This window comes from Lonchura striata, chromosome 27 (genome assembly GCF_050655825.1).
Source record: "Lonchura striata isolate lonStrDom1 chromosome 27, ASM5065582v1, whole genome shotgun sequence".
In the NCBI taxonomy this organism is placed as follows: domain Eukaryota; kingdom Metazoa; phylum Chordata; class Aves; order Passeriformes; family Estrildidae; genus Lonchura; species Lonchura striata.
This window is the reverse complement of record NC_140729.1, coordinates 3,611,328-3,753,187: the sequence shown is the minus strand read 5'-3', so window position 1 is coordinate 3,753,187 and position 141,860 is coordinate 3,611,328. Positions and strand designations below refer to the sequence as shown.

Here is a 141,860-nt window from a genome sequence, read left to right as displayed (position 1 = left end):
AAGCCAATACTTAACACCACCTCTAATTTCTCCCCATATAGGTTGGCCCTGACCGACGCTCTGCATCTGCGAGACGATCATTGGCATTTCGTCACTGTCAACGCTGACGACCCAGGGACCTGGAGGAACATCCGTAGTAAGTACATCGTCCTTGGGGACACAAAATACACGCCTTTAGACATTACCATCGCTCCCTGTGTAACATCAAGGGATCCGGACCAGGTGGTTTTGTGGCTGCACTGCTCCCACCCTCCGGCTTTCCTTCCCAAGGGCCAAATCATCGCCCAAGCAATTCCGATATCTGGGCCACCGGTACACCCTGAAGATTTGTGGCGCAAGTCTGCCAAACAGGATTACCAGGTGTGCCGGGCCCAGGTCATTGGGAAGGAAAGGCCGAAGTTGGGTTGTTACATGTGGAAGGGCCAGGAGTTCAAGCACATCAATGGACTCCTGGACACAGGGGCAGACGTCACGGTCATTCCCGAACGGGATTGGCCGTCGCGTTGGGAGTTGCAAAACGTAGCGGGAAAAATTTCAGGAGTAGGAGGCACCCAATTGGCAAAACAATCGAAAAACATCGTCAAAATTGAGGGGCCGAATGGGCAATCGGCGTATTTACGCCCATTCGTTTTAGACTATACGGAGCCCTTGTGGGGGAGAGACCTGATGGCCCAATGGGGGGTCACAATTGACATACCGACCCCCCAGGTTTTTCGGGCAGCGACCATTGAGGAGCGTCCCACCCAGAAACTGAATTGGCTGACAGATACTCCAGTGTGGGTGGAGCAATGGCCGCTGAATAAACAAAAATTAAAAGCGCTCCGGGAGCTCGTGGACGAGCAGTTAGCCAAAGGGAATATCCAAGAAACTACATCTCCTTGGAATTCCCCCGTCTTTGTCCTCAAAAAACCGGGCAAAGACGAGTGGCGGCTCCTTCACGACCTCCGTGCAATCAATGCAGTAATTGAAAATATGGGCTCTCCCCAACCTGGGATGCCGTCCCCGGCGATGTTGCCTCAAAATTGGAATCTGGCCATAATTGATATTAAGAATTGCTTCTTCCAAATTCCCCTACATCCTGATGACGCGCCGCGGTTTGCCTTCTCGGTTCCCTCCATCAACCGAGAAGCCCCAATGAAGAGGTACCATTGGAGAGTACTTCCTCAGGGCATGAAAAACAGCCCAAGTATTTGCCAGTGGTACGTTTCTTCATTGTTGTCCCCTGTGCGTGCAGCCACAACTGGCGTGATCATCCACCATTACATGGATGACATTTTAATTTGTGCCCCCAATGACGATCTGCTTACCCACGCGCTTGAACTGACAACCAGTGCGTTGGTTGCTGCAGGGTTCGAGCTGCGCAAGGACAAAATTCAGAAGATGCCGCCCTGGAAATACCTGGGTTTGGAAATTACTAAGCGGACCATTGCTCCGCAGAAATTGGCCATCAAAAATACAATTCGGAACCTAGCAGATGTCCAGCAGCTGTGTGGGTCTTTAAATTGGGTGAGACCCTGGTTAGGTATTTCCAACGAGGACCTAGCCCCTCTTTTCAATTTATTGAAAGGGGGGGATGAGCCTAGTTCTCCCAGGGAGCTCACCCCAGAGGCCAAAGCTGCTTTAGAGAGGGTCCAGGAGGCCATGTCTGCCAGGCAGGCCCACAGGTGCGATCCGGGCCTGCCCTTCAAATTCATCATCATGGGCAGACTGCCACACCTCCATGGCATCATCTTTCAGTGGATGGAGACCCTGGGAAAGGGCACGGACCAAGGCAAAAAGGACCCCCTCTTAATCATAGAGTGGGTGTTCCTGATCCACAGTCGGTCCAAAAGGCTGACCAAACCACAAGAACTGGTGGCGGAACTCATCCGCAAAGCGCGGATGAGGATCCGGGAGTTGGCAGGTGAGGACTTTAAGTGCATTTACATACCTTTAAAATTGGAATCGGGCCAATTCACCAAGGCCATGTTGGAACACCTACTGCGAGAAAACGAATCCTTGCAGTTTGCTCTGGATAGCTACACGGGCGAAATTTCTGTTTTGAGACCAGCCCACAAAATTTTTGATTCGGACGTCCAATTCGAGCTAAAAGTAACACGGATTCAGAGCAAAAAACCCCTAAAGGCTCTGACAGTTTTTACTGACGCGTCCGGAGGGTCCCACAAGTCCGTAGTGACTTGGAGGGATCCTCAGACTCAGCGGTGGGAGTCTGATGTCGCTGTGGTGGAGGGATCCCCACAGCTAGCTGAGTTGGCCGCAGTCGTCAGGGCTTTTGAGAAGTTCTCTGAACCCTTCAATTTGGTCACAGATTCGGCCTATGTAGCGGGTGTAGTATCTAGGGCACAGGATGCAATCCTGCAGGGTGTTCCCAACGAGGCCCTCAATGAGTTGCTCTCAAAGCTGGTTAGGCTAATCTCCCACCGAGAGCAACCGTTTTATGTAATGCACATAAGGTCCCACACCGACTTGCCGGGGTTCTTGGCCGAAGGTAATCGGCGTGCCGATGCCCTTGCGGCCGCCCCCGTGCAGCTGGCGCCACTCCCGGAGAAGTTCCAGCAAGCTAAGATCAGCCACCAGTTCCATCATCAGAATGCGCCTGGTCTGGTCCGGGAATTCCACCTGACCCGGGACCAGGCCAAGGCCATCGTGGCGACTTGCCCGTCCTGTAAGTCGCTCCCCTTGCCATCGGTGAGCGCAGGGGCTAATCCCAGGGGACTCCAATCCTGTGAGGTGTGGCAAATGGACGTTACTCACGTCCCTTCCTTCGGGAAGCAGAAGTACGTCCATGTCTCTGTGGACACCTTCTCTGGGGCAGTTTTCGCCTCTGCCCACACCGGGGAGAGGGCAAAGGACGTTCAGAAACATCTAGTCCAAGCCTTCTCCATGCTGGGCGTCCCCAAATTGATCAAAACCGACAACGCCCCCGGGTATACCTCCAGGGAATTTGCCGGCTTCCTGCAGCAATGGGGAATAGAACACAAGACCAGCATCGCCTATTCCCCCTCAGGTCAAGCCGTGGTGGAAAGGACTCACCAAAACATCAAACGGATGCTGAAACAACAACTCTCAGCATCCAAGCATGAGTCCCCCCAAGTCCAGTTGGCGAGAGCCCTGTTTACTTTGAACTTTCTAAATTGTTCATTTGAGTGTCTCAATCCCCCCATCGTGAGACACTTCGGGGCATCAGAGCAGAGCAAGGTCAGGGAGAGGCCGCCAATTCTCATCAAAGATCCAGAGACCTGGCGGCAGGAGGGACCCTATGACTTAGTCACCTGGGGACGGGGATACGCTTGCGTATCCACGCCCTCAGGCCTGAGATGGGTCCCTTCCAAGTTCGTCCGGCCCTACGTCCCTAAGAACTCGGACAAAAGACCGTCAAGTCCTCAGGTGGGGCACGTGGCCCTCCGCAGGCGGAGGAGGTCCCTTTCCCCCAACTCCGAACCATTTTGTTATGACCTTCCTTTCCCCTTCCTAGGCTCCACGGAGTCCCTTTTCCTTTGGAGGATGGACCTCCCTATTAATTTTAAGTATTAATTTTCGTGTCAGTTTATTTTACAGAGCCGTATCCACCACCACCGGTCCACCCAGCATGTTCCCACCAATCTACCTCATCCTTCTGGGCCTCTCCATCGCCCCACATCTCCTGCATTCGTGGATTGTTCCTCAGCCTTTGGAGTTCGCTGGCGTGTGCTGTGTAAAATCGAGTTCAAGGGCTGAGGACGTCCGGACGTCCATCTCAAGGATGCAGGAGATGATCCATCACATCCAAAAGGAGTCCACAGGATGGCTGGATTCCCTCTTCGAAGGATGGGGCCTCGCTGGGTGGATCCGTTCCCTGATTCAGACGGGCATCGTGCTGCTGCTGGGGCTCATCGCCTTCGCCGGGGGCTTCGGGGTGGTCAAGCGGCTGTTGCTGAAGGCCCTCAGCAACAACATCAACATCAACCACGCTACAGTAGCCGACCCGGGTGAGCTCCAGCCACTTAACATCAGTGAGCAGCCAAAAGAAGACCCAAACGATGTCTGGTTTGACGAGGATGCCAAGGACTCTGTCTCCCCAGTTTAAGGACTTGTGTTTACCTCCCTCTCCTTCTTTTTCTTTTAAACACAAAAGGGGGAGATGTGGTGGTGCGTTTTTATTTATTTTATGTACGGTTTTACAATTTTGTATTTCCCCAATGGTTTGTTCCTGTCTTCCCCTATTTGCTGTATTGGTACATCCTTTTGTTCTGTTTTCCCGCCTGGTCCCCCTTTCCCGCCTTCCCAACACCTGTCCGTCATCCCCAAAACTGCCAAGTCATCCCCCTGTCCCCTCCCAGGTACCTTGTCTGTCACTCGGTGTTCCTTCCCCTCTGTCCAGAAACTTCTCCACAGGGCACCGAGTGATTGGACGAGGGCCTGGGGCCACTCCCCTGTCCCCTTCCCATTGGACCAGGCGGAATCACCCCACCGTGGAGCCACTCCCTTCCCCGTCTCCCATTGGTTTTCCCTCCCTGGTTTCCACTCCCATTCCCTTCCCAAATCCTATAATTGCCTGCCCCGAACCCCACTCGGGGTTCCAGCTTGGGGGGGTTTCCTGTTGGTGTATCTTCTTTGCGTTGGCCACGTTGGCTCCAGATTAAAGAAGACTTTTACCCCAGCTGGTTCCGGCTTTTCCTTGCCGCCTTAGGGTAGCCGCTCCTGATTCAGGACCCACGGGGACACCTCTCAAACCCCATCAGGGCGCAGCGAGAGGTGCCTCATTGCCCGTCCTCACCCCAGGTGCCGAGCTAGCCGGGGTTGAGCGCAACATCAGAGGGCACTTGGGGCTGGGGAGTGCGGCACTCTACTCCCACTCCATGTCCAGAGTCAGCTGAAACAGCCACTCCAGAACCAGAGCCAACCTTCAGCTCAACCCCTTTTGAGCAGCCAGAGCCAACACCAACAGAGTCAGGCTGCTCTACTCCCACTCCATGTCCAGAGTCAGCTGAAACAGCTACTCCAGCACCAGAGCCAACCTTCAGCTCAGCCCCCTTGGAGCAGCCAGAGTCAGCACCAACAGAGTCAGGCTGCTGTACTCCCACTCCTGATCACTCAACTGCAACAGCCACACCAGAGCCAGAGTCGACCTCAAACCCCTCTGAGGAGCCAATGTCAATGCAACCTCTCTTGCCTGCTCCACATCCATACCAGATAGTGGTGAAATTCTTAACTCGGGTGCACCAGATACTGCTGGGCCTCATGAGAAAAAAGACATGGGCAGCAGGATGAACAGGATCCACTGCAGGCTGCAGTGGACCATGACCATTACATACTGGGGCAGTGCCTGCTCGTCCAAAGGCAGCCTCAGGTCAAAGGCGTCCTCTGTCCTGCCAATCTTCCTCCTCTGCATGCACAAATGCTGAAATTTATTTAGTTGTGTAAATAAAGTTGCCTGTTACCACTGTTAGCATGTGTTTGTAGTCCAGTCCAGTCTCCTGTGCAAGGCAAGGACTCCCAAGCCAGGCACCAGCAAAACAAAGCTCTGATGGGAGAAGGGACACAGGTCACAGGGGGCTACAGCTCTTGAGGACAGCAGTTGGGAACACTGTTTTATGCTGCCCAGCAGTGGAATCCCTGGGTGCGGGACTTGAAACTCAACTCTCATGACTCAGGGAACACCGTTCTAGAAAGTCTCAAGGCTGAAGATTGGCCGGACACAGGCTGAGGAGGAGTTCCACAGCCAGAAGTTCCACAGCCAGGAGCAAGGATTTCTGAGCAGTGGGCAGACCAGAAGAGCTTTGTGCCACCCCCAGTGTTGTGATAGATGAACTGTCCACAGCTCCCCTGCAGACACTGCTGGCACTCAGACTGACTCCACATCTGTCAAAGACATAAGGAATATTTTGGCAAAGTGCCTCATGTTCCCCTACTGAGCATCCTTACCACCCTCTCTGAGGAAGCCACATCCCTGTGCTAAGGCTGGAAAGCAAACACCCAAACCCAAACCCTTTACTTCTTCCCTAGCACACCCACCCCAAAGAAACTCAGAACCAAAATTAAAACAAAACACCCCCACCAAATAACACCCCCAAAAAAACCCACCTCCACATTAAAAAATTAAAACTGGACTATTGAATTAATTTCCCATACATTCATAAACTAGATTATCTCTGTGAAGAGGCATCATCTGGCTTTTGCATAACCAATACTTGGCAACTAAAGTTATATTAGGGGATTTTATTATAGGTTGGGTGTTAGGTTTTCTATCCCATATGCAATGGAATGTGAGGTTTTCTATCCCATATGTGAGGGTTTCTGTCCCATATTCAATGGCATGTGAGGTTTTCTATCCCATATATGAAGTTTTCTATCCCATACTCAATGGGATATTAGGTTTTCTATCCCATCTGCATATTTTCCTCATTCCCTGGAGCCTCTTGCACTTTTTGGAACCTCTGCCAGCAACATTCTACTCCTTGATCTCGGTTTTAATATGTTCAACATATTAATTGTCAAACATTATTAGTGTTTGTTCTTAAGCACACATATGCTTTGGTCAGTACAGAATTCTTAAAAAAAAGGTTTGGCAAAGTAAATGGTTGATAAATCAAGGGAACAGAGAAAAAGTAAACTGTAAGGAGAATGTACATAAATAAATACAAACTTTTACCTTCATCAGGTAGCTGAGACTTCTTTCACTGAAGACATCCCTAAGGAATCCCATTTCCTCTTTATGATTTGAATCAGGTCTTAGCTGAGATGTCAAAAGGGCCAAAGTTTCATGCAACCCTAAATTTAGATTCAGGACAGAACAAAAACATTCTACACAGCATTTCTCACAGGACCTTCTACTGCAGTCTTAACAGTCACTACATTTATTTGGGTATCACATTGATGATCATCACATTTGCAGAGACTTGTGATTATCTCGTGTTTATCCACAGCTCATTTTGCAACACTCCCCTCATAAGTGTCAAGCACACCATCATATTAAGGCAAAATCTAACAAAGCAATATATATTTCTTAAGAAATTATCTTTCACATTTAACACTTCATGTTTATTACTCCTTGTTTCCAGAAACCTTTGTTTCCCCTCTTACAAATTTGAAATTTTAGTACCACAGCAGACTCTCAAACTGATTGAATGACCTTTTTTTGCACAGGTAGCAGCTCTACCTCCCCAGCAGCTTTGCTTACAAGTGTTATCCTGCCCCTTCCACTCTGAGGCACCTATAAAAAGCCAGGCCTGACCAGAGGAAGAAAGGATAAAGTGTAGATTTCCATTGTGGTGGAATCAAAGCTTGTGGCTAGTTTTCTAAAAAAATATTTAAATATCCCAATTTTGCAACACACAGAGCCAGACAAAGGCCAGATTTTTCCCGGTGAACCATGTCTGGGAACACAGGACCAAAACAAAACAGGAAATATAAAAAGGTGGAGGGGGTTCAAATCTATTCCTGTGGCTATTCTCTCCACGAACCTTAGAGTGGATTTTGATCCAGGAGACTCAAACTCACTCCTGCTTTAATCCTAAGCATCATTTATTATCTGTGACTTCTCCTGGGCAGCATACTGGAGAAGCTAGTAAAGTAGCCTTGAACAAAGACACTTATTTTAAGTTAAAAGGAAGGATATTTACAATGTTTATCAACCCCTGTTCAGAAAATATTAAGAAATGACACAGCAAGCAGCAGAGATATATGGGCTGATCTTTAGTAAGCACATGTAGAAGGCACTGTTACACTGAGGGGTCCAATTCTGCCTATCAGAATATATTCAGGTCTATCAGAATATATTCAGATCTATCAGAATATATTCAAGTCTATCAGAGTATATTCAGGTCTATCAGAGTATATTTGGGTGCTCTAGGGTTAGTAGGAAACTGATCCTGACAAACTTTATTAATTTTCACCTTTTACATTCCACCTTCCTTCTTGTAGGTAATTGCTCAGAAACTTCAGTTGAATTATCTTAATTCTATTACATTTTACTCCTATTTAAATTATTTTTATGTGTGAAACAGGTATGACAAGATTTCAGTCACTGCTCTGTTGAAAGCATGCAGCTGAATTACCTGAGTCTTCTGAAAGCACTGGCATGGCTTTGTTCTTACTCTTAGAGACAAATGTTCAACTTCAACCAAGAAGATTTTTCTTCTTTCTGGACTGTGGTTCAGAAGCACTCCTGAAATGAGCAAACATAATACCTAAGCTCAAATATGCAAGAAAAATGTCAGGCATGTAAAAATAGCATTTTTTTTAGTTTTCAGTATAACCTGGATCGAGCAGAGTTCTGCAGTTATTCTGCTGTGCAAGTAACAATGTAAAATACTAGGTTATGTAATGAAATGGAAGTAAAATGAAAAAATACTAGGTTATATAATAACCATATTGTATCTTGGATAAAGCTGAGGCTGAAGAGAGTAGCTCTCAAGATAGGTCTAAATAACCATCTGAAAAAACAGAAGGGAAGGGATGTTTGAAAGCACTGGAAAACATCACGTGCAGAAACAGAGCATGCAGGAAGATGTCACACCACCAGATGTTCTGGGGCTTCCTAAAAGCTCATCTCAAAGAAATGTCCACATCCCTGGGATTCTGAGGAAACGAGGGTACACTTACATGCAGCTCCTTAAAGCTGGCAGGACTGGCACTCTACCAACCCTGGTCACAGGTACTAAGAATGTTATAAAAAATAAAGCTACTTCCACTGCCCAGAAATTGGTTTGGATATTTCTCTTGCAGATGACTCTTGTTACCGAGAGCAAATTACTCCAGAGAAATATTTTTATTTTTATTTTAAAGAAAATCAAAACTGAATCCATGTATGTAATTGCCAGTCCAAGAATAAACATGTTTCAGGGCACTTACAATCTTTTACATGCTTATAAAATTCATTGGAGTAGTTTATAAAAATAAACCTCCGTAACAGCACAACATACTCCAGCTCTTTGCTGAGTACAAAAAAGGATGCTCCTTGTGTTTCTATTTGTAGATAAGTCTCTCAGAGTTTTATTGTATGAAACAAGTTTGACGGTCTTCCAATTCAAATTTTCTTGATTAGCTGCCTGAAAATACCATAGTACTGCATGACAAATTAGCATTTACTTATTTAGAATTTTCTTGATTCTTGAGTTTCTCTACAACATAGTGATATACTAAGCTCAACAGTCAGCTGTGTTTTACACCCTGTATTTTCTACCACTACAATTAATTAATCCATCTGGGCATAGGTGGACTTCTCTAAGTAAAGGAACTGAGTGTTGAAATTTCACTCTAATCCATGGATTGTGCTCCAGTGCATTATATATACTATACCTTTATTTAAACACTCTTATGACCTATTGCTTAGAAGAAATAAACATTTCACTCAACACGCTTCATGCCAAAGGAATTTATAGGCAATTCATTCGACTGCTTTGGTTCCTTGACTATGGCATTTCATTTGACATATATTTAAATCATCTCAAATTATTAGAAAGAACTTTAATTGCATGCTTCATCTTTGCAACAATGTGGTTCCTACAGTCAAACCTATTTTGCACTAAACCCCACGAAAAGCCAAGATATTTTCTAGATTCTTAGTGAAAAATAGCCCACACAGGAACCTGGAAAACACACATTTCAGCATCGTAAAAACCTGACAGCAAACTCAGGAGTATCAGAATTAGTCTAGGCACAGCAATCAAAATGGAGACTTCCCCTAGAGGCATCTTCCATGCTCTGTAAAGATCTCGTTACACAGAACTGCCTGGAATGAACACTCCAAAGAATGAAAAGCATTCCATACCCAGGGCTGGCTTCAGAGCTATGACAATCAGCCTCAGCATGTGGTATTTTGCAAGATGGGTCTCAAAACCACAAATCACTGCAGCATCAATAGGCACAAATACATTTTTCCTCTTTAAAAATATCTACCTAAAAGTTAATTCATTTTTCACACAAAATGTGAAAAATGCTAAGAGCTAAATAAAGGGCTAATAAAGAGCTAAATAAACCCAACTGATGCTTGCCATAGGGTCAAAACAGAAGATAAAACAGAAGTGTAACATGATCTGGCATATCCCTATTAACTTGTAGAATAAACCTATTGTGGTTCACAGCCTAACACTACATAAAGCTTCTGTAATCCAGATTGTACCATTCAAAGCACTAGTTGCTTTCAGAAAGCATCTGCAGTTTAACATTTTACACGACCCTAGCGAATAGGTCAGAAAATCCATCAGTATCCTGACCGGGCCATAGGTGATAGCTGACGGCCACACAGATTTCTCCTCCTGTCAAACCTGAGCGATGCTCTTTCGCGGGGTAGCGTAGGTACTGTAGCAGGGAAAAACTCTACTCTGGTGCTGCCCGAGCACAGACAGAACCGCGCATCCCTGCTGGGCACCGCGGGCCGGACTCTGCCCCAGAGCCCCACGTCAGGGGCGGCCCCGGGCTCAGCCGGGCAACCCTCGGCCGGCCCGGGGCCCGCCCGACACCCCACGGGCAAGGGCTGTCCCGCCCCAGGGAGAGCTTCGTGTGAGCTCCACCGAGCCGCTGATTCTGCCGGAGGCGACACCCGAGGGCCCAGACCGCCTCACGGCCGCGTCCGGAGGAGGCTGCGCTCCGCACGGAGCGGACAGCGGCGGCCCTGCCCGAGCTGCTCGCCGAGCCGCGAGGCCGCCCTCAGCAGCGAGCACATTCCCGCACCACTGCGAGGGTGGTGGAGGGCCGTACGTGTCTGGCAGGGCGGCTCGGAGGCGCTGGTGTTCCCCTGGCCGCTGCAGACCCTCACGCTGAAGTTTCCTTCTCTCGTGCCCTCAGGGCTCCCAGAGCCGCCCTGGGCTCTGGTGGAGCAGGCCGGGGCTGCTCCATCCCGGGGCACTGGGCAAAGCCATTCCTTGGTGTGGGTTTGATGTTCCCCACACAGACAGCGCCGGGCTGTTTTGGGGGCTGTTTTGGGGAATTGGGGCTGTTCTGAAGACTCGGCTGCAGCCCTGCTCAGAGGGACCGGGAGAGGCCCAGCAGCACGGAGCCAGCCTGTCTGGAGCACTGGGGCACCGAGCAGGACGCAAAACCTGCTACAGAGAGGTGCCACTGGCCACAGCAGCAAATGAGGAAATCTTCCTCTGGCTGCAGGTCAGGGAGCAGCGGGTGTGATCAGCGGCGTTCCATGCCCCTGTAAGGTGGAGGTGGAGATTGGAAGAGCCTCTGGAGGGACTGGCTGGACGCTGCAGTGGTCAGTGTGACACGGAGCTGTGGCCGGCCTGGTCAGTGCAGGTCACTCTGGCCCCTCTGTTTGGAGGCACAGGTCACCTCGGGGCTGGAGCCCAGCTGGAGTCAGGAGAGGCTGCGCTCAGCAGTGCCTCTGGAGTTGATAATCTCTCTCTGATTCCCGTGTGGTTCATGTGCCACTTCCCAAACAGCACGGAGAAGCCCACCTCTGCCTTTAGTGTGCTTTGAGAAAGCCCAGCTCAAACCTGCTTAGTTTTCTAGTGAGGGAATTTGTCTTTCTCCACAGGCTGCAGAACCCAGGAGTAGGTTGCCAAGTGTGGACAGTTGGATGTTTTCCTTTCACTGACCACTGGGGCTTTGGGGTCCTGTGTAAATCCATGGGGCAGAGGGATGCTGGGATCAGGTGGCAGTGCTGGCTGCTGGAACGTGCCAGGATCCTTGTCTGCAAGCTGCAGTTGAGTGCATTCTGTAATTCCTGAACCAGAGGTGCTCACCTGCCTCTCCCATCGAGTGGGTTTGTTTTTTGGGGTCCTGTATTTCTTTCTTTCTTGTCTTCCACAAATCCAGGGAAAAACACGCATTTTATTTCAGTTCTTCTCCTCACCTAATCCTCTAGCTGCTCATCTAGAGGTCTCTTGCAGCCCCTGATACTGAAGGAGTCTTTTCAGGGTTACCTAGGGGCTCTGTGGGGTGAGAGCTCATGGATGAAGTGCTGCTTGTGGCCAGGGAGCAATGGAATGGCAAGCAGCTGGCTCTCTGGGTAGAGAGGTCTCATTTCTAGCTAAGGGAACCTATTTCTGGCTCTGATCCACAAACTGGGTCAGGTCCAGGCAGTTCTCTCTGGACTGCCCACACTGGTAAATGCAGCTGCCTCAACTTCTAATTTTTCTTTTTTTCAGACTCCATTGATGATGTGTCTTATGACCTCCTGGAATGCCATGGCAAAAGGAACCTTCTTTTCAGCTGCAGGGGTGGCACCTTCATCATGTGCTGCCCTTCTGGAGCAGGAGCTGCTGGCACATCAGCCATTGATCTGAGGGAATGAAGCAGGGTGCACAGGAGAGCATTTCTCAGAGCCAGAGGCCATGGAACAGGGTGGATGCAAGCTTGGGGAGTTCACCTCATATTAAAATCCTCTGTGGCCTATGGGGAAACAGCAAATCTCTCTCTGCAAAGCCTAAGACTGGAATATGCCAGCACCCATCATGCCAATATGTCCCTGTCTTGTTTCCAGACAAACCTCCTGTTAAACCTGCCAGAGTTGCCAAGATGACCAGAAAAGTGAGGGCCTTTCAGACAAATCCTCTTCCCCTTGAAGACCTCTCTGAGCTCCCCAGCTCCTTCTGATCTCTGCCCCATCCTTGGCTTTCCACCCCTCTCCCTGCCTCAGGAGCCATTGCTGGGAAGGATTTACCAGCTTTGGGAACTGGGAGCTTCAAGATTGAAGACTTCCAGCAGGAGCCCCAGTTCCCAGATGTACCCAGTACATCTGTAAATCTCCCCCACAACTGTTATTTGCTAAATGGAGCAGTCCCAGCAGTGCTGTATTTCATCCCAGCATTTATTTAGCTTTATTTTTTGTGCTGTACAATGTGGCTGCTTCAGTGAGGCCGTGGTCCCCCCACCTTCCCCTGCCTGGCCTGGCTGTCCCCAGGGCACCTTGCTGAACTCTCCCATGGTGCTGCTTACTCCTGGGCTTGTGTCACATGTCCTTTCTAGAGGATGATTTTATTCAGCAAACTCCTGGTGCAGGACAGCAAAGCTGCAGAGATGAGCACAGACGCCAACAGAGAACCTGGGTGTGCTGAGGCAGGACATGGAACTGATGCAGGCCAAAACTGCCCCAGGGTCACCCCATTCCAGTCAGGAGTGTGGTATCAGGGCTACCAAACCGTGAAGTGTGGTAGCCCCTCTGTGCATCCCTGTGGGATGAGGAGGACAAGGCAGGGGAGTGTGTGAATGGGGAGGGAAGAGCTTCCAGGTGTTCTGGATGAGGTGTGGTAGAGCCAGGGCAGCCTTCCTGTGCACCTCAGGTGAAGTGCTGAGGGAGTGACCTTCACACAAAGCCTTGGGTTTTCCCACTGCATTCCCCAGGTGCAGCAGAATGTCAGAGAAGGAATCAAAGCACGGAGGATTTCCAGTGAAGGAGATACTGGGAGGAGTTGGACATGTGTTCTTCCATTCCATAAAACAAGGAAAACCAGGGGCCAGAGAGAGGGATAAGGAGTTTCCAACGTCTGCCAATCCCTGGTGACTGCCCTCCCTGCCCTGCCAGACCCTCTGGCACAGATTCCAAAGCTGTGGGGCAGATCATGAGGGTGAATGTCCTGGTTCTGGCCAGGATGGGGTAAATTTTTGCCATAACCAGGACAGGGCATGGCCAGGACGTGGAGGTTGTTCTGAACCACTCCACAACATTTTCCAGGGACAGGGGAAGAAATCTCCGCTGGATAACATGCATGACAGCCTGGTTGGGTACTGCCAGGCTCTATGGGGTGGATGGTTGCATGTGAATTGTCCCAGTCCATTATTAATATTGTTGCGGTTACTGCTCATTTTCTTGTTTCATTGCTGTTTCCATTATATTGTTCTTGTCTCAACCCACAGTCTTTAACTTTTGTGCTTCCAGTTCTATTCTCAAGCCCACCAGAGAAGGGAGGGGAGAGGGAGAAGGGAGTGAGGAGCAGTGGTTTGCAGTGTTCCAGTGGAAACACCAGACTGGGGAATGCCATTCCCAAACCACAAAAGTGAGTGCATGAGCACTCTCCATCTCAGTCCCTTGTTTTCTGCAGCCATGACCTCCAGCACCAGTCTCCAAAGCAAGAGGCAGCACTGAGGCATTTGCAGTACTCACCCTGCTCCAGACATGGAGAATGTATAAACAGACTCAGAAGGGCTTCCTCATGGCATTGAAACTCCTGTCAGCTTCTCGCACTCTGCCATGGTCAGCAATTCCTCTTGCAACACTCAGGAGTTTCCAGGTTTGTTCCATCAGCTAAGGCTTATGTGCCTTGAAGCATCCCCCCAAGTAGTTTGCACATGGCATTGTTCCTTCCTGTCCTCTTTCTAGCTTTGATGTGCTAGTTTTCTCCATCGTGTGGTGGCTCTGAGCACCCTCTCTGACCAAACACTGCCTTTGGAGTGACTTTCCCTCTGTGCCAGATTTGTCTGCCCATGGTGTCGTTTTGCATGTGCGAGGCAAGGGACCCCTTTTGCCTTTCACAACCTTCAAGGTCCCTTCCAGCCCAAACCATTCTGTGGTTCTGTGAGGCTGTGGCCTTTCCCTGCCCTCTGAGGACACTGTGCCCAGAACCTGGAACCACCCACTCTGTGACATCAGCCCCAGGTGCCATGGACAGTGCAGTTGCTGCAGCACTCGTCAGAGACTGCACTGGAAGAGACAAGCTTTTGTCTCTTTCAGCTGACAGATGCTGCTGACAGCGATGAATCTTCTGTACCTGTACCTCTTCATCCTGCTGGCTGTGTACAGACCTGCACATGGTACCTGGGGCAACTGCAGGTATGGCCCCAGGCTCTAGGAGGGTGCTTGTCCCCCATTGCCATACCCCAAACCCCATGTGGGAGCCTCCTTGCCAGCACCCAGGTACTGGAACAGAAGGGCAGTAATGATTTTGTGCTTCCAGAGGGACCTGTGGGCTCCGGCCCATGGCTTCTGACTACAACTCCATAGATGCTGACTACCGAATTGTGACTGGCACAGGTGCCCTGCCAGGGGCCTGGCCCTGGATTGTCAGCATCCAGGACCCCAGGAAAATAGGCACCGGCCATACATGTGGAGGGTCCCTCATCAGCCCACAGTGGGTCCTCACAGCAGCCCATTGCTTCCTCCAGGCCAGGTAAGGAGGAGCAGGGAATGAGGGTATCCTCACCACACAAACAGTTGCCCAGCCTGCAGCACCTCAATACTACGGGGCCCAACTGAGGGACTGCTCAGAAGGCTGGGCTCGTGCCACTGCTGCCCAGCAGCCTCCAGTGTGGCATTCCTGGAGCCTAAGGCATGCTAGGGCAGTCACACTCCTCATTGCCCTGCTTTCCTCTCTGCCTTGAGAAGCAGAAGGAAGGGAAGTGCTGAGCTGCCACAGTGATGCCTTTTCAGGACTACCTAAAAACAGGCCAGACAAGGAATAAAAAGTGATTATATTTATTGAAGGGCCTCCAGGTCCATTTTAGGCAAAACAAAAGACCCCCCCAAGTGCTACAACCCAAAATTGACCACGGGTCAAAGGTTTTCACACCTATAAATTTGGTCCATTTGCATATTTAGGGTTAATCTTCTAATTACAGCTTCAGGTAATGAAGTCATTTACCCCCAGTTTGCTCCCCTCAACTCACTTTTGTTTCCATCTCTCGAGGCCTGAGGCAGTGAGGTATCCTTGATTGCCAGGCCTGGAGAGGAATTTTTGTGACCAGAATGGGAAAGCAGCAGCAGCTCACACTGTGTGCAGAATTTAGTTATACAGTAAAAAACTGCAGGATTACAAATGGATGAAAAATACAAAAGCTAAAATCCTAAGGCATCAACAGCACACGGCTCTGCTCTTCCTCAGACCCCTCTCTGCCTTGCAGGAATGTCACCATGTGGCGTGTGCTGATCGGGGCCACCAAGCTGACCCATCTGGGCCCTGAAACTCAGGTGCGCCACATCAAGCGGCTCCTGGCCCACCAGGAGTACACGGCTGATTCCCAGCAGAACGACATCGCCCTGCTGGAGCTGGACAAGCCCGTGGAGTGCAGTGACTACGTCCAGCTTGCCTGCGTGCCCAACGCCTCGCTCACAGTGTCAGAGCTGAAAACCTGCTACATTGCTGGCTGGGGTTCTGCCACTGCAAAAGGTGAGTTCCCAAAAAGGGCCCTGAGGGTGAGCTGGGCACACCAGCAAGATGGGTTTGGCTTCCTGACAGCACAAACCAAAGTCAGGCTGTAGGATGTATGCCTCTGGAGAGCTGGGCCTGGCCTGCTCCCCAAAGGCAGACAGAAAGGACACAGCGCTTCAACAACTGCTCCAGAGGCAAAGCCAAGCCCTAGGGAATGAGTTCACCCCCAGACAGGGGAGTGGAACTGGCAAAGAGCTGCTGGGTGCCCATTCCTTCCTGTGCTTGCAGCTCAGGGTCCGAGTGATGTCCTGCAGGAAGCCAAGGTCCGTCTCCTGGATATCCAGCTGGTTAACAGCAGCCGTCGGTACGCTGGGGCCATCCACACCCACAACCTGTGTGCTGGCTACCCACGGGGTGGCATGGACACCTGCCAGGTATGAGTGCTGGGAGCCAGCAGCGAAGGTACCCCGTCACCATGGGCTTTGTCTGGCAAACCACTTTTCCTCCACTGCTGGAGTTTCCTTGCCAAGTGACCGTGTTCCCCAGGCCTGCCCCTCTGCCCAGAAAGCCCATCCAGTGTTCTCAGCAGCCCACAGATCCAGATTCTGGATGATCTATGCTCTGCCCATCCAGGATCACTGTGCAGATACAAAAGGGGGCCTTCACAGACACCCACCCTGTTCCCAGCTAAGGTTCTTGAGACTCCAGCACCTGAGCAAAGCCTTTTTGTACCATGAATACAGCTGTGGCAGGGGCTGCAAGAGAGAAACAGGCCTCTAGTGCTGACAGCAGCCACCCAACAGCACCCTAATCCTCTTTCCTCTGTTGCAGGGTGACAGTGGAGGGCCTCTGGTGTGCAAAGATAACCATGCTGGCTACTTTTGGCTTGTTGGAGTGACCAGCTGGGGAAAAGGCTGTGTCAGAACAAAACGCCCGGGAGTCTACACCTCCACTCAGTACTTCTACAACTGGATCCTGATTCAGATGGGCATGCGTCCACCTGGAACAGACACTCTAGCACCAGAGACAACCTACATCTCAACCCCTCTTGAGCAGCCAGAGCCAACACTGACAAACTGCTCTACTCCCACTCCATATCCTGAGTCAGCTGAAACAGCTACTCCAAGACCAGAGCCAACCTTCAGCTCAGCCCCCTTGGAGCAGCCAGAGTCAGCACCAACAGAGTCAGGCTGCTCTACTCCCACTCCATGTCCAGAGTCAGCTGAAACAGCCACTCCAGCACCAGAGCCAACCTTCAGCTCAACCCCTTTTGAGCAGCCAGAGCCAACACCAACAGAGTCAGGCTGCTCCACTCCCACTCCATGTCCAGAGTCAGCTGAAACAGCTACTCCAGCACCAGAGCCAACCTTCAGCTCAACCTCTTTTGAGCAGCCAGAGCCAACACCAACAGAGTCAGGCTGCTCTACTCCCACTCCATATCCTGAGTCAGCTGAAACAGCTACTCCAAGACCAGAGCCAACCTTCAGCTCAGCCCCCTTGGAGCAGCCAGAGTCAGCACCAACAGAGTCAGGCTGCTGTACTCCCACTCCTGATCACTCAACTGCAACAGCCACACCAGAGCCAGAGTCGACCTCAAACCCCTCTGAGGAGCCAATGTCAATGCAACCTCTCTTGCCTGCTCCACATCCATACCAGATAGTGGTGAAATTCTTAACTCGGGTGCACCAGATACTGCTGGGCCTCATGAGAAAAAAGACATGGGCAGCAGGATGAACAGGATCCACTGCAGGCTGCAGTGGACCATGACCATTACATACTGGGGCAGTGCCTGCTCGTCCAAAGGCAGCCTCAGGTCAAAGGCGTCCTCTGTCCTGCCAATCTTCCTCCTCTGCATGCACAAATGCTGAAATTTATTTAGTTGTGTAAATAAAGTTGCCTGTTACCACTGTTAGCATGTGTTTGTAGTCCAGTCCAGTCTCCTGTGCAAGGCAAGGACTCCCAAGCCAGGCACCAGCAAAACAAAGCTCTGATGGGAGAAGGGACACAGGTCACAGGGGGCTACAGCTCTTGAGGACAGCAGTTGGGAACACTGTTTTATGCTGCCCAGCAGTGGAATCCCTGGGTGCGGGACTTGAAACTCAACTCTCATGACTCAGGGAACACCGTTCTAGAAAGTCTCAAGGCTGAAGATTGGCCGGACACAGGCTGAGGAGGAGTTCCACAGCCAGAAGTTCCACAGCCAGGAGCAAGGATTTCTGAGCAGTGGGCAGACCAGAAGAGCTTTGTGCCACCCCCAGTGTTGTGATAGATGAACTGTCCACAGCTCCCCTGCAGACACTGCTGGCACTCAGACTGACTCCACATCTGTCAAAGACATAAGGAATATTTTGGCAAAGTGCCTCATGTTCCCCTACTGAGCATCCTTACCACCCTCTCTGAGGAAGCCACATCCCTGTGCTAAGGCTGGAAAGCAAACACCCAAACCCAAACCCTTTACTTCTTCCCTAGCACACCCACCCCAAAGAAACTCAGAACCAAAATTAAAACAAAACACCCCCACCAAATAACACCCCCAAAAAAACCCACCTCCACATTAAAAAATTAAAACTGGACTATTGAATTAATTTCCCATACATTCATAAACTAGATTATCTCTGTGAAGAGGCATCATCTGGCTTTTGCATAACCAATACTTGGCAACTAAAGTTATATTAGGGGATTTTATTATAGGTTGGGTGTTAGGTTTTCTATCCCATATGCAATGGAATGTGAGGTTTTCTATCCCATATGTGAGGGTTTCTGTCCCATATTCAATGGCATGTGAGGTTTTCTATCCCATATATGAAGTTTTCTATCCCATACTCAATGGGATATTAGGTTTTCTATCCCATCTGCATATTTTCCCCATTCCCTGGAGCCTCTTGCACTTTTTGGAACCTCTGCCAGCAACATTCTACTCCTTGATCTCGGTTTTAATATGTTCAACATATTAATTGTCAAACATTATTAGTGTTTGTTCTTAAGCACACATATGCTTTGGTCAGTACAGAATTCTTAAAAAAAAGGTTTGGCAAAGTAAATGGTTGATAAATCAAGGGAACAGAGAAAAAGTAAACTGTAAGGAGAATGTACATAAATAAATACAAACTTTTACCTTCATCAGGTAGCTGAGACTTCTTTCACTGAAGACATCCCTAAGGAATCCCATTTCCTCTTTATGATTTGAATCAGGTCTTAGCTGAGATGTCAAAAGGGCCAAAGTTTCATGCAACCCTAAATTTAGATTCAGGACAGAACAAAAACATTCTACACAGCATTTCTCACAGGACCTTCTACTGCAGTCTTAACAGTCACTACATTTATTTGGGTATCACATTGATGATCATCACATTTGCAGAGACTTGTGATTATCTCGTGTTTATCCACAGCTCATTTTGCAACACTCCCCTCATAAGTGTCAAGCACACCATCATATTAAGGCAAAATCTAACAAAGCAATATATATTTCTTAAGAAATTATCTTTCACATTTAACACTTCATGTTTATTACTCCTTGTTTCCAGAACCCTTTGTTTCCCCTCTTACAAATTTGAAATTTTAGTACCACAGCAGACTCTCAAACTGATTGAATGACCTTTTTTTGCACAGGTAGCAGCTCTACCTCCCCAGCAGCTTTGCTTACAAGTGTTATCCTGCCCCTTCCACTCTGAGGCACCTATAAAAAGCCAGGCCTGACCAGAGGAAGAAAGGATAAAGTGTAGATTTCCATTGTGGTGGAATCAAAGCTTGTGGCTAGTTTTCTAAAAAAATATTTAAATATCCCAATTTTGCAACACACAGAGCCAGACAAAGGCCAGATTTTTCCCGGTGAACCATGTCTGGGAACACAGGACCAAAACAAAACAGGAAATATAAAAAGGTGGAGGGGGTTCAAATCTATTCCTGTGGCTATTCTCTCCACGAACCTTGGAGTGGATTTTGATCCAGGAGACTCAAACTCACTCCTGCTTTAATCCTAAGCATCATTTATTATCTGTGACTTCTCCTGGGCAGCATACTGGAGAAGCTAGTAAAGTAGCCTCGAACAAAGACACTTATTTTAAGTTAAAAGGAAGGATATTTACAATGTTTATCAACCCCTGTTCAGAAAATATTAAGAAATGACACAGCAAGCAGCAGAGATATATGGGCTGATCTTTAGTAAGCACATGTAGAAGGCACTGTTACACTGAGGGGTCCAATTCTGCCTATCAGAATATATTCAGGTCTATCAGAATATATTCAGATCTATCAGAATATATTCAAGTCTATCAGAGTATATTCAGGTCTATCAGAGTATATTTGGGTGCTCTAGGGTTAGTAGGAAACTGATCCTGACAAACTTTATTAATTTTCACCTTTTACATTCCACCTTCCTTCTTGTAGGTAATTGCTCAGAAACTTCAGTTGAATTATCTTAATTCTATTACATTTTACTCCTATTTAAATTATTTTTATGTGTGAAACAGGTATGACAAGATTTCAGTCACTGCTCTGTTGAAAGCATGCAGCTGAATTACCTGAGTCTTCTGAAAGCACTGGCATGGCTTTGTTCTTACTCTTAGAGACAAATGTTCAACTTCAACCAAGAAGATTTTTCTTCTTTCTGGACTGTGGTTCAGAAGCACTCCTGAAATGAGCAAACATAATACCTAAGCTCAAATATGCAAGAAAAATGTCAGGCATGTAAAAATAGCATTTTTTTTAGTTTTCAGTATAACCTGGATCGAGCAGAGTTCTGCAGTTATTCTGCTGTGCAAGTAACAATGTAAAATACTAGGTTATGTAATGAAATGGAAGTAAAATGAAAAAATACTAGGTTATATAATAACCATATTGTATCTTGGATAAAGCTGAGGCTGAAGAGAGTAGCTCTCAAGATAGGTCTAAATAACCATCTGAAAAAACAGAAGGGAAGGGATGTTTGAAAGCACTGGAAAACATCACGTGCAGAAACAGAGCATGCAGGAAGATGTCACACCACCAGATGTTCTGGGGCTTCCTAAAAGCTCATCTCAAAGAAATGTCCACATCCCTGGGATTCTGAGGAAACGAGGGTACACTTACATGCAGCTCCTTAAAGCTGGCAGGACTGGCACTCTACCAACCCTGGTCACAGGTACTAAGAATGTTATAAAAAATAAAGCTACTTCCACTGCCCAGAAATTGGTTTGGATATTTCTCTTGCAGATGACTCTTGTTACCGAGAGCAAATTACTCCAGAGAAATATTTTTATTTTTATTTTAAAGAAAATCAAAACTGAATCCATGTATGTAATTGCCAGTCCAAGAATAAACATGTTTCAGGGCACTTACAATCTTTTACATGCTTATAAAATTCATTGGAGTAGTTTATAAAAATAAACCTCCGTAACAGCACAACATACTCCAGCTCTTTGCTGAGTACAAAAAAGGATGCTCCTTGTGTTTCTATTTGTAGATAAGTCTCTCAGAGTTTTATTGTATGAAACAAGTTTGACGGTCTTCCAATTCAAATTTTCTTGATTAGCTGCCTGAAAATACCATAGTACTGCATGACAAATTAGCATTTACTTATTTAGAATTTTCTTGATTCTTGAGTTTCTCTACAACATAGTGATATACTAAGCTCAACAGTCAGCTGTGTTTTACACCCTGTATTTTCTACCACTACAATTAATTAATCCATCTGGGCATAGGTGGACTTCTCTAAGTAAAGGAACTGAGTGTTGAAATTTCACTCTAATCCATGGATTGTGCTCCAGTGCATTATATATACTATACCTTTATTTAAACACTCTTATGACCTATTGCTTAGAAGAAATAAACATTTCACTCAACACGCTTCATGCCAAAGGAATTTATAGGCAATTCATTCGACTGCTTTGGTTCCTTGACTATGGCATTTCATTTGACATATATTTAAATCATCTCAAATTATTAGAAAGAACTTTAATTGCATGCTTCATCTTTGCAACAATGTGGTTCCTACAGTCAAACCTATTTTGCACTAAACCCCACGAAAAGCCAAGATATTTTCTAGATTCTTAGTGAAAAATAGCCCACACAGGAACCTGGAAAACACACATTTCAGCATCGTAAAAACCTGACAGCAAACTCAGGAGTATCAGAATTAGTCTAGGCACAGCAATCAAAATGGAGACTTCCCCTAGAGGCATCTTCCATGCTCTGTAAAGATCTCGTTACACAGAACTGCCTGGAATGAACACTCCAAAGAATGAAAAGCATTCCATACCCAGGGCTGGCTTCAGAGCTATGACAATCAGCCTCAGCATGTGGTATTTTGCAAGATGGGTCTCAAAACCACAAATCACTGCAGCATCAATAGGCACAAATACATTTTTCCTCTTTAAAAATATCTACCTAAAAGTTAATTCATTTTTCACACAAAATGTGAAAAATGCTAAGAGCTAAATAAAGGGCTAATAAAGAGCTAAATAAACCCAACTGATGCTTGCCATAGGGTCAAAACAGAAGATAAAACAGAAGTGTAACATGATCTGGCATATCCCTATTAACTTGTAGAATAAACCTATTGTGGTTCACAGCCTAACACTACATAAAGCTTCTGTAATCCAGATTGTACCATTCAAAGCACTAGTTGCTTTCAGAAAGCATCTGCAGTTTAACATTTTACACGACCCTAGCGAATAGGTCAGAAAATCCATCAGTATCCTGACCGGGCCATAGGTGATAGCTGACGGCCACACAGATTTCTCCTCCTGTCAAACCTGAGCGATGCTCTTTCGCGGGGTAGCGTAGGTACTGTAGCAGGGAAAAACTCTACTCTGGTGCTGCCCGAGCACAGACAGAACCGCGCATCCCTGCTGGGCACCGCGGGCCGGACTCTGCCCCAGAGCCCCACGTCAGGGGCGGCCCCGGGCTCAGCCGGGCAACCCTCGGCCGGCCCGGGGCCCGCCCGACACCCCACGGGCAAGGGCTGTCCCGCCCCAGGGAGAGCTTCGTGTGAGCTCCACCGAGCCGCTGATTCTGCCGGAGGCGACACCCGAGGGCCCAGACCGCCTCACGGCCGCGTCCGGAGGAGGCTGCGCTCCGCACGGAGCGGACAGCGGCGGCCCTGCCCGAGCTGCTCGCCGAGCCGCGAGGCCGCCCTCAGCAGCGAGCACATTCCCGCACCACTGCGAGGGTGGTGGAGGGCCGTACGTGTCTGGCAGGGCGGCTCGGAGGCGCTGGTGTTCCCCTGGCCGCTGCAGACCCTCACGCTGAAGTTTCCTTCTCTCGTGCCCTCAGGGCTCCCAGAGCCGCCCTGGGCTCTGGTGGAGCAGGCCGGGGCTGCTCCATCCCGGGGCACTGGGCAAAGCCATTCCTTGGTGTGGGTTTGATGTTCCCCACACAGACAGCGCCGGGCTGTTTTGGGGGCTGTTTTGGGGAATTGGGGCTGTTCTGAAGACTCGGCTGCAGCCCTGCTCAGAGGGACCGGGAGAGGCCCAGCAGCACGGAGCCAGCCTGTCTGGAGCACTGGGGCACCGAGCAGGACGCAAAACCTGCTACAGAGAGGTGCCACTGGCCACAGCAGCAAATGAGGAAATCTTCCTCTGGCTGCAGGTCAGGGAGCAGCGGGTGTGATCAGCGGCGTTCCATGCCCCTGTAAGGTGGAGGTGGAGATTGGAAGAGCCTCTGGAGGGACTGGCTGGACGCTGCAGTGGTCAGTGTGACACGGAGCTGTGGCCGGCCTGGTCAGTGCAGGTCACTCTGGCCCCTCTGTTTGGAGGCACAGGTCACCTCGGGGCTGGAGCCCAGCTGGAGTCAGGAGAGGCTGCGCTCAGCAGTGCCTCTGGAGTTGATAATCTCTCTCTGATTCCCGTGTGGTTCATGTGCCACTTCCCAAACAGCACGGAGAAGCCCACCTCTGCCTTTAGTGTGCTTTGAGAAAGCCCAGCTCAAACCTGCTTAGTTTTCTAGTGAGGGAATTTGTCTTTCTCCACAGGCTGCAGAACCCAGGAGTAGGTTGCCAAGTGTGGACAGTTGGATGTTTTCCTTTCACTGACCACTGGGGCTTTGGGGTCCTGTGTAAATCCATGGGGCAGAGGGATGCTGGGATCAGGTGGCAGTGCTGGCTGCTGGAACGTGCCAGGATCCTTGTCTGCAAGCTGCAGTTGAGTGCATTCTGTAATTCCTGAACCAGAGGTGCTCACCTGCCTCTCCCATCGAGTGGGTTTGTTTTTTGGGGTCCTGTATTTCTTTCTTGTTGTCTTCCACAAATCCAGGGAAAAACACGCATTTTATTTCAGTTCTTCTCCTCACCTAATCCTCTAGCTGCTCATCTAGAGGTCTCTTGCAGCCCCTGATACTGAAGGAGTCTTTTCAGGGTTACCTAGGGGCTCTGTGGGGTGAGAGCTCATGGATGAAGTGCTGCTTGTGGCCAGGGAGCAATGGAATGGCAAGCAGCTGGCTCTCTGGGTAGAGAGGTCTCATTTCTAGCTAAGGGAACCTATTTCTGGCTCTGATCCACAAACTGGGTCAGGTCCAGGCAGTTCTCTCTGGACTGCCCACACTGGTAAATGCAGCTGCCTCAACTTCTAATTTTTCTTTTTTTCAGACTCCATTGATGATGTGTCTTATGACCTCCTGGAATGCCATGGCAAAAGGAACCTTCTTTTCAGCTGCAGGGGTGGCACCTTCATCATGTGCTGCCCTTCTGGAGCAGGAGCTGCTGGCACATCAGCCATTGATCTGAGGGAATGAAGCAGGGTGCACAGGAGAGCATTTCTCAGAGCCAGAGGCCATGGAACAGGGTGGATGCAAGCTTGGGGAGTTCACCTCATATTAAAATCCTCTGTGGCCTATGGGGAAACAGCAAATCTCTCTCTGCAAAGCCTAAGACTGGAATATGCCAGCACCCATCATGCCAATATGTCCCTGTCTTGTTTCCAGACAAACCTCCTGTTAAACCTGCCAGAGTTGCCAAGATGACCAGAAAAGTGAGGGCCTTTCAGACAAATCCTCTTCCCCTTGAAGACCTCTCTGAGCTCCCCAGCTCCTTCTGATCTCTGCCCCATCCTTGGCTTTCCACCCCTCTCCCTGCCTCAGGAGCCATTGCTGGGAAGGATTTACCAGCTTTGGGAACTGGGAGCTTCAAGATTGAAGACTTCCAGCAGGAGCCCCAGTTCCCAGATGTACCCAGTACATCTGTAAATCTCCCCCACAACTGTTATTTGCTAAATGGAGCAGTCCCAGCAGTGCTGTATTTCATCCCAGCATTTATTTAGCTTTATTTTTTGTGCTGTACAATGTGGCTGCTTCAGTGAGGCCGTGGTCCCCCCACCTTCCCCTGCCTGGCCTGGCTGTCCCCAGGGCACCTTGCTGAACTCTCCCATGGTGCTGCTTACTCCTGGGCTTGTGTCACATGTCCTTTCTAGAGGATGATTTTATTCAGCAAACTCCTGGTGCAGGACAGCAAAGCTGCAGAGATGAGCACAGACGCCAACAGAGAACCTGGGTGTGCTGAGGCAGGACATGGAACTGATGCAGGCCAAAACTGCCCCAGGGTCACCCCATTCCAGTCAGGAGTGTGGTATCAGGGCTACCAAACCGTGAAGTGTGGTAGCCCCTCTGTGCATCCCTGTGGGATGAGGAGGACAAGGCAGGGGAGTGTGTGAATGGGGAGGGAAGAGCTTCCAGGTGTTCTGGATGAGGTGTGGTAGAGCCAGGGCAGCCTTCCTGTGCACCTCAGGTGAAGTGCTGAGGGAGTGACCTTCACACAAAGCCTTGGGTTTTCCCACTGCATTCCCCAGGTGCAGCAGAATGTCAGAGAAGGAATCAAAGCACGGAGGATTTCCAGTGAAGGAGATACTGGGAGGAGTTGGACATGTGTTCTTCCATTCCATAAAACAAGGAAAACCAGGGGCCAGAGAGAGGGATAAGGAGTTTCCAACGTCTGCCAATCCCTGGTGACTGCCCTCCCTGCCCTGCCAGACCCTCTGGCACAGATTCCAAAGCTGTGGGGCAGATCATGAGGGTGAATGTCCTGGTTCTGGCCAGGATGGGGTAAATTTTTGCCATAACCAGGACAGGGCATGGCCAGGACGTGGAGGTTGTTCTGAACCACTCCACAACATTTTCCAGGGACAGGGGAAGAAATCTCCGCTGGATAACATGCATGACAGCCTGGTTGGGTACTGCCAGGCTCTATGGGGTGGATGGTTGCATGTGAATTGTCCCAGTCCATTATTAATATTGTTGCGGTTACTGCTCATTTTCTTGTTTCATTGCTGTTTCCATTATATTGTTCTTGTCTCAACCCACAGTCTTTAACTTTTGTGCTTCCAGTTCTATTCTCAAGCCCACCAGAGAAGGGAGGGGAGAGGGAGAAGGGAGTGAGGAGCAGTGGTTTGCAGTGTTCCAGTGGAAACACCAGACTGGGGAATGCCATTCCCAAACCACAAAAGTGAGTGCATGAGCACTCTCCATCTCAGTCCCTTGTTTTCTGCAGCCATGACCTCCAGCACCAGTCTCCAAAGCAAGAGGCAGCACTGAGGCATTTGCAGTACTCACCCTGCTCCAGACATGGAGAATGTATAAACAGACTCAGAAGGGCTTCCTCATGGCATTGAAACTCCTGTCAGCTTCTCGCACTCTGCCATGGTCAGCAATTCCTCTTGCAACACTCAGGAGTTTCCAGGTTTGTTCCATCAGCTAAGGCTTATGTGCCTTGAAGCATCCCCCCAAGTAGTTTGCACATGGCATTGTTCCTTCCTGTCCTCTTTCTAGCTTTGATGTGCTAGTTTTCTCCATCGTGTGGTGGCTCTGAGCACCCTCTCTGACCAAACACTGCCTTTGGAGTGACTTTCCCTCTGTGCCAGATTTGTCTGCCCATGGTGTCGTTTTGCATGTGCGAGGCAAGGGACCCCTTTTGCCTTTCACAACCTTCAAGGTCCCTTCCAGCCCAAACCATTCTGTGGTTCTGTGAGGCTGTGGCCTTTCCCTGCCCTCTGAGGACACTGTGCCCAGAACCTGGAACCACCCACTCTGTGACATCAGCCCCAGGTGCCATGGACAGTGCAGTTGCTGCAGCACTCGTCAGAGACTGCACTGGAAGAGACAAGCTTTTGTCTCTTTCAGCTGACAGATGCTGCTGACAGCGATGAATCTTCTGTACCTGTACCTCTTCATCCTGCTGGCTGTGTACAGACCTGCACATGGTACCTGGGGCAACTGCAGGTATGGCCCCAGGCTCTAGGAGGGTGCTTGTCCCCCATTGCCATACCCCAAACCCCATGTGGGAGCCTCCTTGCCAGCACCCAGGTACTGGAACAGAAGGGCAGTAATGATTTTGTGCTTCCAGAGGGACCTGTGGGCTCCGGCCCATGGCTTCTGACTACAACTCCATAGATGCTGACTACCGAATTGTGACTGGCACAGGTGCCCTGCCAGGGGCCTGGCCCTGGATTGTCAGCATCCAGGACCCCAGGAAAATAGGCACCGGCCATACATGTGGAGGGTCCCTCATCAGCCCACAGTGGGTCCTCACAGCAGCCCATTGCTTCCTCCAGGCCAGGTAAGGAGGAGCAGGGAATGAGGGTATCCTCACCACACAAACAGTTGCCCAGCCTGCAGCACCTCAATACTACGGGGCCCAACTGAGGGACTGCTCAGAAGGCTGGGCTCGTGCCACTGCTGCCCAGCAGCCTCCAGTGTGGCATTCCTGGAGCCTAAGGCATGCTAGGGCAGTCACACTCCTCATTGCCCTGCTTTCCTCTCTGCCTTGAGAAGCAGAAGGAAGGGAAGTGCTGAGCTGCCACAGTGATGCCTTTTCAGGACTACCTAAAAACAGGCCAGACAAGGAATAAAAAGTGATTATATTTATTGAAGGGCCTCCAGGTCCATTTTAGGCAAAACAAAAGACCCCCCCAAGTGCTACAACCCAAAATTGACCACGGGTCAAAGGTTTTCACACCTATAAATTTGGTCCATTTGCATATTTAGGGTTAATCTTCTAATTACAGCTTCAGGTAATGAAGTCATTTACCCCCAGTTTGCTCCCCTCAACTCACTTTTGTTTCCATCTCTCGAGGCCTGAGGCAGTGAGGTATCCTTGATTGCCAGGCCTGGAGAGGAATTTTTGTGACCAGAATGGGAAAGCAGCAGCAGCTCACACTGTGTGCAGAATTTAGTTATACAGTAAAAAACTGCAGGATTACAAATGGATGAAAAATACAAAAGCTAAAATCCTAAGGCATCAACAGCACACGGCTCTGCTCTTCCTCAGACCCCTCTCTGCCTTGCAGGAATGTCACCATGTGGCGTGTGCTGATCGGGGCCACCAAGCTGACCCATCTGGGCCCTGAAACTCAGGTGCGCCACATCAAGCGGCTCCTGGCCCACCAGGAGTACACGGCTGATTCCCAGCAGAACGACATCGCCCTGCTGGAGCTGGACAAGCCCGTGGAGTGCAGTGACTACGTCCAGCTTGCCTGCGTGCCCAACGCCTCGCTCACAGTGTCAGAGCTGAAAACCTGCTACATTGCTGGCTGGGGTTCTGCCACTGCAAAAGGTGAGTTCCCAAAAAGGGCCCTGAGGGTGAGCTGGGCACACCAGCAAGATGGGTTTGGCTTCCTGACAGCACAAACCAAAGTCAGGCTGTAGGATGTATGCCTCTGGAGAGCTGGGCCTGGCCTGCTCCCCAAAGGCAGACAGAAAGGACACAGCGCTTCAACAACTGCTCCAGAGGCAAAGCCAAGCCCTAGGGAATGAGTTCACCCCCAGACAGGGGAGTGGAACTGGCAAAGAGCTGCTGGGTGCCCATTCCTTCCTGTGCTTGCAGCTCAGGGTCCGAGTGATGTCCTGCAGGAAGCCAAGGTCCGTCTCCTGGATATCCGGCTGGTTAACAGCAGCCGTCGGTACGCTGGGGCCATCCACACCCACAACCTGTGTGCTGGCTACCCACGGGGTGGCATGGACACCTGCCAGGTATGAGTGCTGGGAGCCAGCAGCGAAGGTACCCCGTCACCATGGGCTTTGTCTGGCAAACCACTTTTCCTCCACTGCTGGAGTTTCCTTGCCAAGTGACCGTGTTCCCCAGGCCTGCCCCTCTGCCCAGAAAGCCCATCCAGTGTTCTCAGCAGCCCACAGATCCAGATTCTGGATGATCTATGCTCTGCCCATCCAGGATCACTGTGCAGATACAAAAGGGGGCCTTCACAGACACCCACCCTGTTCCCAGCTAAGGTTCTTGAGACTCCAGCACCTGAACAAAGCCTTTTTGTACCATGAATACAGCTGTGGCAGGGGCTGCAAGAGAGAAACAGGCCTCTAGTGCTGACAGCAGCCACCCAACAGCACCCTAATCCTCTTTCCTCTGTTGCAGGGTGACAGTGGAGGGCCTCTGGTGTGCAAAGATAACCATGCTGGCTACTTTTGGCTTGTTGGAGTGACCAGCTGGGGAAAAGGCTGTGTCAGAACAAAACGCCCGGGAGTCTACACCTCCACTCAGTACTTCTACAACTGGATCCTGATTCAGATGGGCATGCGTCCACCTGGAACAGACACTCTAGCACCAGAGACAACCTACATCTCAACCCCTCTTGAGCAGCCAGAGCCAACACTGACAGAGTCAAACTGCTCTACTCCCACTCCATATCCTGAGTCAGCTGAAACAGCTACTCCAAGACCAGAGCCAACCTTCAGCTCAGCCCCCTTGGAGCAGCCAGAGTCAGCACCAACAGAGTCAGGCTGCTCTACTCCCACTCCATGTCCAGAGTCAGCTGAAACAGCCACTCCAGCACCAGAGCCAACCTTCAGCTCAACCCCTTTTGAGCAGCCAGAGCCAACACCAACAGAGTCAGGCTGCTCCACTCCCACTCCATGTCCAGAGTCAGCTGAAACAGCCACTCCAGCACCAGAGCCAACCTTCAGCTCAACCCCTTTTGAGCAGCCAGAGCCAACACCAACAGAGTCAGGCTGCTCCACTCCCACTCCATGTCCAGAGTCAGCTGAAACAGCCACTCCAGCACCAGAGCCAACCTTCAGCTCAACCTCTTTTGAGCAGCCAGAGCCAACACCAACAGAGTCAGGCTGCTCTACTCCCACTCCATGTCCAGAGTCAGCTGAAACAGCCACTCCAGCACCAGAGCCAACCTTCAGCTCAACCCCTTTTGAGCAGCCAGAGCCAACACCAACAGAGTCAGGCTGCTCTACTCCCACTCCATGTCCAGAGTCAGCTGAAACAGCTACTCCAGCACCAGAGCCAACCTTCAGCTCAACCTCTTTTGAGCAGCCAGAGCCAACACCAACAGAGTCAGGCTGCTCTACTCCCACTCCATGTCCAGAGTCAGCTGAAACAGCTACTCCAGCACCAGAGCCAACCTTCAGCTCAACCTCTTTTGAGCAGCCAGAGCCAACACCAACAGAGTCAGGCTGCTTTACTCCCACTCCATATCCTGAGTCAGCTGAAACAGCTACTCCAAGACCAGAGCCAACCTTCAGCTCAGCCCCCTTGGAGCAGCCAGAGTCAGCACCAACAGAGTCAGGCTGCTGTACTCCCACTCCTGATCACTCAACTGCAACAGCCACACCAGAGCCAGAGTCGACCTCAAACCCCTCTGAGGAGCCAATGTCAATGCAACCTCTCTTGCCTGCTCCACATCCATACCAGATAGTGGTGAAATTCTTAACTCGGGTGCACCAGATACTGCTGGGCCTCATGAGAAAAAAGACATGGGCAGCAGGATGAACAGGATCCACTGCAGGCTGCAGTGGACCATGACCATTACATACTGGGGCAGTGCCTGCTCGTCCAAAGGCAGCCTCAGGTCAAAGGCGTCCTCTGTCCTGCCAATCTTCCTCCTCTGCATGCACAAATGCTGAAATTTATTTAGTTGTGTAAATAAAGTTGCCTGTTACCACTGTTAGCATGTGTTTGTAGTCCAGTCCAGTCTCCTGTGCAAGGCAAGGACTCCCAAGCCAGGCACCAGCAAAACAAAGCTCTGATGGGAGAAGGGACACAGGTCACAGGGGGCTACAGCTCTTGAGGACAGCAGTTGGGAACACTGTTTTATGCTGCCCAGCAGTGGAATCCCTGGGTGCGGGACTTGAAACTCAACTCTCATGACTCAGGGAACACCGTTCTAGAAAGTCTCAAGGCTGAAGATTGGCCGGACACAGGCTGAGGAGGAGTTCCACAGCCAGAAGTTCCACAGCCAGGAGCAAGGATTTCTGAGCAGTGGGCAGACCAGAAGAGCTTTGTGCCACCCCCAGTGTTGTGATAGATGAACTGTCCACAGCTCCCCTGCAGACACTGCTGGCACTCAGACTGACTCCACATCTGTCAAAGACATAAGGAATATTTTGGCAAAGTGCCTCATGTTCCCCTACTGAGCATCCTTACCACCCTCTCTGAGGAAGCCACATCCCTGTGCTAAGGCTGGAAAGCAAACACCGGGTTATCTTCTAGGTAAAGTTAACACATATCAGAATCTCCTCAGTGTGCTGAAGTGTTTTCAGAGTCTTCTCATTCTGCTTCTGAGGCTGTACCTGCAAGGCTGAGATCTCTGTCACCCTGAGAAGGTCCGTGTGCCGTTCCAAAAGCACTGCTCACCATCATCTGGTCAAGAGCCAAGCAGCTCCCCAAAGCAGAGCAGAGAAAGTCAGGCAAGAAAGGGGCAGGCAAGTTACAGTGAGGGATGGAAATGCAAGGCAAGGCAAGAGAAGGGTCTGCAAGGCAAGGAAAGGGAGGGGTGAGCAAAGCACGGGAGGTTAAGGCAAAGATAGAAAAGGGAACTGTATGCAAGGCAGGCAAGACAAATTTTTATCTGGAAACAAGAGAAGAAAAGTTGTTTGGTTTCACATTCACATCAAAGGATATCAACAACACCATGCAAAAGAACTGTGAGCTTTCTTTTCAATGTACTGTCACATTCTTTTAATCATGCACAGCTTCAAGATATATTCACACCCAGGTACCCTCCAGTTTATTTTCTATTCTCATGGAGGTGTCAGCTGGTTTAGTCTGAAGGGTCTTTAGAGGACTAGCTGGCTTTTTTATTATTTACAATGCAGTTTGCTTTTGAACCCTTTTTATGCTGCTTTGGGTTGTAACCACCCTTTTTTGGAGGGGCCCTGTAAAACCCACCTGCTCCCCCACCACAGCATCACTGTCCCAGTGACACTGGGGTGCTCCCATCCCCCTCCCAGGCTTCCCTAGCCCCCTATTTTTACTCACCCCTAAAAGAAGGCACAAAAATGAGTGAAACTGCCCTGAGCAGCACCTTGTTGATCTAATAATCCAATCTAATAATGCCATTTACATCTGTACATGCCCCAGCCCCACAAAGGGAGGGAAGGCCCCAAGCAGGTGAAGCCCACCAAGTTCCTGCCTCACAGCAGAGGGGGAGTGTGCCCAAGGATGGGGCCTCATCTTCTGGAGCTGCTCATCTGCCAACACACACATGCACATTTGAGTAAAGAATGCTTGAGACCCAAGGTGGATGTAATTTTATTTTATACTGATTTTGGCAGTTCTGGAGAGTAGGGAGAGTCATCATCCTTTAAGACTTCATGCTGTCATCTAAGTACTCCATACAAATACAGTTCATAAATGAAAAATACAGATTTTACCACGTATATATTGTTGAAATTCATGTTGAGAACAGGTAAACAACAATAAGCAGCACATCTTATCCCTGCATAAAATAGCATTTTCCAGTTTCACACAGCAGACAGATCAAAAGCAAGAAATAGTGAGTTCTGCAAGCCAAGCTACTCCTAGCTTGGATATATCACTTTACCATCAAGAAATGCATTGCCAAACAATATGGCCACTGCCCTTTTAAATCTGACTGAATTTTGTCCACATAACAAGACCAGAAATTGATCCTTCTATTGGAGAGTGCTCTGGTGATAAGCACCCTGTATGCTGAGCTGCTGAACACTGTTTACAAAAGAGCAGGGTGTGTTTATAATTACTACCAACCAGGAAAGAAAAAGCCTCTCTCACAGACAGAGGTGGATTGAGCTGAATAGCAATAAATATCAAATCTACAAAATTACCGAGAATCATATATAAATGGAGATGGCAAATGTAACAAAATGAAAATCAGCAACATCAAAGACTACCATTAATTAGTAAAACTCTGAGATGTGTAATGACTGAGCAGTATTTAGCTCTTTGCTTTTATTTATTTACTTACAATGTCTCCAAACTAAAATGTCATTTAGTTGCAGTATAAAACATGCCAAGAAGCTGAGCTACTGATCTCAAGTTTCCTGTTTCCTTCACAGTGAGTGGTGATATGGCCATTAAGATTCAGCATGTGATCCATCAAATCAAATGCTGAGGTCTAATTTTGGACAGGATAAAATTCCTCATGTTTACAAGAGCTCATGTGGGTCAAATGACCTAAATGATAATTGCACACTGCTTCCTCTGCTTGAATGTCCATGGATGAGACACTGGGAGCACAGAGGGAGCATGCCATGGTCACTGGGAAAGAAGGATGGACCAGGAAAGCCTCTTTCCAAAGAGACAGCTGGACTAGGACTGAGCAGTGTCACATATTCCTCTTGTGTTCTGCTGTTCTGCCCATCAGGAGCAGTCCAGGACCTGAGCTGCACAAAACCAGGTTTCAGCTGCTGTTACACCCTTCTTGCTTCTATCTGTGTGACTAAGGATCTGATCCTTGCTTTGTGGAAAGCATCTGCATACATGGAAGACAGGGTAGATTTGCAATGAACACGCTGATAAGCATCATCAGGGCAAGAATCTCTTTGGCATGACAGGGTAACCTTACTGCCCCTCAAAGTCCTGTTATTCTATCCAAACTGGATCTGTACAGAACAATTATACAAAAAGGATCATTCTTCCTGAAAGCAGCAAAGCCAAGTTGTGACTTTACTGTGAAACAACTCTTCGAGAGCAGCAGTCTCAAATGCAGTTTATCAGCAACAACTTCTGTTTCTCCAGCTCTTAAAAGAAGCAATCAGAGTTCATTTTTCAAAGTTTGGCAGGAAAATTTTCTTCCAATTTCTCCTCTAGAGTGCCCATACCTGGAAAATCCTTCTGTAACTCCAGCTCACTGGTAGACTGAGTCAGAGCCTTGGCATTTATTTTCAAGGCTTTCAGCTGCATCCTGCTATCACTGTCTTCACCATCCAAGATGGGACTTATTTCTTGAATTTTCAAGAGATCTCCAGTACTGAAAGTCTTCTCTGTGTTACTGGAACTCATTCTCAGGGCTCTTGGTGCAAGGCCTTCCTTCCTTGAGCTGATCTTCTGAAGTTTAGCAGGGAGCTTGTTCTTCTCTCCTGTAACATCAGCACAGTCAAGTGGACAAACCTGTTCTCTTCTGGTTTTCTTATCAAAAGGACTATTCAAAAGAGATGACTGGGACAGGTTTTCTTCTTGCTCTTTAACACTGTAAGGGGGAGTGGGGACTTCAAAGGTGGCATGAAACTGAGAATAATCGACACGGAAAAAGCCATCTTCCAGAGACATGACTGGGAGGAACCTGTGACCCCACAGGACTTCATCTTCTGTGTATGAGGTCCTGGCTTGGCACGTCATTCCTGTGCAAATGGACAAGAGCATTCCAACGTGAGACAGCAGACTGGCACACAGGACCAAAAGTACAGGACAAGGCTGACAGATAAAAATCAATAGCAGCCAGCAAGCCAACGATTTTATAGGTTATAAAATGGGGCACTTGTTCCTAGACAATCTTCTGACAAGCAATGGCATGCCTCTAATTGACTGACTAGATTGTTATGCAATTATTGCAGACTTGCAACCAAGCCACAGCAAAATGTAAAATTAAAACAATATTAGCTTGTGTGCTGGTTTCAGCTGGGACAGAATTCATTTTCTTCCTTGTGTCTAGTATTGGAAGCAATTAGGTCATCCCAAAGTTTCCCTTTGCCAGGCTGAACAATCCCAATTCAGACTCAAGAGAGTAATACTGTTTCTTGGGAGAAAGAACTATTGCTTGCCAGAGGCTTACAGTGCGGGAAATGAATGTATAGAAAATTCTCGAAGTAAGTTTCAAGGGTGGCCTTACAAAAAAAGACTAGATACTTTGGAGAAATAGAACTGTGAAAGATGCATTGTAGTAAGACCCACAAGGGATAATTTTAAATGATTGGCTTTAAGGCATTTACAGCATGGGGTGGCAAAAGCTGATAGGCCAAGAAACACTTACAGTGTATTGTAATTAGGAAATAATTGGCTTCTGATTGTGATGGTGTGAATTATAACATCTGTATTGTCTCACCCTTCTCATTAGACTGAAAATGGAATAAAAGCTTTTAGAACACCTCTCAGTTGCCCCATCTCTGGGTCAGAAAAGGGCTTAATCCAACATTACAGAACCCTTTGGCAAGGATGAGGTGTTGGGGAGACAATGCCAAATAAAAAACATAATCTTGCTGTAGGGTGTGTTACATTTTCTCCAAACAGTATGTCAAGACAAAAGCTGTGCAGAGACACTGAAGCTCTTCCATGTTCAGATACAGGTGGTATTATAAACTCACTGAAGATTTTATTCCACTTAGTGCAATATACATCATTGGTAGTATTTATGTGTGTGAACTCACAGCTAAAATGTATTCTAATCAAGCTGGCAAATCTGTTACCATGGCATCACAATAATTTATACCAATAATCCAGGTGAGCAAAACTTTAAGGCTTCCTGTCATGGCAGTCTCCAGAGGCAAAATTAGCATTCAGTAAGCCCAAACTGATTTGCTCTCTGGTTACTGCCACATGGGTTCTCAAGTGTAAAATGTCTCCCTTTACCTATCCAGACAGGTAATTGCATTAAGGGAGGTTATGAATGCATACTTATCTAAAATAAATGGTTCAGTTGCAGGTAAGATGAAGCCTCTGCAGGGATCTAGAGATGCCACAGTCAGTGTGAAAGAGCATTCTGCCCCAGCGGATTGTGTATTTGTGTGGAGAGCAGTCAGACAGATGACTGCACACAGCTGCACCAAAGGGACAAGGCAGGAATGAGGCAGCTGCTAATCTTGTGGAAAGGACAAGACAGCTCTCTGATTAATTAAGTTTAACAAATCAGAAGAAGAAGGAAGATCAGAACACTGATGACCATACTGAACGATTTAGACTTTACAGTACTCAGGGATCATTGATGAAGAGCTCCTTATATAACTGGAACCCCTTTTTCATGGGATTCATAAAAGAATTGAGTCTTCAGAACAAAAGGCCACAAAATCAGCTGGCATCTGGACAACACCATACTCAAATTTTAAAAAGAAACAAAACTCTTCTCATTTGTCAATAACTACATATGCCTACCATGTCTGTGACTAGGTCTGTATTTGTGCTGTAAAACTGGATTTCTTACTCTGAATTCAATTCAGTGCAAGCTAGGCTCAAAGGGATTTTGCAGCACTGGCAACTTTTAAAGTTCAGCTTTCTTTCAGAGTGGTGGTCCTTAAAACAGAAGCCTCACAAGAGTGTTGAGCTGTTCCACAAAGAGTGGCAGTCCCTTGCTGGCCACCCTGGGAATTGGCAGTGCAGAGCCTTGTAGGAAGGGGGTCTCTATTGGCTGGTGAGAGCCACAGAAGCTCTGTCAGAATCTGAGCTATTGACGATTCTGAGATTGTAAAAGTCTCTGTCTTTCAGCCTAGTTGACAAAGAAGAAGCCATAATTCATCTGTGCTGATTTCAAGGTTGTTTATTCTTTTTAACATGTTCTGCTGCCCTGCCCAGCTCTGTCCTGCAGGGCAGCGTGTGGGGCTCTGCCCTCAGTGGGATGTTACAAACATTAAATACCAGAAACTCCCTGGGCTGGATTTACAATAACGTGCCAATATCTGTTACCTCCGTTGGACAGTGTGTCCCCAGCCTGAACCAACAGAAAAATGCCAACACCACAGTGAAACATGGAGGGCATGAAGAAGGAGAAAAAGGACAGGACACACCCAATTTCCTCCATCTTGTCCCCTTTGAACCCCTAATCTAGAATCCTAAAATTTTACTTTTGCACCCGTTCCACACTTAATTATTACTTAAATCAAACACTCAGAGCTTGTAATTCATCTTGTAAGATTGAAAACTCTTTTCCATGGACAGAGATCCCAGACAGTGTCTCTGGGGGCTCTGCACAGGGGGTCCCAGACCTGCCAGGGCAGCCAGAGGGAAGCCCTGGATTCCCACAAAGCTCTGCAGCATATGGCAGGATATGCTGGAGCATCCAGCACTAGCAGCTGCCTTGCTAAAAATATCAGCACTGAAAACCAAGACTAAAAATCAGAGTATGCAGGTTATTCTAAGTCTTACCAGTGGTCTCAACGATCCCTTCGAGGATGACAACGATTTCAAATTGCTCACTCCTCAGTGATCTTTGTGAGAGAGAGAAAAAGGGGCTCTCTGAGTTAATTTCATGACAGATGGTTAATGGGGAAACTAAAAACAGCTGGTCAGCTCCAGTTCCAAATCCAACATCCAGTTCACACTGGTCCAGTGGCAGAAATTCTCCCTCCGGTGTCTGTCTGGACTAAAGATAAAAAGATTATTTAGTAATCACTCTGTGAGGCAAAACATAAAATCAATGCAATAAAGTTTAAACCTGCCTCTTCCATGACATTATCAGCTACATGTGCTAGGTCTGGGGGCTTCAAATGAACATGTAAGTAATGCTAAATACTGTAAGAATGCTATGCAAGACCAATTTTGACTTTTTTTATTATGCCAGAAAATCTCATCACCACCTACAAACTTTACTGTGACATATATGTGTATATATATATATATATATATATATATATATATATAAAAAGATTAATAATATAATTATAATATCTAATTGATATTATATAATAATATATTTATATTTTATCTATTATCTACAATCATATATTATATTTATTTATATTTTATTACATATTTTAATATATATTTGTTTTGACAAAAATGTCATGCACCACATACTACATGCCTTGTAATGGATGTTCAACAAGAATATCCTGTGGCAAAAGTTCCTGTTAACGAGACCAAAATCTGCAAGCTGGGCACATTTTATTCTGTTGTTTGAATTCACGTTCCATTATTTTTCTAACTTTTAAAAGTTACTAACTTTTGTTTGGCAAACACTGTGGTGTACTAACTTAGGGTGTACTAACCCTAAACACCACAGTAATTGTACAGTGCATCTGGTAAGTGGCATTTTCACAAAAGCACCTGAATTGAAACTGATGATGCTCTCATCCCTTGCATGCACCACCTACTGCACATCGACCTTAACAATAAACTTATTATTAAGCTAAGTGCCTCATTTTTCTTCCCATCATTTCATAGGTCTAATAAAAATACTGATAGTTTCCCTCTACTCCATAGGGTTCTCTCCAAATTTTCCTGGTATTCAAAGTCTAACTAAGAATCATATCATTTGGCCAGGCAGCTCCTCATGGGATTGCTTTGAAGGTCTCTGGTGGAAATTGCCCACCAAAATTAGAAGCACGGCTGATAAATAAATTTTATTTAAAATCTTTTCTGTTTATTGTTTGATTAAAAAGCATTTAACTCTTCAAAAAGATGACTACTGATCATAAATAAATATTATTATAAGTTATGCTATAACAAATTAATAAAGAAATAGCTTTAGTTGTGTTGCATTTGGAAAAATTGTTCACTGAGAGCAAACCAAAGGCAGCAGGTCTGACTAGTGTTCTTTTAAGAAAGTTTCTGTCTTTAAAGAAAATCCCCAAGCAAATAGTCTATCTTTATATTGTCTCCTCTCTTCACATGGACCTTAAAAATGCTGATTTTCTAACAGCCTGGTATTTACTGGAAATTACATAACCAGCTAGGCAGCAGCTGGAGCACAGCTCCTTATTAAATACAATCCATGATTTCTTCTATGTGCTACATGTTTGTTTTCCTGCTGAGGAAGAAACATTCTTCCTGTCTAAGTAACAAAGTTCTCCCCTGCACAGGAGGATAAGAGTCGATTTCCCCTTTACTGATGAAGACAGAGAAAATATCACCTGATGGTGTGTGAGAACATTTTCACAAATTATTTATGACCTGAAAGGCAAAAGTGCTATGAGATAAAAGCAATCAACACTACTGCTACACTGCAGTCGTGACAGTCTGTTATATGCAAAGGTGGAATCAGCCTACTGCAAAAACAGCTTTTCCCTTTTCCTGAGGCAGGCTGCAGAGCAACTCTGCTTTGGTTGCCTGGCTGCTGTTCTTGCAGTGGTGCACAAACTGATTGCCCAGGTATGATCTTTGCTCCAAGATAACAAACCTGTACGAAGCAACATCTAAATCTCAAATTGTTCCAAAGCTATATCAAACACATCTACCTGGACAAAAACCTGCAATTTTGCACAAACTGTTGCCTGCCAGAGATCACTAGGTCAAGGGTGGCTTCATGTGGTGGAAAAGTCTCCAACCCGTGCTTCCAAAAAAAAGCTCAGTAGTCTTCTGTTGTTTGGTCTCAAGGCAGTTTATTGCAAGTTATCTGAAAGATTTTCTCCTCTGGCTGCTGTGGCTTGCTCAGAGCTCAGGCAGAGGCACACACACACCCTGACATCCTCTCTGACCCCGACTGCTTCTTCTCTCCCCGCCCAGTGCTGCTGCTGTCTTTTACATGGTACATTACGTGTTACATGTTTACAGTTTTTCCCCAATGCCTATTACCTATATTAAATGGTGCTTTTCTATCTTTTACATGGTACATTACGTGTTACATGTTTACAGTTTTTCCCCAATGTCTGTTACCTATATTAAATGGTGCTTTTCTATCTTTTACATGGTACATTACGTGTTACATGTTTACAGTTTTTCCCCAATGCCTATTACCTGTATTAAATGGTGCCTTTCTACTCTAAACCAATCTGTGAGTGCCAACATCACCAAGAACATGGAGGTAAGGAAGAAGAAAGAGGAAGGACAGGACCAGCCAAAATCCCTCATCTTAAAACCTCTGACCCCCATGTACAAAACCAAAACCCCCCTGTACAGCACTCAAAAATTCTTCCCTTTACTTTGTGACTACTTCTACTCTAATATCTAAACTTTTGTGACTTCTTGTTCTTCCTGCAAGGTTGGTAAATCATTCCACGGTTCAAACCCAAAATCACAGCTGTTTGCAGCTGCCTGCCAGGGTCTCAAATGCTTCTGACCTGGGTCCGGAACCTCCAAAAATGTCTGAGGGACATATTGAGTTCCTACAGCTGCCTGACTGACTCAAGAACTGTTTGATCTACACACCATTTTTTTTGTGGAAGAGTCTTCAATCAAACCCATTCAATAGTAAACAAATCCAGTGAGGATGATTAGAGATAACAGATCTGGGAGAAAGCAGAAGGTTGTGTTTGAAGTATTCGGTATCTCACATACAGGATTGATTTATGCAGGGCATGGAGGATGTCTAAAAGAAACTTGTTTGTTGACTAAAAATAGGTTAACTTGAATGAAGAGAGCTTAATAACCCCAGTAGGTTCAGCCTCCTAGCCAGTGACCTTTGTTTTACATCTACAGGTTTGCTCAAAGGATCACAAAACAAGAAGACAGAGGGCTATAAAATGTCAGGAATAAGCCTGGAAGGAACACTCATGACTCTTCGTTTCAACCATCCACATGACACAAAGTAAATTTTGCAGATTAATACATGTTGAACAAGGGCACAATTAATTAGAAATGCCCTAGTTTGCAATTTAAATGTGGTCAAAGATGGATAATCTAAAGGTCTCAAAGAATTTCTCTAAAGGTTAATTGCTTCACAGCTAAGGAAAAAAAATTAGAAGAAAAAAAGACTCCCGTGTATTTAACTTTCTGCCACTGAATCTTTGTGTTGCTTTTTATTACAAGGCAGACTTCGACTGCATCACCACTAAGACTGTTTTAATGTCTGAACAAATGCATCATGCTCTTCAAATCTTCACTCCTATCCTTTATTCATTCTCTTTGCTCTTCTAAACTCTGTTTATGCATAAATATGCATATCTCCCTTTAACTGGAAATAATGCAGTTTTATTATCATTATTAACCCTCTGTCAGTTCACTCATTAGAGAACTCACATAATTCTGTTTTGATATCCAGGTGGACTAATTAAGTACTGGAGCAGAAAAAGTGGGACTTAAAAGATGCAGCACCATCAAGCTTAATATTGTAGCACATTGTAGAGAAACATAAATTAGAAAATGCTGAACTGGTACATGCTCATTGCTCCTCCCCCACACTCAGACTATCAGCTTGCAAGCAGTGTTATTATATTTTATATTACTGGAATAATTTGATCTTGTTAGTTTGATACCATTGTTGAAGATTGGTGTGGAGTTTTTCAGTTGTGACACTACACCTGGAGCTCCACTGTAGATAATTCCTGGGATCACTGCTACTTTTTATTTTACTTTTTATTTTTGCCCCATGCTGTAAATATGACCTGTGTGAGCTGGGGCTGTTCAGAGCAGAGAGAGAAGGTGTGGAGGGGGATCTAACAAACATTCCAGAACCGGACAGAAGGAGACAGAGCCAGGCTTTTCACTGAGGTGCCTGGCAGGAAGGAGAGACAACAGGTATAAGCTGAAACAAGAGAAGTTTGGATTGGACTGAAGAAAAACATTTTCATCATGAGGACAGTAAGCAGTGGAAAAGCTTGTCCAGCAGGACTGTGCAGTTTTGATTTTTTTCTTAAAGGTTTCCAAAACTATACTGGAAAAAGCCCAGAGTAACCTAGTCTGATCTCCTAGCTCACCATACTTTCAGCAGAAGGTTGGACCACAAATCTCCTGAAGTTCCTTCCAATCTAAACAATTCTGTAATATTAAAAAACTTTTTTTTTCCCCACTTTCTGCCCGACTTACCAGCTTATTGAAATCACAATATAATGGGTCTTCTTATTTCCAATGCCTGTCACCTGCCATCTGCAAACTGTCTGGTACAATTTTGTTTGCTTTCAGCTTGCTTAAAGCTGTTAGTAAGTACAGCCTAAAGAATAGCTGCCTGCTGGTTCTAACCCAAAGCTCACTGCCCTGTGAATATCGTGCTTCATAACTGTATTTTTAAAACTATTGTTAGCACATGTTGAAAACAGGCTATGATGATTTTGCATTCCTCAACTTTCTGAATCAAAATTTCCTATACAAGCTGAAGCACTGTATAGATGACTTTGCACACCAACACTATCATGTTTATCAATTATAGATGTAGTCACATCAAGAGAAAGTACAAATATGTACTGTGATTGAGTTTTATAAAATCATAAAATCAATCCTGATTGCCATACTGGTGGCTGCTGCCTTAGGCACACTAGAAAGGTCCAGGACTCAAGGCAGAAAAATACAGTTCACTGAGACATTAAAAAGTCCAGGACCTGAAACTGCACATTTTCAGCAGCTAGTTCCAAATAGCTTTTTTCCCTATTTCTTGCCCCAGGGTTTTGCTTTTCCCAGCTTCTGTAGCACTCAATGTAAACTAGAAAGACTTGGTTTTCTGGAAGAGTTTTTGCTGAAACACACACAATTAGCCTTGTAACTGTTTTCCAAACTCTCCACAACTCAGTCCAAAAAGAGCCTCAGACTTTTGCATGGTATCACTTTGCCATGCTGCTGCACAGCCCCTGGTCACAAAGAAAAGCCAGCCCAGTGTGGCAGCACCACTGCAGTCTGCTGAATGTACCAGGGCATGTATCCCACTGTCAGGAAATGCTGTTCAGACAAATTTAGCATACAAAGGTAAATCCTCAGAGCTCCATTGGTCTCAGCAAAGCACCACATTCACTGCTGAACAGATCTCCTAGCTCAAGTACAAAAATGTGATGTGTTTGTCACATTCCTTCAGTGTGACACCAGTACAAAAGAAAATTCTGGCTACCTGATCAGGTGCAGCAGAAGTGTAGCAAGATCAGCTGTTGGCAGCACTGCAGGGAGGTACAGAGGGCAGAGCTCAAACCACAAAAAGGATCTGCTGAAGACAGCAAACAAATTCTGGCACATTCACCCTAAGTTTCCAGGACACACAAAGCTCCCTGGAAGCAGCTGATGGAAATTCAAGGGTGATGTGCACCACTGGCTCCCAGAATGGTGTGGCCAGTTCAGTGACAAGGATTTACAGGAGGACATGGGAACCAATACCACGCCTTTCAATGAGGACTTTTTCACATTCCATTTCAAATCTTCTGCTGTTCATAGCTGGTGTCTGTCAGAGGTCACAAAGCAGCTTGAAGACAACACATGGGCATAAGGATCATACAAAAAAAAATGAAATCAAGAATTGCTCACTGATTCAGTGTCTGGCCTACAAAATAGCTGTCCTAAGATACAATGGTCCTGCAGGTCCATCAAATGTCCTTCAGTTTTCTGTCCCAGTCACCTGCATACCAGCACTGTGTAGCAACAGAACTGTCAGCAGAAAGGATCTCAGGCTGTATATTCGGTGTCTTATTTCAAAAGAAAATGACTTGCCCTCTCTGTAAAATGACAATGTGACCCCACTTTTATTCCACTTTCACCTGCATATCATTTTGAATGATAGAATTAAATACTTTAGAGGAGATTTCTGGAGGATAAAGCAACAAAAACCATGGTTCAGCTGGCTTTCCAATTCCTACAAAAATTGCTCCAGTGTAACTCCTCACAGCTTGTTCCCATATATATACACACACACAACTTCTTTTTAAATCTTAGCAGATTCTCCATTTTAAGTGGTATTATGTAGCAAGAAAAATTATCAGCTCAGTCTGGCATTCAGCACAGAACACAAGGAAAACAGCCTTTCATATTTACCACTGCCCCATCACCTACTGCTTCATGCTTGTTCATGCAGATTATTAAAAAGGCCAGAGAGAATTACCAGACAGAGCACAGAACATTTTTAACAGTAAAATATGATATCTGAAAATTAATGCCATCACTTCTGACAGCTGAGGAGCTTCAGACAGAGCTCCTCACCAGTCATGCACCCCCTGACAAGTCACAGCTGCTGTGAGATGCTACATTGCTTAGTCTTTTTCAGTGCTTTTCTTCCATTCTACTCCAGTCCAATTTATCTTCTGGACCTTCATGACTGCCAAATTCTTCTGGGTTTTTTTTGTTTGTTTGTTTTGGGGTTTGTTTGGTTTTTTGTTGTTGTTTTGGTTTTTTGTGGTTTATTTGTTTTGGTTTTGGTTTGTTTTTTGGGATTTTTTGTGTTATGATCTCCTTTGAATTCCAGTTTTCTTGCATTCTGAATTCCACTAGCCATTGTCAGTGATTAATAAACAGATATTGGTGACAATCAAAGGGTGTTTCCACTAAAGCATCTATACAATCCCTCTGAAACGCTGTGAGGTCACTAGCTGGAACACTGGGATAAGGGACTGCAAGTTAAAACTCACTGAGCTTCTCCAAGAGGAAGAGGAGGTCAAGGTTGATCTTTATCCTAGTTTAATACCACCACAAATCGATTCTTTATTCCCAGCCATAATCTCTAAGCAGCATACCTTAATACCCCTCCTTGGAGCTGTCCTGCATCCTGACACATCCATCCACCCTGACCGCACCGGGTTTCTGCCAGCCTCACAACCCACTGAAGTGCCCTGGGAGTCTCTGCTGGGAGTTTTCCCTACGCCTGCTTGGCTCTTTCGTGGCTCCTGCTGCGAGAGCCACACAAAGCCTCCCCCAGTCCTTCCCGGCGCCGCAGCCACATCCTCACCCGCACGCCGGCTGCCCCGGGCAGGGCAGGCAGAGCTGCCGGCAGGCTCCAGCTCCTGCCCCGCAGCCTGCCCGCGTCGCCAGCGCCACCCAGGTGCACAAGCCTCACCTTGATCAGCTTGCAGCGGATCTGGGCGGACACCATGTGGCTGTTGCGGAGGTTGCCCACGCGAAACATGAGGCAGAGCTTGGCATCGCGCTGCGAGATGACGGCGGCACGGCTGAACATGAGGGTCTCCGCTCGCTTCTTGGGCTGCGACATCTTGATGAACATGCAGCCGATGAGGAACGCGTCCACAACGGAGCCCAGCAGCGACTGGAAGAGGAAGAGCACGATGCCCTCGGGGCAGCGCTCCGTGATGTAGCGGTGCCCGTAGCCGATGGTGGCCTCGGTCTCCACGAAGAAGAGGAAGGCGGAGGGGAAGTTGTACACGTTGGCCACACACGGGCTGTAGGTGTCACCGTGCGCCTGGTGCAGGTCACCGCGCAGGTAGGCGATGCCCCACCACATCGAGGCCATCACCAGCCAGGCCACCGTGTAGGTCAGCAGGAAGATGAGCAGGTTCCAGCGCCACTTGAGGTCCACCAGCGTGGTGAAGAAGTCGGAGAGGTAGCGGCTGCTCTCGCCGCCCAGGTTGCCGTGCTGCACGTTGCAGCGCCCGTTCTTGTCCACGAAGCGCTGCCGCTCTCTGCGGGCGCTGCAGCGAGCGAGGCCCACGGCCTGGTACTCGTCCCCAAACTTCCTGCGCACGGCTGCCATGCCGCCGGCTGCCGGGGGCTCGGCGGGCACGCCGGGGATGCGGCGGGGCGGCAGGCTGAGCCGCCAGCCCGCAGGGCGAGCACCGCGCACCGGGATGCCCGCGGAGCCGCAGCGGCGGAGGGAGCGGAGCTGCCAGCGCTGCCCGATGGCCAGCGGGGCTGCAAAGGGCCGGAGCAGCCGCGGCCTGACAGCGGAGACGGCGGGGAGAGCCCGGCTGGGCTGGGGCGGGGAGAGCCGGGATGGGCTGGGAGAGCCGGGATAGGGCGGGGAGAGCGGGGATGGGCCGGGAAGAAAGGGGCTGGGGCGGGGAGAGAGGGGCTGGGGGAGGAGAGCGGGGCTGAGGCGGGGAGAGAGGGGCTGGGAGAGCCGGGTCCAGCGCCGGGTCCAGCGCCGGAGGTGTCTGGCCGAGCCCAGGTAAACCAAGGTAAAAAACTCAAGGTAAAAACACCCAAGTGATGCACACTACAGTCACACCACCTGCCAACTGATAGCAGACTCTGTCCCTGAACTCCCGTCAGTGCCCCTTTCAGGTAACTTATACAGAGTGATGTTCTGTGGTGTAAAGCATCCTTTGGCCAGTCCATAACCTGTTCTGGCTATTCTCCCATTCAGCTTTTGTGTGCACCTCCTCACTGGCAGAGAATGAGACACAAGAAAGTCCTTGAGTTAGGATAAGCACTGCTTAGCAACAACCAAAACCATCAGTATGTTTTCAGCATTATTCTCATACTGGTTCCAAAACACAGCCCTGTGCCAGCTACTAAATTAACTCTATCCCAGCCAAAACTAGGACCCTTGGGAAAAGACCTTATCCATAACTAAAGTGGATATGTAAGAGGTAAATTCTACAGACTCCATAGCAGTATTTCAATCTGACTCAGCTGCTGCTGAAAATAGCAAATAGCCACTAGAACTCTTCTCTTCTCTTCTCTTCTCTTCTCTTCTCTTCTCTTCTCTTCTCTTCTCTTCTCTTCTCTTCTCTTCTCTTCTCTTCTCTTCTCTTCTCTTCTCTTCTCTTCTCTCCTCTCCTCTCCTCTCCTCTCCTCTCCTCTCCTCTCCTCTCCTCTCCTCTCCTCTCCTCTCCTCTCCTCTCCTCTCCTCTCCTCTCCTCTCCTCTCCTCTCCTCTCCTCTCCTCTCCTCTCCTCTCCTCTCCTCTCCTCTCCTCTCCTCTCCTCTCCTCTCCTCTCCTCTCCTCTCCTCTCCTCTCCTCTCCTCTCCTCTCCTCTCCTCTCCTCTCCTCTCCTCTCCTCTCTCCTCCTTCCCTTCCCAACATAATCATAGGTTCAGAGATTCTTATCTTCTACATTTTAGGGAGGCTTTCTTTCAGAAACTGGATTTTTTTTCACTTCATTATTTTATTAAGAGCAGACAAAATACCTAGGAAATATTTGTGTACTTTCTCCTTGCAAGGGTGGTTGTCATGAGAAAGAGCAGGCTCTGAAAGGACAACACATTCACCTACAGAATTCTATGTTTTCCATTTTTGTAAGAATATAGAGTTATTCTGCATGAGTGACAAATCACAAAAACTGTACCCCAATTTTATGAAAATGGTCCACAGTGTTACAGGACTGCATTTGCATTCAGTGATGCCATCAGAGCACAGTAGTGCAAGTTTAAATCTCTAAGTGCACAGAACTGAAAACTGATTTGTAGGTTTTACATTTAATGGGAGTTTTTTTTCTTTTCATTGTTTCTTTTTTGTTAACTTGTAAAATAGTAAGGGAAAGTTGGCACAATTTTTAAAAGTCAAAGCATACAAGAAACAGCAACTTGCTAAATTTTCTTCTGGTAACTGCAGCAGACTGGTAAAGTATTACTGGCTGTTCTTGTAATGATCAACTTCTATTTTTCTATTTCTCAGCTCACCCTGTATGCATTTAGTAATATTGCAGCCACTGTACCAGCAAAACCACCCATGGTAAAACCTTAAACCATTTGCAGTGAAGAACTTAAGTGTCAAGAAGTAGAATTGGCAACTTTAAGAAAAAATAGCAATTACTTGTGTAACCATGACTTGACTTACATATGAATTTTTACAAATTAAATGAAAAGTTATTTAACAATGATCAAAGCTGCCTGATGGCAAGTCTCTGTATGTCTTTGTCACTCTATTTTGACAAATGTAGCAGTCTTCATATACTTTTACAGACACAGCAGTGATTGATGAAGATGAAAGCAGCTCTGTAGCTTAGAAGATGGAAAATATTATTTTCTTTCACATTATTCTTTGTCCAGGTGAACCTTAGAATACTGGGAACCATTTATTCTTTGTCTTTAGTAATGACATTTATCACCATAAATGCACCACATATGAATAACTTTGGAAAAAATATTATTTACTTATATATTAAATTCTGTAGAGCAAAAAAAATCACCATGTTCAGTGAATACTTCGCTAAATAGCTTGGTTAGTATTTTCAGAGTAATGTTCTGTGCTGCAGACCGGTCTTCATATACGTAAATATTTTTAAAGGATGTCTTACTCCTAAGAGCTTGACTGTCCAGTGTAGCTATACTTTCAAATTATTACTTAGTATTGCATCTGATAAGTGAATAATATTGTCCTGTCCTTACTGCTGAGGACTTTTAAGGTTTGAACAGCTACAGTATTTTGCAATCTAAAAATCATCTGTTCCTAGCCTGTTTCTTAAATAATACCATTTCTTTCCTTGGGAAAAAAAATCTACCTCCGTAGAGCCTAGCAGATCTGTCATGCTGTGATTTTTAGTGACCCTCACTTTCTGTCTGTCCATTTGTTACCCCCTTCACTGAGTGCAGATTTTTGTCGTAGTTGAGATTGAGACAATACAAAGCAACACTTTCCACTTTCAGAAGGCTTCAAACTGTTTTTATTATATCCTGCATGCTTTATATATATTCTTACAAAACTCATCAGTTTGCACTTTACTCATTGGTCACCAGAGACAAAGTGCTAATTGGAATAGGCAGTTGCAGGTTTCCCTTATTTATCCTTCTTTCTTTCTTGGTTTCTGTGTCAACAACTTTGGTAGGAAATTCTATCAGAGGCAAGCATGGATCCTCTTATCAAACTTCTCTCTGGCTCAGAGCAGTTGCTGTAAAACCTCTCCCACAGATTTTTGTCTCCACCTTTAAGGTCTGGATGGCTTTTTGAGCATGCCTTGCCAACTGCCCTGTGCTGTCAGCCTGCTCCCTCGATTCCTGGGCACCAAATATCCACCAGCACGATTTGCCCTAAGTTATTTTTGTGCACACTTCAATGCTGCACCTTCTTGGGATGAATCCTCATGTAAAAAAATTCAGGAACTCTCTGCAATGTCCTCTGAGTCTTGCAATGCCACAGCACACCTAGCAACAACTAGCTAGTGACCAAATGGTGAACGACACTTGGTCCTGATTTTGAGAGGAAAGATGTGTGCTAAAGTCTTTAAAATAATTTGATGGATGAGGGTACGGGTGTTGACATCTTTGAAATGGCTGTTATGTGTCTACTGATGGCAGCGGGTTTGTTAGCAGCCCGGAGATCTTGGCTCCTGAGATAGGCAAGGGGCTGAACTTTGGGGTAAAATTCCAGGCTCAAGGGAGGATATGGGCTAGGTGCTTTGGGAAGGCTGCAGCCTCCAGGTACCTCAGCCGTGGGAAAAGGAGCAGGGCACCGAGCTGCCAGGAGTTGGGATAGAAGGGAGGCTCTGTCACCCCGAGAGAGAAAACCCCACGGGCTTGTGCCCCGCTGGCCTCTCTCCCTTTATTCCAATTAAGTTAAAGGACTCCTTTGTCTCCTTTTTGGACTTTCCTGGCAGTCCCCAAGAGTGACTTCCACAAGGGAACTCTGCAGGCCGGGCCGAGGCAGCGCCCAGGTCCGCCTGGAGCCGCCGGCTGTGAGGCAAACCCCGGAGCGGAGCTGGCGGCAGCACCCTGACGGTGCTGAGAACCCCGACGGTGCCGAGAACCCCGACAGTGCTGAGAACCCTGCCGGTGCTGAGAACCCCGACAGTGCTGAGAACCCCGACAGTGCTGAGAACCCTGACGGTGCCGAGAACCCCGCCAGTGCTGAGAACCCCGACAGTGCTGAGAACCCCGACAATGCTGAGAACCCCGACAGTGCTGAGAACCCTGACGGTGCCGAGAACCCCGACAGTGCCGAGAACCCCGACGGTGCCGAGAACCCTGACAGTGCCGAGAACCCCGACGGTGCCGAGAACCCCGACAGTGCTGAGAACCCCGACGGTGCCAAGAACCCTGCCGGTGCTGAGAACCCCGACAGTGCTGCTAACCCTGACGGTGCCGAGAACCATGACGGTGCTGAGAACCCCGACAGTGCTGAGAACCCCGACGGTGCCAAGAACCCTGCCGGTGCCGAGAACCCCGACAGTGCTGAGAACCATGATGGTGCTGCTAACCCTGCCGGTGCTGAGAACCCCGACAGTGCCGAGAACCCTGCCGGTGCTGAGAACCCCGACAGTGCTGCTAACCCTGACGGTGCCGAGAACCATGACGGTGCTGAGAACCCCGATGGTACTGAGAACCCCGACAGTGCTGAGAACCCCGACGGTGCCGAGAACCCCGACAGTGCTGAGAACCCTGAGGTGCTGAGAACCATGACGGTGCTGCTAACCCTGCCGGTGCCGAGAGCCCTGAGGCGCTGACAGCCCGCTCCCCCGGGGCGCTCCCGCCGCCCCGCCGCGGCCCCAGCGCCCCTCAGGCCGCGGCACTCGGGGCGGGGGCAGGAAGGAGGCGCGCCCAGCGCGGCTCTGAGGCGCATGAGCGAGGTGCGCGCAGGCTGCGGGCGGCTCGGCGGCCGGCCGGGGCGGCGTCCAGCGGCGGGAGCCCGGCCCGGGCCGCGCCCGCAGGTAACGGCGGCCGGGGCAGCGGCGGGGGCGGCGCCATTTTGCGGGCCGGGCTCCGGTGCTGCGCTGGAGGCGCGGCCCGGCGGGAGGGAGCCGGCGGGGGTGCCGGCCGTGCCCGGGGGCTCGGTCCGGGCCAGGGATGCCCGGTGGTGCGGGAATGTGCTCGCTGCTGAGGGCGGCCTCGCGGCTCGGCGAGCAGCTCGGGCAGGGCCGCCGCTGTCCGCTCCGTGCGGAGCGCAGCCTCCTCCGGACGCGGCCGTGAGGCGGTCTGGGCCCTCGGGTGTCGCCTCCGGCAGAATCAGCGGCTCGGTGGAGCTCACACGAAGCTCTCCCTGGGGCGGGACAGCCCTTGCCCGTGGGGTGTCGGGCGGGCCCCGGGCCGGCCGAGGGTTGCCCGGCTGAGCCCGGGGCCGCCCCTGACGTGGGGCTCTGGGGCAGAGTCCGGCCCGCGGTGCCCAGCAGGGATGCGCGGTTCTGTCTGTGCTCGGGCAGCACCAGAGTAGAGTTTTTCCCTGCTACAGTACCTACGCTACCCCGCGAAAGAGCATCGCTCAGGTTTGACAGGAGGAGAAATCTGTGTGGCCGTCAGCTATCACCTATGGCCCGGTCAGGATACTGATGGATTTTCTGACCTATTCGCTAGGGTCGTGTAAAATGTTAAACTGCAGATGCTTTCTGAAAGCAACTAGTGCTTTAAATGCTACAATCTGGATTACAGAAGCTTTATGTAGTGTTAGGCTGTGAACCACAATAGGTTTATTCTACAAGTTAATAGGGATATGCCAGATCATGTTACACTTCTGTTTTATCTTTTGTTTTGACCCTATGGCAAGCATCAGTTGGGTTTATTTAGCTCTTTATTAGCCCTTTATTTAGCTCTTAGCATTTTTCACATTTTGTGTGAAAAATGAATTAACTTTTAGGTAGATATTTTTAAAGAGGAAAAATGTATTTGTACCTATTGATGCTGCAGTGATTTGTGGTTTTGAGACCCATCTTGCAAAATACCACATGCTGAGGCTGATTGTCATAGCTCTGAAGCCAGCCCTGGGTATGGAATGATTTTCATTCTTTGGAGTGTTCATTCCAGGCAGTTCTGTGTAACGGGATCTTTACAGAGCATGGAAGATGCCTCTAGGGGAAGTCTCCATTTTGATTGCTGTGCCTAGACTAATTCTGATACTCCTGAGTTTGCTGTCAGGTTTTTAAGATGCTGAAATGTGTGTTTTCCAGGTTCCTGTGTGGGCTATTTTTCACTAAGAATCTAGAAAATATCTTGGCTTTTCGTGGGGTTTGGTGCAAAATAGGTTTGACTGTAGGAACCACACATTGTTGCAAAGATGAAGCATGCAATTAAAGTTCTTTCTAATAATTTGAGATGATTTAAATATATATCAAATGAAATGCCATAGTCAAGGAACCAAAGCAGTTGAATGAATTGCCTATAAATTCCTTTGGCATGAAGCGTGTTGAGTGAAATGTTTATTTCTTCTAAGCAATAGGTCATAAGAGTGTTTAAATAAAGGTATAGTATATATAATGCACTGGAGCACAATCCATGGATTAGAGTGAAATTTCAACACTCAGTTCCTTTACTTAGAGAAGTCCAGCTATGCCCAGATGGATTAATTAATTGTAGTGGTAGAAAATACAGGGTGTAAAACACAGCTGACTGTTGAGCTTAGTATATCACTATGTTGTAGAGAAACTCAAGAATCGAGAAAATTCTAAATAAGTAAATGCTAATTTGTCATGCAGTACTATGGTATTTTCAGGCAGCTAATCAAGAAAATTTGAATTGGAAGACCGTCAAACTTGTTTCATACAATAAAACTCTGAGAGACTTATCTACAAATAGAAACACAAGGAGCATCCTTTTTTGTACTCAGCAAAGAGCTGGAGTATGTTGTGCTGTTACGGAAGTTTATTTTTATAAACTACTCCAATGAATTTTATAAGCATGTACAAGATTGTAAGTGCCCTGAAACATGTTTATTCTTGGACTGGCAATTACATACATGGATTCAGTTTTGATTTTCTTTAAAATAAAAATAAAAATATTTCTCTGGAGTAATTTGCTCTCGGTAACAAGAGTCATCTGCAAGAGAAATATCCAAACCAATTTCTGGGCAGTGGAAGTAGCTTTATTTTTTATAACATTCTTAGTACCTGTGACCAGGGTTGGTAGAGTGCCAGTCCTGCCAGCTTTAAGGAGCTGCATGTAAGTGTACCCTCGTTTCCTCAGAATCCCAGGGATGTGGACATTTCTTTGAGATGAGCTTTTAGGAAGCCCCAGAACATCTGGTGGTGTGACATCTTCCTGCATGCTCTGTTTCTGCACGTGATGTTTTCCAGTGCTTTCAAACATCCCTTCCCTTCTGTTTTTTCAGATGGTTATTTAGACCTATCTTGAGAGCTACTCTCTTCAGCCTCAGCTTTATCCAAGATACAATATGGTTATTATATAACCTAGTATTTTTTCATTTTACTTACATTTCATTACATAACCTAGTATTTTACATTGTTACTTGCACAGCAGAATAACTGCAGAACTCTGCTCGATCCAGGTTATACTGAAAACTAAAAAAAATGCTATTTTTACATGCCTGACATTTTTCTTGCATATTTGAGCTTAGGTATTATGTTTGCTCATTTCAGGAGTGCTTCTGAACCACAGTCCAGAAAGAAGAAAAATCTTCTTGGTTGAAGTTGAACATTTGTCTCTAAGAGTAAGAACAAAGCCATGCCAGTGCTTTCAGAAGACTCAGGTAATTCAGCTGCATGCTTTCAACAGAGCAGTGACTGAAATCTTGTCATACCTGTTTCACACATAAAAATAATTTAAATAGGAGTAAAATGTAATAGAATTAAGATAATTCAACTGAAGTTTCTGAGCAATTACCTACAAGAAGGAAGGTGGAATGTAAAAGGTGAAAATTAATAAAGTTTGTCAGGATCAGTTTCCTACTAACCCTAGAGCACCCAAATATACTCTGATAGACCTGAATATATTCTGATAGATCTGAATATATTCTGATAGACCTGAATATATTCTGATAGGCAGAATTGGACCCCTCAGTGTAACAGTGCCTTCTACATGTGCTTATTAAAGATCAGCCCATATATCTCTGCTGCTTGCTGTGTCATTTCTTAATATTTTCTGAACAGGGGTTGATAAACATTGTAAATATCCTTCCTTTTAACTTAAAATAAGTGTCTTTGTTCAAGGCTACTTTACTAGCTTCTCCAGTATGCTGCCCAGGAGAAGTCACAGATAATAAATGATGCTTAGGATTAAAGCAGGAGTGAGTTTGAGTCTCCTGGATCAAAATCCACTCTAAGGTTCATGGAGAGAATAGCCACAGGAATAGATTTGAACCCCCTCCACCTTTTTATATTTCCTGTTTTGTTATGGTCCTGTGTTCCCAGACATGGTTCACCGGGAAAAATCTGGCCTTTGTCTGGCTCTGTGTGTTGCAAAATTGGGATATTTAAATATTTTTTTAGAAAACTAGCCACAAGCTTTGATTCCACCACAATGGAAATCTACACTTTATCCTTTCTTCCTCTGGTCAGGCCTGGCTTTTTATAGGTGCCTCAGAGTGGAAGGGGCAGGATAACACTTGTAAGCAAAGCTGCTGGGGAGGTAGAGCTGCTACCTGTGCAAAAAAAGGTCATTCAATCAGTTTGAGAGTCTGCTGTGGTACTAAAATTTCAAATTTGTAAGAGGGGAAACAAAGGGTTCTGGAAACAAGGAGTAATAAACATGAAGTGTTAAATGTGAAAGATAATTTCTTAAGAAATATATATTGCTTTGTTAGATTTTGCCTTAATATGATGGTGTGCTTGACACTTATGAGGGGAGTGTTGCAAAATGAGCTGTGGATAAACACGAGATAATCACAAGTCTCTGCAAATGTGATGATCATCAATGTGATACCCAAATAAATGTAGTGACTGTTAAGACTGCAGTAGAAGGTCCTGTGAGAAATGCTGTGTAGAATGTTTTTGTTCTGTCCTGAATCTAAATTTAGGGTTGCATGAAACTTTGGCCCTTTTGACATCTCAGCTAAGACCTGATTCAAATCATAAAGAGGAAATGGGATTCCTTAGGGATGTCTTCAGTGAAAGAAGTCTCAGCTACCTGATGAAGGTAAAAGTTTGTATTTATTTATGTACATTCTCCTTACAGTTTACTTTTTCTCTGTTCCCTTGATTTATCAACCATTTACTTTGCCAAACCTTTTTTTTAAGAATTCTGTACTGACCAAAGCATATGTGTGCTTAAGAACAAACACTAATAATGTTTGACAATTAGCATATTTTGTTCAGAAATAAATTCTTCTGCTCTTCTTGCTAAAATAAAGAACAGTGCCCCATAGCTAACAAGTAGTGTGAAATGCCTTCATTTTTTCCCTTATGCTCCTAAAGTCTTTACAGATTTTCTGTCTGAAACTACCATGAGCAAAAAGAAAACTAAGAGTCCTGAACCAAATAAAAATAACCCTATGAGAGATTATTTTTCTGGCAGATCTCAGATAAATTATGCTCCTTAAATAGAAAAATATTCCAGTGTAGGTATATTTAGAAAGTTTTGTGTCTCTCTGTAGAAATATCCCTGAATAATCTTTTTTCAGATTCATGAAAAGCTCCGTCATTATGAAAGACAGAGTCCAACTCCTGTTTTACATAGTGCAGCAGGATTAGTTGAAGATGTGAGTAAAAATTCTTGTCTCATAATTTTCCTATTATTTACGCTTGCTTTTCTAACAAATCAAAGCTTTGTAATTGTACTGTATGTGAACATATTTCTTGTCTTCCCCAGCTGTCTTTGCAATCTGTTGGCCATGATTAATCAAGGAAATGAGAGCTCAAAAATACCAAATCATTAAATGTCTAGTGCAGATGGACACATTCAGGTAGAAGGAAAGGATATTATGAATGGCCTTCCGAAGGGAGAGGCTGCAAAAAGCATTCAGCCCTGTATTGAATAGGCTGTCCCAGCTGAGCATTCACTCTTCTATTCAGCCTTAAAACCATTACAACCCAGGAGCAGTGCTGTTGGTTTTGGGTTGGAGGGACCTTGAAAGGTGATCTCATCTAACCACCACCTTTCCCTAGATCAGATTGCTCACAGCCCTGTTTATCCTGATTTTGAACATTTCCAGTGCTGGGGCATCCTGAGCCTCTTTTGGCAGCCTTGTTTCTAGCATCTCACCACCTTCATCACAAATTCTTCCTTATAGCCAATCTAAACCTTTTCTCTTTCAATTTAAAATTGCTGCCCCATGTCCTGTCAGTACAGACCTTGGTAAAGAGCTTTTCTCTCTCTTGTAAGCCTCCTTTATGTGCTGAATTGTCATAGTTGAGACAGAGACAAAACAAAGCAACACACTCCATTTTCAGAAGGCTTCAAACTGTTTGTATTAGAGCATGCATGCTTTTTATACATTCTTTAAAAACTCATGAGTTTGCACTTTACTCAGTGGTCAGGAAAAACAAAGTGCTGATTGGAATAGGCAGTTGAAGGATTCTCTTATTTATCCTTTCTTCTTTCTTGGTTTTTATGTCAACGACCTTGGCAGGAAATTCTTTCAGGGGTAAACATGGATCCTCTTATCAAACTTCTCACTGGCTCACAGAAGTCACTGTAAAACCTCTTCCACACTAAGTGCCAGCAGTAAAGTCTCCCCCAAGCCCTCTCTTCTCCAAGCTGAACAATCCCAACTGTCTCATCCTTTCCTCATAGGAGAGGTGTTCCAGCCCTCTGAGCATTTTGGTGATTCTCCTGTGGGTGCACTAGAACAGGTCTGTGCACTGGGGACTCTGGAGCTGACACTGCACTGGGTGAGGAGGTCTCATGAGAACAGGAGGAGGGACAGGATCACCTCCCTGACCTGCTGGCTGCTTCTCTCCATGCACACTGGGATACATTGCCATTATGTATCTGGTGGTTCATTTGCCAGGATCCTCGGGTCACTCTCCTAAGGGCTGCTCTCAATCAGTTCATGCCCCAGTCTGTTCACAGAGCAGAGTTGTGAGCTAGATTTGTGTGTGACACAATGCCTTGTACACGTGAAGTGACATTTATTCTGCATTTGTTGGCTTTTTACATGCACCTGTTTTCTTCCATAGCATAGGAAGGGGCAGGGAAGGTTTGGGAGCTGGAATATCTCCCTTTCAAAGTCAGGAGACCCCAGTGCCCCCCTTAACATGCTGCACACCCCGTCTCCCTGTTCCCACACACAGTGTACCACTTCCACAAAAGTTTCAGCATTGCTACCTGTCAAGTCATACAAAATTTCCATTTTCAGAATAGCAGAGAAGTTTTTTATAGAACTATATGACTTCTCTGCTTAGAACCCTTAACAGGGTAAGGAAATCTCTTGCCTCAACCCATTTTCCCTTTCTCCTCCCTCCCCTGCATTCTCTCTCCTCCCACCCACTCAGCCCAGTGCAGAAGTGCCTCCATTATTCTCTCATCTTTCATTTAAAATGCCTGAGAATCCAGGGCCTATTTTGGTGTCCAGTTTTGCAGAGGAGCAAGGGAAGTTCTGTTTTATGTTCTACACAAGTAATACTAGATGATTGCAGAAAGGTTTAAAGTCTTTTACCAAATAATACAAGAGCATTGTTTCATTTATGTATCATTTATGTATTCCATATAGAATTTAAAATTTCAGAACTCACTCCTGAAATTCTATTGATGGCATAATTCTTAAAATGTATGTTTAGAGATTATGATTCTGATTTCTAATGCTGTCTTCTGTACTATCTAATAAAAAACAGCTAAAGAAGCTTTGGTTTCTTTCAGTTTCATGCGCTATGGACTGGGATCAGTTTTGATCTGTGCACACTGCTTTGATGGATGATAGATGTTAGCAAACACTCAACAGAAATGTAAATACATGATCTGGTTCAGTGGACTCATTTAATTTTGAGGTTCTAATTTTTTATTTTAAAGGTAATAGAAGAGTTACAGACAGCACCAGTGAATAATGAAGAAAAAGAGCTGCTTCAGCTGTTGTCAACTCCACATCTCAGGGTAAAAACCACAATGAGGCTCTTAACAAAATGCCTTTGCAGAATTGCAATACAACATTTTATAACAAATAGTTAAATAGAAGCCTACCTAGGAGAAAGGAAAAACCTCCTCCAAACTTCTATTCCACTGGGATTTCCTGCACAGACTTTAGGATGTGAAGGAAATTGAAAAGAGACAGTTTTCCAGCATAGTATACCATGCTGTCTTCCACTTCTCCCTTCCTGACTGTTTTCTGAGGGACCAGGAAAGAATAGGAGAAGAAAAGGATGCCTTCTTGCTTTTCATTGTCCATTTTGTTTTTTGTTTTGCCTGGATTTATTTTAAATATTGACGTATACCAGTATATAGTTTACTTAATGGGTAAGGTAATTGCTAAATCTTTTTTGGAGGATTTGTGGTATGGGGAGAAAGGGAGAGGTTTAATTATGCTGTAATACTGGAAACATGAGAATGGGAATTGTAGTCTTACTCCATTACATTACTATTTTTTATTTCCTTTATGCAGGCAATGCTTGTAGTACATGACACTGTAGCACAGAAGAACTTTGATCCAGCTCTTCCACCTCTACCTGATAATTTTGATGATGATTTTGATGAGGAATCAGTGAAAATTGTTCGGCTAGTGAAAAATAAAGAACCCTTGGTACATATTAGATCACCCATCTCTAGTCATAAAACTTTATAGTGCAAGAATGTTATTGGGAGTATGGAGGAGATACTTGAAGATGTCATCAAATAGCCTTCAGAAACTTGGAGTGTTCTGAAGCTTGTAAAATAACATTAAAAATAATTTGGTAAATGATAAATGCACCTTCACAATTTTGCATTTAGATGCTTCATGGGCATAGTTTATAGTGCCAGTTAGCACAGGAAGCACAGTGAAGAAACTATATATTTTGGAGCAATTATGCTGATTATATGTATTCATTCTTTTGACAGTGTAGCTAACATTCATTGACTTAATGTATTCACTTGCATGCAAGTCAATGAGAGTATGTTTAATACCTGTCTATAAGCATTATATGGTCAAGGTCCTAATTTTATACAAATGGAAATGGAAGAATTGATTCCCTAAGGGAAAACAGTTGTATTGGGAAAGAAATCTGCTTTTTGTGTATCATAGTAGTAGAAGGGAGCAGTGACTGAATTTCTGATTAAAGCTTCGTATTGCCAGCAGAGGTAGGAGGAGGAAAAAAAAACCCAATTACTTGGCTTTTGTTGTTTTTACATGTAAAAGTGCTGACTGTATTGTACAAAGATTCAGAAGAAGAGGAAAAATAATTTGTTACAATAATCTGTTTTGCACATTTGAGTGATTTTGATAACCGCACTAATGCAGGGAGTGTAAGCACTTATCAAAGTCAGCGGAAAGGAAGGTGGTTTCATCTTCCCATAATCACTTGGCATGGGCAAAACCTGAGTAATGGTGGAAATCATGAAATAGAAAGAGGACATCCATAGAATAAATTAAGTCCGGCTTAAAAGACATAATAGCATACACGTTATTTCACTGCTTATTAGATTCAGGGCAAATTTCTTACATTTTTTGGGGTGGGGGGTATGTTTTATTTCAGGGAGCTACCATCAGAAGAGATGAGCACACAGGAGCTGTGATTGTGGCAAGGATCATGAGAGGTGGTGCAGCTGATCGCAGTGGTATGATTGCAGTAGTACATTTCTGAAGTTGCATTTGGAAACCTCTGAAGTTTCCTAAGCATGCTTTTAGCACTTCTGTATTTCATCAGTAATCTGTTAATCTAGTTACATATGCTTTTTATTAAAATGGCCATTAGGAAAAAATGAAAACAGAGATGGAAGAAGTCTGTTTGAGCTTTAGAAAAACACAAAGAATGTTTGTAGTAGCTTGGTTTATTCAGTGTATCATGTGTTGTTTTCTGTTTGTTTTACTGAAAAATTCTTATATGTCAGTTAACAGTAGCTATATATATGACAAATACAAGATTTCTTATTGAACTGGATAAACAAATCTAAATCTTGTAGAGTCTCTTCATGGCTTGTTAAAAAAAGCTAGTCTAGCATTCTTTCTGTGAGTGTGAAGTATTGATGTGTCAGTTGACAGACATGTCATTCCTGCCTTTATAGTCAGCAGCAAGTCTCCTGACTTCGTAAGATTTGGGCACACTCATGAAACTATTCCAGTTTTTCATACTTAATACTGATCCAAATAGTGATTTTCCAGAGTACCTTGCCACAAGTTGCCTGTCTGCATGCTGCTCTCCTTTGAGTCTGTGCTGCATGGAAAAAAAAGTTCCATTTGGAAAAAGGCAGGAGACTCTGAGGCACATTTCCAACAAAGGCACTTGGCTTTAGTACTAAATCCATCAGTCTGGATGAGGGAGGAGAGGAAGTACACTCTAATGACTTAGGCTGGACATCAGAGGAGTGAGTAGTGCTTTCCAGTCTGTAGACCTATTTTAATTTACTTACCATCTTTTCAGGTCTTGTCCATGTTGGAGATGAACTAAGAGAAGTCAATGGTATTACTGTGCTTCACAAACGACCAGAAGAAATAAGTCAGATTTTGGTCTGCACTGATTTTAATTTCAAGATCTTTTCTGTTTGGTGATCTAGTAATTACAGTAGATGATGAAATTTAACCATGAGTTTAAAATATAGAGCTAAAAGATGCAATCCCTGCTTGTCTTTGCATTAAGAGTTTTTCTTCTCCCAGTGGATTAGTCTTCTCCTTTTGACTTCAGAAACTTCTGCGATCTGGATTGGTACCAAGTAAGATACAAATACAAAGTTAACATGTTGCTCTGTCAAGAACTTCCTTTTAATGCTTTGTATATGGCAAGCAAACTGCAAATTATAAATACATGCCTAGAAGATGCTTCATAATGTGTTAGGAAGCTGAAGAGAGTCTTGTCCACATGTTCAGAGTAGAGCTGTCAGTCTGTTCTTTCCCAGATTCCTGGTGACATGAGCAATTTCTTGCTTCAAGCTTCTCTAACACGAAAATCCACAAATATTGGTAGAAAGTGTTATAGCTCTTACGCTTCTTTATCTCTGATTTCCCTGTTGTGGTGTGGTTCCCCCTTGTCTTGGTGTGGAGTTAGGGATACAGTAAAGAGGCTGGTGTCAACTCCATCACCTAATTTCAATTTAGATCAAATTATCCCAAATAATGCCAATGACTGTTTTTAACTTTGCGGGTGGGAGGTGTCAAAACCACTTAAATAGTGTGTAGAGTTTTATTTATTTGGATCTTGGGATGCTCTTTATCTGTCCTGTGTAATTTCTAATTACATATGTCCCATGTGAGTTAATGCCTGAAGTGTAACACTTTATTTTTCATGGCTTATTTTTTGAAGAAAAGCTACAAATGTTTGTCTGTGTTTGCTTTTTAATCTGTGCAGAATTGCAGGCTTCTCTACAACACAGTTCATCTCATGCAAAATAAGGCATCTAAAACAGATAAGATAAACCCATTCTAGATTTCTGAAGGACCTAGAAATGCTTTTTAGTTTACTATAACTAATAATTGTAATTTCCTAGCAAAGATTTCTAGAGTGAAAGTTCATCTCATGCAAAATAAGGCATCTAAAACAGATAAGATAAACCCATTCTAGATTTCTGAAAGACCTAGAAATGCTTTTTAGTTTACTATAACTAATAATTGTAATTTCCTAGCAAAGATTTCTAGAGTGAAAGTAGGTGTTTATTTTGTAAATGCTTACATTTCACTCTAATAAGTTAGCCACTATATGGAGAAAACAGCGGTATTTTTGAAAGCAGCACTCTAAAATTATTAGTCTGCAAAAATTTAAGTCAGTGTTGTATTAAAAGCCACAGAAGTATGTAACATCCTTTGAACTGTAGCCCAGAAATTAATGCAATTGTGAAAAGCAAACAAAGGAATTTTAATGCAGGTCTTAATATGTTTTAGCCAAGTAGTTACTGTGGATACCTCCTTGGGCAAGACACTGTTGTGGAGTCATGGAACATCCTGATATTCTCTGCAATGCAGTTAAATAGTGGATTAGCTTGGCCTGGTAGAGTTCTGAGGAGACAGCTGCTAGCTCCTTAACTGGAGTTTGAATAGTCTGCATTGTATCCTTGTCCTGCTTTCTAAGTAGAAAACCATTTCTTTTTCCTCAGGCTCAGTCTCAAGGGTCAATAACATTGAAGATAATTCCAGCCATCAAAGAGGAAGATCGTCTAAAAGACAGCAAGGTATGCAGCTGAAATGCTGAAGCACATCTTCACAGCCCTGTGAATGCAGCATTCCTGCTGCTCCAGTAGGAACTGCCACAGACACATAATTGAGGAACAAAGATAGCAGAGTGCTTTCTTGTGCAGTACCCTTCTATTCAATAGAATTACTTGCATGATTCTTCTCCTCTCCATCTTGGCACATGTTCTTTTACAGCATTTCTGAAATCCTGCCTCTTCTTTTTGCTACGTGTAATTAAATTTAGTGTTGTGCTCTCCTCTCACCATGGCAGCTGCAATCTGTCCATTATCTCTGGGCATTTTGCCACTCACGTGAGGGAAAATGGACCTCTCTACAAGCAGAACTGTGAATTCAGAAGCAGAATTCACCATGTGACCCCATCAGCCCATTTCATCTGCCCTACCTGATCAGCAATAAGGAATTGCTTGACTGGTCAGCAATAAGATTCCTCTGTCAGTCTCTCTGCTTCCCTGCTTTTGGTTGCTAAACTTTTCCTGGAGACCCACAAATCACTTTCTGAAGTGGCTCTGCTGTTGTGTTAAAGCGTGCTAAGGTACAAATCCAAAGTATGATGCAATAAAGGAACATTTTAAGGATAGTCTTTACAACTGGGCAACTTTGCCAAAAATCCATTTTTATTGTTTTCTCCCTCCCCTTATTTTTTTTCAACCATTCCTGTATTGCATTTTGTACTTAATGTAGATTGTGATCATGTTTATTGGGACTTTGGTCTTTTGAGTCTCATGTTCCACAATTCTGATTATTACTAGGTATGTGCTGGAAAGTTAATTTCTTTTCCTGCATAAGCTGCTAGGTGTCTGTTTTTTGAGTGCTTACAGGAGGGATAAAGTGTATATATCATGAGCAGTGTTAGCATTGGGGAAAGCCTTTTAAAAGTAGATATTTGAAATTCCGGAGAGGACAAGAAGAAATGACATGGTAACTTTCTTTTGAAGGTGTTTATGAGGGCACTTTTCTGCTATAACCCCAAAGAAGACAGAGCCATTCCTTGCCAGGAGGCCGGGCTGCCGTTCAAATGCCGCCATGTGCTGGAAGTTGTGAGCCAGGATGATCCCACGTGGTGGCAAGCCAAGCGTGTTGGGGATACCAACCTCAGAGCAGGCTTGATCCCCTCAAAACAGTTCCAAGAAAGGTTTGTCAGCAAAGATTTCAGGATTTCTTTTTCTTTCATGTGTGTACAGTGTCTCTATATTGATATATTGATTTTATGCTGGGTTTTTTTCACAGAAAATGAAGGGCACAGTCATGCCTGGGTAAATGCAGCTGCTAAGGGGAAAGTGCTATAAAGCTCCATCTTCTCAAGTTATATAATAGACTTCCTAGCTTGATTTGAATATTTTGCCATTGTCTTAATGCTTTGTAGCATGAGGACAGGTGCAATTGCTAAACAAACATGTATGAAATGAAATGTGGAATATCGGTCTCTAACAATCTTGGCTTATGGTTATGTGACTATTTCACAGCCTTGTACTTCCACAGATTTATTGTATTTATTTTGAATTTCTGCACATAATATCTGATCTTTCTTCTGGCTTCTAAGAGAGTATTTAGCTTGGACTGGGATACCTTCTAGAGCTTGAAGTTTCTCTGTTTTCACAGCAAGATGCGTGTGCCTTCATAGCAAAATATCCCTCAGTTCTTGGCTTTGCAGCACAGAAGTCCTATATTTGAGAAGGAATCTGATTTAAGGCACTGGTCTGACTTTGATTCTTGCTGCAATTCATATAAATTGGATTGTAGGTGTTACAGAGGGGGGTATCTAACAGTTGAACGGGTCTGATGCTGTTGCTTACCTGCATGATTTCCACAAGGTTTCTAATTGAGGTCTTGGCTCCATTACATGGAAACTCCTTTGAGACATGAGGCAGATTCTGCCTCTAAAGCTGTTTCCTTCTTCCTGGGCATGCATATGTGTCATAAAATGCTGCTGCACTGCTCCACTGCAGTCTTTTAATATTTTTTTAATGTTATAAACAAGTAAAAAATATATAGAAATTGCTTCAGTGTCTGTTTCCCCCAAGTGACTGTATAAATGCCTGAGCACCATCTTTTGTCTGTCAGCATCATTTGTTATGAATATTGGAAAAAAACACTTGGGAAGAAACTGTGATTTCAATTGCCAGCAGTGAGGGCTGGATTTTTGTGCAGGATTATTGGGGTGTTTTTGGTGTTGGGTTTTTGGCAGGAGGTGTTGAGCAAATAGGAATTGTGATCTGGTTTGTGATTTTAGCACTTAGGAAAATTTTACTTGATACTTTGTTCTTACCTTTTCACACAAGCTGGGTAACTTGGTTTGTTTGCTAGTAAATAATAGAAAACTTCAAACTGATCTGGAAAAAGGTGGATAATTTCTACTTATGCACAGCTCAATGACTGCTTTGGACAAAGATTATCTAGTTTTCTTAATGTTGTAAAAAAAGATCATGTGGGCAGAAGGGAAATAGGAGAAAAAAAACAAATTGATAAAATGTTGATCTCTATGCTCTGATATATGAAAGCATAAAATGATTTAGAATTTTCTTTTCATTCTCTTGCCAGTAACAATCTGAGACTTTCATAGTTTTAAACAAAGCCTTTTAAATAGTTTAATCAGAGACATTTTAAATTTTTTTAGAAAAAGTAGTATTTAATTCTTTCTTTTCCACGCTATGTATATAACATGCTATAAGTTCTCATAATTCTGAGTTTACATATCTAAAATGTAATTTTTTTCTATTCAGACGACTGAATTACAGGAGAACAACAGGCACTCTGCAGAATACCAGAACTCTAAAGAAACCATTATGTAAGTCTGTTCTGTTCTTTCAGTGATATTTTAATTGATCTGAAGTTCTCAGCATTTTTCTGTTATTTCAGTAATTATGTATTTGAGTGTATTTTGCCACTGATTGATATTTTAAATAACATCTGCCATTGGTTGATATGCATGGACACAAGCTGCCATGGGGGAGGATTTGGGTTTGAGCTTTATTCAAGTTGCTAGTGCCTGTTGTTTTCAAAAATCTTAGCTGTACCTCTCTTCCTGCTCTCAAGAACATGAGGCTTTACATATTTAGATGCCTTAAAATTTGCTAGTGTTGACACTTTTTCTATGGTTTGAAACTTGAAAGCTGCAAAAGTCACCTAATGCATACTTCTCAAAATTCTTATATGAGTGCATGAAACTACTCCAAACTCATATGAAAATAAAGTGTAGCTTTAAGGAGGATAAAAATCCCTGGAGCTGGAAATATAATGTGTATTTCAGGCTTAAGATTAAGTAGACTTCAGAGTGATTGTTGTTTACAGCTCTGCAGTATCTGACACTGAATTATTCACAAAACCTCTACTTGTAAGGAAATTCCTGGGAAGTGCTGGAAAGCAGAAGCTGTTACAATTATCCCAAAATATGTTTCTGTTCCTCCTGGGTATTTTAGCACTGTTGATGTTGGGGGAAACCTGTGACTGTGTGCAGCCAGGATTGTGCTAGGGCTGCCACCCTCGTGTGGACAAGGGTTCTGGAAATGGTCCCTGTTGAGTAATAGAAATTAATTTCTGCCTTTGGTGCATGATGAGATACAGGTATTCTCGTGCTACAAGGAAGGAAGATGCTCAGTTAAGTTGTAAAATAGCATTACTGATTTAAATGAAGCTTTTCCAAATTAATTTCCATTGCACTCAAATTAGGAGGCATGTAATGAGGAGTGCTGCTTAAGCTTTATCTCGGATTTTTTCAAGAAGATTAAGCTGATAACTGGTTATAATAATTACATTTCAGCCCAAAATTCTTTAATCAATTGATAAGAGTATTGTATTGCAGTATTTTTTTAAGACAGAAAAGCCTGTTAAGCAAATTAAACCAGAAGAACCTTCCTTTTCATTTTCTCTAATTTTGCTCAATTATTTGTCCATCTTTTAATATCATCCCAACTCTGCCTTTCATGCTAACTTATAGATGATCAGTCTTCTGACAAAGGTAGGTGCTCTCCTAGCTCACTTTGTCTGAATATAAACAACCCATGTATTTTCTGAAATACTTGTTACAATTCCAAAGGGAGCAGTAGACATACTGTTCCTAGGATATTTTCTTTGTGAATTACTATTTAAACTAATTCAGACTGATGATTTAAGTAATGGTAACTTCCAAGTTTGCTTCTGATTCAGGAGAAAATATTTGTCTTCTGAGATGTATTTACATGTTCTGTAGGTTTCTGAATGAGGTTCAAAGACTTGCAAGTTAAATGCAGTCTTTGTATCTGGTATGTTTAAAAAATAAAGAAATATTGGGGTTTAGCATTTTAGGGCACCCATGTCAATCCTAAGTCATTTGTCTTCATTGTTTTCTGTGTTATTTTCATTATGAGCAACTCTGTTGGATTTATGCAGTTTATATGTCATGTACCAGCTGCCTTTCCAAATATCAGGTATTTCCTGTTGAATTCCGTATGCTGTGATTTTTTTTTTTCACATTACAATTGCTTGTTGGTATTCATATTCCAAGTATTAAGTATTCCATCAACTTTGATGAAAGTACTAATCATATTCTGTAATTAGAGTTTAGCAGTCATGGCCAGCTGTCAAAGCACAGTCTGAAAGAGCCTGCCTTGAACAGCAGAAAATAAAAAAACAAAGCAGCTCTGATCTTAGCTATGAATTGATCTTATTGCTATTTACATTTCTTCTTAATTTAGGCAGAATGTTCTGGGAGTACACATTGGCATTGCTTGATTACAACTATTCATTAAAAACCAAAGCAGTCTCTTTGGTTAAAGGTTTAGGTGCTATAGGTTTTCGCTTATGGTTGGGTTTTTCCCATACACCACCATCCCAAAATGTTCTGTAAATATTGCAAGGGTACAGGTGCCTTAATGTTAACTAGGCATCCCTCTTCCAGGAAGTATGAGAACTCAGTATTTGTCTTAGGATTGCAGAGTATTTTTTTGCAGCTAAGTATCATGGTTTTATTATGCACACTTTAAGGGCCTTGGAGTGGTTGTAATTTGAGGAAGGACAGGTTAGGGGTTTTTAACATGGTATTTTACATAGATGCATATGAACAAAGCATCAAATCTTTATTTTTTTTAATAAAGAATTAATAAGCAATGATAATTTAACTTGATCAAAATTAAGGAGGTTAGAGTTCATCTTTGTCATTTCTGATGCCCTTTTTTCTAGCCCAAATGATAGAAAATTTCCTCTTCTGAGATTTCACTTACATAATCATACTCCCGTATAGTTATTAATTTAAAAAAGAGCTCTGTGTTTGTGGAGTCTTCTTTTTTACTTAAGCCTGAGTCTCATACTTCTACCAGCAGCACTGATCAAATGTCATGAATGCTGAAAAGCATAAGCTCTGGGAACTGTAAATACCAAGATACAAAATTCTCTAGTTCAATATCAAAGTTGAGGATTTTTTCAAATATAAACCACTAGTCAAGGCAAGTATTTTTTTCAGTATTAGCAATGATTATATTTTAAAAATATGTGCAAACAATGCAGGGTATAAAATTTCTTTCCATGCCAATGAGCCCAACTTGTATCACACACATTGTCTAAGATATTTCCTTCCTCCCTCTCACTCTCCTTTTCCCTGTGCCCTACCCCCTCTTCCTTGCTTTTTAATTTACAGAAGACTGTGACTGTGAAGGATATTTCAATGGACACTATATAGGTGAGTAACCCAAACCCTTTACTTCTTCCCTAGCACACCCACCCCAAAGAAACTCAGAACCAAAATTAAAACAAAACACCCCCACCAAATAACCCCCCCAAAAAAACCCACCTCCACATTAAAAAATTAAAACTGGACTATTGAATTAATTTCCCATACATTCATAAACTAGATTATCTCTGTGAAGAGGCATCATCTGGCTTTTGCATAACCAATACTTGGCAACTAAAGTTATATTAGGGGATTTTATTATAGGTTGGGTGTTAGGTTTTCTATCCCATATGCAATGGAATGTGAGGTTTTCTATCCCATATGTGAGGGTTTCTGTCCCATACTCAATGGGATGTGAGGTTTTCTATCCCATACTCAATGGGATGTGAGGTTTTCTATCCCATACCCAACGGGATGTGAGGTTTTCTTTCCCATATGTGAGGGTTTCTGTCCCATATTCAATGGGATGCGAGGTTTTCTATCCCATATATGAAGTTTTCTATCCCATATTCAATGGGATGTGAGGTTTTCTATCCCATATATGAAGTTTTCTATCCCATACTCAATGGGATATTAGGTTTTCTATCCCATCTGCATATTTTCCCCCTTCCCTGGAGCCTCTTGCACTTTTTGGAACCTCTGCCAGCAACATTCTACTCCTTGATCTCGGTTTTAATATGTTCAACACCTTTTCCTAATGCTAGCAGCTTTTGTTAGATTTCTCCTATAATCTGAGCATATATGCACTGATTTGATTACAAACAAAATTTATGGGAATAACTCAAATTTTAGAGAATAACTTCAAGCTGGACCAGCTTGAAAATCAGGGTAGGTGGAAACATGTATCCTCTGTTTTCTTCACAGCTGGTTTACGCAGGAGCTTTAGGTTAAGTCGTAAAGAGAAGGAAAACAATGGCAATGAGGGCAAGCAAGCAGAGCAGGCAGATGGAGCAGAGTTCCTCACATATGAAGAAGTCACAAAATATCAGCAACAGCCTGGTGAACAGCAGAGGCTGGTGGTTTTGATTGGTAAGGTACCAAGTTGGTTCAAAATTTTTCACATTTCTCCCTCTTCCCTTATCCTGCACTTCCAGAGGCTTTCTTTAGATGTTTGGTTTAGGCGTTTTTGTGGTTCTGGTGGTTTTTTTAAATGTTTTTCTGTTTTCTGTCAGAACTCGCTCTTTACATTAAAAAACAAGGAGAAAAACTAAGCAAGGAATCAAACTCACCAAATCCTTCTAAAAGTAATGATGCAGGAGTATTTATCATTTTTCTACTCACTTTCCCTTGATTTATACTTTACATAGGCTGTCAGAACTATTGATGAAGGGGCAGATGTTAGAATTATCTAACAAGATTTTGCATGCAATTTCATTTCAGCTTATCAACCTTGTACTGAGCCAGTTTCTCAGGAGGCCCTCAAATTCAAGGGTGTCTCATAGAACTGACTGCTAAGATCACAGATTTCTTGATTTAATGTCTGCCAAGTGACTGTCCAGCAGTTGTTCAAACAATTAAATTTGTTCCTGATGATCTTCAAAGCAGAATATGGCAGAGCAGGTCATGAGTTCTCTCATGAAGAGGTTTCTTCAAGCACACTCCTGAATCATATTCTTTGTATGAAACTGATATATTTATTTTCTACAATATTTCATTTCACACAGAAACCTATCAGGCAGTTTTATTTTATTTTATTAGGTTGTTTGGGGGCCAAGTTAAGTGAGCTCAAGCAAAAAGTGGTGTCAGAGAACCCCCAGGAGTATGGTGTTGCAGTTCCACGTGAGTAAAATTTACTGATTTGTGTTTGGTGGATCTTCATTCCATAAATGCTGTCTAATGAATGTTGTGCCATCTGCACTAATGATAATTTGTGCTCTGACTATTGATTATACGTGTATTTCTGAAATACTTCACCTTTTTTTCCCCATTATAATATGCTATGTTTGCCCTTAGTAGGTGAATAAATCATTTTATAACTTGGCACATCTGCATTTTGGAATTCTGTCAGCTCAGTGGGGTTTTTTAATTGTGTTTTCTTGAGTGGGCATATTGCATTTTCTCAGTGTCTGTTAAAAGAAAAACTGAATACAGAAAGAAAAAAAATGGAATGTGACTAGCAAAAAGAGCTGCTGTGATAAACTAGTATCTTAAAAGTCAGCCAAAATATTGTGTGTTTAAAAGAGGGTGAATTTTCATGGGAACAGCATTACAGCTGCAGTTAAAAAAAAAAACACAGACAGCAATAAATCAGGTCTAAATTTGGGCAAGATTTTAAGTTGTTGATTAGTATATCTATGCTGTTCAAACAAGCAAGTCAGAGTAGAGAAATCAGTGACTCTTGCATGGCTTTGTGGCTTGAGTTACACTGAATTTCTTTAACTGGATGCTTTTCTAAAAAAAAAAAAAAAGAATTATCACACAAAAAATCACACACACACAAAAAATCAATTCTTATTTTGATTCCCCAACAAGCTACTTTTTGAATCCAAAAAGTTAACATTGAGGGAACTGTTTATATGTTATTTAAGACCTTTAAAAATAAAGCTTTTCAGGCAGACTTCAGTAAATTAGCAAAAGAACCCAAGTGAGTAATTCCTACTTGAATTTAAACATACACAAAAAAAAAAAATAGGAGACATCACTTTTATGGTCTGACACAGCTTTGTAGAATGATCATCAAAGCTTCTCCTACAATAATAATGATTACAAAGAAATTGCACCAAAAGTAAAGGACTCACATAATTACATACATAATACCTTGGGAAGCAGCCATCAATATTTTTACTGTAAATCCAAAGGCAGCATAATATATTTCCTGGTTTTATTTTTGAGCTTTCCAAGAAAATGAGAGTCCAGAATTCCAAACAATTAAATTACACTGTTTTCTGTAGGATATACTCTGCTAAATCTATCAGGTGTAAGAAGGATGCTTCCTAAATTTTTGTTAGTTACAGCACTCCTGGGAGCAAACAACTTCATTCTTGGTCATACCATATACAAGATTAAGTTTAAAACAAAATTTTATGGTCTGATTTCTGTTTTCTTCATTTGAATTTGCCACTGTGTAACTTTTTTGTTTGAAGTTGTGAAAATGTGACTGGAACTGAGAAAAACGTTTGCAAAGGCTGATATGTCTCCCATGTCTTGCTTCCCTTCTCTTCTAGATACAACAAGGTCAAGGAAAAGTCATGAAAGAGAGGGAGTAGAATACAATTTTGTTTCTAAGCAATCATTTGAGACAGATGTGCAGCAAAACAAGTGAGTTAATTGTAAGATACTGATATAATTGACTATTTAAAAATATTGCTTGTTCAGTTTTACATCACATGAATACCAAAATCAGGTGACAAGTTGGACAAGCTGTATTAGAAGGATTTATTTTCTAAGTAAAGAGCTCTCTACTGAGTCTGAAGTGTCAGAGCAAACTCAGACATTTATCTGGAAGCAATTTAGGAATATCATCAGTAGGAGGATCCTGATGCAGAATTTAAACCTGCATAAGTGTTCTGACTGGTCAGAATTGAATCTAGTGAGAGTTACAGATACTTAGTTAGGCCTGCTCACTCTCTGTTTAATGTGATGGGTAAAAAGTTTTATTCACAGATCTCCTTGAAAGTGTGTGCTAGAGTGGACCTGTGTTTACACCTGACATTGTGAGCCCGAGCACATTTCCTCCAAGTTCAGATCTATAGGCTCCCAAAAAATGGGAGAACTGCAGTCCATTTCCTTGCCACATTTGCTCTGTTTTCTGTGAAAAATATCCATTCTTCTTCCCCTTTTTGTCAGTAGTGCTGATTAACTGTTAATGATTTATGAAGAATTGCTACTAAGCAAGGAAGGAAAAAAAAAGTGGAAAAAATAAAATCTCTCCCTACCCACCCCCGTTTTTCTGCCTTTCTCTTCCCTCTTTGACTGCTTTGACTTCAGGAAATAGATATCAAATGTTCTAAGTTAAATATTCTTAATATTTTTTGTAGATGGTATTTAAAAGTGTATTGACTTTTTAGATTTGTGGAACATGGAGAGTACAAAGAAAATTTGTACGGCACAAGTCTGGAGGCAATCCGGTCTGTGATGGCCAAAAAGAAGGTTTGTTTGGTGGATGTGGTACCTGAAGTAAGTTCTGCATCTTATTTTAAAGAATGCAAATATGATTTACTGCTGCCTGAGCACAATGGGACTCTTGGGAGTGCAGTGCAGTGGTTACAGTTCCTACATGTCTAGCTGGGACAAGCCTTGCAAATGAGACTATAAATCAACTTTTATTCTCTGAATAAAGGTTTATTCTGAGAAATAAACTATGAAAGATGCATTGTAGTAGGACCCACAGGGGGTAATTTTAGATGATTGGCTTTAAGGCATTTACAGCATGGGGTGGCAAAAGATGATAGAACAAGAAGCACTTACAGTGTATTGTAATTTGGAAATAGTTGGCTTCTGATTGTGATGGTGTGAATTATAACATCTCTGTTGTCTCACTCTTCACATGAGACTGAAAATGTAATAAAAGTTTTTAAAATACCTCTCAGTTGCCCCATCTGTGGGTCAGAAAAGGAGCCTGGAATCCAACACAGCCTGGATGTCTCTTTAGTAGTCCTCACTGTGGGACTTTGCCCTTGCTGTAGGACTAATGTGCATCCCTGTCCCAGCCTGCTCAGGTCCCAGAGGCAATCCTTAGAACAAAGTTGTTGTTTCCATTCCAGTTCTGATTTTAAAAACACTGGCCATAGCATACAGGATCCATTTTTGGCTGCAGATACACAGTACAGTAACATCATGAATCACCCCTGGACAGGAGCAGTGTAAGCACTGCTCTTTATACCCCCATGCTGTGAGTTCATACTTGAAAGTTTGATCCAGATTTTCTAACTGGGCTAGGAAAAGGCTTGTGGTACTACCTCAGATTAATTCCAGGTTTAAAATTTGCAGTGTTTGGCTGCTTAGGCAAAGCAAAGCATTTTGCCCATGAAGTCAGGGTGTTTTATACTTTCCTCAGTATTTTTTGCCATGTCCTTGGAATCACAGTGCTATTCAGGCCATGCTTCATGCACTCTTGTGTGCTAGCCAGGAAATTCAGTGTGCTAGCCAGGACACTGGCACAAGCCTTTTTTTCCTTTTTTTGAAGAGCAAGATTGCTGTGGTCAGATGTGTAGGAGACAGGACTTCACACCAGTGTGTCAGCCTGTACCAGTGAAACCACTCTGAGTCTATCATGGACATGTAGCACAAAGTCTGATAACAAAAAAATTATCTATTCACAGGCAGTAAAGCACTTGAGGACTCCTGAGTTTAAGCCTTATGTTATCTTTGTGAAGCCTCTCATTTCAGACAAGAAAAAACATGCCTTAAAATCTCACATGTCAGAAGAAATCTCATCCCCCCTTGTAAGTATTCCAACTTCCAATCTCTTCTTTTTAGACACATAAGAAGTATTTGGGCTAGCACTTCTGTTACATGAAAGAGCTCCTCTTCCATAACAAGAGTTAAAGTGGGGCACTAAGTAGGTCCTGTAGCCTTTCAGCTGGAACTTCAGAATGGAATTTTTGATTCTTTATCTACTCAGGTTTTAAAGTAACATGAAGCCAAGTGCCAGTCTTCTGTATGGATCTGGGTACATCCTCAAGGCTGCAGCAGGGGAAGCTGCTGCTGAACTCTGACAAACCAACAATCATTTTACATTTCTGATGAGCAGCCCATCAAAAGGTGATGGTAGCTAGCTCTTTGTTACAGCCCCAAAGTGACACCCACACAGCCAGTGTTCTATGGTGTACTCACAAAACACAGTATGTGGATGTCTTGAGCATCAAACTTAGATCAGCTGCAGCTTGGTGAAGTGTAAACCTGAACAGAGTGCATAATGTCATTATTTTGGGTAACCTGAACTTAAATTTATATGTTGCAGAATTTAGTTCACTTTGTAAGTTTTTGTGTAAGCCTTCAAAAATACTGAACTTGGGACAGTGTATGAGCATTTATTTTCAGTTTTTGAGGAGTGTAGTTCCCTTATCTTGGGTTAGGCAGCAACTATAACTACATAAAATGAAGTATCACCATTTTATGTCACTCCTGTAACATATTTTCCTCCTTCCCTGAGGCCCCTGCATTTTTTGGAACAGCTGCCTGTGGCATTCTGCTCCTTGATCTCAGTTTTAGTATCTTCAGTACTTTTTCCTAATGGTAGCAGCTTTTGTTACATGTTCTCAGAGTAATGACTCGTGCTAATATACTTTAAAATGCTAGTAACCAGAAATACATGCTGTAAACTTCACACCAACATCTTGTGTTGATCAGCAGGATGAAGAACAGCAGGAAATTATTAATTCAGCAGCATTCATTGAAGAGCAGTATGGCCACTTAATTGACACTGTACTGGTGAAAGAAGATCTTCAGAGTGCATGTAATGAGCTGAAAACTGTGTTAGATAAACTAAACAAGGATTCATTTTGGGTGCCAGTCAGCTGGGTTAGGTCATAGCTTGTCATGTTTAAGAGAAAGACTGTATAAAAATGTTTTGTAAATACATTAATTAGAAAAGGAAAGTACATTGAATTTGCTTCAAACTGCTGGCCTTACCTAGAAGGCAATAAATAAAGACTGTATGAGGAAACAGTAAACTCACAAGCTGACACTGCCTTTCTGAGTCAAAATCTTGAATAGCAGCTGTCATTTAGAAGTTGATACTCAAACCAAATAAGCCAGTCCAGTCTTTTACTGATCTTTAGACTGGAAATTGTGCATTTTGTTACAGTGGTGTTTCACAAAGGGTCCCACACTTCCAAAGCATTTTGTGCTGAGACACTGACAAAGATGGAAGCTTTGTCCTTTGGCCACAATTCTAGCCACTGATTTTGTGACTGGATTTAAAACCTCAGAATAAAGTACCCTTGGGAAAAAGCTCCTTCAGCTGGGTGGGAAGTATTCCTTGGAGAGAGGTTATACCCTGCCAGTTACTCAGAAGTCCAACTTGCCAGCAAAACATGCTTCCCTTCACACAGAAGAATTCATTGCAAATCCTTTAGTTAGGTACCAAAAACTAGGCCAGCTACTGAAGGGGGTTTTTTAATGTCCATCACATTTCCCAGTACTCCAAGTTGTCTTGCACAGGTCCCAGCTGTTAGTCTGCTCAGCCACAGCTTATGCCCACTTTACCAGTCACAAATGCTGAACACCCTGAGAGTGTACCTGTATGACTGGCCAGCTCATAGAACATAGATTTTTATAGTGTACATGAAAACAACTGCATATGGTTCTAAAACAGGACAGTTAAGAAGCTTTGTTCCTGCAAAACATCTTTGCTTGTGCTGCCTGGTGGGACAGCCTAGACACCAATGGAACAGCTCCAAAAAGGGCACTGAAAGGGGGAGCTACAGGTCAAAATCATAATCTTTCCAGCATTTATGACTCCTTCTGCTCCAAATCTGGTAAAGGTTTCCAGAGCATTTAATTGGCCTGAAGAAGAAAACTGGTAGAGGACCTTGTATATATTTGAGGAGACTTGAATATCCAGTATTTTTGAGTGGGTCTTAGGAAGATACAGAGATGATGTTGTAGCTGTGCTTTATACTTGGGGATTGGAGGGGAGAGCATTGTAAAGGTGCATGTTAGCTACAACTAGTTCCTGTTTTCATTTGCCTGCTGAGGTCTAATATTTCCTGTGTATTGTGCCCTTTAAACAAGACCTTTTGGTGTACCAGTCTTGTTCCTTATATCTTAACAGATGATGTTATTCTTGTTCCATGACATTTAGCAGAACTAAAAGTTGCATATTAAAAGCACATTTCTTACATACCAGTGTCACTGAATCTACGTTATATCAAGCCCAAAAAGTTGTGTAAAAGAATCACCCCCATCCATCCTCTCCAAATGGCAGCTTTCATGTATGGTCCTGCCCATGGGCATTGAGGTTCTGTTCCCACTGCTATAAAAACAAGAACTTTTCCCAGGCAGGTCCCTGCACTTGTCAGTGCTGCAGCCTGGTGGCCTCAAAAACTGCTGAGGACTCCTGCACGTGCAGTGGGCTGTCAGCCCTGCAACCATGTGCCAGCACAGCCACCAGAAAGGATTTGGCTTCTTAGAGAGGCAATTCATGACAGATGAACCTTGATCCTTTGAAAAACTGAGGGAAATATTTAAAAAACTATTTCAGTAACAGCATTTCAAACTAAGTCATTTTATGAAAATGATAAATGGCCAGATTGATCTCACCCTAGGTCTGTATTTCAGGTTGCAAACAGATTTTTATATAAACATATTTAGAAGATTCAGATTTAAGTTAAAAAGCTAAGGGTCAGAATTTATTTAAAGCAAGGTTGCTATCATAACATCTTTAAATATTTTGAATGACTAGCAGTAAATAAAGCTGTATGTTTTATGATCTAACATAGTCTAATAGTAGAAACATGCATTAACAGAAGCAAGGCACAAGTTACAAACAAGATACACGTGAAATTTTCAGTTACTTTAATGTAAGCTAGCAAAATACAATATTGGCATTAAAAGTGTAAAAGATAAAAAGGTGACTTCATAGTGGGATGGGTGAGACTCACCCTAGTGCAAAGTCTCCCACAGGCAACAATTTCCTGTGAAATTGAGTTTGACCAATTTCTGATAAAATTTTTATAAATTCTGATAAAACTTCCAGTTTTATCTGTGGTTACTGGAAGAGGACAAGGGTTTGCAGAGAACCTCAGTGACTGCAAAACCACAGCCATGGCATGAAACAGCCCAAAATGATGAGTGCATCTCATCCCTGATCCTCAGTGCAAAGAGAACAGCACAAGGTCACCTTCAGTGTCCTGCACTTTTCCTGAAAAGAGTTAAAATACAGATCCCCTCTTCATCACAGCCCTAAAATTAACCAGTAACTCAGCTTACTGGCTGGGGATATGTAGCAATTTTGACTTTTTAAAACCATCCAAAATCAGGAAACATCCTGATCAAACTCAGCACTGCTGAGTAACTACATGAAGGTAACGTGGGTGCCTAAAAGCCTCCCATGCCATCCCAGGGGAGAGAAGCTTCTCAATAATATTCCAGAATTGAATACCACCTTATTTATGCTGAGGCACGAATTCCAGCAAAAGTCCACGTTGAATGTTATATACTCTAAGCAGCACTATGATTTAAAGTGAAAAATCTGAGAGCTAGCAAAAAAAATACCTGCAGATAGCAGTTGTGCAAAAGAGGAGGAGAAACTGTATTTTCTTAATGAATAAAAACGTATTTTGCTAATGAGTTTGTGTTCTGGATCTGCAAAGTTGATGGCACAGCAAACACAGCACAGATTGGTGCTTGGAATCCCATCCCCACCTTTCTTTTTTTTTCCCCAGGTCCCCTCCAGTCAGGCAGAACAGCCACCTGTACATTTAAGTAAGTGCACAGGAGGCACCACAAAACCCTTTATGCTGCTGTGCTGATGATTCCATGAGCTGGACTCCTTTCTTTGCGGTGCCCTTATCCCAGAGATCTGGAGTCTGCAGGATCTTTATGACCAGTTCCTCAAAGGCATGTTGCACTCCATCCTCTGTCTTGGCACTGGTCTCTGAAGGAAGGGGGGAAAAAATATTTTATCTTATTTGCAGGGAGTATATTCCACTTAGGAAAAATTTATTTTGGGACCAGAGAGTTTTAATGAGTGAACCTCTTCTCCATTCTCTCTTAAAGGTACACTTAAGTTGAACAGGATAAACAGAAATACATCCCAGACTGAAGTATCACATTTTTCCACCAAAAAGAAATCCACAGTTCCCCATTTTCTCCATAATGGAGAAAAAGAAATTGTTCTCAGGTTGTGACAGCAAATCTAGAAGATAATTATTCCATAATAAAGCTGAGAAGCAAAGAATACAGAGGGAATTGCATATTGTCCCCTCTGTGTTTCAATTTCTCCTAGAAATCTTTTCAGTAAGCTTTTTCTTTAGAAACTCAGTTTGTTCCCCACCATTATATCTTCACATTGTACATTTTATTGTTGCTCTAAGAATATTGTCTTTTATGTAGCTGCAACAGAAACTTGGAAATGAAAGATCAGCCACGGTCCTTGCAGACATCAGTAAGGAGGAAAATTTCAGTCTTCTGGGCTCTGAATTAAAAAATCCTGCTAGTTTCAAGAAAATATAAAATTCATGCCTGTACAGTATATGCAGTAAATCTGTTTCAGAGAAAAGTGCTCTGGTTGCAGTCAACACAGAAGCTGAAACCTACATCCCTGCAAGAAATTACAGCAAAAGGAATTAATCAGGTATTAAAAAAAAAAAGTAACAACCCATCAACCTGAAATACAATTGTACATTCGTGCTTGGCAATACCAAAATAAACATTGGAATGTGGAGGTTTTGGTCCCAGAGGTGCATACCTATAAAAAGCAGTGAGTGTTTCCTAGCAAGCTGGAGCCCTTCTTTTCTTTCTACTTCACGGTCAGGCTGCAGAGACAAATGAAAACCATGACTGAAATAAGCTACACTTGCCACTTTAAAAAAGTACCCAGAATAGCACCACTGAAATGACAAAACACCCTCAAAAATGAAGTTTTGTTGAAAGGAAAAGATGTCTGTGATACGTATTAATGAACTGGATCTTCTCACTCTATAGCTCACTGCCAGGCTGGCTGTTAGGGGGTCAAACTGAACAGCAGCAGCATCAAACCACAGAATCACAGAATCTCCTGGGCTGGAAGGGACCCACCAGGATCATCTGAGTCCAGCACAGCCCCAGAACCACACCATGTGCCAAACCAGCAGGAAATGAATGTGCTGCTGTGCTCTGAATCAAGCAGAAGCAGAAAGGCCCAGCAGTCAAGTCCAAAAAGCCCATCAAAAGTTCTGTAACTGGGCACACTGGGAGGGGCAGAGGAGAACCCAGCTCAGCAGAGCCACACTCAAATTCCCTCATTGCAAAGCAAGAGCAGAGCACCTCACTGTGCAGCAAGCATCTAAATGTGTCAGAAGAGCCCAGAAACAACCAGCAAGCAGTGCACCTCACAGCCATGCACAGAGCTGGGCTCCCCCACCTCCTGTCCAACAGGGGCTGGGCAGAAAGCAGCAGCTGTGCTGCAGGCAGTGTTACACAGCAGGTTTTGGGCAGGCCCTTGCACCATCTTAATGGAATATCATCAATTGCATCTCTCCAGGAAAGCTCCCGTTAAATCTTTAACAATACCTGCTTCTAAAATGATTGAAGTGGAGCCTTCCCAACTGAGTAGCAGAGTGAATTACTTCCTGACACAACAAATGTGTTACAGCACTCACCTCACATTTACACACTGATAAATAAATAATCCAGGGAAGAGTGGAAAAGGATGCATTCCCAAACTGACCTTATCAGTTTTATTGCCAACCAACATCTTAACAGTGCTGCTGGAGGAGGTGTACATTTCCAGCTCATTCAGCCATCCTCCTATTCCTGTGAAAGTGTCTTTTCTTGTGACATCATACACTGAGAACAGAAGAAAAGGAGCTTAACAGCTGTAGAGTCTTGCACAATGTTTCTTTCCTTCATTGTGACAGAACTTGGTCCATCCACACTTCCTAACTAGTGCCTGGAAAAAACAAATGTACCAGGGAAATACAGAAAGGGGCATCAACCACACACTCCTCCCAGAGCTGGAACACGCTGGGCTGTGCTCACCCAAAGTCGCTTCAGGATTACAGAACACAAGCACCTCTGCAAGGGAAAATCAGATTTACCAACAGAAATATTCCCCCTGTTGGTAGTGCTGAATTGGGCTACACAGGATATTTTAAAATAGGTAATTTGTCATCTAATTTTATGTATAAGTACATGCACACACTGCTGCTAAAAGCATGGACCAAGCTAAAAGCTACTTTTAGGCACTGGTAAAAGTAACTGCATTTGCATAAATCACTAAGATTTAAAAATAATAGAAAGAATATTTTGTACAGTAAAGTTAAGGTTAGCCTTCACAAATCCTGAAAGGAAAAACCCTTTTGTTTTCTAATTGCTGGCTTTGCCTGTGTACAAACCTCGAGTCCTACCATAATCACAACAATCATATCAGTAGTTTCTGGAAAAAAAAACATCTTGGGGAAAAGAACACAACACAACCCCTGATTAGCCTTATTACCAGAAAACCACCCATGTAATAACTACAAAGCTAATAATTCATCTACTCAACAGCTTGCAGCATGACATCTCTGTCTTTTTAATTTAAAGTACTTTGAAGCAGCAGTATTTCCTGCCTGTGGTTTTGCATACTCAGTGTTTGAGCTAATGAGCAGTAATGTTGTAAAAACCATAATTATCCCTCTGATTATCTTAGATAACCTCCCTTTGCAAGGAAATGCACATTTAGGAGAAATAAAGACCAGGATTTCTGTAATCATGCTTTTCTTCCATTTATTTCATACCTAAAACAATCCCTTGAGCTCCTCGGTAGTAAGTGGGAGTCACTGCTCTGAAACGCTCCTGTCCTGCTGTATCCTACAGAGGGAGGGGGAAAAACCCCAAACACACGACAGCAAATACATTTAGAATTTTTTTTTTAAAAATGGTATTTTAAATGAAACAAGCAAATTTAAAAATAAGCAAATTTAAAATTTTAAATTTTTAATCCTGAGCAGTAAGGATAAATGAAATCTTAAGATGTGAGAATGAGAAAAGCAGTCAGGAAACAGCAGAAGAAAATGGCTAAAGAGTGGGAGAAAAGCATGGAGAGGACCTGACTGGAAGTAAAAAGGATTAAAAGATACCTGTAACATGAGTGAGACAACAGCAAAGTAAAAGGGACTCCAGAGAAATACATAAAAGGCAAGCAGCCACACAGATGGGTGCAAATGCAGCTGAACTGAATGAGGTGAGGAATAACTGATTTTCCAGTGAGAGACTGCAGGAAAGGAGACTGAGAGGTCCCAAACATCTCCCTCTGCTCCTTTGCCACAAGACAAATCTAGTTAGAAAGAACTACTTCAAGAACCTAAGCAGGCAATAAATTTAAAATCAGTAGTTTCATTCAATTATTACTGCAATATGTCTCACTTAAACTCATAAGTAAGTAAGGATAAGTGAGGTACTAAGTACAATATGAAATTCAAAACAAACAATAAGGAGGCAACAAGTCACACAAATACTATTTTTTGAAAATAATTTCTTTCTTTTTATGTACAGCTTACAATTGATGGACTAACAGCTACATTGTAATCTATTTATTCTTCGTTTTAAAAAAAAGGAAACTAAAATTGGGACTATACTTACCTAATTCAACCCATTGTTACTAGGGGGATTGTATTTTAGTCCCAATTACTTAATTAGTAATGGCATTTTCTTCCTCAAGTACCTATGACCATACACATAAAATCCCTCCTTCCTAAGGCTCTTTCATTCCACTTAGAAGAATTTAATGTTTGCTTTATATCATAAATAATCCTGATCACACAGCTGCAATCTGATTTCAGTCTGCAGATGCTGAAAATTCAGCATCAAGAAATTCAGGACAAATGCTTGAGGTTTCCTAGTTAATCTGAATCAACCTTTAAGTAGTTCAATAACAAGTTTGTGGGGTTTTTTTGGTGTGATTTTAACCAAAATAAAGCATCACACAGAGTTGCTACACAGCCCCTACAGGCGATCACCCAGCTCCTTACCCAGAGCATCACCTTTCTCTGCTCGACTCCATTCCTCTCTGCCACGGATGGGTTTGTCCATGCCTGAGGTGGGATTAACCCAAACAACCTTTCCTAAAATACCTTTCATGTGTACCACGGGCACTTTATCTCCATCCACTGTGTGCAGGGGGTCAGGCTGGGCAGGACCAGGTCGACTGCTGGAGCGTGCAGGTGGCCGCCTCTCACATGCTACAGCTTCAGGAGCTTTACACTCCCCAGAGCCTTTGAGAAACTGCAGCAAAGGGCACTCAGAGCCTCCACTGGAACGGAAGGAAGTCCCAAACCTTGACTAAGGAAGCCTTTGGAAGTGTTTTGTTTGTCTGCAGCTGCTGCTGTACAATCACAACACTCATTCTGCACACATTGTGGCCCAAGTATGTGGCCAAAGTGGCTGGATTTCAGCAGGCCCTGCGGGGTTTATTTTTCACACCACATCATGATTTCAGTTATCTGTTCCAGTCCTGTCCTATCCTGCTGAGTCTCCTTCACCTTTTTGGTTCATTTCCCTGTGAAAATCTCAAAATGCAGAAGACTTTAGCAAAGAGAGGAGGAGCAGGAAGGAAGCGAAGGTGAAGAAACCACAAAAAGCAGCTCTTGAAGCCTGTGCATCTCTCAAAACCTAACATAGTCTGGAACAACACCTACCCATATGGCCAGCTGTACTGCACGGCCCTCCAGCACCATCTTCTTCGTTTTAAAATCAACACCTAAGAGTTAGAAGGGGAGGCTCGTCAGAAGGAACCTCCGAATGCCCGCCCGGCATCTCCGCATCTGCAGGATCCCGGCTCCGGGCCCCAAAAACAAGCGCAGAAGGAAGGATCCCAGCAGGAAGGATCCCAGCAGGAAGGCGCCCAGCAGGAAGGCGCCCAGCAGGAAGGAGCCCAGCAGGAAGGCGCCCAGCAGGAAGGCGCCCAGCCCCGGGCGGACTCCGGGCTCACCGACGGTGGGTGTGAGGCGCGGCTCGAAGGCGCCGTCCATGAACCTCCGCAGGAGGCGGTGGGGAGAGAAAGGGCGGCCTCAGCGCGGGGCTGCGCTCGGGGCCCCGCGCGGGCCGCGGCAGCACCTGGACTTCCCCACGCCGCTGTCCCCGACCAGCAGCAGCTTCAGGGTGAGCCCCGGGCTCGGGGTGCGGCCTGCGGGCTCCATCCCGCAGCGCTCCGGCCGCCGCCCGGCGCTCCCGGCCCGGCGGCGCCGCGGCCCCGCCTCTGAGGCGGCGGCCGGGCCGGGCGGGGCGGGAGCGGCCGCAGCGCCAAGGGCGCCTGGCGGGCGGAGGCGCGGCCATGGGCGATTTCCAGATCTCGGTGGAGGAGCTGAACGAGCTCCTGTCGAACGAGAGCGGCTGCTACAGCCTGCCCAGCGCGCACAGCAACGAGGTGGTGCCGCGCATCCACGTGGGGAACGCGTGAGTGCGCCCGAGCGGGGCCGGGCGGGTGCGGAGCGGGGCCGGGCCGGGCCGGGTGCGGTGCCCGGGCCGGGCCGGGTGCGGTGCCCGGAGGGGCCGGGCCGGGTGCGGTACCGGCGTTCCGAGGGCCGGGCCGTGCTGGACCGGGTGCGGTGCCCGGAGGGGCCGGGCCGGGTGCGGTACCGGGAGAGGCCGGGCCGGGTGCGGTGTCCGGGCCGGGCCGGGTGCGGTACCGGGAGAGGCCGGGCTGGGCCGGGCCGGGCCGGGCCGGGTGCGGTGCCGGCGTTCAGGGGCCGGGCCGGGCCCTGAGGCGCAGCGCGGTCACCCAGCAGCTCCCGGCGCTTCGGGCCGGGGGCAGTCCGGCTGCAGGACGGGATCTCAGCGAGCCCTGCGGGGTTTATTTTTATTTTTTACACCACGTCATGATTTCAGTTATCTGTTCCAGTCCTGTCCTGTCCTGCTGATTCTCCTTCCCTTTTTTGGTTCATCTCCCTGTGAAATTCGGGATATTTTTTTTTTTTTAATTCATGTATAGTATACCGGGGCCCTGTTCTTACTTTAGGTTTGTACGTCCTACAGGTCAAGATCGTAGGTTGTCACTAACTTATTCCTAAGGCAAACCAAATTATATTTGTTACTGCAGGTGCTGGACATGTACGTGTAGAAATGGGACTGAAATCACTCAGTAGACAGCCACCACCTCCTTCATACTTGTAGCACTTTCCTGGAGAAAAGGAAGTCATAACTTGCAAGCTGATTTGTGCATTAAATAATTTAAAAATAACTTCGAAGATAGATAGCTACTACAGGGTAGTTTTTGCATTGTTCAGTAATTTATTTTATTTATAGAGTATGGATTTTAATATATTCACCTGCAAGCGTGTCTCAGAACAGATAATGCATGTATAAGGTGCACAGTGGGAAATCTCTGTCTAGTACAAATCTTGACCATTGAGAAAGACTTTTTATGTAATTGGAGACAAACAGAAATATCTGAAGCACCAGTGCAGTTTGTAGCACAGGAACAGTTCAGCTGGTAGTTGGATAAACAGAAAACATGCAGTTGTATTGTCAGTGTTTCTAAAAGAATGCTGAAAAATTGTGGAGAGCAGCTAAAACTAAGAAATAACTTTGTGGCTCAAAAAAACTATTTCACAATTGGAACAGATAATCTACTTAATTTGTCAAGACTGAAGAGACAATAATATCTTTGAAGCATCCACAGAGAGTTAAGGTAATGCTGAGGTCTAGCTGAATAGGTGGATTTCCATTAAGATTTGGTCACTGCATGGTGAACTTTGATATTCTCTAACTGGAAATAATATTAATTCTTAAGGGGATGTTTTGTATCAAGTGGAGTTGAGGTATATTCTGCATTGAAGCAGCATTTGCTATATTAGTCATTCTGAAAGAATATGAATTTCCAGCATAATTTTGAGCTTAATGTCCAGGGTTTTTACTTTTGCTGTGTGTGTAATTTACGGTCACATTTTAGATAACAAGCAACAGAGATTTTATAACAATAAAACTCCACAGAGCAGCCAGAGTAGGGGGATTGGAATGCCAACATGTGAAATGCAAGCAATAGAATTTGAACAGGAACTCAGATAAAAATTCAAACCTCTTGAGTGAGATACAGAAACTTCTGTTGGTTACATTTTAGAAGGTTTTGTATAGTAGTGCTGCTATCTCTCCTTTAGAGTAGCTCATCTTTAGATAAAAATGACAGCAAAGAGACATTGAGGCTGATGAGGTTAAATTGGGTCACAGTGTAGAATAACAGTATCTGTCAAGAGAATTCAAGTTGCAGAAAGAGCCAAAGTAATGGATCTTCCAGGCAATACACAAAAGTCAAAATTAATGAAAATACAGAGATAAAATGATAAAATATTTTTAAATTATGGGTTTCCATATTACCATAGGCAATTCTGACCTCTCAAGATCAGACAAAATTTGTGAAGATAAGAGTAAAAATGTTATACCCCTAAAACAAGAATTGTGTAGGTGATAGACTAGCACAATTATATCGTTTTCAAACAGTAACAAAATAACAATTTGGGATGCACAGCAAAGTGCACATCATGTTGTGTTTCTTTGTAAGTGATGTGTTCCACTGTAGCATCTTAATCTGACCAGAAGGGTTGGACAGAATTCATTTTTATCAGGGCTGCAGGTGACACAAAAATGGGGACAAGAGGGAGCACTCAGCACACTGGAGGGTGGGAGATTTTTATCCAGAGCACCCATTCTTGTGAAAAGCAGTGTTTTACCTGAAAATGGGCAGGCTTGGATTTCTGAACTGCTGACTAAGGGAAATTGTTTGTGGGGTTTTTCCCAGATGCCTGGGAACCTGTAATGGTTCTGGCCTTGTCTCCAGAACTGTATTTGGTAAAAATGTTCTGGTTTTGAATGCCCAAGCTTACTTTTTCTGTCTGCTTTGATGTATGGGGATAACACATAAAGCAATTATTTGTTCTTAATGTGCTAGAAGTGCAGGTGTGTTGTAAGGAGTATGGAGGGCATTCTCCCAAAATTAATATTAAATTCAGTGACTCTAAGGGAAGTGTTGGTAGGAAAACAATTTTGCATGGACAGGACAGTGCCAATTAAAATGTGCTAATAGGCTGGCATTTTTTGCCATTAAAAACTTGGTTTATTTGTTTATAATTCCATATGCCAGTAGTTGATAGCCTCGTGTAGCCTAAATTGCTGATGAATGGTTCTCCAAAACCTATGTTTTGTCTGTGGCTGGTAAAATAATTCATCTCTATTCAAAAGAAACACTTCTTACTGGTGTTACTCACAGGATAAGGAACTCTAAATCTCCCATATTGAGAATGGACAAGATTCTGTGGTTTTTTTTCAGGAACCAGATGAAGCTGATGTTAGCATCTCTCTGCTATTTGAAGGAGCTAGCATTTCAACATCCAACATGATGCAGCTGGAATGAAATGTTAAGGATGAGAGAGATCCAAGGACTGTTTGGAAAGGGAGAAACAAATGGCATACAAATTCTCTCTTTTTCACCTCTAGCTGTGTAAGAAAATCATCTGTAAAATCTGCAAAAATCATTCACTGGGAATGAGTTTGCCTCCAGGGAAGCCAGTCTGTTGCCACATTCACCCATGATTTCAGGATGGGAGTCCTGTTGATGCTGAACATGCTGATCTATATATTGTTAATTAAACCATATTCTCACCCTACTAAGCATAGGAACTCACTGCTGAATTAACACTTTTTGGTTTGGCCTTGCTCTGTAGGATTTTTGTGTTGAAAGCAGAATTCTCCAGGCACTGAAACTTCTCCCCTGGCACAGATGATGTCCTGCCAGATGGAAAATCTGTCAGCATTTGTTTGGGTAATGAAGTCTTACAAATATTTGGTTCATTGCCATAGATGCTTGGCACAGACAGCAGAAAATGTAGAAGCTTCAGTCATGCATAAATCTTCATCTGCTTTCACTAGAATTTAAGGGGTGTGCAGTCATCAGGAAGAAAGGAATGCTCAAGATGTTCATGGCCTTGAATTACATCAAAATTGTGAGTGAATGCATTCAGAGATTCATATAGATGTCAACTGACTGATTTGGGTGTTTAAGTTTTTAGATTACCTAAGTGTCCAGCAAAATGCCCTGGATGTATTGCCATCTCACAGAAACCTGTCCAAAATGATACTGCACAAATGCTTATCTGGAGTTCAGCTTAATATTAAGACCTCTTTACGAGTTGAGCTGTAGGGAGGTTTTAAAAAATATTTCTGTTTCCATATCCAGTTAAATACATACTGAAAGCTGATTTTAAAAACAACCTGTCTTTTCACACAGTGTGCAGGAACTGATTTATCCTTCAGCTCAAGCTTTCTGTCACATCCTGCTAATGCTGACCAATGGGGCTTAGATTTTACTGGGAGACCAGTGATGTGATAAAATATGTGGGTTTTTTTTCTTCCCAGGAAAATGAGGCAAATGTTGCAACTGACATGGAAATAATCAGACTCAGAATGAAAAGTAGTGGGATTATGGCAAAAAGGAGTTAAAGCTCTCCTGATATCACTTAATGGTTAGCTCCTCTTACTGTAGATTGCATGCCAGGGCACAAGCAGGCACTGGTGCATGGTCAGCTGTGTTACTGAGCAGATGGGTTCTTTGCCTTTGTGCATCCTGGAGCTTTTATCAAAGCTTATGGCATTATTACTGGATCTAATTAATTGCCATCATCAAGCCTGAAAGGCATGAATATTATCATCCAGCTCAATTATTCACTAATATGGTAGGTGACTTTTAGCCACCTAAAGATGGAAGCTGGTAGTTTTGCTACAACTGGGAAAACTGAGGAGTTGGAAAGGACTTAGCTGACCTAAAAGTTCTGAATGCTTTCTTAAGCACTTCAGCATCTTAACCATCACTCATCTGGGGTCTTTCACATTCAGATACTGATTTCAGCTGAAAATTGTAACACTTGTGATGGGAGCACTGAGTCTCAAAGACTGAATGATATCTCTGTGTTGCTGGCCTCTGCATAGCCTTGACAGATCTTTCCATGCCTTCAGAGATGTTGAATAGCACAGGGCATAGGACTACACCTCTTAGTAGCCCTTAGATGAGCCTTTTGAATATTTAAGTAACATTTACTCAGTCACTTTCTTCCTGTGGCCTGATAAGAAGTCAGTGCTGTTTCACAGTGTTTAAAATTGCCCCCTAAAATGTCAGTTTGTCTGGGCTGCCTGCTAAAGTACCAAGTACTGCTTATCAAGTTCTGCAACACTGGTACCTGACAGTGGAGGCTTTTTATAACTGGTTTTTAAAATATTTTATGTGGATAATAATTAATCTTAGAAGTTCATGTGTTATCATCTTCAGTATTTTCCTACTTGGGTCAGAATTTTATGTTCAGAAAGTTAGAATTTTATGCCATGGTGGGATCTAACAGATGCAGATTCACTTTCATGTATGCATTCCTCAGTTGTCAGCCAAGGAAGCAGCATTCTCTCATGCACAAGTAGTGACCATGGCTCTGAATGTTTTTGTGAATTTATAACCTGTAGCAAATTCACTTTTGGGCACGGCATATTGGCATCTATTAACAGAAAAATCAAAGGGTTTGGTTATCAATACCTAAATACTGCGATGATTCACCAAATTCTAATCATTTTCTTGATGCTTTTTGTCGTGCAGGTTCATAGCCAAGAACATTACGAGGCTGCAGCACCTGGGGATAACCCATGTTCTGAATGCAGCAGAGGGGAAATCATTCATGCATGTGAACACTAATGCAGAGTTCTATGAAGGCACAGGCATCAGATACCATGGCATTAAAGCTAATGATACACAGGAATTCAACCTCAGCCGCTATTTTGAGGAGGCAGCTGATTTTATTGACAAAGCCCTTTCCCAGAAGGATGGTAAGGCAAACTGAAATACCTTTCTACCATGTTTTCTGTGCACTGCATATGTTTCTTAGAGATTTGCTGTTTAAAATGCTTCTTTGCTCTTATTATCTACAGAACAACCAAGTGAAAAATTCAGATAAAGGCCCTGAATCAAAGGCACAAGAATGCACAATAAGACAGTTTTATCTTGTGTAGGTCTCCAATACATGGCAAAGGGAAGTCTGTCACTGTAGGGGTGACTTTGAAATGGGAAACAGCTGCTGCATCTTATTATAGTTTCTTTCTGGAAAGAGATGGTTTTACTCTTCCTTTAGAAATGTTAAATCACATTTAAAATATTCTTCAAAAATATAAGTTAAGAGTCTAAAAGTTGTTTAAGCACATTAGAAATTACAATGTAAAGACAAAAGTAATATAAGTTATAGAAGTACTAAATAGTAGTCACATAACCTGTTACATGGGTTTTTTTCCAAATGTACAGTAAGAATACAGATTGCCACCTTACAGTTTTTAGTACATGAAGTCATGACATTGTTTTATGTGTTGATTGCCTCTATTTCCCAGGATTGCAGGAAAGTTGGAGGTTATATTTGCAATGTTGTTTATTGCCACATTTCTCTGTAGCGTGTTTCCTCAGAGCAGAAATCCTAGGACACAGTGCAGTGGGACAGATGGTGTTTGTGTTGTCTAACTATTTCAACATTCCAGTTATTTCTACACATGCTTAATTTCCTTCTTGCTTCGTGACTGAGCATTGAATTGGAGCAATGAGAACTCCCACAGTTCTAGAATCTTTCTCTGAAATGGGCAAAGGGGTTCTGGAGCTGTGACGTGGGTTTTAACAGATGGAAATAAATTCTACATCCACTTTGGTGGAGTATGAAAAATTCTAAAAATTAAATGCAACTCTTGCGGTTAGCATTGTGACTCTCTGAAACAGGCTGAAGAGGAGAGAAGGGTTTGCTGTGCCATGACTGCACCTGCTCAGTTTAATCTCAGTAGTTTCAGGGTCAGTGAATTCAGAGTCAGTCTGGATTTGCAGCAGTTCATTTACTGATTCTTTCAGTCTTAGCAGTTGTTTACCACACCCACCACTGTTTTTTTAATGTGGAAACAAAGAGAAATCTTGCAGCTGGGTGATGCTGGAGTCAGTTTTAAGATTACCTGGCTACTGCAAATTGTTAGTTTTGTTTGACATTGAAGTGTAGAGTCGGGATAGTGAAGAGAAGAGGAATATAATAGTGTTCTCCTTCAATTTCATTCTAGTGTGCAGTGCCTGCAGGTCTGGAAGGCAGCCCTTCAGTCACTGCCTTTCACAGAGAGAGGCTAAAAACCTTTTTGCTGCTGACCACTTGCTGAAAAGGCAATTCTCTTCCATGTATATAATCAAGAATCTCTAAATTTTGCTAATTTATGACTACAGACTCTCAAGAAATTTTGAGAATTATTTTAGCTCTTTTACCATGATTTGCCTTGAGCTGAGAAGCTTTTGCTGTTTAAGGCAAATGTGGTAACAGGATTTCTGTTGGTGTGATTCAAAGCAAGTTGTAATTATGATAGGAGTGTGCGTGTATTGTTCAGCTGTTTTCTTGTCTCAAGAAACAATTTAGAGAGTAGATTGGGACCACATGTCCCACTACATTTGGGAGAGAGAAAATTTCTGGAAAAGCAGGTCAAAGAGGAAGAAGCTGAGAAACAATACAGTCAGGTTAGATCTCTCAAAGGGAGCACTGGCCTGCTTTTTTATTTTTGGATACCTCACTGTAGGATTTCCCCATGTGGTGGGTTAACCTTAGCTGGACGCCAAGTGGCCACCAAGCCATGCCAGCACATCCCTGCCTCAGCTGGACAGGGGAGAAAAATAAAACAAAAGGCTCATGGCTCAAGATAAGGGCAGGGAGATCACTCAGTAATTACCATCACAGGCAAAAGAGACTCAGCTTCAGGAAGTTAATTTTACTTAATGCAAATTAATTCAGAGTAGGGTAATGAGTAACAAAATCAAACCTTAAAAGACCTTCTCTCTAACCCCTCCTTTCCACGTTCAGCTTCATTCCCTATTTCTCTGTCTCCTCATGCCAAGCAGCTCAAGGGGACAAGGGAGTGGGGATTGCAGTCAGTTTATCACATGTTTTTAATGAACACACACCTTCCTCTTCATTCTCTTCCCCTGCTCCAGTCTCACTCACAGGAGACATCCAAGAACTTCTCCAAGTTGAGACCTTCCCAGAGGCTGCAGCTTTGCATTACCTCCTCCAGCTGGATCCCTTCCTCCATGGGGCACAGTCCTCCAGGAGCAGTTTGCTTTAGTGCAGGGCTTCCACAGGCTCACAGATTCTGCCTGAAAACATGTTCCAGCATGTGTTCCTCTAGCCATGGAGCCACAGGTCCTGCTCCAGTGCTGCCTTCCCATGGGTCCTGGCCTCCTCTGGGCATGTCCCTGGCTCTGGCACTGGCATGGGGTCCCCCACGGCTGCAGGGGTGTGGCTGCTCTGCTCTGGACCTGCATAGATTGAAGGGGGACAGCCTGCCTCACCTTGTCCTCCCCACAGGCTGCAGGGGATCTTCTCTGCTGGGCCTGCAATTCCCTCCCCTCTTCTGCCTTCACTGACCTGGGTGTCTGCAGAGTTTTTTTCACATATTCTCACTCCTCTCATTCACCTGCTCTTGTGCTGCAGGTTTTTTTCCCCCATGTTAAATATGTTACCCCAGAGGTGCTGCCACTGTCACTGGATCCAGCTGGCTCTGGCTCTTTGGGACACAGGGGAGGCCTCTGGCATCTTCTCACAGAAGGCACCCCTGTGGCACCCCCACCACCAAAATGTTGCCATGCAAACTCAGTCCAACCCACCTCGTATGTGGAGTCAGCTGGAAGCATTTCATTGGTGCTGACAAACAGCATGGTTAGAGGTTTCTGCCTCTTGTCTCTGTAGAGGAGGCAGCTTCACCTACTTGAGTGTTGGTGTGGCCTCATAAATAGCCAAAATAGTGGCCAGGTGTGATTCAGCATGGAGTTAGTGGAGCAGAAAGGCTGCTGGATATCTTTGAAGAGATGCAGTATATGCCAAACAGCATATTTATTTTCAGTGTATTTTAAACTTCATTTATTTATACTCTTTGGTACTGGTCCCCTTTAGGGGCAAAGCTTGTCAAACCCAACAAAGACTGGAGAAATGCAGTGAATAGACATAGTTTGACTCTTGTGATAGAGCAAAATCTGTTTCAGTGAGATTGTTTGACATGCAACCTATTTTTCTTTCTTTTGCATTACCCTTGCCCACAGACTGTAGCTACTTATTACTGTGAACACCTTTCTTCCAACTGCAGCATGTCTCCTGTAGCATTTCAGCTCTCAGGCTGTGAAAGGGCTGTTATCAATGCACTGCATATCCTGGCTATTTCCTGTAACATTGTGGGGTTTAGGTGGTGCTTGCTGCTACCTCTATCTTACTCCCCAGTAAGCATCTCCTGTGGAAAAGCAGCTTGGGTAAGCATCCAGGCAAATCAGTCAAGTCCACACACCACACTCACCTGTCAGCAAAGAGAGGCAGAAGGGCTTTTTGTATAGTCAGTTCCAGTGAGGTTTATTCCAGCAGGCCAAAGGGGAACCAGAAAAAGACAGACTATGTGCTCTGCACAAGGTTAATTAGGGAAGGGCACGGGGTGGCACAAAGGGGATTGGCTTTCAGGGAAGATGGGGCCAGCCACCAAGGTACCACAACCAAGGAGGAGACGGAAAGGAGAAAGAATCTGGGATTTATGGGGAAAGGAACTGGGATGGATCAGTGTTAAGCAAGAGTCTATTGTGAGGTTTTTTTCTGTCTGCCCAAGTGGGAAGAAACTACAGTAAGTCTCTCCAAGGCAATGCCCTGGGGATTTTCCTGAGGGGGAAGGATTCAGAGGATTCCACAACTCCCCTGTTTTTTCTTACTATGAAGAACTTCTGCAGATACTTAACAAAACAGGGAAACATGAGTAAAACAATAAAAACAATGATTACAATAAAAAAAATTCCTTCAATAAAAGATGAAACCCATCTTGTCTAGAAATTTCATTGATCCAAACTGAGTTCTTCTCCACCTTTTAAGTCCTTTACTTGTTCCCTCATTTAATGAGTCAGATGAGTCCTTTACTCATTCTCTCAGCTTCTGGCTGCTTGCGTGGATAGATTCCGAGTGTGAGGAAAGGCTGAGGCAGCACATCCCTTCGAAGTCTTGCAAGCAGCACAAAGTCTGTCATTCCTGCGGCTGTCTCCCTGCAGGCCAGGTGCTGGTGCACTGCCGGGAGGGCTACAGCCGCTCGCCCACGCTGGTCATCGCCTACCTGATGCTGCGGCGGGGCATGGAGGTGCGCAGCGCGCTCTGCGCCGTGCGCCAGCAGCGCGAGATCGGCCCCAACGACGGCTTCCTGCGGCAGCTCTGCCAGCTCAACCAGCGCCTGCTCGGCGAGGGCAAGCTCAAGCCCTAGGGCACAGCACCACAGCCTCTGTGCCCGAAGTTCCCAGAGCTTCAGGGGATGGCTGAGGCGCTTCAGAGACGCCAGTTTCAACCGCCGGGCTAAAGCGAGGTGGAATTCCTGCGTGTCTAGTGAAAGAACCTTTGGAACTCTGGGGTTCTTTCGAGATGGGACAAAACTGTGTCGTTGTTTGGAGCTGTTGCCATAAAGAGATGTTTTTAGAGGGATTGCTTCAGTGATAAGAGCCATCTTCACATTGCAGACTTCCATAGCGTATGTGGTTTGCATTGACATGGAAAGTGATACATGTAAGCTTTGTCTTTAGTCTCACCAGTTCCCAAAAGTCCCAATACATCTCTTCACTCACTCTTAATAAGAGCACTGTAATTTGTAAAGCTTATTTTTCATGCACACAGGTGCCTAAAGTTTGAATGTAGGAGCTTCAAGGAATGGGAAGCATATGTACAAATGCACAGATGCATTCACTTGGAAAATAAAGTGCATGCAGTGTTTTGTGTGGATTTATGCAATTCACAGTGTGAGAGTAAAGCCATGCAGAGCTCATGCTTGATGCACCCTGTCTTTCCAAGATTAAGTTTTTATCTCTTCTGTTACGTTGGACACAAAATAGTCTGCTATTAAATGCTCTTTTATTTTGAAATCATACTAGAAAAAAAATGTCAAGAGCAAATGCTGAGGGAAGAACTTGAACAAGGAAGAAATAATATTAGTATTTAGAAGTGCTTGTGGTGGATGTATAATTAAGTCCTAAGTATCCTAATATAATGCCTTTCAAAGCTTGTATGGAATTACAGTGTCTTTATCTCTTCTTTAAATCACTGTTCAGTGACAGAATAGAACAACCACACGTGGATTACTTCCAGCACAGGTGTGCTTACAAAGCAGTTTGCAGAAGAACACTCTTGACTTCTTGGATTGCTTGCATGGTATCATTAAATAAAAATGAGCATTGTAATGTACCACACTGTATAGGAAATATTGACATTCTATTCAAATAAATAATGACTTGATTGCATTTACTACAGATGAAATGAGTCATTGCAGTGTTGGGAGAGGGAGCTGTGTTTGCACTGTGCCTGACTTAGTGTGTGAATGTGTACTGTGAGTTACTGTGAGTTACAGCACTGTATTCATGCAAATGATCTCCCACTGCAAACTGGAATTGGTTAAACCATCACAAACCAGGGTGGCTGTTCCATTCTCACGTGTGCTTTAATGTAGTTCTACAATGAAAAATCTCAGCACTGTTTTAAACAGAAATACTGACACAGGTGGTCCCAGGTGTAGTTTGGTCTATTCAGTGCAGCAATCAGAAATCACAAAGGACATGCATGCATTGTTTCACTGCTTTTGGTGGGGCTGTGTGCTTTGGAGGTGTGGGAGTGCCCGTGGAGGCTCTGTATAGCCAGGTGAGGCTCTTGAAGTTAAACTCCAAGGTGATTATTCTGCTTGGGCTCCAGTCTTCCTGGTTTTCCTTCCACAGGATGGAACTGCCACATCAAGGAGCCTTTTCTCTGTTTGTCCTTCAAGTGACAGTGGAGGAGCACGCTGCGTGGTGCTCCCTGTCTCATCTCCACAGCCAGTATTCAGTGCTTGCTTTGAATCAGGATGGGTCAGTAATAATAAGCAGCAGTCAGTTCCACTAGCTAATTACACACGTGTTTGCTTTCTCCATTGATCTGTATAATCACATGTAGAGGAACTGCTTCTTCAGAATTCCCAGTTAACTAATTTCATGTTGTGTGAAATAGGAGTAGTGGCTTTAGAAATAGGAATACTGGCCTTACCTTTTCTACAATGCTGACTTTTCATGCTGCAGTCTAATTTATAAATTACCCTTTAAAATTTTTTACTATAAACATAGATTATTTTTTTTGTCTTGTCTCACACCATGTATTGTTAACACCTATTTGCACTATAAGGAAGAAAAGGGAAATTCACATTGAATGCACTTTATCTTTCACCTGTTACTTGGAAGTCAAAATTCCAGTCCATTAAAGAGCTAAGGAACCATTAGGCCCTAGACCTTTGTTACTCTTGAGTAGATTGTAAGAAGGCTGGTAGTTGTCAGATTGGAACCAGAATGGTTTATTAAAATTGAGTCTGTTTACCTTGTGATGATGTTTCTGTAGTTGTCAGTATCAGGAAATACTGAAACATCAAAACGGGAATGTGTTCTTATATTCAAAATAATCTTTTACTTCATGGGACACTGGTCACTCTTATGGTAACTCTGACCCATTTGTCTCAGTATAACAAAACTGCTTTAGGAAATGTTTTGTGATATGAGGGTGGAGAGGCATAAGCAAGACAATATTATAAATTGTTTTTAAAAGTGAGACAGTATATAATATTTAAAATTACTGATACGCAACTCAGCAATGAAACAATTTCTGCTTTTAGAGCAGGCTAAAAATAGTTAAAAAGTCAGAGCAGTGTTCCATTAGTGGATCATACCCTTCCTCTGAGTCTTGCTCTCCAAGTACAGCCATGTTGCAAATTCCTCTGCCCATTTTAGCTGGCCAGGAAGATCTTGTATGTCTCTAACCCACAGTGATATGCTGTAAACTTCTAAATTTCTCTTCCTGATTGTAGAAGGAAAGATTATATAAAACATGGGAGTGACAGCTTTTTTTCTTTGCAATATGAAATTGAGAATGTATTGGGAAAAAGAGCTTTTTATTCCTTTGAAATTGCTGAGTACCTGCCCTTTGCTGTGAGATCTTCCTTACAAGAATGCTTATTTAGGAAGGTACATTTTAAAAGAACTGTTTGTTGCAAACAGCAGCACTCTGCTTTTGGAGTTTATATTTCCTGGCCTAAAGTAGTATAATCAGGATTGACATTAATATGTTCATCCTGAACAGCAGTGTGGTGATTTTTGGGTGAATGGTACTGTGGAGAAGGGATGGTATCTCTATAAAATATCCATTTGTCATGGAACAAAGATCTCTGCCATGCCAAGTCTAGCCCAGTGAAGGAAGATGCAGTAACTTAGGGGTTTTTGTACTTAAGAGTTAGTGAAATTAGAGAGGGGGCAAAGAGGGAAGGTGAGAAGCTACTCACATTTTACAACAAGGCACAAAGATGAAAGTCCAGATGGACAGAATGATGATGCATGTAAAACGAAATTCACCTACTCACACTGAACTGAACCTTTCTTCGCTGATGAATAAGTACAGGAAAGAAGTCTGTAACTGAAAATTAAGATTGAGAGCAAAAATAACATCTTGGAGTTCTTTCTTCATCCTTTGGTCCTGCAGTGGGGCTGCAGTGTGGATGAGTGTTGTTTGTACCTGGCATGCAGCTCTGCCCCACATCACTGCCAGGAGCACTTCATGAGAGAATGGTGCACTGCTGAACAGTGAACATCCCATGAAGTTATTTCAAACTTGGAATTAATGGCATCTGAATGCAGAGCTAGCAGCCACGAAAGATTGTCTTGTAATTCCATTTCTGGATGCTAAGCCTGTATTGAAATTGGACACCCTTTTCTTCTACAGTAATTATGATTGGTGATGTGAGAACTCATCTTCATAAAGGGCTTTGGAGATGAAAGGCATTGTGTATAATAATAATAATGATGCATGTTTCTGACTTGAAAAACAAATTTGTGTCAAAATGCATCCTCCTCAGCAAAGAACAGCAGCAGAATATTAGCAATGGTTACTTTAATCATTTAGATACTTTCATTCAGCTGCCTTCTGTTATCCAGAACTAATTAAATCTCTGATGCCAGAAGCAGAACTTTTTACCTTCTATTAAATTTTATATTAGTTCTGCTAGTTTGCTATGATGTTTTTATTACAGAGACTATCTAGTGGAATCTGATTTAGTTTAGCACAGAAGTTTTTTCTAAAATTACTTTCTGGGCTTCACCAGTGAGTAAAACTAGAAACAGAACAAGCCTGAGAGGTGTCTTTTAAAGATTTGCTGGTGAGAATTAGTGTCCTGTTCATTTCTTCTGCAAATAAATCCTGGAAATAATGAAGTGTTGGTTGTGTGTTTTAATTGCAGTTCCTGTATGCTGATGTTGCTGGCTGGCTGACTCACCAGATGGAGCTGTAGGCTTGTTATTCTTCCTGGAGAGTCCTCCCTGAATCCCTGAACTGTGCTGCTCTGTGAATCCAGTGTATTCTTACCCCTGAAAAAGACAAGCCACCAGAATGACTTGGCAATCTCTGGTAGAGAATAATAAGAATCCATTTATTTTGGCATCTTGCAGGAGATCACAGCATTCAGACTGTTGTATTCACTCTGTGGCATTGCAGAATTCTTCTGAGGCAGCTGAAACTTGATTGGGAAAGGCTGCATCATGGGAAAAAAAAAAAAAACAAACAAACAACTGAGAAGCAAAGTTCTTGATCATGTCAAAACCAGAATTCTGGGCAGTGTGTGGAGTCTGAGCCGTTGTGCACAGAGAGGCTGAGGTGCAGCTGCACAGCTTTGGGCTGGGATGCTGAGCAGAACCTCTCGGCCAGGCGTGGGCAGGGTGAGCACCTGAAGCTGCAAAGGCTGGACCAGTTCAGGAGCTGGTTTGGCTGGGTCTGTTGCAGTGCCAGGCTTTGATGAGTGCTTGAGCTCAGAAAGGAGCAGCCGTGGATCAGGCTGAGTGCAGGTGCCACTTCACTCCTGGTGATGTCTCTGGTTCCTCCTCAGAGCAGGGCACTGCTTGGGGCTGAGCTGGGCTTCCCTTAATTCCCAGAGTCTGCCAGGGGCTGTGTTTTGGGTTTGTGCTGAGCACAGTGATGATCTTGCAGAGATGTTTTTGTTACTGCTGAGCAGGGCTGACACAGCTGAGGCCTTTTTGGCTGGCGGGGGTGAGAAAATGGGATGGCCAAGGAGCCAAATGGTAGCCCAGGCCATTTGGCAGCATGCTCAGCATGCTCAGCCTGCAGGGCTGGTGCTGGTCCTGCTCTGCCAGAGCTGCCCGAGCACACCCACTGCCCACTGCAGGAGCTCATGCTTCTCTTTGCTTTTCACACATGGCTTTTGCTTTTCCTGTTAGAATGTCTCATGCCATTAGCATGAACCTTGGGATTCGGTCCCAGTCCTGCTTGGTGCGCAGTGAGCAAGTGTTGGACAAAGCTTTTTTTTTGACTTAAGAGATGGGACAACTGAGGGGTGTTTTAAAAACTTTTGGTTTATATTTCGTTTCATGAAAAGGGTGAGACAATACAGGTGTTATAATTCATGCCATCACAATCAAAAGTTAACTATTCCTTAATCACAGTAAGCATTTCTTGGCTATTCAGCTTTAGCTGCACTATGCTGTAAATGCTTTAATCATCTGAAATTACTTTTTGTGGGTCTTACTACAATGTATTTTTTATAGTTCTATTTTTAACCGTTTAGTCTTTTTTGCGAGGCTATCTTTTGAAACTTTTTCTAGTTCAATTTCTCTCTCAACAATATCTTCCTTATTCTATGGTATTTCTAAGTTAGTATTTCTTATTTTAAAGTTTGCAGACATGTATACTGTGTGAGGTTTTTGTTAGGTTTTGAGAATTTTCTACAGATCCATTTCCCTGTGTGGGTTTGGCTCTGGCTGTGGGCTGAGGATGGAATTGTTCAGCTCAGAGAGAGCAGCTGAGCTCTGAACAGGTCCAGCATCAGTCCCACCCTGGTAGGGAGGGTTCATTCTGAGAACACTCTATCCTTGCCAACTCTTTTTGTTTTTTCCTGTGCTTCATTAACAATACAAAAATCAAATTTTTGGGAGGGGACTGCAGCACAGAGCATGTCTGCTTTGCTGCAGAAAGGACTGTGAGCAGGCAAGCAGCTACAGGGTGAGGAAGAATGTTTTTGTAGATAAGGAATCTGAATGTCTGAGATTTGGGTTCATTCCTGGCATCTCTTAGGCTGCTCTCCTGGCTTATGGACAAGAAGTTTTAAGCCACAAGCTAAATACAGCTTCTGGTTTTTTCATTCAGAAATTGGTTTGGTATTATTTCTCTGTGTGGGTTATACAGATAAATATAATAGTAGCAGTTAATATGTGACAGTTAATACAGAGGATTGATTGTTTAAGTACTTGGGAGAAGCTACATCAAGATTTTTATGTTTTATGTGACAGCTGATTACTTGAAATGAGATTCTTTCCATAGGCCTGCACTGACAACAACAGCTTTTGGAAATATTACATGAAAAAAAAAAATGAACAGAAACTGAGCTTTGGTGGATGCACACAATTCTGAAGGCATTTAAAGAAGGGAGTAAAGAGGTAGCAAGGACTCAGGGATTACCAGCACTCAGCTTGTTCTGCTCTCCAGCTGTTCTCCCTGCTGCCACCAGCTGTGGTGTCACTCTGGACAAGGCTCTCTTGGAGAGTACCCACACAGGGTGGTATTCCTGTCTGACAAAAATAATACCAAAATCGTTGTTCAGTTCCTGCTCCTTCAGGACTTTGAGTCCTTCACGGCTTGTTCAGTTTAGGTCTAAACCAAAAATAGATTTACTACATGTAAGTAAGCAAAATTATGCTTAGAATAATTGCAATAGTTGGGAGTTTGGTTTCCTGTATTTGTGAGACTATCATTAACTGCTTTGACAAAAAGAGGAAGTTAATTAAAGATTATCAGTGCCACTGATAATGATGATGATAGAGAAAAAATACCATATTGGAAGCAAATTATTCGATAACAGTCTGTACTAAAAAATGTACTAAGAATATTTCCTGACTGGCTGAGGAGAAAAAAATCTTATAGAAAGAACATGGTGTTTTGTTTTCTTCCATAAAAACAGAGTCATTTCTGAGATGGTGTGCTGGTTTTATGTTGGATGCCTGAGGTGTGGGCTGGAGGAAAGGAGGAAGGGGAGCTGACACACACACTGTAGTGTGAAACACAGTGCATGATTTAGTTTAGACATTCCTTGGAGTATTTGGAAAGGAGAGCACTTTTGGAAATGCTGATTTCTAATTTTTGGAGTATTTGGAAAGGAGAGCACTTCTAAGAATGCTGATTTCTCATTTTTGGCTGAGCAAAACACAAGGAAGGAAAGCACCTTCCAGGGAATGTCAGATGCCAGAGTTTCAGGCCAGGACGTGGCAGGAGCAGCTGTGCTGAGCTCAGCCTCAGTGCCATGGTGCAGCTGCTGGGGTGTTTGTGTGAAGGGTGAAATGTCCCCATCACTGCTGCCCCTCATCATCCAGGGCACCCCAAGGGCCAGCACAGCACCCCACGTCACATCTGGTGGCACCTCTTTTCTGTACCCCACCAGGGGAATGGCCAGAATGGAATGCAAACCATTCTGAGCCTTGCAGTCACAGGGAAAGTCAGACAGAATGGGTTTGGAATCTCTTCCACAGGAAATATTTTCCTGAGGAAGTCTGGGACTGGCATGGCAGGAACACACACGTGTCCCTGTGCTGCCTCAAACAAACATTTTGTTTTCATAGCTGTGACAAGCTCAGTGTGGTATCTTAACCTTCCTAAAAGCTGAGATGCTTTCTGATTAATGTATTTAGCCTAACACCATTTGCAAATCACTTGAAAGTGTATGTGGTCTTGAGACACTGAAATCATGATATTTTCATCACTATCATCTTGCTTTGGCAAGGAAGAATATCATATTTGAGATTTTTGATTTTATCATGTATTCATGATACATGAATACATCTTAGGCATAAATGCCCTAGACCTAAACTCATTATTTTTCTTTTTGTTGGTTGGTTTTGTTGTTGTTCCACGGCTAGAAATCAGTCTGGCCAAGGTCTTGTGTTTAAAACAAGCAAATGTTCCGTATTCAACATTTCACACAAGTAGTAGTTTACAATGAATTTAAAGCAAATGCAAACATGTGTTAGGTGGTTTTTCCCAAGAGTTAAAAATGTGAGAAAGAGCACATCAAAAATTATGATGTGCAACGTTCTCTCTGTTTAATTTAAAAACACATTCCAAACAAACTATTTTTAAGGAAAAGTAAACACAATAACTTCTCATCTTGAAGTGAAGCTGTTCTCTGTTTCTTTCTGTGTATTTGTGGAACAAAATGTAGAGCTCCTTTTTTTGGAAAGGAGAGAAAAAAAGCTACCCTAACCCTAATCATTTCCCTGCAGAGACTGAAAAGCAGAATTACTGAGCTACAGTTTCTAGATTTACTCACTTTATACAGCCAGCAAAGTGAAGAGGAATAACAACAGCAAAATGTAAAAAGTCTGAAAAACCTTTGGAAAAGACAATAACCAAAGTTTCAGATATGGATGCAGGCAGAAGCAGGTTTTAATAACACCATTGTTAGGAAAAGTGCAGAAAGGCTTGTCAGGTTGCAATTCATTATAGCCTTGTCTATCACCTTTTGTTGCCAGGCTCCAAAATGAGGTAGATAAGTGAAGTTTTTGCATAACAGTTGTAAAATATTGTCACTAAGCCACCCCCACACACCCATTTTATTTCACACTGACAAAAGCTGAGATGAATGAGTTGCCTGGCCCTTCCCACTGTGTATAGTCATTGGCTGGCTTGGTTCTAAAAGGGATTTTAAAAAGGGGAATAATGTGCCTTTGCCCAGGATCTGAGGCTGTCAGGGTGCTGAAAAGCTGATCTGTGACCATGCAGATCCCTTGGGCTGTGTGTGCTGTCTGTGTCCTGACACAAATCACATCTCACTCTGTGCAAGGGTGGCAGATGTTTAAAAATGATGCTACAGAAATCATTCCTGAGATCACTGAAAATACAGAAACACCAGTGGAGCCAACTTTCAGCAACAACAACACCATGAATCAGGCAAAACATGGAGGAAGATACATACAACAAGCTCCGGACCTTAATGGTAAGAAAAATTATCATTATTGCTGTTTTGGATCTTAACAGACAATTTGTAAAAGAATATTTGGTATCATCTCTGTTTGTTTATTAACTTTAGGTGTGGCCCAGCTGCTTTAAGTGATAGATATTTACATCTACTGTTGAAGAAGTATGAATATAAAGATTAGAAAGAATATATTGGAGTTTACTGATGCAAACATCAAAATGATGAACATTGCTACTCTGCCCAGCTGCTCTCTGCAGACAACTCCAATGCATAAAACCTGCAGTAGATATTACTTAGCAATTCTCTGTGTTTTGTGAGGAAATATCACAAGTTATCTCTCCCTCTTTAATATTAGGATGGGGGAATGGGTTGACAGTGGAGACAATAATATAAATTTCTAGTATTTAGGAACATCCACACCAATTGTGACTAGAATCACACACCAAAAGTGGCACATTGAGGTTGTGTTCAGCTAAATGAGAGAAGTGTGCTGCTCATTGTCCTTTGCTAACAGACAGATCTTCAGCCAGGTTCCAGCAGCCAAAAATGCCTCAAGATACCCTGTCACTTGACCAAGTGTCTAACTTTAGCAGTGATGCAAGTCTTTGGAGGAGAGACAGAAGATTGAAAGCTAACACCAAACAGAGAAAGGTAGCTTTAAAAAAGTTCTCCGCTGGAAAACAGGGCAAGCTTGGTCCTCCAGACACAGCACAGAGCAACACAGGCACAGATCAAACTGAGAATTTCCACTTTGTGCATGGCAGATCTTAGCCAGCCTCCTTTTTCTGGGGACAGCTGGAAAGCAATTGTGAATTTCTGCTGCAGCTGTCATTAAGGCATTTAAAACCATAGGGTTATCAATATTTTAAAAGAAAGGAAAGGCTTTTGAGAGTGTTTCTCATATTCCTAGGAGGGGGAGCACTCTGTTGCTCCCAGGCAGCCCCACCAACCACCAGGTCAGAGCAGGTTGATTTTCTCCTCACATCTCAATACTTTCATTTTTTAGGCTCTTCCTACTCTGACATAGCTGGGAACCTGCCCCACTGACAGCTGCATGTTTTTCAAAGTGGAAAGCACATTAACTTAAGAAACCAAAGACTGAAGGAGACTGGGCAGTTGTTTAAGCTACACAATGGTTTTGTATACTTATTTTGGCATCTTTAACATAAGGAACCAAAATTCTGATCCAAAGTGGCCAGACCTTTCTGGAACACATGCACCAGACCACGAGTGACTTTGCACCTGCACACTCACAGGACAGGACATAAATGCAAATATCACCTACAGAACTGCCTGGATATTTAACTGCCTGTGTATTATGGAGGTACAATACACCTCATTCAACACATTTTTTTATTGACAGACAGAATTTTCTTAGATGCTTAGGGGAACTGGCAGAGTTCGACTGAAGTGCATGTGGAGTTCAGTTGTATTTTTGTTACAGCTGGCAAAGATTGCTTAATTTCATTAATGCAGTCCTTCAAACTTTTAAGAAATGAAATCTTGCTAGCTGTACTTTGGCAAATATAAGTAGACTTTAAGAAATATAAATCTGAGCAGTGAAAATCCTGTTTCTGTACTTCACAGGAAAACAAAAAATTAAAATGCCTGTACAAATACTGTTCTGTCACTGATACTTCAGGGTGAGAATTCCTTTTTGCTGAACTAAGCCTTTTCCACAGTGAGGAGAATGGGCCTAACAGGCACAGCCTTCTCTGTGAACTGACCTTTGAAGGCTTCCACCACAAACAGTTTTCCTGAGTTAAATCTGTCCTTTTGACTAAGAACATTCATGTAGATGAATAACTAATGTAGATTAATAACTTCTAGATGAAGTTATTAATGAAGTTATTTATATAAGCACTTAAAAATCAAATCTTCCCAGCAATCAATTAACCAAGGGTGTCATTTGGGAAGAGCCACTTTTGAGAAAAGTTATGTTCCTACAACTGGAAAGTTTCTAAACACTTAATGCTAAGAAATCTTGTCTTTTCTAGTGCTTCATTTTCCTAGAGTTATCCATTGAGAAAAAGGAGAGGAAAAAATCTGTAAGGTTCCTAATAGCCAGAAGATCCCTCTCTCAGGGGAACTATGTGGAATTTCCACAGAGAGCAGGAAACTTGGAAAAGCTGCTGCCTGAATAGTGGGAATTCCTTAGTGCTGCTGTTACCTGTGATTTCTCTAACCTGGAACACATCTTGCAAGCTAAAAGCCGTTTAAGGGACACTTTTTTGTTGTTTTTGTTGCAAAAAGATTTAAATCTGGAGTCAACATCTGAAGTCAATAGAGTTAAACTAGAGCACTGGGGGAAATGGAGCCAGGAGAATATTGCCAAAAATTCCCAGCTGCTCTATTTCCCCCCTGCACAGCACTGACCTGAAATGTACCTGGTGGCTTTTATTCACCAATTTTCACATTGTTATTCAAAGATCTTACTACTGGAGTAGCTGAATAGTCAGGAGCTGCATGAATGAGCCTGTTGAGATATTTCTTCTGAAAATCTGCTGTTCAAGTCATTCAGCTTGTGTCTAGCTCAGAGAGAAATCTGCTACAGGAACTGTTGTGGTTTGACACTGACCCAACACCAGGCACCCACAAAAGCCACTCACTCACACTCCCCTGCACAGCTGGGCAGAGGAGAGGAAAATTTTTAAAAAATCTGTCAGATTATAGCACTTATGGTCTGCTAAGAGAGTGAGATAAACTGAGCTGGAGGTAGCTGGAGGTTTGGAGGTTTGAGATATGGACCAGGAGAAAAACACTCCAAGGGCAAAACAGGCTTGGCTTAGAGGTACAAAATGACTTTATTACTAACAGAATCAGAGGAGGATAATGAGAAGTAAAATAAGCCCTTAGAAACACCTTTATTGCCCCAAACTGTTCCTCCTTCTACCAACAGCACAGGCAGACAGGGCGTGGGGGATTGCTGGGTGAAAAACAGGCTTGGCTTAGAGGTACAGAGTGACTTTATTACTACCAAAATCAGAGGAGGATAATGAGAAGTAAAATAAGCCCTTAAAAACACCTTTATTCCCTCAAAGTGCTCCTTCCCACCCACAGGGCAGTGTAGAGGGGGATGGTGGGTGCTTTCTCAGAGCTGGCAGGGAAAGAGCCTGGAAAGAAGGAAAAAACAGGAACAAATGAAAGAACGGGAATGAAGGAAAGAACGGGAATGAAGGAAAGAACGGGAATGAAGGATTACAGGAATAAAAGAACAGGATTTAAGGAAAAAGCAGGAAAGAAGAAAAGAACAGGATTTAAGGAAAGAGCAGGAATCAAGGAAAGAACAGGAAAGAAGAAAAGAGCAAGAAAGAAAGCAAGAACACGATTTAAGGCAAGAGCAGGATTTAAGGCAAGCGCAGGAAAGAAGGAAAGAACAGGAATTAAGGCAAGAACAGGAATTAAGGAAAAAGCAAGACTTAAGGCAGGAGCAGGAAAGAAGGAAAGAACAGGATTTAAGAGCGGGAACTAAGGCAAGAACAGTAAAGAAGGAAAGAACAGGAAAGAACGGGATTTAAGGAAAGAACAGGAATTTAGGAAAGATCAGGATTTAAGGCAAGAACAGGATTTAGGGAAATAGCAGGATTTAAGGCAAGAACAGGAAGGAAGGCAGAGCAGGAGCAAGGCAGGGCAGGATTTTAGGCAGGAACAGGATGGAAGGAAAGAGCAGCATGTAAGGCAGGAGCAGGAGGAAGGCAGGATCAGGATTTAGGGAAAGAGCATCATTTAGGGCCAGAGCAGGTGGAAGGCAGAGAAGCATGTAAGGCAGGAGCAGGAGGAAGGCAGGAGCAGGAAAAAGGCAGGATCAGGATTTAGGGAAAGAGCATGATTTAAGGCAGGATCAGGATTTAGGGAAAGAGCAGCATTTAGGGCTGGAGCAGGAGGAAGGCAGGGCAGGATTTAAGGAAAGAGCAGGATTTAAGGAAAGAGCAGGATTGAAGGCAGGGCAGGATTGAAGGCAGGAGCAGGATTTAAGGAAAGAGCAGGATTGAGAAGGCAGGAGCAGGAGGAAGGCAGGGCAGGATTTAAGGCAGGAGCTGGATTTAAGGAAAGAGCAGGATTTAGGACAGGAGCAGGATTGAAGGCAGGAGCAGGATTTAAGGCAGGGCAGGATTTAAGGAAAGAGCAAGAGGAAGGCAGGAGCAGGATTTAAGGCAGGAGCAGGATTTAAGGAAAGGGCAGGATTTAGGACAGGAGCAGGATTGAAGGCAGGGCAGCGTTGCAGGCAGGGCAGGATTTAGGGCCGGAGCAGGATTTAAGGCAGGGCAGCGTTGCAGGCAGGGCAGGACTAACGCTCCCTGTTCGCAGATGCCGCCTTCAGCTGCCGGGAGGTGCGCACCACGCGGTTCCTGACGGACGGGCCGTGCCGCAGCCTGAAGCCGGTGAAGGAGCTGCTGTGCTCGGGGCAGTGCGAGCCCGCGCACCTCCTGCCCAACTCCATCGGCCGCGGCAAGTGGTGGCGGCAGGGCGCGCTGGATTTCCGCTGCATCCCCGCGCACAGCCGCACCCAGCGCGTCCCCATGGCCTGTCCGCAGCAGGAGACGCGGACTTACAAATTCCGGGCGGCCACGTCCTGCAAGTGCAAGCGCTACACCCGCTACCACAACCAGTCCGAGCTCAAGGACTTCGGCAAGGACGGCGCCCGGCCCCAGAAGAACAAGAAGCCGCATCTCGGCCGAGCCAGGAGCGGCAAATCCAACCAGCCCGAGCTGGAAAACGCTTACTAGCGGCCGGCTCGGCCACGGACAGCGGCTCCCGATGGTCCCCGAACCGCCCAAAGGCTCTCAGAGGCCACAGCGCCATGTTCTGACTGCAGTAGGTTCCAATTCCTTCTGCTAAGCTGGGTCCAAGGCTCACATAGGCAAAAAATCGATCGGATTGTAGCACTTCTGGTCTGATAAGAGAACGAGACCAAGGCAGCCGGAGGCACCCCCGAGGTCCGGGCAGTTTGTCTGTGTGTCCTGCCGAGCAGGAGGCACAGGAGGGTGAAGCTGTCCTGGGGACAATCACGCTTTGCTAGGAACCATTCCGCTCTCTTGATGTGAAAAGAATATTGAGATCCCTTTCCTGGACGAGGATGAAATTAGGGAAGCACCAGCAGGGTCAGCACTCTCTGAAGGAGCCCTACAAGTTTGGGGTAGCAGGGATTTCAAGTTATGGTGAAGGAAGTCAAATTGTTGGGAAATTAACACGCGATCAGATGTCCTCATGCTCCAGGTGTTTCCTCTCAAGCACAGAAATCAAAATATGACACTGGTGTTCTCAAAAGAGAAGTATTTCATACTAATCTATTTCATACTTTCTACAAATCTATTTCATACTTTTAATTAAAATATTATGGGGTCGACAAATTCAAAGCTGAGATTTGGCTACTGAAACCATATTGATTGAAGAGCAATGATTTGTTTTAGGGACAATTCAACAAATCCTCCTAAGCGGAGCAGATTTATGAAAAAATATGCTCCTCCCAAACCAGATAACCTCACTGATGTTTGTCCTGTAAACAGCTGACAGTATGCATAGTTTAACATAGACTATACTGATTATTCCTTATTTCCTAGAACATGTTTGACTTTAATATCAGCTTAGATACATCCATTTACATTTTCAGTTCTGTAGAGTTTGGAGTATCTGGCCACACACTCTGTAGCACTAAAACTGTGCAAACCAAGCTCTGTCAGTAAGGTGGTGGTTCTGCATTAAAGGTGAGCCTCTGCTAAGTCATGAATTCCTCTAGAAAAATCTTTAGGACATGCAGCTTTGATAAGTCTTTAGTTTGGCAGCAACCTTCCTTTACTTAGCTTCTCAACACTCAGACTAATGTTTGTGTTTTTACATTAAAGGATATTGTTAGAAAATGAATTGTCACATACTGTATACGTCCTGTAGAATTTATGCTGAAATAATATAAACTGTGGAAATTTGAAATGTTGATAGATTTTTCAGTTATTTTATGTGGGACCAGAACCTAGAGAGAAAAGGTATCATTTCAGAGAATGAATTACGTATTTATTTTTTTCCAGAGAATTATTTATGCAATGTTTTAACATGTAGAGAACAAGAAGTAATACTGCTTTAAAAATATTTGTCTGTTATTTTTAATTTTAAATACATTGTTAATAAAGTAGAAACAATAATTAATTATAGAAAGACTCATTGATTTTCAGTTACAGTATAAAGCTGATTTCCTGCAAAGCCAGGGATTTACAGAACAGTGAGGGTGTCAAGTCCAATTTCTGTGATTAAAAATGTTGAGATCCTTAATTCTACCAACCTACACATCCCTAAAGAACCTCCATCCTGGAACTCCTTGCTCTGGTACAGGAAATTCCTCATGGAAAAGTTCTTCCTGGGCAGATGAGTAGCTCAGAATTATTTCCATATTCTCATTTCTGCTTCCCCCAGACATTTCCTGATTTGTGTGTTCACAAGTGGATAAAGCCACCAAAGGAAACAATAAATCTGTGAACTGCCAGTCAAGAGTTCTTGGTTGAAATCTGATTGCTTCAGATTTCTTGCATTGGAAAAAAAAAGAAAAACAGTGAGGAATCCCCTTGCAAGGACTGCCAAGCGACTGTTAAAAGTTTTTACAGTTTGGTATTGTAGTCCTATGCTCATTTTCATTTAATCTTTAAGAAACATTTTCCAATAAAGTCAGAGAAAACTGAGCTTGGGCTGCACATGTAGGTCTTTCAATGCAGATGTGAAGATGAGGAGCTTTTTCAAGACAACCAGTATAAAAGTTGTCCTTTCCTTACTGTGACTTGCTACATCACATAAAAACCCAAAATAAATCATTGTCACAACTGCAGCAACATTTCCAGACTTATCTTTGCCTTCATGAATTTGGCACTCGAGGTTTAATTTCCAGAATTCAGTATGAGCACTGCAAGCAGTGCTGAAGTGAGAAAAGCAGCTCAGCTCTCTGGCAAGCTGCTCCACAGGCTCTCAAGCATCTAAAGTCAATGAAATATTGGTTTTTAAATATTGACTCTGATCAGCCAGTGAAAGAGACTTGCTCCACTTCATCTCAGACCCCAGCCTGGGTTTCAGGTAATTCAGAAGCATCAGGCCTGCTTCAGGTGAACCAGGAATGTCTTTCTCCCAAATATTTCTCTGACCCCAAAAAACATGTCCCACACAGTTATTGTCTGCCAAAAGCGTCCGTGTCTCCTGCTGCTAAACTCAGAATCTTGCGTTTTCCTGACTCACAATGTCAGGATTCATTCTTTGCAAGTCATAAAAGCTTTTACAAGAATCCCAGTCGGTGAAGAGTCCTTTTATGCTGTATTTCCTCTCAACACCCCTCCTGTTTGCAGTGGCCTCTCACTGCTTTGAGCACAGCTCAAAGGTGGATGAGATGAGCAGCCTGAAGACATGAGCAGCCTTCTGTAATCTTCCTCCTGAAACAGTCACCCCCAACCACCACTTTTGCAGTTTATGTTATCAGGAGAGGAACAGGAAATAGTGTTTTGTTAACAGCTAGAAAAATCAAAATATAGGATGTTTCAGAGATAGACTGCCACATTCTCCTCCACCACCACATCCATGTGGGTTCTTTCAGACAGAGAATTTGGGATTGTTTATTCATTTATTTAGTTATTTTTGCAATCACCCCCTATTTTTTAACCTCTAATATAGGTGTGCATAACCTGAGAGGAGAAAGCATCCCTAAGTGTGGGTTTGAAAAAGTGTCTGTAGGAAATTTGAGTTTCTCTTTTACACAAAATTATATACTTTCTTTTCAAAGAATGGACAGTGATCTGCTGGGTGCTCCTTCTACAAAATCAGATTAGATTGGATTATTAAATTAGATAGTTTGTCTTTGGAATTGTAAACTCTTCAAAAGAGAGTGAACGTCCTCATTGTCATTTTTGCAATAAAACAGCACAATTTTGCATTGTTTAGGTATCAGGAGTAACAGGTCACAGTTTTTACCCTCCCTTGGCTGGAGGCAGCTGCCCAGAACTGGGCAATGCCATAATGGGCAGTCCTCAGAAAAGAAATCAAGTCACTTTTTTTTCAGACAGAATCCATGATTTCTCTAAATCTGCTTTTCTACCCCATTTTCATTTCCAACAATTTGTGAAGACCATGGCACATTCTCTACAATACACTCACTGGCTTAAAATAGTCACTGTGCTCACTTCATTCCTTTTTCTGGCAAAAATAGAATTCTGCTGTAATTCAGTGAAAAATAAATCTACCAGCAGAAGAAGGATCCTGCTGGTATCCACAAGGCCCCAAAGATTTGCACAAGGTTCATCTTTTTAATTAGAAATTGCACAATAAAGAGCATAACTTTATCCAGTGAGCTCCTAGGCCCAGAAAACACATCACATGTGTGTTCTGCAAGTGTGGTTGAGAAAATCAGCATTGTGAAACACAGAAGGCATAAACATGTATTTTTTTAGCCATATGACATCAACTTATAATTAGCTTGTTTCACTCAAATTAGTGCAGCATATGGGCACACAGAACAACTTTTCTATAATAAACAGCCTGAAAAGCCTTAAACTATCATATAACATATTTATGTGTAGCTGGAGTTTGGATTGAACATGCTGTGCAGCTGGAACCTGAAATTTGATCTGGAACTCCCCTTGATGGGCCAGTAATGGAAGTCCACTTCTAAAATAACTCAGCATTAAAAATAAAGCCAGCAGAAATTGCAGAACTTGCAGCACATGCAGCCAAATGTCATTTAATTCCACAAAACACTGCAGCTGCTCCCTGCAGTCCTAGAGCCACCAAAGGAAAATTCAACTCCAGGTTTTTTCAAGGCATTGACATTTTTCTTCTCTGTGGAAACAGATTTTAAAACTGCATGCTGGAGAGTCAAGCAGCAGAGCTCCATGGACAAGGCTCATGATGCCTCGTTGCCATTTTATTGCATTGGGAATATGGGGCTTTGCTGTATTTTTTAGATTATTCACCAAAATGAATTTTACTCTGGGTGGAGTATAGCAAACACAGTCTCAAGATCCAAGGGAGGAAGTTATACTGATATTTCTGTCTCTGTTTTCTGATGCTGCACCCTGAACTGGTTATTTCTTTCAATCCTAAAAGCTTTCACTGTTCTTTCATGAGAGCAAGTTCTTACTGCAAAAAGAGGATAATAAAAACAAATCAGTAAAACCTGAATAGAGGTAAAGCTCATCAGCACATGCCCTGCTAATTCTGAAATGTAACAAACACAAAGAGAACCTTTAGAACACCTCACCTTTACCACATTACAGTGTACACATAAATTGAACACTTCCAGGATGGGGCAGCCACAGCTTCTCTGGGCAACCTGTCCCAGTGCCTCACCACCCTCCCAGTAAAGAATTTCTGCCTAAAATCTGAACCTCTTCCACTTTAAAACCATTGCCCCTGGCTCCCTGATGCCGAGGCCTGTCCATGTTTCTTCTAGGTCCTATTTAGGTGTTGGAAGTCTGCTCTAAGTTCTCTTGGAGCCATAAAAAATCCATTTTAGCCCTCCCAGGGGAGTGTGTGATGTGAATATATATATATATATATATATATATATTTTTTTTTTTTTTGCCCCATATTGGCCACTTAGATTACAGCTGATTCCAGTGGGCCTGTGGTGACACTTGGGAACTCACACTTCAGGTGGAAATGGTGAATTTTCTGATGAAGAAAGAACACATTGCTCTGTTCTTGGTGTCCATCATTTTCATCTCAAAGGGGAGTAGCCCCAAGTCCCTGAGTCCCAAATCCTTGAGTGAGTTACAAACCCAAAACCATGCATCTCCCCACTGAAACTCCCACCCCAGGATATTTGGAGCATTAACCCTAAGGCTCAAGCTTTCTAGTTCATGGCTTTCCAGGCAAATTAAATATACTCTCAAACCAAGCAATAACAGGGTATTTATTTCATGGTTATCAAGCCCCTAAATTAAACAATCATTATCATTCCCCCAACAATTTAATGCTTGCAGCATGAGGTTATTTCAATTAAGAAAACAGCTCAGCTCTGGCTAAATAAATAAGTGATGTCATTCTTCATTCAAACCTCCAGATTCTTTGGTGTAAAAATTTCCCTTAGGAGAGGTTTTGGGACACGGTGGCTCCTCTGAGACTATTTACATCTCTCCATTTCTCTAATCTCTTCTTCCTTCCTTCCTCCTTCTATTTCCTTCCCTTCACCATAAACTGGCCAGTGTTTAACTCTAATGCTTCCAGCCTGCCCAACATGCTTTTAGAATTGGGTGGTTGTTGGTTTGTTGTTTTGTTGGTTATAAAAAAACCAGAAATAAGGTTTAATTTAAGGTAATTACTTCCCCATTTGGAGAGTTCTGCTATTTGCAGGGCCTTATTTTTTTACCCTAGTCAAATTAGCAGGAGAAGTTAGTTTTAAAAGTGATAGTTTTCTCCTAAAATTGTTCTTCAGATTAAGGGTAGAGCTCAAAACCAGAAACTTCTCACTCATTTTGAATTTCTGCATGTCTAGAAACAAGAGTGGTGCCATCAGGAAATTATTGAGGGGAGGAAGAGGACAAACAATGACATAGACTTCCAGTGAAAATATGTATTTCAGCTGATCCCCAATTAGTGATGGACTTCCAAATAAATTAATCTTTAAATCAGAGGTGTCCAGAGTCCTCCTTGGAGTCAAAAATGGACCCATTGGAAAAGATACTTTTCTCTAGGACTGTTTTTATTTTTCAGCTGTAATCTCTAACATGGCATTGAGAACTCACAGTGAGTCATAAGGATTGAACTTGCACTTTGTGGAAATAAAAGTGTTAATAAATGCGAATATTCAGTGGAGCATTGTCACTAGAAGGAGTGGAATCCTTAGTGGGAAAATGGGCATAATTTCAGAATCCAAGCGTCACACCCTCAGACAGATCCCTTTCTTCTATTTGCTGTCTGAATAACCTGTAAGGATTTTAACTTCATTATTTTGGGGGGCTTGAACCCCAAAGGGACCAAGTCTGAGCTGGCAGTTTGCATGTGAGCAATAAACCCAGCCCACATCCAATTTCCTCAAATCTGCAATTCTGGTTTGGTCAGCAGTGCCATCACCCTGTATTTACTGAAAAACCTCACTATTATTTTGAAGTATGTGTTACATATAGACATGCCAAAGGATCTTGAATTCCCTTGTATTTCTCTGCAAACAGTGGAAATATAAATGCTAATATATATTTAGAGTGCAGATAAAATGACAGGCTAAGGGGTATTCATGCAAACGTTTTTTATGGGTGGTCTTTGGGGAAATTACATTTATGGCAAAACTTCTTTGGACCTGGCTCTTCAGGGAGACCTCACACACAAGTCTGGTGAAAGGCTGGTTCAGAAATATTGAAAAAAAATACAAAAAGCAAAACCCAAAAACCAGAAGTAAGAAGAAATTAATGCCCAAGAGATAACTGGAACTGATATGGGTTTCTGTGGAGCTGTACTGATTTTTGATATCTAGCTCCTAAGACAGTATTTAAAGGACAATCAGCCAGATTTCATTTATAAGGATATAAGTTTTAAAAGAAGTTTAAAAGTTCAAAATAAGATCTTCTATGTGTGAAAGGCCAAAAAAGCCACACTGATCATCCAGAAAACGAACCATATTTAGCAGTAAGAACAGAAGGATTCTTCACATCTGCAGCCAATGGCAATTTAAAATTAGTTAATTTTCAAAAATTTCCCTTTGAGTTACTGAGCAGTATATAGACATACTTAGCTCCAAGAAGCACATACATAAAGGATATAGATGTGAAAGAAATAAATGGAAGTAGAACAGGATAAATATATTGCAATTGTGTGGCAATGTCTTTGTTGAGGAAGGAAAGCTGTTGGAATATTGGTCAGGCAAATCAGAAAAGTTTAAATGGGTCTGAGTTACTGAGTCCATTTTGCCTGACTGACCAAAGCCTTGAGCCCTGTGCATGTTTGGTGTTTTTTGTCCTAAATTACAATATCTGGCAAGGAAAAAAATGGGGGTTGTCTTTGATCCTCAGTTAAAGCAGACTGAGAAAATCCCTTCATAATTGGTTAATAATTCATGGGGCTAAAATTGTTGTTGTAGCACGATCTGTGGGAACAACAGAGGAGAAACATTTCCTGCAGAAAGAATGCTGAAGTTTAATTACTCCACATCACACGAGGGAGAATTTCAATTTTTAGGGCCCTGTGTTCAGGCAGTTACTAGGTAGCCAGCTTGTAGTGGAATATTGATGCTTTATTCTAATCTGCTGTGCCAGAGAACAGCGCAGGGGCCTCATTCTCATGATGGGGTAGGAGGAATGCTGCTCATTTCTTAGGTCTTATCATCATGTACATTGCTATGCCAGGCAGTTTAATTAATAACTGTCGACATCTTGTCATTTATCATCACCCAAACAGGAGGTAAGGACCCTTCCATGTGCATGCTGTACAAATAAATTAAATTATCTCCCCCCAGTCTCACGGCTTTGCTGCTGTCACTCACTCGTGTTGTCCTTCCTGCAGTTCAAAGACTTGCATCTTATCTTGCTCCCAGGACTGGGCAGCTATTTCTGTCCTGTAAAATAAAAATACATGCCAGCCTGATGGATAATCAACAGTACTATTGCTGGGGAGAATTAAATTATTCAGTTCACCAGAAAACATTGAGCACTAGATTTTAAATGACAAACCATTCAATTATTAGCTTACTGAGTTCACCAGAAAAAGTTTATTTTAAATGTACTACAAGGAAGTACATTTTAATGTCTTCTAGATTTTAAATGTACTACAAGGGAGACTCTTTCATGAGCAAAGAAATCCAGAAACACCACAGTCAGATAATGGTGTCAAAATTAGCTTTTTCAGGGCACTATATTATTTTCATATCACAAAGCTAAATACCAACTAGTTAATGTAAGTAAATTGCTGATCTTTCTTTGGAATCACAGGCAGCACACAGGAACACTCTGGGTACTGTAGGAGATTTTGTTCCCAACAGTCAGGCTTAAAAAACTTTCTCTCTGTGAATGCTTTGATTAATAGCAATTTGTAGGAAATACCAATTTCAGATGAAATGAGAAGGGCAGTGGGATAGACACACTCCCAAACACAATGCATTTTTGGTAAATAAAAATAAAAAGTTTATTAGATGCCCTCTATCATCAGGGACTCAGCATGCCAGGGACAGCACACAGGGAAACAGGAGCCCTATAGATATCATTATTTAAGTTTAAAAAAATTTCAAACTGAAATCCACTTGCAATAGACTGAATTGTGAGAAATTTCCATGTTAATTTGTGATTGCAGACAGAGCTCTCTGTGTCTGTCCAGGACAAAGGTGGAGCATCTCTGTTCCACTCTGCAGCATCCCTGGCTGCCCCATCCGTGGCTCCAGGAGCTGCTGGACCTGCAGGGACCACAGAACCTCCACGCAGAAGAAGAATCACATTCAGCTGCAACTCTCTGAGGTATTTGTTAAAGCCACCAGGATGATTCAGGCCATGTTTCCATCAGGAAAACAGCTGAGAAAAAATGTGGCATATGGGAGTGCTGGAACCTTGGGTGCTGAGAATTTCAGATTTTCTGTGCTGCCAGGAGAACACTGCATTGACCTGAGGCTGTGCAGAAGCTTCCAAAATTGATTGATAGAACTTAGATTATGGGTGTGGAGTTTGGATAGAAGTGTGTAACATCACAGGGTGGAAAACTTAGAGTTTAAGAGTTTAGAATATAATAATATATATAGATCAAGATGGAGGTTTTAGCATGGAGCCTGGCCCTTCTTCCTCACCTTCTTCTCCACTTTCTTCTACACCTTCTTCTCCATGGGTTTGGGTGGTTTTGTGTAATTGGATAAAAAAGTCCATATCGCAGGCATGGGTGGTTGGTTATTGCCTTAAAAGTAAAAATAATTGAGGTGTCATTCTTAATTAGACAGTTTATCCTTAAAAGGCCTTGCAGAGAGAGACGACTCCATTTTTTAGTTTGTTAACATGAAGTGCTGTAGAACTCACACTTTGTGAGACTGTAACAGAGATAAGAACTAACAAACATCTTAGTCCAAACAAGAAATTCCATCTCACACTGTAATCCTGACCTTGGCAGAGAAAAGAAGCAAAAGAAGCAAAAGGAAAGAAGCAAAGGAATCCACAAGGCAGTGTGACCCTCTCAGGTGTCCCAGCTCTGTCCCCATGTGCAGGAGAGCTTCTGCAGCACTGGGGAAAATGTCTTCTTCAAACTCTACACCAAAATTTCATCAAGAGAAGACACAAACACCAGCCAGCACAGGGCTAAGTGCAAACAAGAAAACCCTGCACCTGTGAGATCCTCTTGTCTAAAATGTCACAGGGACAAAAAGCAGCAGGCAGGAGATGCAGCAGAGGACAGAGTTTTCACATGGCAGCCGGAGCAGCAGCCATGGCAGACCTCAGGTGTCAAAGAGCTGAGCTGGGAGTGCATTTTAATCATGAGATGTGGTAATTCTGGCCCCTTCTGGCTGCAGAAAATTGCCCTGTTTGGCTGGAGCCAAGCTGAAATAGCACGTTGGGCATGCATCAGGAAATTACCTCAGAATATAGGAAGCCTCAGCCTCTAGGTGATAAGTAAGGGCCCAACAAATTAATCTCCTCATCTGCATTCATCTTTGGATGCTGCTCTGTGCCAGGCCACAGTGTGTGGGCTGGAGCCTATTTTTTTTCATTTGTCTAAGTTAAATTGGTGGTTTGAGTTACTATGATACAAATGTTCTATTCTGTGCTGTCTGCATGGCAGATTGTTCTCACTGAAATAGGAAGAATTATCATGTCATATTTGACAGACCTGTGGACAAATGATTGTGAGCCTTCTTTTGTCAATATATCTTGAGTTATACATCACATTAGTCTGGTGAAGGGAATTAATGGACATCCTCTGTCTATTTTCCTTTAATGGCAAATATTTTTATTAATAATTGTAATTTAATTATTTATTATGCCATTCAGAATCTGCTCACTTCTACAGTCTAGCTATAAATTGCATTCCTCACTGTATTATTAAGACCTTTTAAGATCAAAAATCACATCTAAGTGAAATGGAAAAAAAGAGTTGCCTTAGACTCATGATTGAAACTTAGGTATGCTATTAAAAAAAGAAAAAAATCCAAAAAAACATTACTTCACATTACTTTATAGAGAACAACCCACCCTCCATTACAAAGAAATACATTTCTTTTTCCAAAATATGTCAGTAAATTTTGCTGTCCTCTGAATATTTCAGCAGCAGAAAGAACAGAATCATTCTGACTCTCCCTTTTTCCCTGACACACACAGACTCTACTGCAGACGTAAGGAGGACAGGCAAACCTTTCTTCTGCCTGTGTTCTATCTTCCTGGTGTTCATTTTAGAGACAGAAAATGGAGGATTTGGGTGTTTTCTCCAAACCTATTGTTTATTCTGAAAACTAAATGCTCTAAGGCACAGGAAGCCCAATTTGTGTGCAGAGTTTTTAGACTCTTCAATACATTCATGAATATGTGCTCAAGACACAAAGACCCCACAGATTACTGTGAGAAATAATCCTGCTACTTCAATATCAGTCCATAATGATTAATTTCTAACTATTTCTAATGATTAATTTAATTATAAAATCATGACAATGAGCAGAGGAGAATATATGTAATATAATTCATTTCCCAGCTCCTTTTCTTTGTTCTGCAGACAGTAGCTAACAATATATTCAATAACTCATCCCTGAATGGTGGTTACACATGACAGATGTACCAAAAGTTAATTTTCTGTTTCTCTGTACTTTCTAGAAAAGTGGAAATTATTCCTTTTGGATTAAATCTAAGGTATTCACTGATGGGAGCATAAGTGGTTTTTACAGGTACAAACACATGAATATTTCTATTGTAAGACTATTTTAGTTTAGTTTCTTCTACCCTTTCTATTTGGCAATAGATTTTTACTCCACAAACCATGGAACCAAATGCCTCTCAAATAAGAACACCCTGCCCATGGAAGGAAGCTTCCAGGCAAAAGTCTGGCAGATGACACAGGAGGAAAAAAAAGGGTTTTTTTGTGCCAGTGGGAATTGCAGGAGAGGCACTTTGTTGGAGAATTTTTCTGAAACATTCCCCAATATCTTACTCCAGCACTGAAATGCAGAGTGTGTGCATAGCTCTGCTTTGGACAAATACAGAATTACCTGCCTGAATTCTGCCTTTCCAGAATTTGGAAACCTGAGCTGGACTCCTTAGGTGAGCCAAATGCCTAAGAAGAAAGAGCAGCAGAGAGCAAATTCCTTAAGAGAAAGACCCTGTGCAGCATTAGCTCTGTTGGAAACCCAAAGATTGGAAAATCTACATTTACCTGTCATAATCCATGCAAAACCCCAAGCTCCCAGTTGTGTGAAGGCCTAGGACTGATTCCCGTGGGGAGAGGTAATTCTTACTCCTGCAAACACATACCTGAAGTTGATCAAAGTATGAGAACCTACAAATCAATTTTTTTTTTCTTTGCTTCCATGGTTTAAAAAAAGTTTAACACTTTAAACTAGGAACATTCTTCATGTTCTAAAGGAAATTCAATATGTTCATGCACATTTGGATGGCTAAACAAATTGAAGCATAAAATGTTCACTATTTCTGCACAGTGGGTTGAGGCAAAGTTACTAACTTAAAAATTACCAAAAAAATTAAACTGGCCCTTAAAATCTATACACACTAGGATTTAATCCATGGTCCCCTGCTGATGATACATAAACCCAACTGATTTATAGATGGCCTTCCACTGTTAATGTGGTAATGAAGGGGGATTGATATTCCATCTGTCAAAGTCCAAAGCTCTGTGGCACAGAATTCTCCACTTTGGCTACAAGGCCAGACACAAAAGCATTTTTACAAGGGAAGGGGAGAGAAAAGGAGTCAGAAGCTGATTTATTCATTAGCCTGTTCAAGAGCATAACACTTTGAAATTGTCACTGAAAAAAACAACTGCAGCTATAGGGACTAGAATTCAAATATTAGGAAAAGAAATTTGCTTTCTAATTCTCTGGGCAAGGGAAGAATTCAGGTTTAGCTTGTGCTTGCTATCCTTTTTTGTTGCTGCAATCCCCTGCACCAGCCCTGCATTGGTCTGCCTTGGTCACCTGCCAGGGTCACTGTGACATCCCAGCCTGGTGAGTGCACGGAGCTGGCTCCTTGCTCCAGGACCATGCTGTAGAACACTCAATTCTCTGCATCTTCCTCCTGCTGGTTTCTCCTGGGAGGGGACCAGCAGAGCCAGAGGCTGGGGACACACCCTCGAATGTTCTCTTGAATGACAACCCACTTTGGCTTCAGCAAAAATTCCTGCCTTCAAACCCTAATTACTGCGCTGGCACAGCACTCGGAGTGGTTTTTCTAATTGTTTGTATTTATTTGCAAACTATCTACTGCACAGGGCCCTGTGATAAATATAATTCCACTCATGGCTAATTCGATGCTTTTTTGGGGGTAGAAGGGAGAGTAATTTCATGGTAAACCATAATTACTAGTACAAGAAGTACCTTAATTGCCAAACCAAACTGAGGGAGTAGCTGAGGCTCGAATCAGCCTAATTAGAATTCTACTTGTTCATAATAAATAAGTGGTAATTGCTAATTGGACCTAGCCTACAGTATTCTAAAAGTGTGGATTTAATGTCAGTTTGTGTTTAATTTTGGCCATTTCCTACTTGCAGTGGACTGAAAGTCCAGCACAGAACTGAACAGGGCAAAGGCCTTTGAGTCTTCTCCTGCTTTTGGCTTCTAGTGGCAGAACACACAATTTAATAATTCAATTTCTCACTGTTGAGTGCTGAGCTCCTGAATATCTAATCCCAGCTGGAGGTATAACACATAGACACCTGTATGGTGGAAAGAGTGGAAAAATCCTTTCAGCTTTCAGGTCCTTGTTCCTCACCTTTTCTGATGAAACCACACTCTCTCAGAGCTTAAAAACATCTTATGTTAAGATTTGGGTCATTTATGGCTAGAAACCAGGGTTTCTGATTAAAAAGAGAAATATTATGATAACATACTGATAGCTTGGCTGTTGGATTAAGCCCAATCTCTGACCCACAGATGGGGCAGCTGAGAGGTGTTTTAAAAGCTTTTATTCCATATTCAGTCTCATGTGAAGGATGAGACGATACAGATGTTATAATTCACACCATCACAATCAGAAGCCAACTATTTCCTAATTACAAAATTAGGAAAACTATTTCCTAATTACAACACACTAAAAGTGTTTCTTGGCCTATCAGCCTTTGCCACCCCATGCTGTAAATGCCTCAAAGCCATCATCTAAAATTACCCCTTGTGGGTCCATCTCCAATGCATCTTTCACAGTTCTACTTCTCCTTCTATCAAACTTTAAAAACTCTCTGCAAATTCATTTCCCACCCTTGGCTCCAGCTGTTTATCCAATATGTATTTAATCCCAAGCATAAATCTCATTCTGGCTGGAAGGAGAGAGCCAAGCAGGGGCAGCCTCTCCTGCCAGCACCAGGGAAGGAGAACAGGAGCAGCCTTGAGCTGCACCCAGGTGTGGGAATCCAGAGCATCCCTCTGGCTGCCCTGGGACCCTGGCAGGGGTCAGGAACCCCCCTGGACAGAGCCCCCAGAGACACTGGCTGTGATCTCTGTCCATGGAAAAGAGTTTTCAATCTTACAGGATGAATCACAAGCTCTGAGTGTTTAATATGAGTAATAATTAAATGTAGCACAGGTGCAAAAGTAAAATTTTAGATTTCTAAATTAGGGGTTCAAAAGGGACAAAATAGAGAAAATTAGGTGTATCTTGTCCTTTTTCTCCTTCTTCATGCCCTCCATGTCTCACTGTGGTGTTGGCATTTTTCTGTTGGTTCAGGCTGGGGACACACTGTCCAACGTAGGTGACAGATATTGGCACGTTATTGTAAATCCAGCCCAGGGAGTTTCTGGTATTGAATGTTTGTCACATCCCACTGAGGGCAGAGCCCCACACGCTGCCCTGCAGGACAGAGCTGGGCAGGGCAGCAGAACATGTGAGAGATAAACAGAATAAACAACCTGGAAACCAGCACAGACTTCTGTTTTGTCAACCGCGCAGAAAGACAGAGACTTTTACAATCTCAGAATCATCAATAGCTCAGATTCCGACACCCAGGGCTGGGCAGGAGGGAGAATTTTGCCCCAGGAAAGGTCCAGAAAAGGTGATGAGACCTCGCAGGTCCCTGGATGAGCACTCGGGGCCGTGCTGTGGCTGATGAGCTGGGCACGGGCTGGCTCAGAGCTCCTCTCCAGCCTGACCAATTCTGTGCCAGCAGATATCACACAAAGGAGATCTCCCTTCCCACTCTTCCCACTCTTCACTGACCTCCAAAACTGAGATACTCTTACAGGCCTGAAACAACACTAGCAAGCAGAAACAAAGCATCATTAAAGTATTTCTTCCAGGTTTCCCCCTTTTTTTTTTCTTTCCCTAAGAACTCACTGGTTGCTAATGGGATTTTGTTAGACCTACAAACACATTCTAACTGGTGGTTGATACATGTGATCAGCAGATTTGAGAATTAGAACATTAAAGTAATAAAATTTCAAGGATTTGTTCATTTCCAGTGAACCTTACCAGTATAAAAATCTTACCACTAATGGGGAGCTGAAGATTTGTTAATTACAGCAGCTTTGTATCGTGAAGAGTCCCTAAAAAACACAGCTAATATATAAAACATGGGAATTAGAAGAGAAATATTGTGGCACCAAGCTGCTCTTGCAGGGCTGTCTAACGAGGCAGAGTAATGTTAGTCAGTAGCCTGAGTGCCAAGAGACAAATATCCCCCCAAACCCCAAATTCAGGCTGCTCCATCCATCCTGTCAGCACCCCATATCCTCCCAGCCACAGCTGGTCACAGTCGAACACCAACTTTGGAATCAGAAACTCCTCTTTACCCCTTTTATTTTTATTTACCCTTTTATATTTAGCTTTTTTTTCCCCATTTTTTAATTTTTTTTTCTTTCTTTTTTTTTTTTTTTTTTCCCTCAATTTTGAGTCCTTCAGAAATAAATAGAATTCCTTGGGGTTTTTTTAGATCAGCTTCTGTTCTCATAGCTTCTGGGCAAATACTTCCTTATTTGCTAGGGGGCTTAAGGCCCTGGGAACCCAGCAAGGGGCAAGTGGAGGAGCTGCTCACACTCTTTCTTACCAAGCTAAAAATCACTTTTTCTATCAATCAAACCCTACATGAGGCCTCCTTCAACCTACAGGCTCCTCACCTTTGTGTTCTCATCCTGCCAGTCACTGTCATGGCAACCACAGAGACCATTCCAGCTGAGGAAACCGCTGCTTCTTGGGGTAGCCAGCTGCTTGGCACTTTAAAAAATAAAGCATCCAATAGAAAAAAATTACTTTTTAAAAAAAATATAATCATGCATGGAACTAAAAAAGAATAAGACATGAAAATGTGAAAATCAATTTTTTGCATCCTGAGTCAAGTTTGCCTCACAGTCTTTGAGCAATAAAGAACAGGAGGGAGTTTCCCAGTCACCTTCAAGCACAGAATTTTGTTCCTCACACACATTTCCCCCACAATAGCTCAGTGACCAGAGAAAAATGAATGCCTCCCCTTACCCCAGACAACAATCTGGAAAAACACACAATTTGATGAAGGGGCCTAAATATATAAGTTATATAGTTATATATAGTGATTGTTTCTATATTTATTTATATTTATATTTATATTTATATTTATATTTATATTTATATTTATATTTATATTTATATTTATATTTATATTTATATTTATATTTATTTATATTTATATTTATATTTATATTTATATAAAGCTACATATAGTTGTAAATAGTTATATTTTATATATATAGTTATATATAGTGTGTATATATGGTGTGTATATATATATGTTATATATACACATATATATACATATATATACATACATACATATATATATATATATATATATATATATATATATATATATATATATATATAAAATAAGTTATAAGCATAAAATAAAATCAAATAAGGAAAAAGCCATAGGACAAGGACTACAACAAGGGAACAAGGGAGAGGGGGACATAAATTCAGCAAATCTGGGAACAGCCTCGTCCCTGCAGCCAAAAGCCCCACAAGGCTCAGGGAGCCTGAATGTGCTCCCACCCCGGAGCTTGCCCTTGCTCTATTGCAGAAAAAAAGTCTCCAAAATTATCTTTTTATAAATCCTGAGTTTTAATTAAACTCAGGATTTATAAAAATCCTGATTGATAAATTTATAAATTTAAAATATACATGTGTATAAATGTATAAATTTATCAGATTTAATTTTTCTATTTTATGAATTCTATAAATTCATAACAATTCGATTTTAAATGCTGGGTTTAAATGAGTGAAGCCATGGTTTCCCTCATCAGCTGGGGTGTCTGACCTCGTGTGCCTTCCGTGGCTCTGCCCTTCAGCACTGGCCTTGCCTACAAGAACGGGAATGCATTCCTTAATCTATTTATTATTTATTCATTTATTTCCTTCTCCCTGCGCTCAGGCGTGGGCTTCGTTCCCACCACGGGGTTCCTGGCTGGTTTCTCGTTCCTCAGCTGAAGCATCCCCAGCTCGCAGCTGAGCCTTGGGAAGCGAATCCCGCGGGGAACAGACCATGGAAAACCCACGGAAATTCCCAATTTCACCAGGCCGGCACAGGTGCTGCAATCCAGGCATTTTTTTAATGATTTTTTATATAAAACTAAAGAATAATGGAAGTCCTTGGTAAAGCATCTTCATAATTTTAGCCTATTTTTATCTGTTTAATTTTTTACATTTATTTCTAAGTGGAAGGCGGGGAGGGGAAAGGCATCATTTTATTTAAACCTCAGCCACAATTTCCCCGTTTTTTCTTCACCCGCAATTTCAGGCAGACGTCTCCACCTCGTGGCGTGAGAACAAAGTATCCTTCGAACAATTCTGACTGGCTTTTACCAAAAGCGCAGGCTAAAACGACTTCTGTAAATTATCTGCCAAAGCAAACTGTGCTTGTAAGCAGCACAGTTAAAATTCAGGGGGCAAAAAGTTTTTATTGGCTACATATAAACCAAGGAGTTGATATATGCTATATTTTAATATATAATATTAACCATATAATATATATTTTATATTTTATATAAACATATTTAGAAATATATTATTTATATTTATACGTATTATTTATAAATATATTATATTATCTAAATATCTAATATTTTATATATTACATAAACACTATATAATACGATATTGTATATTGTATTATATGTAATACAATATATAATAATATAATACATAATATAATACTATTTTATACTTGTAATAATTATATATAATTATGTATTATATATAATTATGTATTATATATAATTATGATAACTATATATTATAGAAAATTATAATGATAATTTTATAGTATATATCATATACATAATTATATTATATTATATATCATTATATCATTATATTATATACATTGTATTATTATATATTATTAGAATAATATATATTATATATAATTATATATAATTTTATAAATTTTATAAAGTATATATTCTGTTATATTTTATTACATTACTATATATTATATTATATTATATTATATTATATTATATTATATTATATTATATTATATTATATTATGTTATGTTATGTTATGTTATGTTATGTTATGTTATGTTATGTTATATTATGTTATATTATGTTTTATTATGTTATATTATGTTATGTTATGTTATGTTATGTTATGTTATGTTATGTTATGTTATATTATATTATATTATATTATATTATATTATATTATATTATATTATTATTTAATGAATTTTTATCATATATAAACTGACATGATGATGAGTCATGGAGCTGCCCTTTCCGTATTGCAGGATCCACAGCCTGCACAGCACCCTCGTTTCCTGCAGCCCTGCAGGACGGATCCCCAGGCAGTGCAGCAGGAAACTTTGGTTCCAGGCTTTGGCTGCAGAAACACCTCCAGGAGGCTTTGGGGCACACACGGCAGATATGTGCATGGACTTTGCTTGGCACAGGGGATTTGAGAGCAGGAGGCCTTGGCAGGAGCAAACAGAACTTTGAGAATGAAATCAAGATTGCAAAAAGTTCAAATCAGACGGATTGACTGAAAAAAGAAAATGACATCAGACTTCTGCAAGCTAGACGTGTTTAAAATGTATAAACTGGCTTATGTGATTGTTAACCCAATAATTGCAGTAGAACATTAGCAGGCTCCCTAAATAGTGTATAAGAATTGTACTCCAGAGTAAATGGAATAAATTGGGATTCAGTGAGCAGCACACTGAGTCTCTCCTCACAGCCCAGCTCTCCCCAGCAGGCACAGCCTGCAGCCCTCAGGCCCTTATTGCAGATAAACTGATGGGCTGTCCTGAAATAAAGGACAAATTCACTTTTCGTGGGCTGTCCTGAAATAAAGGACAAATTCACCTTCACGGGCTGTCCTGAAATAAAGGACAAATTCACCTTCACGGGCTGTCCTGAAATAAAGGACAAATTCACCTTCATGGGCTGTCCTGAAATAAAGGACAAATTCACTTTTCGTGGGCTGTCCTGAAATAAAGGACAAATTCACCTTCACGGGCTGTCCTGAAATAAAGGACAAATTCACCTTCATGGGCTGCACAACTTGCACCGTTCCAAACCCAGTGGAACTGGTGCCATGAAATGGGAACTGTAAGGAAATGGGAACTGTAATGAAATGGGAACTGTAGCTCCAACTCATTTTAAAATGTACCAGCAGAGGGAGATGCTCCACCATAACAATCCATTCCCTCACAGTTCCTTCTCTTTTTCTTTCTGGAAAAGAGAATTTAAACTGAAAGAAACGAGTCATTGGTGTCCTATTCTAAGGTGTAATACAACACAATGGGTTCTGTGGTTTCAGCAGAATTCCCTAAAAAAAAAAACAACTGACTGAACTTTAATTACTGGACAGGATCACACAGGACACCTTGGATACTGGAATTTACTCAGATCTCTTCAAAACATTCTGTGACTACATTCCACATAATATTAACTTAACAAATGCTTTTATAATTTAAGCAAAAATAATATTTTCCATTACAGTCATTCAACAGAGGAATAGATTCTAGCTCCTCTAAAAATTCTTTACAAAATTTTCATTTAACCTAACCTTTTATTTTAATTTAATTTAATTTAATTTAATTTTGCCTTTTATTTAACTAGTTCTACTGAAGGAGATCACAAAGCACAATGGTAAAGGCAGAGGCAAAGGGTGGTCTCAGAAGAAGTAGTGCAGACCTCTTGGCACTGAAGAAATTTAGAAGTTTATCACTTGTCAGATAATTCTATAAATGTATGGGATTCTTAATACAACAGAAATGAAATTTTGCTTAATACAGAAAAATGAAAATTCTGCATTCTGCTCTGCCTCAAAATATACGAACCACACACTGAAGTCTAAGTGTAGATTTGATAATCTATATCCACAAAAAGTGATTTTAAAAAGCTGAATGTTCAGCTCCTCTCTGTTCCTTGGGGATGCAATTATTCCTCTTTCTTTCATGTTATCTATGAAAATAACAGAAGAGTTTTGCCATCTGCCAAAAGCTGAGCTAATTTTGTATTTTTCAAACTATTTGCCAGTCAAACAACTGTTCCTTTGCTGAGCTTATAAAATATTCTTGATTTAATAGAAAGTTTCTGCTGCCTTGGACCTTGTTCAGGACATGCAGCTCTCCACAAAATATCTACAACAGCAAGCACAACATAAAGACAGAAGTCATTCAAAAAAAGATGATTTATCAAAGTTTTTGGCAAGTCTTTCCTGTCTTAAGGATTGATGTTGCAGCTGAGACATTATTTTGCTTTTGTGGCCTTTCAAGGGAGAGATATTCCTCATCTTTGCATGATGCTGGGCCTAAAATCCCCAAAAAGAACTTCAAGAGGAGAGACAAGCAAGGAATACAGAATTTGTCTCTAGACTTGCAAGCCAAGATCTTTGCTCCCTTAGCACACAGCTGCTGGGAAAAATGGAGCATGCTTTATTTCCTGTAATTGCTAAATTGCAATCAATATTATAAATATTTACCTATTTGCATTCATACTCATTTCTCAATAGTAGAGAGAAACCAAAAGACAATGTTTTAAACAAATTGTGTAAAATAATCCTAATTAGGTGGGAACAGATTTAAGGTACAAGAACACGTATGCATCTACCTATCCTAGAATATATTGTCTCTAATTTCCCAATTTCAATGACAGCAGCACCCTACTTTTTTTTTTTTCTGGGTTTCATGTCATTTTTTTAGGAACAAAACGCTGTGTGACATTACAGCAGCTTCTAGCTAGTGATTTTTCCTTTTAGTATTTCTGCAAACTTAAAGCTGGCCCCCTATTTTTTCTGCTTTTTGCTTCTACTGCTCCCTGTCCTAAGATAAATTATCATGTAAGTGTCTCTTACACTTCTTGATGCTTCCTCTACCTGAAGCAGGATTTCTTTTTTTTTTTTTCCTTCACTACTGTGAAGCCATCAAATGTAATTAATCCTAGAAATATTGACTTAGTGCTAAGGGAAACATTATCATTAAATTAGAAATGCTTGTGGTGGTGATGCCAGCTCCCCATCTGCAGAGCAAGGCAGACACTCCTCTTCGGTAAAAGTCTTTGGAGCCAAAATAATTTTTTACTCATTTTACTTCAGATATTCATCTCACTACTGCAGATCCAGGAGCTGGTTGTTTGGCATCTTCTCTTCAACACTATTTCTCTGACCTTACATATCATTTGTGCTTCAAAATTCCCTACAAATTGACTGAAAAATTGTTCTTAGAGGTGTAGGGAGAAGAGAGATAAAGATATCACACAACTGTGGTATCATTTTTACAAAATAGTCACTTTTTAATTATTTTTTTTAAGAAGGATTGCAGACTTCCTTTCTAAATCTCCTCCTTCAAATTATCAAAAATATAATACTGATTTCCTGCAAATACAGGCTTTTAAAACTCTACTAATATGACATATGGCATTGCATCAAAATGCAAGTTAACTTTTCATGACATTTTGTCCAATATCTGATGCCTTTTAAAAGCACTTTCATCACATGGCTTTTTAACTTTTGTTGATAATTTTCCCTTTCTATGTACACTGCCTCTATTAGTCTAAGCTTTACACTGTTGAGTTTTAAATTCTTTTTACTGGGGTCAGGATTAAACGTGTGAGATGTTATTTCTTGTTTGGACTCAGATGTTTGTTAGTTCTCATCTCTGTTACAGTCTCACAGATGGTGACATCTACAACACTTTAACAAAGTAAAAATGGAGCCCTGTCTCTCTCTCTGCAAGGCCTTTTAAGGATAAACTGTCTAATTAAGAAATGACACCTCAATTATTTTTACTTTCAACCTAATAACCAACCACCCATGGCTGCAATGTGGACTTTTTATCCAATTACACAAAACCACCCAAACCCATGGAGAAGAAGGTGGAGAAGAAGGTGAAGAAGAACCAGCCTCCACTCTAAAATCGCCATCTTGCTTTTTATACATTACTATATATATAATTATACAATTATATATAATTGTACATTATATATATATATGTATAACTATTATTATATATTTATAAAACTTTAAACTCTTCCACCGTGTGATATTACACACTTCTATTCAAACTCCACACCCACAATTCCAATTTTATCATTCCCTTTTGGAAGCTTCTCCACAGCCTCAGGTCAGTGCAGTGCTCTCCTGGGGGTCAGTGCCTGGCAGCACAGAAAGTCTCAAATTCTCACCAATATTACACTTCTGCTATTCTTTTATTCTTCCAGACAGGCTGAGAAAACTGTTCAAATGAGTGATAGATACACAGAGCCCATCTCTGGGCCTGGCCTTTCCTCCTCAGCTCTCACAGCTGCTGCAGCCCCCTTCTCTCTGTTAAAGATACATATTATAATATTGGCTTTTTGCATATGTTAAAATATATTTTCCATGTGTAGTGTTAAAGTAACTTTGTTCTAAAAATATAGTTTTTATTTCTGTTGTTAATTAAACTGAGTGAAATAGCTGATGTAAGTATGCTTGTGTTAAAATGCCTGCTTGGATGGGATAACATCCAATGAATATATGAAAAAGACACCTGATACAGATCTGCCAACCACCAGCACTCACCGTCTGAAGAGAGTGCAGACCAAAGCCCAAAAACTGGAGGAAATAAGAATACACTAAAACCAAAAGGTATTTAAGGGATATCCCCAAAAGTAACAGTGTGCTCTTGCCTGAGTGCAAAGATGCACCTGGCCATAACAACCTTTACTCTATAATCCTTATCTCTTATTGTGTCCTTAATCTCCTATTAAAAAGTTTATTAAACTTTTAAATTTTCCCAAGAAAGTGAACATGTTTTTCACAAGTGCTGCTGTGGCTGCCCTTGTCACTCCTTCTCTGGAAAAAACCCTATGATGGGTGTGCAGAGGGCAGAAGAAGGGTCAGCTTCTGGGGCTGCTCCTTAGCTGGGGAAATCCCACAGAGAGAAAGCTCAAGGATAAATGCACAGAGAAAAAGCTCAAGGATAAATGGATAGAGAAAAAGCTGAAGGATAAATGGACAGAGGAAAAGCTCAAGGATAAATGGATAGAGAAAAAGCTCAAGGATAAATGCACAGAGGAAAAGCTCAAGGATAAAGGGAAAGAGGAAAAGCTGAAGGATAAATGCGCAGAGAAAAAGCTCCAGGATAAATGCACAGAGGCAAAGCTCAAGGATAAATGGACAGAGAAAAAGCTGAAGGATAAATGGACAGATGAAAAGGTGAAGGATAAATGCACAGAGAAAAAGCTCCAGGATAAATGGATAGAGAAAAGCTCAAGGATAAATGCACAGAGGAAAAGCTCAAGGATAAAGGAAGAGAGTTAACAGCTCCAGGATAAATGCACAGAGAAAAGGTTAAGGATAAATGCACAGAGGAAAAGCTGAAGGATAAAGAAAGAGAGGAACAGCTCCAGGAAAAATGCACAGAGAAAAAGCTCAAGGATAAATGCACAGACGAAAAGCTGAAGGATAAATGCACAGAGGAAAAGCTCAAGGAAAATTCCCTGCCTCCCTACGGGAGCGCTCCTCACCAGCCCCACCTCCCCATGCGTGCCATCCTCCCCATGCATTTCCCAGCGGCGGGCCGCAGGGCTGTTGACTTTGCGGAGGTTGTTGATTTTGCGGAGGTGGTTGATTTGGCGGAGGTTGTTGACCCTGCGGAGGTTGTTGACCCTGCGGAGGTTAAAGGCACCAAACGGGGCTCGGCAGGCGGGCTCCCGCTGTGTCCCCGCAGGAGCCGTGGGAAGATGCCGCGGCCCCGGCCCCCGCCGCGGCGCCGAGTGGCGGCGGCAGCTGCGCGGGCGCGGAGCCCCGCGGGCTCCCAGCGCAGGGGGCACCGGGGATCTGCTGCTCCCACATCTGGGATGGAGCAGCGACGGCGAGAGCTGCCCCGGCGATGAGGGCGGGGGGGAAGACAAGCGCTAAGCAATAGGACTGAGAAGCAAGCTCCGGCTTTATTCAAAGATACCTTAGCTTGTATGGGGTATTCTACAGGCATGGGCAGCGGTAAGCTCTGACCGCTTCATTTACAAAGGGCTTTGTTTTATTTCTCCTGCGTGCGGTTACAGATGTAGCTAAGTTCTCTCTCCAAGCCAAGTTTGTCATCTCTGAGCCATGCCTTCCAAGGACAGAGCATATCTTTGAGGCTATGCCTGTTCTTATTATCCTGTTCCCAGACCTTGTACCACTATGCAATTTCCCAGAAACAGAGACCGGTTTCCAAGCTGTGTATCCCAAGTTCCACAAAAGCCTGATTCTGGGGCCTTAGACAGAGGTTTTTTGGAACAGGTATTCCATAGAATCATGGCCTTGTTCTAACAACCATTCCCCAACACCTGAGTGGTCTCACCTGGAGGGAGACGATGTGGGAATCCCTGCTGGGGATCTGATCCTGACCCAAGTGGGTTTGGAACTAAGGGACAATCCTCCTTTCTTCTGTCCCTGTGTGAAAAATGCCAATCAGTTGGGTTTTTTTAATTTTAATAATAATAAAATGGTTATAAAAATAACAATATAATCACAGTACTAAAGTTTAGAGTTAGGACAATTACAAGACAATAAAAAGCAAAGAATTACAGATGTCTGGATGCTCTCGGACACTAGAAGTGTGCTTTGTGAACAAAGGAATAACTTTAAAAGCAATAGCCTGTTGTATATTCATATATCTCATACATGATGCATAAATTCTTTGCAAATTAAGAACTTTTTTTGGTTTTGTCAACTTCTTCTCCTTAATCTTGTTGGTTCTAGAAAGACAGAGAGAAGGCAGAAGAATGTTTGTCTTTTCTGATAAGGAGGCTGTAATTTTTTATGGGCCCCCTTCGCTACATCTCTGTGTGAAGAGTTTCTTGATTATTTCATCTTCTTGCTTGATCTTGTAACAAATCCTGTATTGTAGAGTTTCTATTTTAACATTATGTTGTAACCTAAAACTACATTTAACATACTACGCAAGAGAATTAATACAGCATAACTTTTTAACATTACACATATAATATTTATTGTAACATTTATGAAAAGCTAATCATAAAATATGCATTTTTCACACCTGCAAGGACAAATGTTTGCTAATTAGAGAGATCTTTTTGTAGACTGAAGGCAGAACTGCAAAACATGTGAATTCATGCAAATTCTGAGTGACACATGTAAGTGAAGTGTTATACATATGTCAACACACACACACACATAGAGAATATAAATTAAATATTCTGCATGGGCAAAACCTTCTGGACTCTGACTTAGATTCTGACAGTGCCTGAAATATGTGCAGCATTCACAAATTCCTCAAAATCTTTCAGAAAAGGAGTCTGAGGGTCTTCCTCCTGACTGTGAATATGAAATGCTTTTAAATGTTTACTATTTAATGCAGCAGAGCAACAGATTTAAGTGTTTAAGTGAGTTCTTTCTAGAGAATTAATTAGCTCTCAGATATTGAGAATTTTGCATGAAAATTTAGATTCCTGTGAGAGAAAGGAATTTGATGTTCCTGTTCAGAAGGATCTAAACGAAAATAATTTGATTTCCTGGAAAAAGGCCAAGTTCTAAAAACCAACAGATATAACAGCATAAACACATTCCCCACCTCACCCAGATTCCATTGAATTTTACAGTTCTGAACGATAAAAAAACCAAAATAACTTCAGTATCACTTCAGCTCTTGTGAAAAATGAAGACCTCATGTCTGTTAAATCCCTGTGCCCCTGAGACAGCACAAAACCCAGCAGCAGTGGTGGGAGAAAGGACAGAGGCACACACAACGTGGAGCAAGGCCCGGGGGAGTATTTGAAATGGTTGCAAGCAGATTTCTGGAAACATGGAACACATGCCTACCTTAATTGTCATTAAAAATATGAATAACCCTGGCATAGCAGCGTTTGGGGCATCCTCAGCTGCCACACTTCTGGGAAAAGGGGATTGAGAACAGATTCCCTGTTAATGTCTTTTCAGCTGGGATGGCTCTAGGGCCTAAAAAAACTCTGCTTTCTGTTAGGAAAAACTATAAAATGTTCAACAAAAGATGAAAAACATGTCTTTCATTGGCATAAAATCAGGACATTTCCTTGCAGGAGGGTGAATTGAAAATTCCCTAGAAAGTAGAATACAGAAAGAATAATTGCCACTGGCAGCAGACTCCAACCCTCGGCAAATATATGTGTTACAAATCTAACAAAACAAACAAATATTACTCAAAGCCTTGCATGTGTGTACAAGCCAGGTTTAATATTTTTTTTTAACCTTAGGATTGGGCTTTAAATTATATATAATTAGTGAAGTCCTTTCTTACTTCTATTTCCCACTTTAGTTCTTGAAATTTGGTGTCTATTGAATCCTGTTTTAGGGCTTTTTCTAAACCCAAGACGGAGAATTTTGTTAACAGTGCAATAAAAATAACTTCATAGTGTTACAAGGAAACATTAAAGACTTTTTTTTGTGTGTGCTGCTCTTTCCCTCGAAAAAAAAAAAAACTACAGACATTGTTTCTTTAAAAGGCTCCATCTGCAAATCCCATTAGATGTGCATATAAGGTTTCAGATGATTAATAGCTGCCTGCTTTGCTTTGGTTGGAGGGGCTGAGGGTATGTGTGTTAACCCCTCCCTCCCTTCGCTCACATTTCACTTCACAAACTTGCCACCGTCTCCCCGGCACAGTATTTAAAAAGTGTTTCCCTCGTGCCCAGCACTTCACCAGGGAGCAGCTCATGGCGTAATTCTGCTCCCCCAGCCAGGGCAATGAAGACCTTTAGAGCCAGAGTTGCTAAAGCAGCAAACCCGCAGCAGCACCAAAGCCACGCGCAGACTGTTGTTTAGGGAGGCGACCTGTGAAACTCGGGAGAGTTTCCCTGCGCTTCCCCCGTGCCTCTGGAGGCTGAGCGGAGCAGGCGGGAGCCGAGGCCGGCAGCGGCGCGGATGGAGCCCGGCAGCAGCGGCTGCCTGCGCAGCGCGCAGCGCCCCGCGCCCAGCGCAGCGCCGGGGCTCGGCCGCGGCCCCGCGGCGCCCTTCTCCTTCCAGCAGAAAGCACTCTGCGCCGCTTACCCCGACTTCTCAGCCTCCTGCCTGGTGACAGCTCCGCACAGCTTCCCCCAGGAGCAGCGCCCCTCGTTCCACTGCCCCGAGTGGCACCTGGCAGCAGGAGACAGCGCGGGACTGGTCCTGGGTGCTGGCGAGGCACAGGGCAGCAGCCCCAGCCTGCTGAGGCTGCCTGTGCCTCTGGAGGAAGATGATGAGGCAGTGGCGAACCCTACAAGTGACTCTGAGAAAAAGCCATCCCGAAGGAAAAAGGAAAGCGCAGGTAGGTGATATGAAATCAGGGTTGTGGTAGACTGCAGGAGATGGAATGAGAACACCTGGTGAGACTGGGACTTAAGAAAGAAAGCTGCTGAGCAAAACATTCCATAGTATTTGACTGGGGAAACTTTAGATGGTAACAGCACTGTTATTGTCTTATTCTTACTCTTATTCTTACTCTTATTCTTACTCTTATTCTTACTCTTATTCTTACTCTTATTCTTACTCTTATTCTTATCCTTACCCTTATCCTTACCCTTATCCTTACCCTTATCCTTACCCTTAATTACTCTTACTCTTACTCTTAATTACTCTTACTCTTACTCTTCTTTTTCTGGTCTTTGTATTTCACTCCTGCACATCTTGGGTACTGAACATTTTACTCTCCAGCATAATGCACATTTGCTGTAACTGAGCAGGAGTCACATGGCATGTGCACACAGAGCTGAATTCTAGGGTGTGGAGTTATCCAGTCACACCTGCCATTTGTCTGAGCAAAAGAGAATGGCAGAGAGCAAAGATCCCTCATCTTGAGCTGCCTGTGCTAATAGGGAATGTCATATTAGGAATTTGACATCTCAGTTTATGGTAAGAAGTACAAGAGGCAAAGTCTTCCTTTAAATATAAATTCTGTTTGGTCTCACTAAATGTCAAATATTTTAACCTCAGAGCAGAAGGTTCAAAAACTTTGCCCATCAGTAAAATATCCAACAATGCAGAAAATGTACATGGTTTTCATTGTGTCATCCTAGCTGACACTGTAAAAATCAATAATTTTGTAATTATACAAACTCTAAGTTGCTGATAACTCAGATCCAAATCAGTGAAATATGCATAAAATTGTTTTTTCTTAGGAAGTTGTTACAATTTAAGATGTTCTTATGCATTCAAATGCCACAGTATTCACATACAAGCTACAGTGTGCTTTTCCCCACAGTCCTGCCAACAAGTGGAGAATATTTTCCAGTAGCCTAATTTCACAGGCAGAGAATGCAGGGATAAAAATATTAATTGATTGGTTTCTAGATTTTGCAGACATTTGTAGAATTTAAGCTCATTTATACTAAAAAAGCATGTTTAGGCAAAATTTTCCCAAATACAAAGAAGTTTAAATAAAATAGCAATTTAAAAGGTGAACAACGCTTTCATTAAAACAACAGCTAATCATAGGTAAACAGCAGATTTCAGCTTACTCACATTAGAGGGATATCTTTATCCTTAAAGAGTCTGATTCCCTCTTTTAAGTGGAAGAAAAACATTCCTTTATTTTCTCTTACTAGCACTCTTCACACTTTCTTTTCATACTTGCTGCTGTTCCCTACTCTCTTCCTTTCAGGGAGCTGTAAGCAATGACATCCCTGAGAGGTCTGGGCTTCCACCTTCCAGTGACCACTGCAGCCCTGGGGAGGGGCAGCTGCTAAATTCCACCCAGCATGGAACTGGTTGGGATCCTGGAAGGAGACACACTCCTTGGGAAAGGCACACATCTGCCTCTGGCTCCTTTCCTTTCCTTTCCTTTCCTTTCCTTTCCTTTCCTTTCCTTTCCTTTCCTTTCCTTTCCTTTCCTTTCCTTTCCTTTCCTTTCCTTTCCTTTCCTTTCCTTTCCTTTCCTTTCCTTTCCTTTCCTTTCCTTTCCTTTCCCCTTTCCCCTTTCCCCTTTCCCCTTTCCCCTTTCCCCTTTCCCCTTTCCCCTTTCCCCTTTCCCCTTTCCCCTTTCCCCTTTCCCCTTTCCCCTTTCCCCTTTCCCCTTTCCCCTTTCCCCTTTCCCCTTTCCCCTTTCCCCTTTCCCCTTTCCCCTTTCCCCTTTCCCCTTTCCCCTTTCCCCTTTCCCCTTTCCCCTTTCCCCTTTCCCCTTTCCCCTTTCCCCTTTCCCCTTTCCCCTTTCCCCTTTCCCCTTTCCCCTTTCCCCTTTCCCCTTTCCCCTTTCCCCTTTCCCCTTTCCCCTTTCCCCTTTTTAAACTGGCTGTACAGTAGAAAAAACCTGTCCAAGATGATTTTGTCCTTTCACACGTTTGTCATTTCTCACATTCTGTTGTCAAAACTGAAGCAGCTGGGCCACGTTTCCACTTCTGGAATCTCACAGAACCCCAACCATGGACAAGGATTATTTCTCTTGACAATACCCTGTGGCACGCAGTGTCCTTGAGAGATTCCTAGCTACACACCCTACTCTGCCCCAGAAATACCCAAATATCCATTTTAAATTATTCCCACTGTCTTTTGGGGATGCAAACTGGTGGACTGCCCCTTGGAAAGGGAATCTGTCCCATGTACTTTGCACTGGCTGCTTGTTTTTAGTTTCTGCCCTGTGCTGAAGGCTTGGAGAGCTGCTGCACCCTCCACGTGTCCCTGAGGGCAGCAGAAGCCCCAGGGGAGGCTTTGGGCTCAAGGCTCCCAGGAGCTGGTGGCAAAGGTCCCAGCAAGAGATGCACACTTCAAATCCTGCTTCCCCCTGCTCCCTCCCAAGTCACACTTGTGAAATGTGATCGTGTGTCTGTGCAGTACAAAGGGGATTGTTCAACTGAGGGCAAAAACACGGGCAGAAACTTGTGAAGTTTTGTTCCTGTACATTCCCCATCTTTTTTTGTGGGTTTCTGAAGTAGCAGAAGCAGCATGGAACAAACCAAACTAATTCCCTGGAGTGGAAAGCAGCCCAGCTGCAGCGTGTGCCACACTGCTCCCTTGTGCATTCCCGGACCTGTGTTTGGTTTCTCCTTTTCTGATGGGCACAGATAAGGCCAGGTCAGTCACAAAACCTCACAGATTTCTCCAGTTTTACTGCTTTGGCCACCAAAATGACACCTAGAAGATGAAGCTGCACATTGTGCTCATATTGTTACCATTTTGGTTATCATTTCTGTGTAGAAATATTATTCTAGGACACACAGAGCTGCGTTGTGTACTGGTTACACACAAAAATTAAGTAACTAATTCTCAGCATAAAAAAAACGCTACTACCATGTTTAGTTGAGGGAATCTAGCAGGAGGAGCAAGAGGGGAGAAAGAGTCAAGGAACTCACAAAACTGACTCCCTGAAACACTGGCAGTTTGGACTTTGATCACTAAAAGAAATGCATTTTTCCTTGCATTGTGTGGAGATTCTTTGAGCACCAATTTTAAAAACACAGGAGAAAAGAAAACAAAATAAAAATAATAACAAGGAAAAGGAAAAGGAAAAGGAAAAGGAAAAGGAAAAGGAAAATATTTTTAAAAATGAAAAAAAGGGATGCCACAGTCTCAGGCAAAGTCAGTTTGTGTTTGCTTATTATCATAATTGGTACAGCATCACTTCGGCTATGGCTTGAAATTTGGCTTTGAAATACAACTCTTGACTACATTGCAGAAATGTACAGGAATAGCAAGCAGGTTTTTCAGGACAGCACAATGACAAGGATGATTCTGTCATGTACACAGACACCAGATCTGCTTGTAGTTTTCATTCAGCAAGGATTAGAAAAAGTTACAAACCAGGATGTTCAAGGTGGATCTGGGCAAAACCCACTGTTTCTCTGCTTTTGCTTGTTTTACTGTTCCCATCCCTGGTATTTCCAGGCCATGCTCCACGGCTGAGGGTGCTCACTGAGTGATTTGTTCTCATGTCCTGCACCAAAGCTGGGCACCCTGCACTCCTGCATGCTGCATGCACTTGGCTGCCCGCTGCATGGTAGATCGGGGCAGGGTGAAAATGTGTGTGCAAGGAATAAAAGTAAAAATGTGGGGAAGGAAACTTTTGATACAATGGCAGCAAGGAATGAGAGCTTCTTTCCCACAGCTCCTGCTCTGTGCCTGTGCAGACCCAGGCAATTCTGACACCAGTCCCCATCCTGACTGAGCTGTCCCAAATCTGTGCTCTCAAAACCAAGGCTGGCAGCACCACTCAGTCACGCTGAGCTCGAGGGGGCATAAAGAAACATCTTAAAGCTTCCACTGAGCACTTCAAGGAGCTGCTTAGATCTCTGCACCTGCACACGTTCACATGCACCAGCACAACCACAAATCACACCAGTGTGCTTGCCTCTTAGAGAGCCAGAGCTCAAGCAACAAGGCAGAAACCAGCAGCAAGTCACGGAAGGAAAGGACAGCTTTCACCAAGGAGCAGCTGCGGGAGCTGGAAGCTGAATTTGCCCACCACAACTACTTGACGAGGCTCAGGAGATACGAGATCGCTGTGAACCTGGATCTCACCGAAAGACAAGTACTTCCAAACCCTCCCTGCTCCTTCTCCCTCCCCCACAACCTCTCCCTAATGCTAAACCCCAGATTTGTTACTCAAGGGTCTGCTTTTGCAATGGCACAGAGGTATTTTAAAACAAAGCCTCGACATTCTTTCAGACACCTTCGTTACACATTTGTGTAAGTAGTTAATAATTTAATTATGTTTCTCTCAGCTAAAGATAGACCTGGTAATCACTGGTCTCTACTGAGTTCTTGTTTACCACCATGCATTGGTACATATTGATATATCAAGGTTTACATATGCAATATGGATATCACCTTAGACTTTGACTAACAGGAAATTATTTAAATGAATATTTGATACATGCATTCTTCCTGGGTCAGGTGGTATTTTGAGGTGGTAAGGAAAGACAATTATACAGTTTTGTGGAGAGAAGTGTTTCTGTTCTCTCATTGTCATCTCAGTCCAGGTTTCCTTATCAAGGCTGCGTGGACAGCAGAAGAATTGCATTATTATGTGAGGCAAATTAAAATTCCTGAAGCATTAGACTGGATGGCCTAGATGTTAAAAATACATGAGAGTTGTTGTGCCTTATTTGACATGAAGACAGATTCTAGGCAAAGCATGTGTACTACCTTTGAGGGTTTCAGAGGAACATCTGTGTGGAACATTTTAGAAAGAATTGTTCCACTCTGTGTTAGAGAGATGGATTAGACAAACTCTGTTCACCTTTTCTTCCAGAATTCCACAAATCATCTCTCTACACACATATGCATAGCTCTGCTTATACAGCTCAGGTTGAGGCAACAAGTAATTATTTTCTCTTTATCACCCAGGTCAAAGTATGGTTTCAAAACAGAAGGATGAAGTGGAAACGTGTTAAAGGTGGGCAAGCAGTGCCCCTACATGAACATGACATGGAGGATGTGGACTCTGCTGCCTCCCCCAGCTCTGAGTAGTCCCTGCAGCAGTGGGAGAGGAGTTTGGAGAAAGCCATTGATCGGAATGTGGGTGCAACTGCTTAGAATCAGCTACACAGTGAGATCTCCCTGCTTGGCAATCCTGTAGCCCATAGTCTCTAAAAGGTTCATGATGCTTGAGGTTACAGAGGCAATTAAAGAGCACAGGAGGGAAAAAAGCCAAAGGAGAGCATGGTTTTGATTTTTGTCTCTCAAACTGTCTTACTACCACAGATGTGTCTACAGAAAAAAAACAACAAACACTGAATGTAAAACAGGAGTAATGTTGTCAAGAGTCTCAAACATCCAGAAAATCCAGATTGCTAGTCAGCATATGCAGCTCTGTTCTCATCCAGGCTTCCCCTGGTCACACCTATTCAGTCTGCATTTGGGCTTGACAATGCACATTTTCCCTGTGCCCTACTTGGAGAGAAATAAATACTTTGATTGTCACTGATTTTTCTTGCCAAATGAGTTAGACACCTGTATGAATAGACAATAAGATTATTAAATAAAATGTGAGACTAAAAATATATGTACACAGAAGTCTGCTCACCAGTTTCAGAAGAGATGACTTTCACACTGACAGTCCAAGAAGGTCAGTGCCTTGTTGATGGCAGCAATTTGCAGAGGGAGATTTTTTCCAAGCTTACTGTAAATCCTGAAATTAAATTGCTAGATCTCAGTTTCAAATATTTTTTCAAAGCATTCATTACCAAATGTCCCAGCAGGCACCACAGAGATTGAACTCTCAACACAACAGCTAAAATGTCACTATTTTGGTTTCAAGTTTTCCAGTAAACTGCCACAGCACCACCAGAAGTCTTAAGAACATTTAGGAACATTCCTACTTTAAATTATCCCCACTTTCAACTCAGAATTGTAGCGTATCAGATCATGACTTAGAAAAGCATAATGCCTGCTCCCATTTCTTATATATTTTTGTTTCATCTACTAATGCCATATTTTAAGCAGAATTTTACACTAGTGTACCACATTATGACCATTGAATACTGAAACTTTGGTTCAAATATTTGAAGGGTAACAAATATTTGCAGCTATAGCCTTTCACCTTACTCTGATGCATTGCTGTTGTGGTTGCATGTGAACTGTAGATATGCTGGGTACAAATTTGTATATCTGGATTATATGTTTATAAAGCTGTTAGTGGTTATTCCACTTGTAAAAGACTTCAAAATTGATAAATATCAACTTAAAAAAAAAAAAAAACAGGGATGCTGTATTCTTTTCAAAGAGCTCCTTACTGTATCTACTAAGAAAAAACATACATTACATTCCTTTTCAACATCTCCAAACTCTGACTGATGGATGGAAAATATCAACAGTTTAAAGTAAGTATTTGTGCAAAACCAATTTAAAAGAATAATTATTTTTAAAAATAAATTATTTAAAACTAAAGAAACTTGAGCACTTTGAGCAGCACTGAGGAAGTGAATTAGGCTGGTGTCTGGTTTCCCATACTGCACTACTTGCTTTTATCCACTTTTCCCAAAAACAACAGTTGCACAAGACAAAATGCCAACACTCCTCTGCCCCTGAGAAAAAAAAATAAGAAAACAGCATCAGGGATATCTCACACAGGGCCTCTCCACAAACTTGAAGTCACAGCATGGATGTAAACCCATGTAAATTCTGTGAATATAATAACTACTAAATAATCAGTTATAACATTTAGGGGTATGCATGTTCTCTCGCTGAGCTAGACCTAGCCCTGTCTCTTCAGATCTTTATGAAAGGAAAATTACCCTCAAATATCCACCTTGTGGCAGATGTTTAAATGGAAGTTGGTACAGACAGGGAGTTATGGTCAGATCCCAGTGACATCAGCAGTGAAAAGGGTGGACAATGACAAAGCACCATTCCTTTGTTTAACAAACCTCATGTTAGAAACAGGTTCATGATCCCACTACTCAGCTGACATAAAACTAGGTGGCTAAAAAATTCCCTATGCACAGATGAGAAGTTTATCTTTAAGAACAGAAAATGTCTTTGGCTTTACTTCTTGAACCTTGGTGCCTTCTGATTAGACTTCTGACTAAACCCTTGGCCAAGACTAAAGAAAACTGTCTTTTGTGAAGAGCTCTGGTGCTCATATCTCCTACCTTCTTCTCCTGGGACACAAATCACCATGGAGCAGGAGTTCTTCTTTACTTCTATCCTTGTAACCTCTTAAGCCATTTAACACTGTACATCTCCTCTCCACTGTGGTCAAAAAGTTTGCAGCCTGCAGGAGCAGCTTCTTTTGAGATGAAAACTTTTGGGCTCTTGGCTGCTAACATAAACCAAAACCAGCTCCTCACCCAGATGAGAGGCTAATAAATCTTCCCTTTCAAGGAAGTGTCAATGGTAGCATAATGAATCCTAATTTACTCAAAAACTAATCAATGTGATCTCGGCCTGCACCCGTAATTACACCTCCTAAGCAGCTCTTGCTCTGAATTTTGAGAAATAAGGTATGAGTCAACTGTGAGATCTTCTTGTGCTTAGGCAATTTCTTCATTTAACCATCTGCTCACTCTAAGATTTTAGTGTTTTGAGAAGGAACATTTCACTCCTGACATCAAAGCATTTGACCTCTGAACCTCTGGTGCCAAGAATCTTCCAGGGAAGTCCTGTGGTCTGGGAGCAAAATCTTTGACCTGCAATTACTTTTCTCAGAAATGCACATCAGGCTGTATTCTCCTCACAGAAGAGAGGGAAGCTACCTGGGGATGTTTGGCAATGTTTTCCACGCTTTATTCTCAATAAATAATCTGAGCACACAGTCTCCCTGTGGCATCAGAGGAGTCTGGCAGGAATTCCCCAGGAAGCACAGGCAAGCAAAGCAGTGAGACTTTCTGCCAGTGCAAACAGCCCACAGGGAATGAGGATATCTGTCTAAACACAAAAATATGTGCTGGAACCCTTTATATCTGTGCTGCCTCTTCTCAATAGAGCAAGAGAAGTGCTTTCCTTAGAATCAGAGACTTCATGGACTCTTTATCTTTCCAGCCAGATGCCAGTGGAGCAGAGGCCCTGATTTGTTTTACAGGTTCTGTATCCCACGACTCCTCCATTGTTAGTCCTCAGCTCCTCTAGGCCATTCCACAGCTTTAAGCCAGGGATTTTTCCAGTCAGTGGAGCTACTTAAACTCCAAAGATAACCCAAGGCCAGTCCAATGTTGCCTTGAACGTGTCCACAACTTCTCTGGGCAACCTGTGCCAGGGCCTCACCACCCTCCCAGTAAAAAATGTCATAGACCTGCTGTGAATAAGGAACCAAACCCTCCAGTTCACACTGTCTGGGAAACAAGAGAGCCCTTTAGCAAACATTTCACAGCCAGAGATTTTGACTGGGACACATTCTACATGAGCAAAGCTTACCAATCCTACTTCCTGTAGGATTTCCTATGCATGGAAACAAGCACAAATCACACAACAAATCAGGGCATTTTACAGAACACACCATTTTTCAATTACCCCATTTTCTTCCCCCACCTCTAGCAGTGCTCATATTAAGTTTCATCAGCCACTATCTCATATTTTGGATAATTCCCTTCCCTTGAGGAAAGTGCAGAGCCCCTCCAAGAAGTAAGTCTGCATCAGTTACTGGGCTCAGCCTACTGGACCCACACAGTTCCTCCAGGCAGATGGACAGGAAATCCACTTTCTTTCAGTGCTTCCAGCAGAAGGGCTTTGTCTGCCTGCAACTTGCCTGGTGTGGCTGTAAAATAACCTCAGGCTCAGGCTGTTGCCTTTCAGGCTGTATTTGTGAGTTATGGTGGGGCAGTTCCCCTCAGCTCTGGGTCCAGGTGTTGGCTCCCCATCCCCACCCTCCCCACACACAATGCCACATTGTTCTAGCTCCTGCATGCAGGAAGGATTTTCATACAGCCCCAGACTCTTACACCACTCTTCCCTTCCTCTATACCATCATTGTTATTTTATTCTTTTAAATAACTCTTAGACAGGGATAAGCTTCCAGGGAGCTCCTCTGGGAGGAGATTGCAGAAGAGATAATGGGAGTGAGTAACAGAGAGCATGGTGACTTCATACCACAGAGCTTTGAGTCGTGTTTCTCTTTCTTTATTAAAGAAGAAAACATTTTTCCAAGCCTCCCTCAGTCCTGCTGCTTTGGAGCAGGAAACAAACC

The 141,860-nt window shown here is 43.1% G+C and overlaps 7 protein-coding genes across 17 annotated transcripts; 4 read left to right on the top strand and 3 right to left on the bottom strand.

Annotated features, from left to right (window-relative positions):
- Positions 1–32,439: 32,439 nt before the first annotated feature.
- LOC110471813 (G protein-activated inward rectifier potassium channel 1) lies at positions 32,440–45,624 on the bottom strand. The gene is made up of 3 exons (XM_021532824.4): positions 44,738–45,624; positions 37,267–37,483; positions 32,440–34,535 (listed from the first exon to the last, which is right to left on the bottom strand). The coding sequence occupies exons 1-3, from the start codon at positions 45,386–45,388 to the stop codon at positions 33,964–33,966; spliced, it is 1,440 nt and encodes a 479-aa protein (XP_021388499.1). The 5' UTR covers positions 45,389–45,624; the 3' UTR covers positions 32,440–33,963.
- A 4,465-nt stretch (positions 45,625–50,089) lies between these two features.
- Positions 50,090–74,909, top strand: MPP3 (MAGUK p55 scaffold protein 3). Of its 4 annotated transcripts, none has more exons than XM_077788274.2 (19): positions 50,090–50,221; positions 52,877–52,986; positions 54,253–54,371; positions 54,856–54,933; positions 57,183–57,263; positions 57,769–57,906; positions 58,838–58,919; positions 59,723–59,808; positions 61,386–61,460; positions 62,418–62,614; positions 64,203–64,267; positions 65,417–65,437; positions 67,094–67,132; positions 67,988–68,152; positions 68,822–68,902; positions 70,288–70,381; positions 71,131–71,239; positions 72,385–72,507; positions 73,415–74,909. In XM_077788274.2, the coding sequence occupies exons 2-19, from the start codon at positions 52,962–52,964 to the stop codon at positions 73,595–73,597; spliced, it is 1,761 nt and encodes a 586-aa protein (XP_077644400.1). In that variant the 5' UTR covers positions 50,090–50,221; positions 52,877–52,961; the 3' UTR covers positions 73,598–74,909. The 4 variants fall into 4 exon arrangements, with proteins under 4 accessions (XP_077644400.1, XP_077644399.1, XP_077644398.1 ...); XM_077788273.2 differs by having other exon boundaries at positions 67,091–67,132; positions 73,418–74,909; XM_077788272.2 differs by having other exon boundaries at positions 67,091–67,132.
- Positions 74,910–75,340: 431 nt separating this feature from the next.
- Positions 75,341–81,903, bottom strand: LOC110471814 (ras-related protein Rab-18-B). 2 transcript variants are annotated; one of them, XM_085561977.1, is made up of 7 exons: positions 81,807–81,903; positions 81,681–81,737; positions 81,388–81,449; positions 79,489–79,561; positions 78,438–78,556; positions 77,478–77,544; positions 75,341–76,664 (listed from the first exon to the last, which is right to left on the bottom strand). In XM_085561977.1, exons 1-7 carry the CDS (start codon positions 81,886–81,888, stop codon positions 76,489–76,491), a joined length of 636 nt encoding a protein of 211 aa, XP_085418103.1. In that variant the 5' UTR covers positions 81,889–81,903; the 3' UTR covers positions 75,341–76,488. The 2 variants fall into 2 exon arrangements, with proteins under 2 accessions (XP_085418103.1, XP_085418104.1); XM_085561978.1 differs by having other exon boundaries at positions 81,836–81,854.
- On the top strand, positions 81,807–93,023 carry DUSP3 (dual specificity phosphatase 3). Of its 7 annotated transcripts, none has more exons than XM_031507082.3 (4): positions 81,807–81,850; positions 85,011–85,181; positions 87,318–87,544; positions 91,794–93,023. In XM_031507082.3, the coding sequence occupies exons 2-4, from the start codon at positions 85,096–85,098 to the stop codon at positions 91,997–91,999; spliced, it is 519 nt and encodes a 172-aa protein (XP_031362942.1). In that variant the 5' UTR covers positions 81,807–81,850; positions 85,011–85,095; the 3' UTR covers positions 92,000–93,023. The 7 variants fall into 7 exon arrangements, with proteins under 7 accessions (XP_031362942.1, XP_085418105.1, XP_031362936.1 ...); XM_085561979.1 differs by lacking the exon at positions 81,807–81,850 and adding an exon at positions 81,971–82,115; XM_031507076.3 differs by lacking the exon at positions 81,807–81,850 and adding an exon at positions 81,971–82,144.
- A 7,387-nt stretch (positions 93,024–100,410) lies between these two features.
- SOST (sclerostin) lies at positions 100,411–106,912 on the top strand. Its single transcript, XM_021532827.3, has 2 exons — positions 100,411–100,780; positions 105,071–106,912. The coding sequence occupies exons 1-2, from the start codon at positions 100,561–100,563 to the stop codon at positions 105,487–105,489; spliced, it is 639 nt and encodes a 212-aa protein (XP_021388502.2). The 5' UTR covers positions 100,411–100,560; the 3' UTR covers positions 105,490–106,912.
- A 2,822-nt stretch (positions 106,913–109,734) lies between these two features.
- On the bottom strand, positions 109,735–131,987 carry LOC144247457 (uncharacterized). The gene is made up of 6 exons (XM_085561985.1): positions 131,973–131,987; positions 129,636–129,727; positions 120,951–121,047; positions 114,489–114,592; positions 113,202–113,273; positions 109,735–109,864 (listed from the first exon to the last, which is right to left on the bottom strand). Exons 1-6 carry the CDS (start codon positions 131,985–131,987, stop codon positions 109,846–109,848), a joined length of 399 nt encoding a protein of 132 aa, XP_085418111.1. The 3' UTR covers positions 109,735–109,845.
- Positions 131,891–138,164, top strand: MEOX1 (mesenchyme homeobox 1). The gene is made up of 3 exons (XM_021532967.3): positions 131,891–132,575; positions 136,594–136,766; positions 137,585–138,164. The coding sequence occupies exons 1-3, from the start codon at positions 132,194–132,196 to the stop codon at positions 137,705–137,707; spliced, it is 678 nt and encodes a 225-aa protein (XP_021388642.3). The 5' UTR covers positions 131,891–132,193; the 3' UTR covers positions 137,708–138,164.
- The last annotated feature ends 3,696 nt before the right edge of the window (positions 138,165–141,860 follow it).

Bases quoted from the DNA above. Each gene is read 5' to 3' on its own strand.
- SOST (XM_021532827.3), top strand. From the start codon at position 100,561: ATGCAGATCCCTTGGGCTGTGTGTGCTGTCTGTGTCCTGACACAAATC. The intron at 100,781-105,070 runs GTAAGAAAAATT...CCCTGTTCGCAG, and splicing joins ACAAGCTCCGGACCTTAATG to ATGCCGCCTTCAGCTGCCGG.
- MEOX1 (XM_021532967.3), top strand. From the start codon at position 132,194: ATGGAGCCCGGCAGCAGCGGCTGCCTGCGCAGCGCGCAGCGCCCCGCG. The intron at 132,576-136,593 runs GTAGGTGATATG...CTTGCCTCTTAG, and splicing joins AAGGAAAAAGGAAAGCGCAG to AGAGCCAGAGCTCAAGCAAC. The intron at 136,767-137,584 runs GTACTTCCAAAC...TTTATCACCCAG, and splicing joins TGGATCTCACCGAAAGACAA to GTCAAAGTATGGTTTCAAAA.
- LOC144247457 (XM_085561985.1), bottom strand. The intron at 121,048-129,635 runs GTGAGACCACTC...TATTTTTTAAAG, and splicing joins CCCACATCGTCTCCCTCCAG to TGCCAAGCAGCTGGCTACCC. The intron at 113,274-114,488 runs GTGAGGAAGAAG...TTTATTTTACAG, and splicing joins AGAAGAAAGTGGAGAAGAAG to GACAGAAATAGCTGCCCAGT.
- LOC110471814 (XM_085561977.1), bottom strand. From the start codon at position 81,888: ATGGAGCCCGCAGGCCGCACCCCGAGCCCGGGGCTCACCCTGAAGCTG. The intron at 81,738-81,806 runs GGTGCTGCCGCG...TCTCTCCCCACC, and splicing joins CAGCGGCGTGGGGAAGTCCA to GCCTCCTGCGGAGGTTCATG. The intron at 81,450-81,680 runs GTGAGCCCGGAG...TCTAACTCTTAG, and splicing joins GCGCCTCACACCCACCGTCG to GTGTTGATTTTAAAACGAAG.
- MPP3 (XM_077788272.2), top strand. From the start codon at position 52,962: ATGCCAGTGCTTTCAGAAGACTCAG. The intron at 52,987-54,252 runs GTAATTCAGCTG...ATCTAAATTTAG, and splicing joins AGTGCTTTCAGAAGACTCAG to GGTTGCATGAAACTTTGGCC. The intron at 65,438-67,090 runs GTAGGTGCTCTC...TTTAATTTACAG, and splicing joins TGATCAGTCTTCTGACAAAG to AAGACTGTGACTGTGAAGGA.
- LOC110471813 (XM_021532824.4), bottom strand. From the start codon at position 45,388: ATGGCAGCCGTGCGCAGGAAGTTTGGGGACGAGTACCAGGCCGTGGGC. The intron at 37,484-44,737 runs GTGAGGCTTGTG...TTTTATCTTTAG, and splicing joins TCCGCTGCAAGCTGATCAAG to TCCAGACAGACACCGGAGGG. The intron at 34,536-37,266 runs GTAAGACTTAGA...CCATTTGCACAG, and splicing joins AGGGATCGTTGAGACCACTG to GAATGACGTGCCAAGCCAGG.
- DUSP3 (XM_031507075.3), top strand. From the start codon at position 82,023: ATGGGCGATTTCCAGATCTCGGTGGAGGAGCTGAACGAGCTCCTGTCG. The intron at 82,145-87,317 runs GTGAGTGCGCCC...TTTGTCGTGCAG, and splicing joins CGCATCCACGTGGGGAACGC to GTTCATAGCCAAGAACATTA. The intron at 87,545-91,793 runs GTAAGGCAAACT...GTCTCCCTGCAG, and splicing joins AGCCCTTTCCCAGAAGGATG to GCCAGGTGCTGGTGCACTGC.